Raw genomic sequence first — 144,179 nt, 5'->3', positions numbered from 1 at the left:
GGGTGAATTTAACTCACATGACCATTATATCTACTACTGCAGGCAGGAATCCCTCAGAAGAAATGGAGTAGCCATCATGGTCAACAAAAGAGTCTGAAATGCAATACTAGGATGCAATCTCAAAAATGACAGAATGATCTCTGTTCGTCTCCAAGGCAAACCATTCAATATCACAGTTATCCAAGTCTATGCCCCAACCAGTAATGCTGAAGAAACTGAAGTTGAGTGGTTTTATGAAGACCTATAAGACCTTTTAGAACTAACACCCCAAAAAGATGTCCTTTTCATTATAGGGAACTGGAATGCAAAAGTAGGAAGTCAGGAAACACCTGGAGTAACAGGCAAATTTGGCCTTGGAATGCAGAATGAAGCAGGGCAAAGACTAATAGAGTTTTGCCAAGAAAATGCACTGGTCATAGCAAACACCCTCTTCCAACAACACAAGGGAAGACTACACATGGACATCACCAGATGGTCAACACTGAAATCAGATTGATTATATTCTTTGCAGCCAAAGATGGAAAAGCTCTATACAGTCAACCAAAACAAGACCAGGAGCTGACTGTGGCTCAGATCATGAAGTCCTTATTACCAAATTCAGACTCAAATTGAAGAAAGTAGGGAAAACCACTAGATCATTCAGGTAGGACCTAAATCAAATCCCTTATGATTATACAGTGGAAGTGAGAAATAGATTTAAGGGCCTAGATCTGATAGATAGAGTGCCTGATGAACTATGGCATGAGGTTCATAACATTGTACAGGAGACAGGGATCAAGACCATCCCCATGGAAAAGAAATGCAAAAAAGCAAAATGTCTGTCTGGGCAGGGCTTATAAAAAGCTGTGAAAAGAAGAGAGGCGAAAAGCAAAGGAGAAAAGGAAAGATATAAGCATCTGAATGCAGAGTTCCAAAGAACAGCAAGAAGAGATAAGAAAGCCTTCTTCAGTGATCAATGCAAAGAAATAGAGGAAAAGAACAGAATGGGAAAGACTAGAGAGCTCTTCAAGAAAATTAGAGATACCAAGGGAACATTTCATGCAAAGATGGGCTCGATAAAGGACAGAAATGGTCTGGACCTAACAGAAGCAGAAGATATTAAGAAGAGGTGGCAAGAATACACGCAAGAACTGTACAAAAAAGATCTTCTCGACCCAGATAATCATGATGATATGATCACTAATCTAGAGCCAGACATCTTGGAATGTGAAGTCAAGTGGGCCTTAGAAAGCATCACTATGAACAAAGCTAGTGGAGGTGATGGAATTCCAGTTGAGCTGTTTCAAATCCTGAAAGATGACGCTGTGAAAGTGCTGCACTCAATATGCCAGCAAATTTGGAAAGCTCAGCAGTGGCCACAGGACTGGAAAAGGGCAGTTTTCATTCCAATCTCAAAGAAAGGCAATGCCAAAGAATGCTCAAACTACTGCACAGTTGCAGTCATCTCACATGCTAGTAAAGTAATGCTCAAAATTCTCTAAGCCAGGCTTCAGCAATACATGAACCATGAACTCCCTGATGTTCAAGCTGGTTTTCGAAAAGGCAGAGGACCCAGAGATCAAATTGCCAACATCCGCTGGATCATGGAAAAAGCAAGAGAGTTCCAGAAAAACATCTATTTCTGCTTTATTGACTATGCCAAAGCCTTTGATTGTGTGGATCACAAGAAACTGTGGAAAATTCTGAAAGAGATGGGAATACCAGACCACCTGACCTGCCACTTGAGAAATCTGTATGCAGGTCAGGAAGCAACAGTTAGAACTGGACATGGAACAACAGACTGGTTCCAAATAGGAAAAGGAGTACGTCAAGGCTGTATATTGTCACCCTGCTAATTTAACTTCTATGCAGAGTACATCATGAGAAACCCTGGACTGGAAGAAACACAAGCTGGAATCAAGATTGCCAGGAGAAATATCAGTAACCTCAGATATGCAGATGACGCCACCCTTATGGCAGAAAGTGAAGAGGAGCTAAAAAGGCTCTTGATGAAAGTGAAAGAGGAGAGTGAAAAAGTTGGCTTAAAGCTCAACATTCAGAAAACGAAGATCATGGCATCTGGTCCCATCACTTCATGGGAAATAGATGGGGAAACAGTGGAAACAGTGTCAGACTTTAGTTTTGGGGGCTCCAAAATCACTGCAGATGGTGACTGCAGCCATGAAATTAAAAGACGCTTACTCCTTGGAAGAAAAGTTACGACCAACCTAGATAGCATATTCAAAAGCAGAGACATTACTTTGCCGACTAAGATCCGTCTAGTCAAGGCTATGGTTTTTCCTGTGGTCATGTATGGATGTGAGAGTTGGACTGTGAAGAAGGCAGAGCCCCGAAGAATTGACACTTTTGAACTATGGTGTTGGAGAAGACTCTTGAGAGTCCCTTGGACTGCAAGGAGGTCCAACCAGTCCATTCTGAAGGAGATCAGCCCTGGCATTTCTTTGGAAGGAATGATGCTAAAGCTGAAGCTCCAGTACTTTGGCCACCTCATGCGAAGAGTTGACTCTTTGGAAAAGACTGATGGTGGGAGGGGTTTGGGGAAGGAGGAGAAGGGGACGACCGAGGATGAGATGGCTGGATGGCATCACAGACTCGATGGATGTGAGTCTGAGTGAACTCCGCGAGTTGGTGATGGACAGGGAGGCCTGGTGTGCTGCGTTTCATGGGGTTGCAAAGAGTTGGACACGACTGAGCGACTGAACTACTGCAGCTACTTATCTGAGCACAATCTGCATCTTCCCTGTAGAGATGAGCAAGCTGAGACTTAGATCAGCATCACTTGTATCTGCCGGCCCCGAAGTTGCCTGAGAAGAGTGGGGAGGGGAGTGGTTCTATGAGCCCTCAAAGCTGGGAACAGTTTTCACATTCATCTTGATTTTGATTCTGTTGAAACCCTTGTGTAGAGGCCCAGTCCAGGGAATAGAGACCTGCCCGGGCCCATGGATGGTGGTAGGTCTGGAGGTTTGGATTTTTCTCCCCTCCCTGGTGCTGGAAGCTGGAGTCAGAGCTCACCCGGGTGGTGTGAACGCCTTGCCTGGTGCGGCCTCGGGCGCTGTCCCCACCCAGCTTGTTCTCCTAGCAGCTGCTCGTCCCCTCAGAGAGAATTGCTGCTAGAAGCTCATTTCTGGCCTCTCTCCCACCACTCTGACCTTTGACTGATGTTTGGCTTTCACTAAGGAAAAGGGCCCCGGGTGGAACATTTCAGATCTTTTCTCTTGCCAACTCAGGCCCCATTTCCTGTCCCTCCAAAGTGAGACTTTCTAGTCGGATTTTTCATAAATTCTGCCTCTTCTCTCCACACTGTACAGCTCACTCCATAAAGGGAGTTGTGGGTTGAGTCTCAGAATTTTATATCCCTTTAGGCTTAATTGTTTTGTATTTTGGATATATCAGATGTTTTGTATTTAGATGTGTATATCCTGAAGTCTGTGGTATGAAGTTGGGAAATTTTCCTGGATTTGTTGTTGGATGATTTTTTTTTTTTGGTGTATCTTGTTTTCTTAATTTCAAGGAGATTTTTGTAAATCTGCTAACATATCCCTGTCTTTCCTGGCTGCTCCAGAAGTACCTTAATGGTTATACAGTAACAAACCCATGGATGAGACCAAATGTGCTTAATCAACTTCCAACTGGCAACTTTAGGTGATTTCCAATTTTTTATCATTATAAAAATGCTGCAAAAACTTTGTATGTACTGTGTGCACACATCTCTGAAGATTTCTTTAGTAAATGATCACATTTTCAATAATGATAAGTCCAACTTTACTTTTCCTCATTCTCAGCATTGTCTTAGTTCTGTAGTTTGATGGTTCTAAATAAAACCATCATGAAAATCCTCTGCCATACTGTGGAACAGCCTCAGTACCTTCTCTTTCCGCCTGACCATATGCTGACCCAGATACACTAATTCGTCCATCTAGCCACCTGATTGGTCCACCACCCCTCTAGCCACGTGATTGGTCCACCAGGGATGTACGTCATGCCTAGTCCCTCTCTTCCTTTACACCTGCTCACAGTCCTTGCATCCTGCACAGCACCCCACAGTGCACTTTCTACTTATCATCTTTCATTTTCAGCTATTTCTCTTCAACACTTCTGAAGTTTGGGGATCCACTTCTCCCAATGTAGAGATCATTGTTTCGTAGAGATCAATGAGAAGGAACAGCCATCTGCTTCTTAGTGTTCCACTCCTTAGAAGATCTCTCTGTCTCTGTCTCTCTCTCTCATGCATGTTGAAACCCTGAAGTATCACTGTCGGAGAGCAGAAACCAGTCACCTCGTGTGCACCAAACTATGAAGGTGATAGGCAGGAAAACCCTCAGAGGTGCTTGTTGAAACCCAGATTCCTGGACTGCACCTCAGGTTTGCTGGATTAAAAGTCTCTAGGGACACAGGGAGCTCAACCCAGTGCTCTGTGACAACCTAGAGGGGTGGGATGGGGAGGAATATGGGAAGGGGGATCCAGGAGAAAGGGGACATATGTATCCCTGTGGTTGATTCATACTGACTTACGGCAGAAACCATCACAATATTATAAAGCAATTATCCTCCAATTAAAAAAAAATCTCTAGGGATAGGGACAAGAAATTTGTATTTTATTTAGCTGTCTAATGATTCTGGTACTTATTAAAATGTATGATCATTTTAAATGATATATCAAACTCAACTCGTATAAACTGACACAGTAACCCCTTTTCTATTATACCCTTATAATAAAAACTCTATTAGTCATGTCTTGGACAGATGGTAATACAGACACAATCTACACACATCCAGAGGCTGCAGTGTGGTAGAAATGACAAGAACCACCATATCTGGTCCTCCTTGCCTTCCTAGTTGCTTGCTGTTAGGTTGGGGCCGCATGAGCGGTTCTGGCCACAGGGCTGTGAGTAGGGTTTAGTTGAGTCTTTCACACTGTGCCTTTCCCATGGAGCCCCTGAAGTCACGTGCTGAGATGCAATGTCCCGAGATAGTGGAGCCAACGGCCGCCTGAGTCTTCGGTGGTCAGATGGGGCATAACTCCTGTCACCCTTCAATGGATGTGCCTCGTAGGCAGGGCTAAGTCAGGGAGCTTTTAAGGTCACTTGTCATGGCAGCGAGACCTATTGTTGTTCTGCATCATAAAACTAAAACCCTGATTTCATCTTCATGCACCAATGTATACGAGTGTTGTCTGGTCATTTTTAGTTATAAAAAGAAGTCTCCAGCTTTATTAGAATATTGACCTCTTAACATCAACTCCTGTCTTCACAGCTGATTTTACCACATTTCATCTATGTGAATGAGAGAAAAATTTTTTTTCTGTGGGTGAAAAAAGGACACTAAATGTCTTAGGAAAAGCAAATGAGATCAGTGAGTCAGTGAGAAAGAACCCAGATCTTGCTTTGCTACATGACTGACAAAAAATTCACATTAAAAAAATTCAAATCTCTACCTCTAACTGTGATAGGGAACCAAATTTCTCTTTAATCCCAAATGCATATGTCCTATAAAGAATAAATACAGTTGGCCCTCCCTACCCTCAAGTTCAGCATCTACAGATTCAAATCAAATTGGACCCAAGGTTGGCTGAAGTGTAGACGCGGACCTCAGGCACAGAGAAGAATCTGTGAACTACACCATTCTAGGGAAGAGACTTGAGATCCATAGGATTCAGGTTTCTGTGAGTGTCCTGGAACCAAACACCTCACAGATATTGAGGGACGACTGTATTTAACTTGTCACATCATTTCTGGTTGAGTCAGAATCCCTTGTTATTATTATTATTATTTTTTGTCTGCCTGGGTCTTCATTATGGTCTGAGGGCTCCACTCTAGCTGTAACTAACTCATGGACTTGCATGTTCTGTGGCATGTGGGATCTTAGTTCCCTGAGCAGGGATGGAACCCATGTCCCCTGCCTTGGAAGGCAGACTCTTAACTGGGTCACCAGGGAAGTCCCTGGAATCCCTTTTTAACTTCTGATTATCTTACGCAACACTGGTTGTGGCTCAGTTCAGCCATATCTGCCTTTTAAACTTAGGACCAGCCTTAAAAACAGTGCCAACCCTTCCTAATCCCTTAACCGTACACTTGCTGTGGAGGAAAGAGGAAACACAGACCCTGTATCCTTTCACACCTCTTGATGTTAGTTATTTGAGTCTCAAGGCTGGCTTTTGTTTCTCTACAGGTGACAAAAGTATTATACATACATACATACATACATATATATATATATATATATATATATATATATGAAAGTCACTCAGTTGTGTCTGACTCTTTGTGACCCCATGGACTATACAGTCCATGGAATTCTCCAGGCCAGAATACCAGAATGTGCAGCCTATCCCTTTTCTAGGGGATCTTCCCAACCCAGGGATTGAACCCAGATCTCCCTCATTGCAGTCAGATTCTTTACCAGCTGAGCCACCACGGAAGCCCAAGAATACTGGAGTGGGTAGCCTATCCCTTCTCCAGGGGATCTTCCTGACCCAAGGATCAAACTGGGGTCTTCTGCATCACAGGCAGATTCTTTACAAGCTGAGCTATTAGGCGAAGAAAAGTAGAAAAAAGATAGAGATCGGTGGCAAGAACCACTTTGCTTTATTCCTTTTTTTCCTTTTTTCTCTGTTACTGATACTTGCCTTCCTTGTTTTTCATCAGCATAGTCTCTGGTCTCTATCGCTACCTGTTTTTGCTTTCCATGTCAGATCATTTAGCATGTAAATTATTTAAATGAGTGACCTGGGACTTTCAGAATCTGATGAATCTACAAAAATGTGGAAAATTCACACATATACTACATTTAGAGCCTCAAATTAAGTCAGCCTTATAAGAACTAGCTATCCTGTCCTCAACTAAAAGGCTCTCGTTCTTGGCTCCTAAATTATTTCTCTGAAATCCTATGAACCTGGCCCTGGCATTCTCTGAGAATTTGTCAATTCCATTTTCTCAGTAATAAGTTCTTGAGGTTGACCCAGAAGTCAGAAGTCAATTGATTGAGGAGTCACGGTGGATGGTGTAGAGAGCATATATTTTGGGGTAACCTGTGCCTGTATTAGCCATGTGACTGTGGAAAGAATATGAATCTCCCCTCATCTCCCCTTTGCTTCTCTTCTACAGGTAAGGTAAGAAATGGGGTAAAGCATATGTAAAATAGATAAAACCAGTGAGAATTTGCTGTATGACTCAGGGAACTCAAACAGGGGCTCTGTAACAACTGGGGAGGGAGATAGGAAGGAGTTCAAGAGGGAGGGGACATATGTATACCTATGGCTGATTCATGTTGATATCTGGCAGAAAACAACAAAATTCTGTAAAGCAATTATCCTTTAATTAAAAAATAAATTAATTAAAAAGAAAAAAGAAATGGGGTAAGGAATATAAAACTAATTCTGGCCTGTGGCTGTTTCTAGCACTCTCCTGAGAAAGAATGAGCTCTTAGCACTCACTGGTACCAACATGAAACTCAGTGGAAACTCTAATACAAGAACAAAAATTGTTAAGTAATATTTTTTTCTCATAAGCAAGACATAAATTCATATCATGCACATCATGAATTGGAGTTGAGATTAATCTGATGCTGCCAAAGGATTATTTTTTCTTTTCCCTCTTTTTCTTTGAGACATCCCTTTGGATAACTTACTGATTTTTTTCTCTTTCTTCTTTATACCATGTAGTACTTGCTCACCATGCTTTCTGCTCCTTCATGACTTTAATATTATTTTTAAAATAGAAAACAAGATACAAGAGAATCCAAACTCACATCCACGTCCCCCTTATGCACTTACACTATTTTTGCACTATTTGATTCTAGCCACACTAAAATGGTAGGGATTTATTATTGTTAGTTCAAATAAGATATAAAACAAAATGTTATTCTGTAAATATAAACAAGTCACAGAACCTATAATGTTTTCCAATATACTTCTCTATGAAGCTCAACTCTAACAAAAGAACAATTTGAGGGGAAATAGGAATGCCTTCCAGAGAAGGCAATGGCACCCCACTCCAGTACTCTTGCCTGGAAAATCCCATGGACGGAGGAGCCTGGCAGGCTGCAGTCCATGGGGTCGGTAAGAGTCAGATACGACTGAGTGTCTTCACTTTTACTTATCACTTTCATACATTGGAGAAGGAAATGGCAACCCACTCCAGTGTTCTTGCCTGGAGAATCCCAGGGATGGCAGAGCCTGGTGGGCTGCCGTCTATGGGGTCACACAGAGTCGGACACGACTGAAGTGACTTAGCAGCAGCAGCAGCAGGAACGCCTTCTAGTATTCTCACCCAGAAAATCCCCTTGGACAGAGGAGCTGGTGGGCTACAGTCCATGGAGTCGCAAAGAGCTGGACATGACTGAGGGACTAAGCACACTGTCTTTTTCTACAAAAGAGTGATTTCTCACGGTTTTGAGGTGGTTCCGCCTTATTCTTCTACTTACATTTGTGGGTTTAACACAGGTCATTCACAAATGTCAGAGGGTGGTATGTACTCTGACAGCAGCGTTGCAAGACTGAACTGGGCCCCACGGAGCCTGGAGGGGAAGACCGAGTGCTGCACCGTTGTGAGGGCGTTGAGCACAGGGCTCACTGGATGGAGCAAGGGAGGGGACGGACGGCAAGGAAAGTGTGGTTCCTGAAAGATCGGCCCTTTCTCACCTTGGACCCTGTCTTCATAAAAAGGACAGTAAATGGGGCTTATGCCCAGGAAGCTCCAAAACTTCGGCCACCTGATGCAAAAAGTAGACTCATTGGAAAAGACCCTGATGCTGGGAAAGATAGAGGGCAGGAGGAGAAGGGGGAGGCAGAGGATGAGATGGCTGGATGGCATCATGGACTCAATGGACATGACTTTGAGCAAACTCTGGCAGATAGTGAAGGACAGGGAAGCCTGGAGTGCTGCAGTCCGTGGGGTTGCAAACAGTCAGAAACAACTGAGTGACTGAACAACAACGTCTGGGAAAGGTAAAGGATGTGTTTAGCCGGAACTTGAGGGCAGATGTATAGTGCAGGCACAAACCCGAGTATGCATCAGTCCAGAGGGAAAGCCAGTCTTCCTCTGCCCTGGGTGGGTAACAGCCTAGGGTCATGTGAGTTGCCACGAAAGATGTTAGAACTTTGGAGACATGGCCCATGTCCAGCGACCAGCTGACCAAGCCTCTCTCAATGAGACACCTTGGGGACGTCAAACATGGCCTAGAGCCCACTGTCACCCGTTGCCCAGTCCTATTTCTTTCCTTGCTCTTCCTTCCTCTGGTGCCGGGGCCTCCCTTTCACAAACATCCTGCCTGCTCATCTCCAGCTCAGAGTTAGCCTCCTGGGGACCCAGGTCTCAACACTGATATTTGCTTCACTGTCCATAAAACAACAGCCCACGCTTTCAGAATTTTGAAGAAAATTCTGTCTTAGTGTGGTACAAACTTCTTGAGGGACTTTGGATTATTGATGGTTAAAATATTGGGCTAATGTCAGAAGATAAATGATTAAGCTGGTAATTATAGCTTAGTTTTGTTTTGAAAATGACAACCTTTAAGAACTGAAGGCTTTGCAATCCAGGGACATGAACTTGGAGTCTGAGGGGTTCAATTGACTGATGTGATGTCAGGGAGTCAAATGAGCCCCGGTCAAACAAGCTCCAGTTCACAGTCAGCAATTTTTAAAAAGTTTTAGTTGTTACTCAGTTGAACTCCTGTCTCTACCTCCACTAGCAGGGGAGTGATAAAATATATATTAGCAAATCTCCCCAAATGAAACACCCTCAGCTGTCTCCATTTCCCCCAACAAAGACAGAAGGAAAAGGCCTCTGAACCCAAGGCACCTGTGCTTATATAGAAATTGGGTAATTACTGAGCAATGGGGTAACCTCTAGGGACAGGACTGTCAGTGAGTGCCCAAAACAGAAATAGCACGATCAACTCCTTTACCCCCAGGAGAGAAAGAAAGAGAGGGGGAGAAAAGGACGTGAGATATTTGGGGGGATAAAAAAAAAGATCTGGGGAAAGGCAATAACAGGAAGTCCCTAATACATCAAAATCCCAGTTTGTGTTAAAAAAAATGCCGTAAGTTAACTCTTCTGATAAAGATCTGTTGTCTCCTGAAAGAGATGAAACCACAGGCAAGTCAAATGACAAATTAAAACGATAAAAAGCGACAGAGAGGTGCTGATTTTTTAAAATTTATTGATTTTTTTTTTCGCCCCCGAAAGCAACTGTTTAAAATTAAGAAATAGCTGCAATCCTTCTGTAATGCGCTCTGGGGAAGGAAGAAAGAAGAGGAAGGAGAGCAGCTACAAGATTACAAAAAGCCTCGAGGTGCTGGCTTAAATTGGAAATAGTCTGGCCTTTCTTCAGAAGGGAAAAAGCAATGCAGAAAGAAACAGATGACCAAATCAGAGAGAAAAACAACAAAATCCTCATTATACAGAGGAAAAATTAAACTACTTGAGAGAACTTACTTAAAACACTTTTGTTAGTATATTCCTTTGGGAAGAAGTGGAAATGCTGCCCTGAGTGTGATCTCCTTCGGATTTTTACCCTGCACAGGACTTTAAAGACATTAATAAAGGAACTACAGGTGCTGGGGTTTCTCTCCAGCCACGCCCTCTCCTATGACCATCCCCCAGCCTATGATCATGCCTGTTCCTTTCTGTGATTGAGAGGCCCAGGGTGATCACAGGGAAATCTATCAAGAAGCCTCTAGAATATGGTTTTATTTACTTACTCTAACAATTCAACAAAATCACAGATTGCAAATTTTGAATGTTGTCCTTGCAAATACTGTGCCACTTCAAATGCAGTCCTTCAGGTAATTACATTTGATTTGAAATCATAAAAGGTAGAATTTTCTTATTTTTTACTTTTAAAGGTTTTTTAAAAAATAAAATGTATTAAAATATAGTTGATTTATAATGTTGTATTAATTTCAGGTATAAAGCAAAGTGATTCATAGATATATATATTCCATTACAGACTCCTAGAAGATATCGAGTACACTTCCCTGTGTTAGAGGTTTTTTCCCCTTGGGCATCCCTGGTGGCTCAGATGGTAAAGAATCTGCCTGGAATGCAGGAAACCCAGGTTCAGTCCCTGGGTTGGAAACATCCCCCGCAGAAGGGAATGGCAAACCACTCCAGTAGTCTAGTCTGGAGAGCCCCATGGACAGAGGAACCTGTGGGCTACAGTCCATGGGGTTGCAAAGAGTCAGTTTAAGACTGAACACTTCTTTTCTTAGTTATTTCAGCTAGAGTGCACCGTTAGCCTGATTGCCTGATAGTCTTGGAAGGTACGAGTGGCGTGTAGATAGAGGTGAAAAAGATTTATAGAATTTTCTTTCTAAAAGAATAATTCACTGAGTTTGGATAATCTATTTTATACATATGCTAATCTCCTTATCAGTATTTTACTCCCTGAGGTAAACCAATTTAGGTGTCAGGGCCCATGGGAGTAAAGAGATAAATCGAAGTACAACCCAAGGAGGAACACTTGTCCTTGCCTTTTGGATCATCCTTTGCATGAAGTCCACCCCGAAGTACTTTGTGATTCATACTTTAAGTATATTTTTCTACTTTTCTGCCAATTGTACCTATTTTGGAATGGAAGCCTTGAAAAGGTGTGGAGGTGGAGAAACACCCCCACAAATCCTGTGTCACTCCTCCTCTCAGGGGGTGGAGCTTAGTTCCCTTTTCTTGAGTGTCAGCAGGACCTAGTCATTCACTTCTAGCCAATAGAATTTGATAGAAATGATGAGCTGTCACTTCTTTCTTATTCTTAATTTACTCTTTACAATTGTAGTAAACTATATGTAATACTGATCCTTTTAACCATTTTTAGTACAACAGTTCAGTGTACAGTTATCTTGTGAGAGGCCCAAACCCAGAATCACCCAGCAGAGCTGTTTCCAGATTCCTGACCCACAAGAGCTGGGAGTGGGCATCTTCTATTCACATTGTTGGGCAACCACCACCACCATTTACCTCCAGAACATTTTCTTCATCCCAGACTGACACCCACCCACCAAACAGCTCCCCATTTCCCCCTGCCCCCACCCTTTGGAGCCATCATTCTTTCTCTGTGAGTTTGGTTATCCTAGGTACTTTCTACAAGAGGAATCATATTTGTCCTCTTGTGATTAGCTAACTTCATTTAGCATAATGCCCTCAAGGTTCATCCATGCTGTAGCATGTTTTGGAATCTCCCTCCTTTTTAAGGCTGAATAACATTCCATTGTGTGTATATTCCATACCTTGTTTATCAAGGAGCACTTGGGTGGCTTCCCCTTTCGGCCTATTGTGAATAACACAACTGTGAACAGGGGCGTAAAAGTCCCTGCTTTCAATTCTTCTGGGTATATACTTGTGAGTGGAATTGCTCAATCATATGCTAATTCAAAGCTTAACTTTCTGGATGAACTGTCAAATGGACTTACATGGAAGTGGCACCATTTTACATTTCCACCAGCAGTACACAAGGTTTCTGACTTCTCTACATCTTTACCAACACTTGTTCTTGTTTTTTGATAATAGCCACCTTAATAGGTTATGAGATAAGATGTCATCCTAAGACACAGGTTATTCAGAGATTAGGTCTCAGATGTGTGTGGTTCTCCGTCTGCCCCACCCTTGAATCACTCACACGGGAAAGTCACCTGCTCTCTGGTAGGGACAACGTGGGGAGAGAATCACGCTGCAGGGTTGTGAGTCTACTCCAACAGGTGGAAGTGGTCCACAGAATGAAGAACGGGGACTCCTGCAACTGCCTGGGGTGAGGGTCGGGGGCACGGCAAGGGAGCCTCCTTCAGGTAGCTTTGAGATGACCACAGCCTAGAATCATCCAGCCACACCGATCCCAGAGTCCTGAACCACAGAAACTGCAAGGTAACAAATGTGTATTGTTTTAAGCCATTAAATGTGAGGTAATTAGTTAGGCAGTGGGAGGTAACTAATAAGGGATCAATAACTAGTAAAGGGGCAATGTTGGGTCAACAGTTTCACAAGTGTCTACTGGGCAGTTCTGCTGGGCAGTTCTGGGCACTGGGGTGACCACAGCAAGCACAGAGGAAACTTCAGGGTCTGAGTTCCATGGACCTTATATCCTCAGGTACTGTGTAACTCTGATCTCTGCACACTTGTCTGAGAGAGTGTCTGCTTTAGGTGGTGATGACTCCAGGACATTTGAGCACAAAGGGACTCTACAGGGGATTGGGTCGGCAAAATCTTCGAAAAGTCTGGAAAGGAAGAGGATGGTGGAACTTTCAGAGCTAGCTTCAAGATCAACATCTCAGAACTGGCCCCGGGAGGAAATTGCCTCCTCGGTCACGGTGTGAATCCGAGAGCCAGGGGCCTGCAGCCCCACGGAGGTCCTGAGAGTGCAGGGCTTCTGCTGTCGCAGGGGATCGCTTTTGCTGGTCCCCACCTCAGAGCGGGGGCCTTCAGCCCACGTCTTGGCTCCTCCCACCTCAGAAAAATCAAATGCTCCCAGAAACAGCAGAAGTGCAGCCTCTGTCTTCCCGCACCTTCTACAAGTGGCATGGGTGTGGCTGTTGGGTGGAAGCTGGGTGTGTACACTGGGGACCCCAGCTGTACATACAATGGGGTATACGGTCTCCACCTGGCATATCTGCAGAGTAAAGCTTGCTCAGAGAGGAAGAGTGGGGCAGAGTGAGCCAGGCTAGGATTTGTCCTCTCACATGACCTACGGGTGGACAAATATCCACAGATGCTGGTGAAAAAGTAGGACCAGGGTGGACATGCTGTGTTGATATAAGTATCATTTGAAGAGAACTGAAAACAGGGAGTACAGCTATATGGAGTAGATCTTATGTGGCTGGGACTAGATTATGAAATTTGTGTTATTGTTTTATTTAATACTCACAATAACCTTACAGAATAAGTATTACTACCCCCACTTTCAGGTGCAGAAAGCAAGGCTCAGCAAGATAGAATAACTTGGGCATAGTCCCATGATAGAGGGAGGTTTAAAAAAAAAAAAATGAACCAGGCATTTCCTTTGGAGCCCAGGGAACAGGATGCTGCATTCTCAGGGCCACAAGACACAATGATGTAGTGACGGGAGAAGTTTTCACCTATTGAGATGTGAGGAAGTCATTTTGGTTTATACATGATTGAACCTAAACTTTATGATAGCTAAAACAGCCTGTTTTGTGGCCCATTAAACGTGCACTGTACATCTGCTTTAACCTTTAAAGGAAAGAATGCATTTGAAAATCAGAATGGAGTCACTGTGGTTCAGGCACCCAGCTGGAGCCAGTAACCACTGTGGATGTGATTTCAGGCACTTTCCTGCATCCGTGGGAACTTGAATTTTCTGAGCTATATCAGACTCAAGGACGTCACCAGCTGTTCTCATAACAGTGTCTGCTGGCAGATGCCAGCTGCAACCTTAGATCTCAGGGTTTCCTCTTGTAACTACATGACCATTTCAGATCACAACCAATCCTTACTTAGCAAGCCTCCTTACTTCTTGCAGCTCCAATCTTAATTCTTGATGAACAGCTGCTGTGATTTTGCAGTTTTTTCCTTTAGAATCTCCCCTATTTTGTAGCCCAGGGGAACACATTTCAAGGGCTTTTTGAATCTATATCTCTTTGGCTATAGTCTTCAGTTTGGCATGAATAAGACTCCTTTTCATTTCTATTATAGACCCTTTACTAATCATTCCCATCAACAGTGGGCAAGGCTGTTTGTTGCTGTTATTTTGGTCTCTGTTTGGATCCCTCAAAATTCACATGTTGAGACCCTAACTTTAATGGAATTCTATTTGGAGGTAGGGCCTTTATGAGAGTAATTAAGATTAAATAAGGTTGTAAGGTTGGGGCCCTAATCTGATAGGGGTATTTCTTATAAGAAGAGACACCAGAACTCTCTCTCTCTCTCACCCCCACCCCAGGAAAGGGTCCTGTGAGGACATAGTGAGAAGGCAGTCCTCTACAAGTCAACAAGAGAACTCTCACCGCAAACCAGCTGCCAGACCTTGATCTTGAACTTCTAGCCTCTAGAACTGTGAGAAAACGAACATCTGTTGTTTAAACTGCCTAGTTTATGGTATTATGTTATGACATCTCAAGCAGACAAATACAGTCTCATAGGTATTATTTGCAAAGGTTATAAGAATAAAAGCATGAACTCCAGAACCTAACATTTTGGGTTTGAGCCCCAGCTCTGCTGCTTCGTGACTTTGTGACCTTATGCAAGTTACCTTTGTGCCTATCAATAATATTTACCTCCTTTGTAGGGTTATTAAGAGGATGAAATGACTGAATATTTGTAAAACCTAGTTCATGGTAAATGCTATATAAGTATGTGACAAATTAATAAGAAATTGGACTTCCCTGATGGTCCAGTGGTTAAGAATCCACTTGCCAATGCAGCCGACACAGGTTTGATCCCTGGTCCAGGAAGATCCCATATGCCAACGAACAACTAAACCTGTGCACTGCAACTCCTGAGCCTGCATGCTTAGAGCCTGTGTTCCACAACAGGAGAAGCCACCGCAATGAGAAGTCCATGCACCACAGCTAGAGAGTAGCTCCCACTGCCCGAAACGAGAGAAGGCCCATGCACAGCAATGAAGATCCAATGCAGCCAAAATAAACAATAAATAAGTAAAAGTTTAAAAAATAAGAAACTAAATCACTTGATATTAGTCAGGAAAATGGTAGCCACCTAAGTAGTTTTAGTGAGATTATTACTGAGAATCAGGAATTTAGCCTCTGAAGATAAGATGGGAATGACAGAAGACAGGGATCAGAGAACAGTTCCCACCAATCCTTCCTCCCTGAAGAGGGGGGTGCTCAGTGCACAGCTGATAACCACAGGCAACACCCACAGCTGCGCCTGCAGGTGCGCACCAGCTTCTTGGAATAGACATGTGTTTACCTTCCACCCACTAGCATCTCTTGATGCTTCTGTCAGCAGGGGAAGGTGGAGGGTGTGGGTTTCAGACTGTCCAGAGCCCCTGGGAAAACTCAGGATGGCAGGACTGGCACCAAGGTCAAACTGATTGGGTTTCTAACTGACTGAAGATTAGAAGTTGGAGGTTTTACTTAATGTCTGATGACTATTATGTATGCTTTGCCTACATTTCTTCTTCAAATATTAAAGGAGCCACGGCCTGGCGTGCTGGAATTCATGGGGTTGCAAAGAGTCAGACACGACTGAGCGACTGAACTGAACTGAACTGAAAGAAATCTTCTGTTTATAGCTATTATCAATTCCTTAATATAAGACCATAGATTACACTTCTTTTATCTGCCTTTTGTGCCTCAACAGATTATTGCAAACATAATGTATGAATACTATGAATGCTCAAGAAATGTTTAGTTTATTGAAAAAAACCTTTATAACAAAAAGGACTATAAGCAATACAACTCAAGGCACAATAGAGGAGCCTGAAATTCTTATAGGGGAGATTCGCATTTTTTTCAATTCACTTTTATTTTTAAATTTTTTTCAGCAGTTGTAGAATTTATTATTACAATGCAGGTTTAAAGAAAAAGCACCTATGGCTCGTCAAAAAGATTCAGGAGCCAACTTGATGGGGCTTCCACAGGCCAGGTCCAGGACAGTGTGAGTATCCCAATAATTGTGTTAACTCATTGTAAGCCATTGGGAAAGTAGCAATCCATGAGTCCATATTAATAGGTAATAACCACAAATAAGTGATAAATAACTGGGGGCTCACTGATCAAGGTGAAGTGTGTGCTGGAGCTGAAAGTTCACAGTAAAGCCTGGATCAGAAAAAAATCAAGATGCTCAATCCAGGCAATTTGGTGAGATGTTTGGTATCTCCCCCTGCAGACTACTTGTTGGTTGAAAGGGAGAAGAAAACAGCAAATTATATGCTCTAGATCGACATCACCAGTGAGGAACAGAGGACTACCACGTGCCTCCAGGAGTGATCCGAGAAGGGTATATTACCTGTGTGGTGTTTCGGTCAAGAAGGTACACCTGCATCTCATCATGAGGGAACTAGGCAAATGTACAGCGAGGAATGTTCTGTTTTAAAAAGGGGTGAAGAGCTGCATTCTTCAAACACTAAAGAAAAGCTACAGAAGCCTTCTAGATTAAAAGGCGACTGAGAGAGACATGACAGCTAGATGCAACAACAGACCCCGGATTCAGCTGTGTGCTGGAGGGAATAAATTTTCTATAAAGGACGTTATCAACTTAAGAAGACAAGACTGGAACACTGATACCAATGATAGATGGCATGCATGCATGCTCAGTTGCTAAGTCATACCCAACTTTTTTCAAACCCATGGACTGTAGCCCGCTAGGCTCCTCTGTCCATGGGATTTCCCAGGCAAGAATACTGGAGAGGGTTGCCATTTCATTCTCCAGGGGATCTTCAGTCAGTTCAGTTCATTCAGTGGCTCAGTCGTGTCCGACACTTTGCCACCCCATGAATTGCAGCACACCAGGCCTCCCTGTCCATCACTAACTCCCAGAGTTCACTCAAACTCATGTCCATCGAGTCAGTGATGCCATCCAGCCATCTCATCCTCTGTCATCCCGTTCTCCTCCTGCCCCCAATCCCTCCCAGCATCAGAGTCTTTTCCAATGAGTCAACTCATCACATGAGGTGGCCAAAGTACTGGAGTTTCAGCTTTAGCATCATTCCTTCCAAAGAACACCCAGGACTGATCTCCTTCAGAATGGACTGGTTGGATCTCCTTGCAGTCTATGGGACTCTCAAGAGTCTTCTCCAACACCACAGTTCAAAAGCATCAATTCAACACCACAGTTCAAAAGCATCAATTCTTCAGCACTCAGCTTTCTTACTGACCCACAGATCAAAACTACGTCTCTTATATCTCCTGCATTGGAAGACAGGTTCTTTACCACTGAGCCACCAGGGAAGCCCAATGATAGATTAAATTAGATAAAAGCATACGCGCATGCTAAGTCACTTAGGTTGTGTTGGACCCTTTGTGACCCTAAGGACTGCAGCCTATCAGGATTCTCTATCCATGGGATTCTCCAAGGCAAGAATACTGGAGTGGGTTACCATACCCTTCTCCAGGGGATCTTCCCAATTCAGGGATTGAACCTACGTCTCTTATGTCTCCTTCATTGGCAGGCGGGTTCTTTACTACTAGCTCCATCTGGAAGCCCAGATAAAAGCATAGCATGGAGTTAAATTTACTGAAGTTAATAACTGTGCAACTGTTAGGGAATAGTGATATATATGGAGATAAAGAGCTTTAGTGTATGTAACTTACCCCAAACAATTCAGGGAAAAAAAAAACTAGAGCAAATGATAAACTGAAGGGGGAAAAATACTACTACTAAGGAAACAATGTGGATGTTCTTAGTACTATTCTTATTCTTTCAACTTTTCCATAAGCGTGGAACTTCCGTGGAGGTCCAGTGGTTAAGTATCTGCCTGCTAATGCAGAGGATCTGGATTTGATCTCTGATCCAGGAAGATTCCACACACCTCGGCAACTAAGCACCAACTGTGCAACAAGAGAAGCCACTGCAATGAAGAGCAGCCCCTACTTGATGCAACTAGAGAAAGCCCACACACAGCAATGAAGACCCAGTGCAGTCAAAAATAAATAAAAAATTTAAAAGATAAAGTAATTAAGACACAGCATAAACACATCAATGAAACAAAACGTAAGGTCTAGACTCATAAGTGTACAGTCAGGTGATCTTCAATACAAATTTCGAGACAATTCAGTAAGGAAAGTCTTTCAAAACAAAACTTTCCTGTATGTGTAAAATTATTACCACATTTAAAAAAGGGAAAATTTTAGTCTATGAAATCATCTTTCACTTTTACCTATTTTAATATTACAGATTTCAAACACATAGATAAACATAAAGGAAACTCTAACCAAATTCCATATATGTACTTTTTACAAAGAAAATTTAACAATAGATGAAGGTCAAGCTGATTCTTGGATATAGTCTGAAAACTTAGTAACTCAGAAGGTAGAAACATTGATGGGTGCCTGTGTTCCTAACATTGATTGGAAACAGATGGCCAAATATTTCTCCTGCAAAGAGAAGTTTATTTGAGATCAGCAGAGAATTGCACTTTGAGGTCTGCAACCATGGGGGACTACATGCAAGTCCCTGCACAAAAGGGGAGGAGCCCTACTTTATAAAGGGGAAGGGAAGTCAGGAGGGCGGGCCATAGTGAACAAGCAGCTCAGGGCTTGTCATTGGTTGAGTCCTCAGCGGAAAGAGAGGGAGTCTGTCTTCTTCCTGTGGGGCTCTTGGTGTCATCACAGGGCGTGGGAGTGCCCCCTGCTGGTCTCAATTCTATTTAATTGGGATTTCTGATTATTGATTTTTTAAAATTTTACTAAACTTTATATTTTAAAAAATGTTTCAATTGAAGGATAGTTGCTATACAGAATTTTGTGGTTTTATGTCATAAGGAGGCCACTTCCAATAATCCAATTATTATTATTATTTTTTTACATCAACAAAAGGGAGCTTGCCAAGTGATGACTTGGAAAGGACTGCCTCTGTCATCTTTGTGGGCGAGCTCACCGGGGAGCAGGTGCTCTGTGGACTTTGCTGTGTGGATGAGTGACTGGGTAATGAGGGCACGGCTTGTCCCTCTGAGCCCTGTCCGCCCCCCCAGGCAAGCTCCGAGGCGGTGCTATAGTTTCTCCATTGTCACGTCACCTTGTCTCCAAGTTCACCCACTGCGCGTAGGAGGAGGAGACCTTCTGGCCTCACCTCTTTCTTTGTGGCTCCTCCAACAACTCTTCCAATCTGCAGGGCCTTGCTCTAGAGATTTTAAGTTACTCAGAACTGAAATGCTTTTCTGCATGTTTAGGTCAACAGAGTTCATTAGTCAATACAGGTAGTTCACATATATATTCCTTCAAGACTGAGTCTTCCTTCTTCTAATGAATGATATTTGGACCTGAATTCAGGAAGTACATTTGGTCCTAAATTGCACATTCAAAACAGAACAGTTAAATAGTGATTTCGTCCAGGTCCTCTGAGAAGCGGATGCCAAGCAGGGATGCGACGGATAAGAGATGTGCTGGGGAAACACCAGTGAGGGATGATGGGGAAGGAGCAGGAGGAGGCAGGAAAGCCAGCAGACCCTGAGGCAAGTCTGGCGCCCATGAAGGAGAGAAGGATGGGAGACAGAGTGCGAGGAGGAATAAAAGTGCTGAGGGACGCCATGGACTGCTCTGTGCTTCTAAGGAAATTTCAACCAGTCTGGAAGGGTCTTTTGAGCCAAGGTCATCCATCAGAGGAGCCCCTGCCTCCCAGGAGTGAGACCGCTAACGTGCCTGGTCACTGGCCAGTGCAGCCTGTAGGAACATTAACCTGGCTGCCAGCATGTCAGCAGCCATGACTGGAGGCCAATTATACCTCCTGCCCTAGAAAATCTGAGAGGCACATTCTTCTGGCCACGACGGACAGTAATTTGCATGACTTAAAAAAAAAAAGGATTTATTTAAAATTTTCTTATTTATTTTTTGGCTGCACTGGGTCTTTGTTGCTGCACATGGTCTTTCTGTAGTTGCAGCAAGTGCGAGCTACTCTTCCTTGTGGTGCGTGGGCTTCTCATTGCGGTGGCTTATCTTGTGGTGCATGCAGGCATCTAGGCTTCAGGAGGTGCAATGGCAGGGGCTTCAGTAGATGTGGTGTACGGGCTTAGTCGCTCTGTAGCATGTAAGATCTTCCCAGACCAGGCATGGAACCAGTGTTCCCTCTGCATTGCAAGGCAGATTCTTAGCCACTGAACCACCAGGGAAGCCCCAGTAATTGGCATTATTCAGGCTTCAAAACCCTCCGATTTCACCTGAAATGGTGGTTTGACCCAAGGCAAGTTTGGGACTTAGGCCTTAATCTTCCTGGACCCTGGTCTCAGTTCCACTTGACTGTGAATAAGACTTGCAGTTAGAGCATTGTAAGTGGAGAGCGAATAAAGAATCCACATCTTGCTGAAAACGTTAAGCTATAGCCCTGCCAGAGAGTGACTTCTGCTTTCATTTCAAAATGTGGTAGGTTCATCACTTCCCTCTGGTCTCAGAAAGACAGTAATTCAGGATGCTGGGTATTGGATGCCAGTTTGACTCTCCAAAACTAGTGGCTGTCACGTTGAAGGCTTCCTTAATTATTTTTGTAGACTGATGTATAGACCAAGAGAACTTCAAATTCACCTTTGCTGCCATATGAGAAGGGGTTTTCCCAGTGGCTTAGTGGTAAAGAAACCACCTGCAATGCAGGAGAGGCCAGTTTGATCCCTGGGTCGGAAAGATCCCCTGGAGGAGGCAACGGCAATCCACTCCAGTATTCTTGCCTGGAGAGACCCATGGAGAGAGGAGCCTGGTGGGCTAGAGTCCATGGCGTCCCAAAGAGTCTGACATGACTGAAGCGATTTAGCACACATGATATATGAGAATAGCACCTTCTGAAGGGCCACCTTTGCCTCCATGATCCATGATTCTTAGGATCTCCACCACCAGTTGGACAAGTAGAGCTGACTTTTGCCCATAAGGTGATGGTTTAGGAAGCTGGTATTCTCAGGAGGGCTTAGGAGTAGGTATTGGATACATGGTCACTAATCAGTGATATTCAAAGGCACAAGCCACGCACTCTCCTGGATGGGCTAGGGAAGGAGAAATGCCCAGTTTGTGGGGGCTGGGGGTAGAGAACCATGGAGAAAAGCAACAAGTTCCCCACCTTCTTAAGGAAAACGGGAGCACTCAGGTGCAAACTGTAAATGGGGAGCCAATCTTCCAGAAATACTAGGGTAGAGTCAGACTACAGTAGTTAAGAGTCTGATTTAATGTTGGGCTGGTGGTCTGTGGACTTAAGGCTCTTTGTGTAATTTACAGAGCATCTGACTTATTCCAGAGTCTGGAACTTTCCTGCTTTGCAGGCAGTATTGCTAAGCAGGCCTGGAAGCAAACTCCTAGGGTGTAGAACATCATAACCTCAAGAAGCTAGAAGTATAACTTTATGTACTCACAATTTCAGATGAATATTTCCCTAATAACACTACATGATAGAAATAGACATTTCACACATTGAATGTCAATTTACTACAAAGTAAGAGATTAAAAAAATACACAGTAGGGACTCCATTATCAACAGGAGACTAAAATAGAATCATAGAATAACCGTAAATTGGCCTATACTCATGTGTCATCAAAACCACTGAGAAATTCTCAAGTTTTCATTACTTTTTGATAATGTGAGGAGAGTAAATAGTCCCTTCATATCATTGATGTGTTGTCTGCCATCTCCAGGCAGAGTACAAGCACTAAGCTAATACTTCATCAAGGCTGAATGTAGGCTTCTGTGACATTCAGAAGAGAGTAGGCTTCTGCTATATTCCTGTTCCTTTATAGGAATTTAATTTCTATCTGATAAATTTCACAGTAGAGGCACTTCTTTAAAGATTATTTCTTTAAAGGTACTAACCCCTAATTAGCAAGATTAACAGAGATACTTCCAGTCTTAGGAATGCATGGTAAGTTTAACAATCTTCATTTTCCTTTAAGCTTTTTTTCCCCAAAAAATATGGATCGTGAAGCACATAATGCAGCAAACTTATAGGGTTTTTAAAGGGAAAAAATAAAGCTTTATATTTAACTTACTCTTAAATACATAGGGAAAATTACTAAATCACATATCTGAGATCAAGTTTAAGGAATTTGGGACTTAGGGAAAATTATACTGTGTTTTGTACATTTTGTCTTCTTCCCTGCCTGTTAAAAAAATACTGATGGAATATAATGTAGTTAAAATTAGGTTTTGAGGGGAATAGAGATGGGGAAAAGAGACAGAGAAAAGCAGAGGCTTTGACAGAGAAACAAGTAAGAGAAAAGTAGGTGTGGGTTTGGCCCAGAGACTGGGAGGGCACTTCATAGACTCATTTTATTTATGTGCGTCTGGTAGTGCCCAGGGTCCTTGTTTTGTATTAGCTTACTATAAAAGTAAAAGTGGCTCAGTCGTGTCCGACCATTTGCGAGTCCATGGACTGCACAGTCCATGAAATTATCCAGGCCAGAATACTGGAGTGGGTAACCTTTCCCTTCTCCAGGGGATCTTCCCAACCCAGGGATCGAACCTAGGTCTCACGGATTGCAGGAGGATCCTTTGGAAACTGAGCCACCAGGGAAGCCCAAGAATACTGGAGTGGGTAGCCTATCCCTTCTCCAGCGGATTTTCCCGACCCAGGGAATGAACCAGAGTCTCCTCCATCACAGGCAGATTCTTTATCAACTGAGCTATGAGGGAAGCCCATCAGCTTACTCTGATACACCCCTTTCTCTAACTCACTGCCTTCTTGAGTTTGGTGTCTGGCGTCTCCAATGCCTGGGCTCTCCGATGACTGTTTTGGTGTGTTTTACCCAGAAGTGGCTCTGTGCACAGCATGTTGTTCTCTAATAAGTCTGACTCGTTCCCAAGGCACATCTCTCTGTCATGCTGATTGTTAAGACAATGGATTGTTTATTAACGAGTTAGGAATCAAGAAACTGTGTTTCTAGCTGCATTATCTTAGACAAACCATTTAATCCTTTTGATTTTGATTCCTCCTTGTTGAAATGAAGAGGTTAATCTTCCAGCTTTAAGTGTTTGTCAGTATATTTAACCCTGGAGAAGGGAATGGCAATCCACTTCTTGCTTGGAGAATCCCTATGGACAGAGGAGCCTGGCTGGCTACAGCTCATAGGGTCGCACAGGTCAGACCTGACTGAAGCGACTTAGCACGGCATTATATATTTAACAGTTACCCTTTACAGGTATTTGTTCAAGGTTGATATTTCCACTGGGAGCTGGGCTGATGAGAACCACATGTAAGTGTAATTAAAAGATTCATTAATTGCCACTACTGTAAAGAGAAGTAAAACGTATTTGTTAGAAGTGGATATTTTCATTTTGGAGTAGGCTGATAAGAGTACTTACCCATTGTGGACTCATTCAGACTCAATTCAGAATCCATATATTTTACTCCTATGCTGCCACTAGTTACTTTTATTATTTATGAGTCATTTAGGAAATGAGTATTCATTATTAGCCAGCCTCTTTAGATCACTGGCTATGTTTCTGATAAGAAAACTTTTATAAAATTTAGGAAAATTATTAAGCATTTATTAATGTTTAAGGCTCTATTTCACTAATATATCTTAACTGTGACAAGAAAAATATAAAATATTGAGGATTTAGATATATCTGAAGCTGACTTCTTTTTATTTAGATCACATTCATGAATTAAGAATCTAAGTCAACATAAATTTCCAGACAGATAAAAAAAGAAATGAAAGAAAATTTGACAGATTGAGAGAGATGTAGGATCTATCGAGGAGGACAGACACAATTTCAGAAAGAGAAATAGACAGTAAGAGGAAAATGTAAGTTTGATGCAGCCATCATATGCCAAGCAGAATACATTTTGAGAGACTGGTATTTAGTGACATCCTCCTAAAATTTTACAAGAATGACAAAAACTCTTAGAAGCTTTATGACATAAAGAAAACAAAATGAACAATGAGTTCTAAGGCAAAGGACCCAGGCATTTCCCTTGTTGTCCAGTGGTTAAGAATCCACCTTCCAATGCAGGAGACGCAGGTTCAACCCCTGGCTGCGGAACTAAGATCCCACATGCTGCAGGGCAACAGCCCACATGCTGCAACCACTGAGCCTGCATGCCACAACTGAGACACGGCCAAATAAACACATAAGTGTTTCTAAAAGTTCAATAATAAGGCACAGGACCCATGCTTCCAAATTTAAAAAATTTTCCAATTTTTACTGTATTCATTGTCATACACATTTTAGCTCTTGGGTCTATCTTCTCAAATCTTGTCACTCATCAAACTCCTGTGTTTTCTCACATGTATTGTATATTGTCTCAACTGGAAAACTGGAAATGACTTTTAAGCTTATTAACTTTCTGGTCAAGAACATTCTTTAAACATAGACTACTGTACTCTTTGTAGAAATACAGATTTAAGGTTTTTAGTAACAGCTCATATGGTCCCTCAGTTCTGTTCAGTTCAGTCACTCAGTCGTGTCTGACTCTTTGCACCCCCATGAATTGTAGCATGCCTTGCCTCCCTGTCCATCACCAACTCCTGGAGTTCACTCAAATTTGTGTCCATCGAGTCGGTGATGCCATCCAGTCATTTCTTCCTCTGTTGTCCCCTTCTCCTCCCGCCCCCAATCCGTCCCAGCATCAGGGTCTTTCCCAATGAGTCAACTCTTCGCATGAGGCGGCTGAAGTATTGGAGTTTCAGCTTTAGCATCAGTCCTTCCAATGAACACCCAGGACTGATCTCCTTTAGAATGGACTGGTTGGATCTCCTTGCAGTCCAAAGGACTCTCAAGAGTCTTCTCCAATACCACAGTTCAAACGCATCAATTCTTCAGTGCTCAGCCTTCTTCACAGTCCAACTCTCACATCCATACATGACCACTGGAAAAACCATACCTTGACTAGACGGACCTCTGTTGGCAAACTGATGTCTCTGCTTTTGAACATGCTATCTAGGTTGGTCATAGCTTTCCTTCCAAGAAGTAAGCGTCTTTTAATTTCATGGCTGCAATCACTATCTGCAGTGATTTTGGAGCCCCAAAATATAGTCTGACAGTGTTTCCACTGTTCCCCATCTATTTCCCATGAAATGATGGGACCAGATGCCATGATATTTGTTTTCTGAATGTTGAACTTTAAGCCAACTTTTTCACTCTCCTCTTTCACTTTCATCAAGAGGCTCTTTACTTTCATCAAGTTCCTCTCCACTTTCTGCCATAAGAGTGGTGTCATCTGCATATCTGAGGTTACTGATATTTCTCCTGGCAATCTTGATTCCAGCTTGTGCTTCTTCCCTCCCAGCGTTTCTCATGATGTACTCTGCATATAAATAGGCAGGGCGACAATATACAGCCTTGATGTACTCCTTTTCCTATTTGGAACCAGTCTGTTGGTCCATGTCCAGTTCTAACTGTTGCTTCCTGACCTGCATATAGGTTTCTCAACAGGCAGGTCAGGTGGTCTGGTATTCCCATCTCTTTCAGAATTTTCCACAGTGTATTGTGATCCACACAGTCAAAGGCTTTGGCATAGTCAATAAAGCAGAAATAGATGTTTTTCTGGAACTCTCTTGCTTTTTCCATGATCCAGCAGATGTTGGCAATTTGATCTCTGGTTCCTCTGCCTTTTCGAAAACCAGCTTGAACATCAGGGAGTTCACGGTTCACGTATTGCTGAAGTCTGGCTTGGAGAATTTTGAGCATTACTTTACTCAAGTAGTTGGTGATGGACAGGGAGGCAAGGCATGCTACAATTCATGGGGGTGCAAAGAGTCAGACACGACTGAGTGACTGAACTGAACAGAACTGAGGGACCATATGAGCTGTTACTAAAAACCTTAAATCTGTATTTCTACAAAGAGTACAGTAGTCTATGTTTAAAGAATGTTCTTGACCAGAAAGTTAATAAGCTTAAAAGTCATTTCCAGTTTTCCAGTTGAGACAATATACAATACATGTGAGAAAACACAGGAGTTTGATGAGATGAGTGCAATTGTGCAGTAGTTTGAGTATTCTTTGGCATTGCCTTTCTTTGAGATTGGAATGAAAACTGCCCTTTTCCAGTCCTGTGGCCACTGCTGAGCTTTCCAAATTTGCTGGCATATTGAGTGCAGCACTTTCACAGCATCATCTTTCAGGATTTGAAATAGCTCAACTGGAATTCCATCACCTCCACTAGCTTTGTAGCGATGCTTTCTAGGGCCCACTTGACTTCACATTCCAGGATGTCTGGCTCTAGGTGAGTGATCACCCCATTGTGATTATCTTGGTTGTGAAGATCTTTTTTGTACAGTTCTTCTGTGTATTCTTGCCACCTCTAAACAGCACTAATAACTAGTTTCAGATAATAAATTGAATCTAAGTTTTGCTTTTTGTCCATATTACATTTTAAACCAATTTTGGTTGGTGGCTCAGATGGTAAAGCATCTGTCTACAATGCGGGAGACCTGGGTTCGATCCCTGTGTTGGGAAGATCCCCTGCAGAAGGCAATGGCAATCCACTCCAGTACTATTGCCTGGAAAATCTCATGGACAGAGGAGCCTGGTAGGCTACAGTCCATGGGGTCGCAAAGTCGGACACGACTGAGCGATTTCAGTTCAGTTCAAAGACATTTTTAAATGTATCATATGTTTGCAATTAAGTAAAAATTATATGTGTAGACTTAGATGGCAAATAAATACATTCTAATAGAAGGCAAGTTTCTCTATTAGTACTTACTCAAATAAGGAGAAGGGTATGTGTTTCCCTTCATTGCTGACTACAGTGTTCATGTAAAGATTAAGAATACTAATTTTGTAGGATTAGGTGGCTGCTCTTTGATCAAGGGAAGATTATTTTCCACATGCATCCCATTGGCTACAATATAGGGATGATGACAATGTATGATAATGACAATGACAATAGTTAACATTTATTGAAAGATAATCACTAAAACAGGAGTCAGCAAATTTTTCTGTATAGGGGCAGATAGGAAATAATTTAGACTTTGCAAGCCACAGTCTTAGTCTCAATTACTCAGCTCTGGTATCATAGTATTAAAGAAGCTATTGTTCAGTCACTAAGTTGTATCCAACTCTTTTCAATCCCATGGACTGCAGCACTCCAGGCTTCCTTGTCCTTCACTATCTTCTGGGGTTTGCTCAAATTCATGTCCGTTGAGTTGGTGGTACCATCCAATCATCTTATTCTCTGCCGCCCTATTCTCTTCCTGCCCTCAATCTTTACCAGCATCAGGAATCTTTCCCGGCATCAGGAATCTTTCCCCACCATCCCATTTCGCTGGGTTAGCTCTTCACATCAGGTGGCCAAAATATGGAGTTCAACTTCAGCATCAGTCCTTCCAATGAATATTCAGGACTGATTTCCTTTAGGATGGACTGGTTGGATCTCCTTGCTGTCCAAGGGACTCTCAAGAGTCTTCTCCAGTACCACAGTTTGAAAGCACTTTAGCCAATATGTAATTAAATGAGCATAGCTGTGTTCCAATAAAACTTTATTTACTTTATAGGTCAGTCAAAACTTTATAGGTCAGGGTTCAGATTTGGCCTGAGGGCTGTAATTTTCTGGCCCCTGGATTAAATAAGGGAGGATATTTGAATTCCAGTGAATTACTTTACTGTAGCTAAGTGTTGTATTTCTTTAACTCCTGCTTTATATTCCATTATTCTCTAAAATATATACATTATTCTTCACTTAGACAGTGAAGAATCTGCCTGCACTGCAGGAGACCTGGGTTTGATCCCTGGGTTGGGAAGATCCCCTGGAGAAGGGAATAGCAACTCACTCCAGTATTCTTGCCTAGAGAATTCCATGGACAGAGGAGCCTGGTGGGCTACAGTCCAGGGGGTTGCAAAGAGTCGGACATGACTGAGCAACTAACACTTTCAGTATATAAATAAAGATATATTAGATTTATTTTAGTCTTAAAAAATTATTCCCATATCATGCATATTTGCTAAAGATTTAAAGCAACATTTTCTGTTTGAACAATAATAATTAGCATCTACTTATAAAGTAATGGTGTTAATTTTTACTGTATAACCAATCATCCCCCAAATGTAATGACTTAAAAAGCAGAGTACCAGTATTTGCTCACAGTTCTGTGGGTCAGTCCTTTGGGTCTGTCTTTGCTCCATGTAGGGTCAGCAGCTCTCAGTTCCCTGTCAGTGTATAGCTCTCACCTGGAGAAGCTGGGTTGGTTGCCATGGCTGGGTCCTCTTTCCATGTACTCTGGGTCCTCTCTCCATGTACTCTTTCATCCTTTATAGGACTAGCCTGAGCTTTTTGTGAAAAGTGGTTATGTGATAGGGAAGAGCACATGTGAATCCATATTGGATCTGTTTCTTTTTCATTAACCTTTGTACTCTATGCTTTTGTTACAAGTTCATCACTAAAGGGATGTTGTCCAGAGCTTAAACTGTACATAATGGTCTGTCTCCGGGAATCCTGTTTCTCATGCCTGACTGTTAAGGTTGAAAATACCTTTGTTTAGCTTATGGGAAACATCCAGTGAAGCCCACCTGAGGATGGATGCAGGAAAGAAGAAATTAACACACCCCCTCTGGAGTCTGGCTGGAACCAGGAAATATTTGCTACAACTTATCACCTTTTTCACTCTACTTCCTCACCTTCCCTTCTTTGTTCTATAAAAGAAACTAGCATTCAAACACCAGCATAATGGATCTTTGGGACACTAGGCCACCATCTTCTCTGCCTGCTGACTTTCTGAATAAAATCACTATTCCTAGCCCCAGCAGCTTATTTCTCAATTGATTGGCTTGTCACACATTGAGCAGTATGAGCTTAGACTTGGTAACAGGCAGAGTCTTCAACAGCAAGAGAGGGAGGGGCTGTGTGCACAGGTGCTGGTCAAGCCTCCACTTGCACTGCATTTGCAGGGCAAGTCCCATGGTCAAGTCCAGATTTAAGGACTAGAAATAGATGGTCTCTTGAGGAGGGCACTGCAAAGGCACGTTGCAAAGGGACATAGAGGTACACTAGAGAGAACTGAGAGTCCACAAGATGGACTAGTGTCCTTGGAGTTGCGTCAAATGTGCTCGCTTACTCCAGATCTGCTTTGCTGTCAGCCATGTAGGGTGTATAAGCCAGTTGACTCCAGAACTGGATCATCATCAGGCATGGATTTTGTACAACAGGGGCGAATAAGCATATGTGTTGCTTAAAGCCATTAAACTGATGTCTTTACATCTTTCCAAGACCAGGCCAAGACCAAAGCCATATAGTTAGTTAGCTTAGATACATATAGACCCTGACTGCTACTAAGAGGATTTAAAGCAGCTACTCAATTTCTTGTTCTCAGTTCTCTTGCATATTAGAGAAACACATTCCTCTCCATCTGAGCCCAAAGTCTGGCCTCCAGTCTAAGTAAAAGATGCACTCTTGATGGTCAAATATAACCCGATGCTTTTGAACTGTGGTGTTGGAGAAGACTCTTGAGAGTCCCTTGCACTGCAAGGAGATCAGTCCATTCTGAAGGAGATCAGTCCTGGGTGTTCATTGGAAGGACTGATGCTAAAGCTGAAACTCCAATACTTTGGCCACCTCATGCGAAGAGTTGACTCATTGGAAAAGACTCTGATGCTGGAAGGGATTGGGGGCAGGAGGAGAAGGGGACGACAGAGGATGAGATGGCTGGATGGCATCACCACCTCAATGGATGTGAGTTTGGGTGAACTCTGGGAGTTGGTGATGGACAGGGAGGCCTGGCATGCTGCAATTCATGGGGTCACAAAGAGTCGGACACCACTGAGCGACTGAAATGAACTGAACCCAGTTTAACACTAAAATGTTCTTAACTCCAGTTTCATTTTTCTGAGAATTCAGTGTTAGGCTTCTCTCTCTTAAATGGTAGCTCTCAGCCTCTTACATCCTTGCAGAAAGCATGGTTTTAGACTTTAAGTCTAAAAACTTAAAGTATTTTGATTTTTCTCAGTGTTTACCAGCCCATCTCAGTGACACAAGGCTCGTACTCTGATTTTCTTTGAAACCATTGTCTTCTGTATTAAATATTGTCATATGCCTATCACCCAATTACCAGGATAGACTGCCAAATCTATATTTATTTTCAAACAGAAGTTGCGAAGTCTACGACTCTCCTTTTTAAGGTTTTGGCTTTTCCTAATAAGTGCCAAAATATTTATTAAACAAGTCTCCAAATAAAAATTCTTGCCTGGAGAATCCCATGGATGGAGGAGCCTGGTGGGCTACAGTCCACGGGGTCGCAAAGAGTCGGACATGACTGAGCGACTTCACTTTTCCAAATAAAAAACCTCTTCTACATGTTTGCTGCTCTGTAACAAAAATATATGCTAAATTTAAGAAAAATACATGCTATAAAAAGCATATACTATAAAATGAAGCCTAAACTGACCTATTTTTTATTCTTCCTCAAGTCTTAGTCTCGACACAGTCATTCCTCTTTAGAAGTTTCTGTGCTTGCTATCGCTGATAGAAAAACAAAGTTGATTTACAAAATATAGCAGAACTTGGCCAAAGTTGAGACACACTGTTAATATGGAAAGGGAGTTAACAGGGTAACTCCCAAAGAAGGGGACAAGAAAAATGCTCTTTTGAGAAAACAAAGTAGAAAGATTTTATCACAATCTGTTTTTTTCTCTCTACCTCTTCCTACTTTGGACTTTAATCACAGTCTTAGAGTTGCAGACGAACATCTAGGAGTATCCCACTCTCAAGACCTTTCGTATTTGTCTAATACAGTATTCATTTTCAAAGTAGACTATAATTTGGAGGCTGTTTGGACTTTTCAGGATTTCCCTCACCAGTGATCATGCTGCTGGAAGTTTTTGGTTAAGAGCAGTCCAGTACCTGAGCAGAATCCTATGGGGCATTCCAGGGACAGATCCCCGCTGTGTCCTCTGTCTGCCTCTTGTTTATGGAAAAAACTTTAGTCTCCGAGGCCTTCCTGAATTCCAAAGAATACATTTAATCAGAGAAGTAAGAAAATGCAGAAACAAAGGAAAACAGTCCAGCAAGACAGATAATGATAGTTTAGTCATTAAAGTCAAGGACATTTAGCTCCTTTCAAGGGCTACAGATAATATTCTGAGCCATATCCTTGAGCTATTTTGCAGGTATTGAAACCCCCACCAGGTAGAAGTTAAATGCATACTGATCACCAGCTTGTAAACACCAGACCAGTTGGAATTGGAAGGTTTCTGATTTTCATTCCTGATTACCTCATCACCAACCAATCAGAAGAATGTTCATGAGCTGATCACACACCCAGAAGCCCACTTCTTCACTCTGTCCTTAAAAACCTTTCCCTGAAAGCCTTTGGGGAATTTAGGCCTTTTGAGAATTAACTGCCCATTTTCCTTTCTTGGCCCCACATTGTGGCCAAGCTGAAATAGGAGGCTGGGAATTTAGAGAACAATCTTGAAAGGAATGACATTGCCTGAGGACATAACATAGACTGATTAGCATCAAACAGATATAAGATGGCAGACGATTGACTTTCACTAGACCTTGAGTCTCAGTGTGCACTCACTGTAACATATCAGCAAGCTAAGTAATGACCCTACAGACAGCATGATAGTTGCAAGTCCATAAAGTTCATAAAGGCGGGTGGTGGCCCAATTTTTGAAAACGCCCACCCTTTTTCCCCAGGTGGTGCTGGTAGTAAAGAATCCACCTGCCAATGCAGGAGACCTAAGAGATGTGGGTTCAATCCCTGGGTTGGGAAGGTCCCTTGGAGAAGGGCATGGCAACTCACTCCAGTATTCTTGCCTGGAGAATCCCATGGACAGAGGAGCCTAGCGGGCTACAGTCCATTGGGTCGCAGAGTTGGACATGACTGAATGACCTAGCACATAGCCTTCCCCAAGATAGCTGGAATACCCCTCCCACTCACCAGCCTAAGAAATGACCCACCCCTATAAAAACTGACACCCTCCTTCTGAGCTGCTGCTCTTGCCTTCTGAGGTGGCCCATACTTTGTGGAGTGTGTTTCTCTCTAAATAAATCCACATCTTACCTATCATTTTGTCTCACACTGAACTCTTTCTGCAATGAAATATCCAGAACCTGAAAGCATCACTACGAACAAAGCTAGTGGAGGTGATGGAATTCCAGTTGAGCTGTTTCAAATCCTGAAAGATGATGCTGTGAAAGTGCTGCACTCAATATGCCAGCAAGTTTGGAAAACTCAGCTGTGGCCACAGGACTGGAAAAGGGCAGTTTTCATTCCAATTCCAAAGAAAGGCAATGCCAAAGAATGCTCAAACTACCGCACAATTGCACTCATCTCACATGCTAGCAAAGTAATGCTCAAGTTCTCCAAGCCAGACTTTAGCAATACGTGAACCGTGAACTCCCTGATGTTCAAGCTGGTTTTCGAAAAGGCAGAGGAACCAGAGATCAAATTGCCAACATCCGCTGGATCATGGAAAAAGCAAGAGAGTTCCAGAAAAAACATCTATTTCTGCTTTATTGACTATGCCAAAGCCTTTGACTGTATGGATCACAGTAAACTGTGGAAAATTCTGAAAGAGATGGGAATACCAGACCACCTGACCTGCCTGTTGAGAAACCTATATGCAGGTCAGGAAGCAACAGTTAGAACTGGACATGGAACAACAGACTGGTTCCAAATAGGAAAAGGAGTACGTCAAGGCTGTATATTGTCACCCTGCTTATTTAACTTCTATGCAGAGTACATCATGAGAAACGCTGGACTGGAAGAAACACAAGCTGGAATCAAGATTGCCAGGAGAAATATCAATAACCTCAGATATGCAGATGACGCCACCCTTATGGCAGAAAGTGAAGAGGAGCTAAAAAGGCTCTTGATGAAAGTGAAAGAGGAGAGAGAAAAAGTTGGCTTAAAGCTCAACATTCAGAAAACGAAGATCATGGCATCTGGTCCCATCACTTCATAGGAAATAGATGGGGAAACAGTAGAGACAGTGTCAGACTTTATTTTTGGGGGCTCCAAAAATCACTGCAGTTGGTGACTGCAGCCATAAAATTAAAAGACGCTTATTCCTTGGAAGAAAAGTTATGACCAACCTAGATAGTATATTCAAAAGCAGAGACATTACTTTGCCTACTGAGGTCCGTCTAGTCAAGGCTATGGTTTTTCCTGTGGTCATGTATGGATGTGAGAGTTGGACTGTGAAGAAGGCTGAGCACCGAAGAATTGATGCGTCTGAACTATGGTGTTGGAGAAGACTCTTGAGGGTCCCTTGGACTGCAAGGAAATCCAACCAGTCCATTCTGAAGGAGATCAGCCCTGGGATTTCTTTGGAAGGAATGATGCTAAAGCTGAAGCTCCAGTACTTTGGCCACCTCATGCGAAGAGTTGACTCATTGGAAAAGACTCTGATCCTGGGAGAGATTGGGGGCAGGAGGAGAAGGGGACGACCCAGGATGAGATGGCTGGATGGCATCACAGACTCGATGAACGTGAGTCTGAGTGAACTCCGGGAGTTGGTGATGGACAGGGAGGCCTGGCGTGCTGCGATTCATGGAGTTGCAAAGAGTCGGACACGACTGAGAGACTGAACTGAACTGAACTGAGCTCCATTAAGTCCTCAGAGCAGGTGTGTGATCTCAGTTAAAAGACTTGGTTCAAATTCCAATCTGGGTTTTGCCTGGGTTCAAGTTTCAATCTGAGTTGCACAGTTTCAAAATGCTGCACTTTCCTTCACCAGAACTTGGGGTTTTTATGGCCTGTAGGTAGGTGGACCCAAGTTTGGTTTTGTAACAGTCCCTTTTACTTAAGCCCAGCAAAGAAAAATGTGAAAACCAAAGAGGTAAACTTAAGATTTTGTTTTAGCTGATTTGAGGGAAAATGTGAAACCTCGCCACAAAGTACTTCTCAACAAAGCGTGCCTGGGTGAATTTCCTGGTGAAATTCAGGCCAGAGACAGACGCGAGTGAGCCCCGGTTTGCTGCATTGGATACCCCTAGTGAAGGGTTCTGTCCTCCTTTGGAAGAGCTTTGTTTGGAAGGGATCTGAAGAAAAAAAAGGGAGGAACAGGTTCTGAAGGTTATCTCCGTCAATCAGATTTCTGCAGGAGCCCCTCCAGGGCTGCTGCGCCCAGCACCTGTGGCTTTCTGGAGGTCATGTGTTGATGGTGCAAGGAAGCTGCACTTGGTAGGGATTGGTTCTCCTGGCTTCCTGAGATCTCAGCGAGCTCTAAATCTCTGTAGAGCATAGGTTTATTGCAGGAAGAGGGACCCCTTCCAGGGCCTGAAAATGGACTCTTGTCTAACACTGGAAATGAATTGTCTGAGGAGACACACGTGTTGACAAAGCAAGAGATTTTATTGGGAAACGGCACCCGGGTTGAGAGCAGTAGGGTAAGGGAACCCAGGAGAACAGCTCTGCTGCGTGACTCGCAGTCTCGGGTTTTATGGTGATGGGATTAGTTTCCGGATGGTCTTTGGCCAATCATTCTAATTCAGAGTATTTCCTGGTGGCGCACATGTCGCTCAGCCAAGATGGATGCTAGCTAGAGGGATTCTGGGAAGTGGACGGACACGCGGTGTCTCCTTTAGACCTTTCCCAAACTCTTCCGGTTGGTGGTGGCTTACTAGTTCCGTATTCCTTATCAGGATCTCCTCTCATAAAACAACTCATGCAAATAGTTACTATGGTGCCTGGCCAGGGTGGGCGGTTTCAGTGTGCTTCCCCTAACAGGTTTGTCTGTAGGTGCAGGGAGCTCACTGGAACTGATGGAAGTAATGGTGTCAGGAAGGGAGGGTGATGAGGAATTTACGGTAGCAGATAGAGCAAGCCTGAAGGAGGAGATTGCCAAAGGCTTGCACCCATGTTTCCCTTGACAGCCTCCCTTTCTTTTCCTTTGCAGTGTCTGTCTCTTCATCCCTTTTTCTTTTTTTCCTATTTCTTCTTACTTTTGTTATTGACTATTCACAATTTCTTTTCTTTATTGTACTTCTTTTGATATTGCTTGTGTGCATGCTTAGTCACGTCCAGCTCTTTGTTACCCCATGGACTGTAGCCTGTCAAACTCCTCTGTCCATGGAATTTTCCAGGCAAGACTGCTAGAGTGGGTTGCCATTTCCTTCTCCAGGGGATCTTCCCACCCCAGGGATTGAACCCAAGTTTCTTGTGTCTCCTGCATTGGCAGGTAGATTCTTTACCACTGTGTCACCTGGGAAGCCCATTTTATAGAATTCACTTATTGTATTTTTGCTCAGCATAGGTAACTAAACTAAGAAATTGTACTAAGACATTTCACATTTTAATTTCCTTTCCTAAAAGTTATACACTAAGAGCCTCGTGTCAGTGACCTGTGGGATGGCTGCTTGTCGTGGGGCAGTTAGTTACTGTTTGACACTGCCTGATTTCGTCTCTCAGCCTGTTTTGAGAACACTTTACTGTGAGTCATTTTTGGAAGTGGCATCTTTCCTTCATGGGAACAAAAGGCTGTAGGACCAGGCAAATAGCAGGGAGAGGAGTATTGAGCCTGTTACCGATGACTGGATATTTAGACACTCTTGAGACTGAACGTTGAATCACTGAAGCACTGGGATGAAAACAGTTACCAGCTGAGAAGACATTCTTACTGCAGCAAGAACTTTGCTGACAACTTACTTCCTGACCCTTGAGAGCAACTTGGTTCCTGTTCTTTGTCCAAGTTGGGGGACCCAACTTTCCAGGAATTCTCTAAGCTCTTCTAATAAATTCCATTTTGCTTATTATAGCCAGAGTCGGTTTTTGATGTTCTCAAGAAAAAAAAAATCCAGATTCTATTGCCAAAAATGTTCCAGGATACCAACTCAACAGTGCTCTCTGAAGATGATGAGTCACTCTAGATACTTCAGGGACATATTTACCATTTCTAAATGAATTTTGATATTTAAAGTGAAAATTTAGAAAATTCAGCAAAAAAATAGAAAGAAAAAAAAATGTTCTCATCAGTTCAACGAAGCTACTTAAAATTATTTGTAGTTATCTCAAAATCAAAAAAGAACATACTTCTACATATCTACCCATCTATTTGAGCATGAATAAGGTAGAAATTCTGTTCTCTTTTCGTCTTTGTTACTTAGTCTTTTTTTCTATCTGTAGCCAGGTCTGTATACAACAGATCTTCATCAATGTTGGAGCCTGTCAATTCAACCACAGAAATTTCTATGACATTTCTGCTAAAGACCAGTATTTTGTTTGTTCGGTCTGCAGGAAAATAAAAGTCAGGAATGTGTTCAGGCCATACTGTCTTTTACATCACATTTATAGTGGATGGTAAACACTTAAATTGCCCAGTATGAGATGAGGATTTTGAAGCTTGATTTTGAAGCCCTAGGTTCATAGGTAATTCCTTGCATTTACTTGCTGTGTAATCTGAGGCATATTATATGATCTTTATGCTTTAGTTTCTCTATTTGCAAAAAGGGGATGAGAAATTTGCCTTCAAGGTGAATGTGAATATTAAAGGTAACATATGAAAAATGCCTGGTCATTCATTGTGTGTAACCTCTATTGTCCATGTGTCACCTATAGAAAGTAGGCTGTAAACTACAGATAGTGTTAAATATAAAAGGAGAGCAGCCAATTTCATAGTTTTTTTCCTCTTACCTATTACCTTAAATCAGTAGTTCTTTTTTTTAAAGTAACATATATTTATTTGGGTAACTGGGTTTTAGTTGCAACATGTGTCTAGTTCCCTGACCAGGGATTGAACCCAAGCCCCTGTGTTGGGAGCTTGGAGTCTTAGCTATCGGACCAACAGGAAAATCTCACTTTAAATCATAATTCTTAACTTTTTTTTTGAGTACCCCTTGAGACCAAAGAAAGCAATGGATTCTCTTTATGAAAAAAAAAAACATCACAACACAAGCCCAGAGTTTTGTATAAAATCTAGTGGGATTCTCAGACTATCTTAAAGCCATTTCATGGACTCAATATTAAGAATTCCTGCTTTAAATCAAGTAGCTCTTTTAAGCTGCCTTTTGTGCCAGGTAGTGTTATAAGTACCCATGTTTCCCGGAAGGTGGGATGGGGCTGCAGAAACAGTTCTGGCCCGAGGGCTTTGAGGGGAAGAACATAGGACTATAATGGGCAGGTCTGAATTCTCTGTTTTCTTTCCCATCAGGGGAGCTGGAAGTATTAATAAGGGACTTTAAGGTGGCAGAGTTGTAAAATGTAGGCATCCCACATCCCCAATCCCACGTCTCTCCTCTTGGTAGGAGGGACACCAAGGAGACCCACCTGACCCACACTGGATTAGGAGGGGATGGAGGGATAAATCTGTGTTGTGCAAATTTCCTGAGAAGTCAGAGTGCCTGGAAAGGCAGCTAGTACTGCTTAATCCAACTGATATACCCCCTCTGCTGACATATAAGGCCTCAGAGAACTTGGATCAACCTGGACCATGTCCATGTTAAATTGTTGTTTTTCAGTCACTAAGTCGTGTCTGACTCTCTGCGACTCCATGGACTGCAGCACACCAGGCTTCCCTGTCCTTCACTCTCTCTGGGAGTTTGCTCAAATTCATATCCACTGAGATGGAGATGTTATCTAACCATCTCATGCTCTGTTGCCCTCTTTCCCTTTTGCCTTCAATATTTCCCAGCACCAGGGTCTTTTGCAGTGAGTCGGTTCTTCACATCAAATGGTTAAAGTATTGGAGCTTCATCTTTAGCAGAGTTCCAGAGAACAGCAAGGAGAGATAAGAAGGCCTTCTTCAATGAACAGTGTAAAGAAACAGGAAAACAACAGAATGGGAAAGACTAGCAATCTCTTCAAGAAAATTTGATATCAAGAGAACATTTCATGCAAGGATGGGCATAATAAAGGACAGAAATGGTAGGGACCTAACAGAAGAAGAGATTAAGAGGTGGCAAGGATATACAGAACTATACGAAAAAGGTCTTATGACCGGGATAACCATGATGGTGGGTCACTCACCTAGGCATCCTGGAGTGTGAAGTCAAGTGGGCCTTTGGGAAGCATTATAACAAAGCTAGTGGAGGTGATAGAATTCCAGCTGAGCTATTTAAAATCCTAAAAGATGATGCTGTTAAAGTGGTGCACTCAGTAAGTCAGCAAATTGTAAAACTCAGCAGTGGGCATAGGAGTGGAAATGGTCATTGTTCACTCCAATCCTAAAGAAAGGCAGTGCCAAATAATGTTCAAACTATCGAACAACTGCACTCATTTTGTGTGCTAGTAAGGTTATGCCCAAAATCCTTCAAGCTAGGCTTCAGCAGTATGTGAATTGAAAACTTCCCGATGTGTAAGCTGGGTTTAGAAGGGGCAGAGGAAAAACAGGTTAAATTAAATCTGTATATTAATAACAATAGGTTTATGAAGTGCTTGTTCAATGGATGTGCACATATCTCACTGTATTTTTATAACTGTAGGAGGGCAGGGATTAGTATACATCTTCTATGGATATAGCAAACTAAAACTCAAAATCTACAGTGCCTTGTTCAAACACACTAGTGGAGACTAACACTCTTTTACGATGCTGTACTTTTACAGAAATATGTCTTAGAATGTTACCGCACCTGTAATAAAATCTAATCTAGCAATTCATTCATCCTAGGCTTGTTCTACAAGATGTGAAGTGGTTCTATTTCAACTAGATTCTACTTATTTAAGGGTTTGGCTAAAGTGGATGTTATATAGAGAAAGTCCACTGACTTTCTGGGAATTATGTAGTTAGTTCAATTACTGAAAGGTTTCAACAATAACAAAAAACCACATATACTTGATAAAAATTGCTAATCAAAGAAATGTATTATTGAGGAATTTGTTAACAATAATATGAATTTTATATTTTACATTTCTTTTTGTAAAAAAAACAAAATATTTGCTTCAAACAAGTGAAAGGTGTATTTTTAAAGAAACCACAAAATTAACATTTTAATCATTTTTATGAAATATATTAATTCAGAAAAGCACATAACCATATGTACAGTTTAATGGATTAAAAATAAATATACATGCATCCACCATCTAGATCAAGAAATAAGGTACCAGCCCTCTAGAAGCAATCATCTTCAATACAAACTTCACTTACTATTAATTCAACATTAATTTCCTAAATTCATTGAACATGAATTTTCCACAAATGCAACAGACACAAGAATTGAAAATAAATACAACAGAGTCTGTTCGTTAGCAAGTTTAAAGTATCAAGGTATTTTGCTTTAGATAACCTATTTCACTTGTCAAGACATATTATTCTTTCAAAGGAAGTGAGCATCACGGTAAAGGTACCGACATCTTCGGGAAGAAAGACTGAAGTGAGCTGTATTGTTCTTTTTCTTTTTTTTACTGTGGGGACATTATTCAGATTTGAATTTCTTCATCAAATGGAGATGCCATGATCACCCACTCCAAATTAAACAACTTAGAGCACAGCACAACGCAGTTTCAGATCATTTCTTTCCATATTTAAGAGCAGACTTAGACTTAGCTACGAGCAAGAAGAAATCCCATGTTACAGTTGCTTACTCAAATAGCAGATTATTTTCTCTCACAGAAAAAAAATCTGGCTGTCGGTAGTCTCTCTTGGGCTGATATGCCTGTCCACTGTGCCAGGAAACCATCCTTAGCACATGGCTTCCACTTCACAGCTCAAGATGGCTAGTCAAGTTCCAGCCATCACATCACGTTGTGCCAGAGGAAGGAGAGGTGGAATAGCCCTTTCTCTTCAAGGATTCCCTAGAAGTTTCATGCACTTCTGCTTATAACCTGCTAGACAGAAGTTGATCACATGGCAACCTCAAGATACAGGGAAGTAAGGAAATACAGTCTTCCGGACAGAGATAGTCCCACTAAAAATCAAGCGTTCTACTAAGAACGAAAAGATACTGGCAGAAGTCTTTTTTGCCACAGAGAGCTTTCATATTGGTAGTGTCCTGTAGGTAAATTTACTATATAAACAGGTCAATATTCCGTTGAATAGGGTATTTCCCTGGTGGCCCTATGGCTAAGACTCTGTGCTCCCAATGCAGGGGGCTTGAGTTCCACCCCTGGTCAGGGAACTAGATCCCATTTACCACAACTAAGTGATGGCATTCTGCAAGGAAGATCTCGGGTGCCCCAGCTAAATCCTGGTGAAGCCAAATAAGTAAAAATATACATTTAATATTCCTTCAGACAGGAAAGTAACTTTCCATGTAGAAAAACAACAAAAATCGATTTTACAATTTTGCAGATGAAATTTTTTAGATGTTGATGTAAGATGGCTTTTTAAATATATAGATGATGAATATCCCTTTTTCTAAAAGTATACTTCATGATGCAAGAAAGGATGAAAAGTCAGATGAAAAACATTTTAAAAGGAGGGAATTTGGTACCACACAGTTGCACACTATCTGTATCAAGCAGTCAACACTAACACAAGTTTGGAGCTGTGCCGATGGAGTCATATGGCCCTGCTGTGCTGGGCTGGGCTGCAAGTACAGACACCTGCTCATAAGTCCCGTGTGCTCCCTGCTGCCATGGGTTTAATGCAGTGGCCTAAATGCACATAATACAGGCCGACAGTGAGCTTAAAAGAATATCCCTACTGAAGTTATCCCATCTTGAAATGAAGCTTAATTAGGAAATACTGGACATTGACATGAGTGGTATCATAGTACTTCTCTATATTCTGCATGAAAAACTGGGTACCATGTTAAATTCTATCCTAAGCTGGCTTACACTATACCTTTTGAAGTAAGTTGCTGAATTGTGTCCAACTTTTCGCAAATTCTCCAGGCCAGAATACTGGACTGGGTAGCCATTCCCTTCTCCAGGGTATCTTCCCAACCCAGGGATCAAACCCAGGTCTCCCGCATTGCAGGTGGATTCTGAGTCACCAGGGAAGCCCAAGGATACTGAAGTGGGTAGCCTATCCCTTCTCCAGTGGATCTTCCTGACCCAGGAACTGAACTGGGGTCTCCTGCATTGCAGGCAGATTCTTTACCAGCTGAGGTACCAGGGAAACCCACTATACCTCTTATGATTTCCCCAATCCTGCAATATCCCAGGAGTTCATGGAACAAAATATCTGTATATGAGTACAGATATGGAAGGTTTTGCAGACATGATATCCTGTAGGGAGAGTGTTGACAGGGGTAGTGACTGCTATCTGCAGGACCTGGAGAAACACTTATTTAACAAGAAATCATTGCAAACTGCATTAGAGCCTCTAGAGCCCACCAGTCTTTTTTAATTTTTAAAATTTATTTATTATTTTTGTCTTAGCTGCTTTGAGCAGGCTTTCTCTAGCTGTGGAAAGCTAGTCTTTGCTGAGGTACCTGGGCTTCTCACTGCGGTGGCTTCTCTGCTTTTGGGCTCTAGAGCCCAGTTGTGGTGCATGGGCTTAGTTGCTTTGAGGCATGTGGGATCTACCTGGATCAGGGATCAAACCCATGTCCCCTACATTGGCAGGTGGCTTCTTCACTAAAGGACCACCAGGGAAGTCCTAGAATTCACCAGTCTTATAGGCAAATAGTGCTTTACCAAACATACCAAAATGGTGTAATTTCTCTAAAACTTAATGGACTAAAAGGGTCCTAAGAAACCACTTTTAAGCTTTCCCTCTGCTTTGATTCAAAGACAAATAGCTGAAGGGTGAAAGAGAAGCCTTACAGGCAGTGATAAGCTTTTTTGGGGGAGAAATTTTGCTAGTTTATATAGTTCCTAACATTAAAAAAAAAAATTAAAAACCATTTGTTCACAAAAAGAGTAGAATTGGTAAAAAGTAGATACAATGAACATTTTTGAAAACAAACAATCAGTTTTCCTATGTGAAAAGTTGCTTACCTTTCTCCTAAGGTTTGATATTGTTGGGCAAAGTCAGCAGAGGAAAGTTTACACTGAGGAATGACCTGGATAAACCAGGGATGGATCGACCGGAGCAGCGAGGCCTGCGTACCATCACCGCAGCACTTCTACTTCCTCCCCAAGAGGTGCTGTCTCCCTTACTGGTTGGATGACTGGCTGTTTGGGGGTAACTTCCTGGTAAAATGGAGTGCTTCCTTTTTGGATCCAGCCTGCTTTACTGTAATCTGAAGTAAAGCCTGGGACTTCCCTGGCGGTCCAGTGGTTAAGACTCTGTGCTTCTACTGCATGGGGTGTGAGTTTGATCCCTGGTTGGGTAGTTAAGGTCCCACATTCCTGGATGAAGCCACAAGAAAACCTCCCAAAACCTAACATGGGAAACTTTAAACAGTGTTTTTGTCAGACTACAATTTTCATCAGTGAGTATATGTGCTTACATACGAGCAGACAGTGCCATGCAAATTACATTGAATACTGCAGTTTTGTGAGCAGGGACTGGTCCATAACTTGGGGTCGCCCATGCAGCATGTCTGAGTATCCACTTCACAGGAGAGGCACAGTATTATGACTCAGGCTGTACTCTAAGTTCTGTGGGTAATTCCTCAGTTTTTTTTTTTAAGATTGTCCTGCAGCATGTATATGCCACGTGGTGCTAAATTATCTATCGAACCTCATTCACTTTTTACAGACAGCCCTATACCCAATGAAGCCAATTTTGGAGACAAGGAAGCATAATCTTGGAGACTGTGGTAATCTGCCCAATTTTACACTGCTAATCAGTGAATCATGTAGCCAGAGCACTAGATCATGTCATTCTGATTTCAAAAACCATGCTCTCAATCACTACACTGTGTCAAGGTACAGGACAGAAAGGCAAGGAGAGAAAAAAAGAGAAATGAAAAGAGGTCAGTAAAAATTCAGGGAATATATTTATTTTTGTGACCCTTTAAAAATTCTAGCAAAACCTTTTAAAGTCTCTTTTACAACTAGAGTCTTGAGGACATGAGTTTTTTATTCTTCCTCCACCAAGAGGATGGTGTTAAAATCAGGGTCACCGATGCCTTTAGATGATAGTTCTCCCCTGTAGTGGCTGACATGTATTAATTTATTGGTTGAAATACAGATCTCCTGCTCATTTACAAATTTGAGATCTCTCATTAGAAAGGCATGCAAGTAATCCGCATAAGATTAGCTACATATGCAAATTTATATTCATTTTCAAATGTTACCTTTTACAGTATCTTATATTAGGGATAATCCAGCTTTTCCCCATTTAATTTGTGACAGCAGGACTGAATTAATAATTAATGATCCTGTTTTAGAGAGCAAGCAGAAATGAAACCATATACCTTTTTTCTCTTGAGACTTACAGTATTTTGCTACTTTCTTTGCACATTTTTGTAGTTAAATCTTTCATTCAACAAATATTTATCTCATTGTCACATAGAGCCTTCACTCTAGTGAGAGCCAACCATTAAATGAAATACACAAGACATTATAGGGCAAATGGTATAAATGGAAATTGAGCAGAGTAAGGGAGAGTAAAAGAGAGTAAGTGGGGTGCTGTTTACATAGTTCCCAGAGCACTGACCTTTTTGAAAGAGATCTGAGGAGGGACATAGCGTAAGCAAAGTTGGTGCCAAGGGGAAGGCAGTAGAGTAGAGGTCTTGAGACCCAGACATGCTTGGTGTAGCAGAGGAAAGTGGAGGGTTGAGAGGTGGGAGAAGACTGAGCAAGCAAAAAAGTCCTGAATGCGAAACTGGGGATAACGTGGGTGGGAGTGGTTTACACAGGGCCTTGTACACCACGGTAAGATTCAAAGTCCACGGCTTTCATTCTGAGATGGGAAGCCATTAGTGGATTTTAAGATAGGCAAGGAGACTAAGGAATCATTTAGAAAACAGGAGAGAAACATAAGAGAGTGGAATTCCAGCAGGCAAGAAAAGGAGCTTCAAGAGGAAGAGAGTAAGTAATCAGCTATGAGTTATCAAATGCAGCTCACAGGTGAAGTAAGATGAAGACTGCGAAATGAAAAGTGGGTTTGAGAACATGGAGGCTCCTGAGGATCCAGAGCATAAGTTTAAGTGGAGTTTGGGGATCAAGTCTGACTTTCGGGTTCAAGAATGAGTAGCAGACATGCAAGTTTTTCTGTATAGGAGTGGATCAGAGCAATGGGGTAGTATTCGGAGGGAGACACGATCAAGATTTTTTCCCTGGAGGGCGGTTATTAAAATGTTCATAAGTAGACAAAAATGATCAAGTTGAGTGAGGAAACTCTTACAAGAGGACAATTCCAAGAGCAAAATGGAACTTGATATAAAAGTAGCCATTTTGGACTTGGATAGGAATTTGGACTGTCCATCCAGTTATGGAGGCTAGTAGTGTATTCAGATGGAGGAACATTGCTAGATGCAAGGGTGGGAGTGGGCCGGAGCTGCTACACATTTCTGATTCCTTCTATTTTCTTACAGAAACAAGAAGCAACACAGCAAAGACTCAGGATGTAATGTCAGGTTTGGAAGATGTTAAACAGCTGGGTAGGGTACACAGCTAAGAGAAATTAGCGAGAGGTGAAATTGAGCAGGGCTCAGTGAGGCTCCCCGGCATAGAGGCCTTTCTGTTCCCTATTTCTTGTAGGAGAGACTCCAGCCTCCACGACCTTGCCTGAGCTCCAAAGGGCAGATCAAGGGAGGAGCATACAAGAAACAATCTGAGGCAAGATTAAAGGGACCATCAAGATTAGGAGACTGTCCACCTGAGATGAAGGGCTTCCCAAGTGGTAAAGAACCCACCTGCCAATACAAGGAGATATGAGAGATATGGGTTCTATCCCTGGGTTGGGAAGATTATCCAGTATTCTTGCTTGGCAAGTCCCATGGACAGAGGAGCCTGGTAGGCTCACATCCTCAACTTGTTACGCTCACATCCTAATCTTATTAGAGACCCCACCTTTAAACCACTGTTATAAAACCCCAACATCAAGTCCTCTGGGGTTGGGACACACAGTTTTTCTAGGCAGAAACCTGGTGTGTTTCCCTTTGCTTGGTGAATAAAGATATTTTCTTCTTCACCCTAAACTGTCTCCAGGATTTGATATGGCACCTGTGCAGAGACTAAGCTTTCAGTAACATAGGGGGTGAGGAATACTGGCAGCTCATTTTCCTCAAGTATACAGTGAATTGAGCAGGGTACACGGGTCAGGTAGGTAAAGTAGAGGAAGAGAGGAGTCATAACAACAGATAATGGAATCAGATTCTCTTACAGAAGTGAAATTTTTTAAAAAATGGGTTTAACGTTTAGATATGTACTTCAGTAAATAGTCAATTCTCATCATCTGAGGCAGCTGTGTTCTACAGTCACTGGGAATGCTGAACTGCTCCTGGGGAAATAAACACATGGATGGGGTCCTGAGATACTCTTGACCACATTTTCGTGAACTGATTCAACTGATTTCTGTTTAGACATGTGGTGGTGGCTCCTCTATCCACGGAAATTTCCAGGCAAGAATATTGGAGTGGATGGCCATTTCCTCCTCCAGGGGACCTTCGAGACCCAGGGATTGAACCTGCATCTCCTGCCCTGCCGGTGGATTCTTTATTGCTGAGCCACCAGGGAAGCCTCTGTTTAGACATCTTATCTAATATATTGTTGATTCATCAGAACTGACCTCATCATGGGCAAGAGCACTAATGATATACCTAAATCAACCCGATGTACTACACATTTTTTCCACAAAGAACATCACAGCCGTCTTGTGCATAGGGGTACTAGATAATAGTTCAGCACGGTGTTTGGGGTGGGAGTGGAGGGGCACTTAAAACAGGAACGTCACCAGCTAAAAGCAACAAAAAATGCTAAAAACATGACTATGTGTGTATCGTGAAAACCACATTTGTTTACACATTAGTATGTGTGTTTACACATTAGTATGAGAAATGAAATAGGACTGAGTGTTGCCTTTACCCTCATCAGTGCCTATCAGGCAAGTCACATTCTCTACCATGAATGTCCAGAAATACTATGGATATTGATCTGGGTATTACAAATAAATTTTAGTGAGAAAGAGAACTCACCAATGCAGAATAACCGGTATGGACTGTACACTGCTAAAGCTGTTTCTCTCTGTAGCTCAGCCCAGTTTGCTGTTTTGATCAAAGGGCGTGTAATAGGTTCAGTAGACATCCAATCACTCAACAAGAAATTAGTAATAAATTTTGCTGCCAGCTTTCAAGCTGTTTGTGCATGAGACTTCTGTACTATTTTCTGTGCTGTTCCAACGTGATGTCTTGTTACAAGTGTTAAAAATTGCACTTAAAACACTCTCGTTTTTCTTTTTCTTCCATTTCAGTCACTGGCAGTTTTCTTCTTAGTTACTGACAGCATTAGAGGGCACTAAGTAGGCCTCTGCTGGTCCTCCCAAACAGCAAAAATCTGACCTTTTGACAAATAAGGCTACCTGATTAAAATAAATTTTTTCCCATCAGTTGTGATTTCTGGTCCTTTCCTCCCACATCATCCCATCTCTTGATTAGGTTAGCAATAATGTAACCGGTTAGATACCACTTCAATCAATTTTTTGATACTGATTTTTGAAGGGATCTTGTTTCTTCTGATTTGTTTCCTACCTTGCTTTTTTCTTCCATGTAAATGGCTGTATATTTAGTTTACGTTTATTACTATCCTTTGTAGTTAATGCTGCCTTACAAGAAGTTTAGAGCAGAAGAAATAAAACCACCTGAATACCATCATCCTCAGGTAAAGGTTGGGCTTCTCATAGTGGTGATAGTGGTAAAGAACCTGCCTGCCAATGCAGGAAACAGCTTCCATCCCTGGGTCAGAAAGATCCCCTGGAGAAGGGCATGGCAAGCCACTCCAGTATTCTTTCCTGGAGAATCCCATGGACAGAAGAACCTAGTGGGCTACAGTCCATGGGGTGGCAAAGAGTCTGACACAACTAAGCGACCAATACACACACCGCCACCGCTGCCACCCCCCTCCCCCTTTAACTGGGAGGTAAGCTTGGATTTTTTCACTCTTCCAATATTCCTATTCGCCACGGTGTAGTGGCAGAGTCTGACACCACTGAGCGAACAACACACACACACAGATACACTCCTTAACTGGGGGGGTGTACTTGGATTTTCCTCCTCCAAATATGCCCATGTTGCCACTGAGTCTGTAGCAGTCTATAAAATTCAATTTGCAGCAAATTTAGCGTCCCGCCCGCCCTGCCCCCGAGGCCTTTATTTGGGCTTCCCTGGTGGCTCAGTTGGTAAAGAATCCACCTGCGAAGCAGGAGACCTGAGCTCCATCCCTCGGTTAGGAAGATCCCCTGGAAAAGGAAATGACAACCTACTCCAGTATTCGTGTGCCTGGAAAACCCCATGGACAGAGGCGCCTGCTGGGCTACAGTCCATGAGGTCACAAAGAGCCGGACACGACTTAAGGACTAAATCATCACCAACACACACCAACATACACACACACGTAAAGCTTAATTGGGGAGTATACTTGGATATTTTCCCCTCTAAATATGCCACTGTGCCTGTAGCAGTCTATAAAATTCAATTTGCAGCAACTCGTTAGCACTTCCCAGGTCTTATTGGAGCTTCTCTGGTGACTCAATTGGTAAAGAATCCGCCTGCAATTCCAAGTTCAATCCCTGGGTTGGGAAGATCCCCAAGAGAAGGAAATGGCAATTCACTTCTGTATTCTTGCCTGGAAAATCCCATGGACAGAGGGGAGCCTGGTGGGCTACAGTCCAAGGGGTCGCAAAGAGTCGGCTAGGACTCTGCGACTAAACTACCACCACCACCACCAGGCCTTAGTTCACCTGCGACAAACTCCAGATGACTGGATCTGAGCGCGGACGAGCTAAAAGAGAAAAAAACGAGAAATAAAGGAGACGGTGGGGAGGGCGCGGCTGGGGTGGAAAATATGAGTGTCCCCCTACATCAGCAGGCTCATCGGGTGTTTCAAAGCAGCGGCGCTGGCCCTTCCTCCGCGGGTCCTCACCTTGGTCTTCGAAGGCGCACGGGCTTCGGGCACAAAGCACGGTGACCCTGAACACCACCTGCCCTTTTCCCGAACTTCTGGGGATGATTTAATTCTGTGAGGCCGAAGGCCTAGTTCTGGGTCTGCCGCCGGTCTGAGGCGGGAGCGAGGCTCCGGTTCCGAGGAGAGGGCCTCGCGGGAGCTCGGGCCGCCGCGCACGCAACGAGCACCTGGGCTCACCGTCCGCCCGCCGCCCAACCACGGGCTTCCCGGCCGGAGCCCGCAGGGGCGGGGGCGGGGGCGGCGGCCGGCGCGCTCCTCCGCGCCCCCCGCCCCCGCGCCGCCGGGCGCACGCGCAGCAGCGCAGCCGCCCTTATTTAGTCCGCGATGGCTCCTCGCACGCCCCACCGGCCTCCTCCCATAGACGCTGCCCGCCCCGCGCGCCCCGGGGCCCCCGGGACCAGCCTCGGGCGGCTCCCCGAGCCCGACTACCCCTAAGCCGGAACGGCGGCGGCCGAAAGGGCGCGTGCGGACCGGTAGCGGCGACCGGAAAGAGCGGACGGGTCGCGAGGAGACGAGCCAGGCCGCGGAGGAAGAGGAGGGCCGCGACGAGCCGAGGTTTGCCGAAGGCGGCGTTCCGGCGCGCGCGAGGGTGGGAGAGGAGGGGCGCGGCGGAAACTGCCGAGGGTTTCCGAAGGCCGCAGCGGCCGAGTTGCCCGGATGTAGTTGGTGGAGCGGCAGCGGCGGCACCAGCGGCGGCGGCGGCGGCGGCAGGAGGAGGAGGCGGCGAAGGACCCAGCGGCGGCGGCGGGGGGAGGAGGGGAGGAGGCGGCGGAGCGGGAGGAGGAGAAGGCGGAGGAGGCAGTCGCGCTGTCCGCGGGGCGAGCAGGACGCGTCGTGTTGCCCCCTCCCCCCCACCCCCCGGTTCGCCGCTGCCCGGCCTGAGCTGAGCGTGAGCGTGGTGCGGACTGAGGAGATGGCCCGGGAGCGCCGGCGCCAGTGACGGGGAGGTGCTGAGCGTCGCCGAGGGCGCGCCGGGCCTGCGCCGCCCGCCGCCTGCGCGCCCGCCCGCCGCCGCCGTCTCCCGCGGCCGCTCCCCCCTCCCCGACACACGCTCACAGGCCGGGCATTGATGGTAATGTATGCGAGGAAACAGCAGAGGCTCAGTGATGGGTAAATCGTCTTTTCGTTTCGAGGCGGCGGAGCGGGCGGCGGGGGGGCGCTCCTCCTCATCTGGGCCGGCCGCGCCGCCATTTTTGTTGTTAACCCTGATCCGGAGCGGCCGGGAGGGGGAGCGGCCGCGCGGGCGGCGGCGGGAGTGGGGGGAGTCGGGGGTGGACGGCCGCGGGCGGCGGCGGCCCCTCGCCGGCGGGAGCCCGTGTGAGTGCGTGTGAGCGGGTGTGAGAGCGAGAGCGTGTGCGCGCGGCGGGAGGGCGGGCTGCCTGGGGCCGGAGCGCCGCTGGGATTCGGAGCGGGGGCCTTTCTGCGGGCCCCGCGCTGGGGGCCCGTTCTCCGGCCTCAGGTGGCCTTTTCTTCTGTTTTCCAGCTGTCACGACCGGCGGGGGGACGCGCAGCCTTACCAGGTACCACGGGGCGGGCGCGGGCTGCGGGGCTGGCGGGGCCGGCGGGGGAGGGAGGAGCCGCTACTCGAGCGCAGGCTTCACAGGTCGCTGCAGGCCCTTCGGGGCCACAGACGCGAAACCCGCTTGGTGGGGCCGGAAACCCTGCGCTCGCCTCCCGGGGCGCTCGCCGGCGAGGGGTGGGGGCTTATTTTGACAGGTGACGGGAGGAAGTTCAAGTTCTTTTTGCGGGGAGGGTGGGGGGAAGGGAATAAAAACTGATTCTTGTCCAGGAAGGACCTGACTCGGTTATTCGGGTGTGCGGGACTCGGTAGGACAACGTGTTCAGTAACTCTGGAATCACCTTCATTTGTTGTTTTGGGGAAACTAAAAGTTAACGCAGAAGTATCAGAATTAGACGGAAGGGCAGGGAAGAAGCCACTGATGGGTTTGCAACTCTTTAAGTGTGTTGTAAACCATTACCCCTTCCCAGTTTGTTTTCGGTGGAAATAATTGTCTTCAGTGAAAGATGGCGCTTTTCTTTCTGTAGAAATTGAGATCTTTGAGTACTTGGGTAATTCACTGTCCTGAAAGGAGTTTTAGGTACATAGTTTTCTTTTTGTGACAGCTTCGTGTAACATTGTAAAAGTTTTTTTGAAAGAGTTGGCCCCTGTTTTCCGGGGGAGGAAAATTCATTAATTTGTAACTGTGGGGTGACTCTAGAAGTAAATACTTACTGCATCTGACCACTTAAAGGATAGGAGAGCGGGTTTCCAAGCTAACGGTTGTGTTTCTGGATAGCATGAGTTAAAGTTCCAGTTAAAAATCTAGGTTCCTTGACGGGTAAAACATTGTGCATTACATTTGGATAGGTCAACGATTAAACTGTTGAATCACACTCTAAAACATGGTTAATTATGCATTAAAAAAGACAGCTATATCATGGTTGTCTTAAATATGTTAAATGTTTTTTGAGGGAGTTCCATTAAGTTCCATTAGGATAGGTCAGAAATAAGAGCCTACATTTCTATACCTTAAAATTGTTTCCCATGCCTGCAAGAGTAGTTAAACTAGATCTGAAATGCCTTACTTACTTGAATCCAAGAATTGGAGAAATTCTGATGAGAATTCTCTGAATTCTGATGCTTTTTTTGGGTCAGATCGAAGAAACATGTTTATGCTTATTTGTATTTGTGTCTAGCATAGTTGCAGAGCAAAAACATTAGAGTAGTACTCAGTGAATACTTAAACTTTTTAACTGGCAGAAAAGTTTGAGGAGTTAATTTGTCAAAGTGTTGATTTCTTGTGTTTACAAGATGATTAATAGAAGGTTTTTTAAAAAAAACACATTTTGATATGTATGATGAGCCTTACAATAACTTGTGTTTAGGTCTTGTGTGAGTAACTTAAAGGCAGAATTCAAAAAGAAAATTTCAATTTTACAAATTTATAAAACTGAATATAGGTAATATAGCAAATTTTATGATAAAACTGACTTATGAAATTAAAGTTTGATTTCTTTTTTATTTTGGGGGGGTGATGTTTTACAGGCACTTAAGTATTCATCGAAGAGTCACCCCAGTAGTGGTGATCACAGACATGAAAAAATGCGAGACGCCGCAGATCCTTCACCACCAAACAAAATGTTGCGGAGATCTGATAGTCCTGAAAACAAATACAGTGACAGCACAGGTCACAGTAAGGCCAAAAATGTGCATATTCACAGAGTTAGAGAGAGGGATGGTGGTGAGTAGCTTTTTCTATTGAAACTTACATTTATTAATAATAATTCTATGTAAGACAAAAAGTTTTAGTCATATTTCCAGTTTGCAAATGTTACTAAATGTTTATGTCATCAGAATATTTTGATTCCTAAACAAATTATGTAGAAATAAGATGCTGACCCCAGAATCTACAGCTGGACCCCAGTGGGTGATAATTAGAGGATGCATTTATGAATGTAGCCTACCAGTGTTTTATTAATGGTGAGTGACATGCAGGACATTTCTCCAAGAAAGGAATTTTCAGCTTTTCAACTTTCCAAGATTGCAGTTTGGCTTGGTTAATTTTGAGATCCTTGTTTCTACTTCATTTTATTTTTTAAGGAGTTCAGGTGTGTGTTCTTGTGGTAAAGTATGAATTTTAAAATTTAGAAGGTTTTTTGAGACAGTTCATGGGTTAAGAAAGTCATTCATGATACAGGAAATTTTTGTTAGGTTTTTCTAAGAAAAATACTATTTCATATTTTCCAGGGTCTTATTAATGTAACTTCTGTATGTACTCAGATACTCACCTTTTAAAAAGTGCATTTCAGTGGTTTTACCCTTCAGCTATTACTTTGCTTCAAGTTTTTTGTGGTAGGAGGCTGAAAATAAATTGTTTTCAGATTTAATGTATCCAAAATTTACCAAAATAATCAGATTTCCTGTCTACATTTGGCATTCATTGAGGGACAAGCCAGTTTCACTAAGTCAATTAATCATCTCTATTATTTATAAGATCTTAAATTGCATAATAGATAATGTGTTTGAAATAAATACAGCCCATTTTGATTGTGTTTTTATAAGCTTATAAGGAAACTCAGAGTCCCTCATGGCTTTCTGTCTCTTGATTTTCAACTATCTTCAAATCTTGCTTCTTCTGGTTCTCTTTTTGCCTCCTAGGATAGAAATCAGCTATATTCAGTGTGATGAGATATTGGAAAACATTGGCCTCCTCTGTATATGATTGGTGGGTTGAGGAAGTTAATAGTGGTGAGAAGATTGCATGGAAAAAAAAAAGATTGGATGGAGATGGAATATTTGGATGGTTATTGAATGGGAGGGGAGTTTAGTTCTCTGTTAAATATAGCATAGCTGTATGCTACTTACACATATAAACATTTGTTTGGAAATAACAGCAGGTGGATTTGGTTAATAAGTTAGAATTTTGGGGGCAAATTAATATTAATCTTTGGGGTAAGTTTTGTGTAGTGTTATGTTTAGCCTGAGATTCTATTACCAGTCACTACTATAGTGGATTTCATTTCAAATGTTGGATTTTAGAAGGCAGTACTGTGACTAAATAGGATGTGGCACCTCATCTCCTTAAAGAGAATAAGTATCCCAGGTTCTCTTTTAGTGAATATGATTTGGTTAATCTGTCATCTACCCCCAGATCCAGAAAAGGGTCATTTTAGGTACTCTAGGAAACTTCTGTAAATGTTTTCATGCATTTACAGTGAACTGTGTCTGATTAAGTTCTTTTACAGGTGAAATACTCGCAAGAACATTCTGTTGCTTAATGCTTAAATATTGAGCAAACATTGGGCGTCCACTGTGTGTCAGCAGTTGTGTGGTGTGCCTGGAAGTAATGCTGAGATGTAGTCCTGTCCTTGAAGCTGTTACTAAAAGCTCTGACTTTGGAGAGCTACTTGTTTTTAGCTGCTTGCTTTTTTTTTCTGTACTCTTTTTTTTTTTTTTCCCCCTTCATTTTGATTTTCATTTTCCTTCCTCTTGTTGGCTTTTGGTTTCTTTTTTATTTGCATCTGTTTGCTGATGTTTCTTTAGTTCCATTTGTAAGAAACTTATCTTTCTGATCTAGTCATTTGCTAAATTAATCCCCTTTTCTGATTTGCTTTTTAGCTATTTGCTTGTCTTCCTCTGGAGCCTTTTAACTAATACTAACTTCATCCCTGGTCTAACTTCATTCCTGGTCTGTATTATCTCTCATATACTTGGCTGCCATATTACTTTACACCATGGAGGAATAATAACAAATACTGTAAAATGCGGTCTGTATTCTTGAGTGCAGAGAGCATCTTTGATGTTAATTCTGTGTTTTAAAGATGTGAAGTGGTGACTCTTCCCTCAGTTAATTCTTAGATATTTAAGTCATTATACTTTGACTCCAGCTGTTTTTTTCTTAACAATGAGAGTTTGAAACTAACATTTTAAAGTGAATATGTGTAATTTCATTATAGATGTTTGTATTCCTTGATATTTTTATCTTTATAAATTCAATTGTATATGTAGATAGATTTTCACATAAAGATAAAAACTATTATTCAAAGTCAAATGCAAGTAAGCTGGATTCTCTGAGTACTCAGCCTGTGTGAGTAACAATATAAGAACAGGTTACTATATTATTGAACTAATATAAAATTGATTTTTATTTTAGGATTTTAAAATCTAATTTTAATAAGTGCCTAACTCAAGCGTCTACATACCCCCTACCCTACCCCACACTGCCCCACCGGGCTTTACTGGCATCTGTCCACATCACAGTTTTTTTTTTTTGTTCTTCTTGTCACCTTAGATTTCCTTAAAGTGTCAATTTAGAGTAATATATAAAAAGACTTTAAGACATACTAATACTGAAAGAAATCAGAAAGTAGGGATTGAGGATTGTCACTCCCTGCAGAAGATTGAAGTCTGCAGTTTAAAAGGATTTATTCCAACTAAGTTTGTACAGTTAAAGGAATTAGAGATTTTTATCCCATAGGATTTATGAAAGGGAGTTTAGATTATTTATTGTAACTAAGGGAAATTTTGTGACATAACATTACCTAAAAGTTCATTACTTGGTGGAAAATTATTTTTACATATATTGTGATCAACTTGCAAAATATAATCTTTTGTTTAAAAATAACCAAAAGCAGGAATCTAAGGTACAGTCGTTTGATTTTTTTTTTTATAGCTTAGGTTGAATTTGTACTTAATGGAATTTTTAAGCTTTTTCCATTTCATTAAAGTATGTTTTTGTTGACTAGTTCTAATGATAATTTTACCAAGTAACTTTCAGGATGATGCTGGTACCAGTGAGTTTAGGAATGAAGGGTAGCTTTATAGGAATTATGTAAATCTGTTGCACAAAAGTTCAGCCTCATGGGGGTTGTCCCATTTTTCTTATCTTCCCTCTAAGAATTAACTGTTAGAAACATCTTTTAGGGGGAGATAGCTTAGTTCAGTTGGTTAATCAAAATCGAAAAAAAATTATTCTTTACTGGTTCCCTGAATTGTGGGAATTAAGTGAATTTCTATAGCTTTTAAAGTTAGTATTCAAATATTTTTGAATACAAAGGGAAAATTGCCTTAGTGCTTACATTTCTAAATTCTTTCTTTAAAGTTTTTCACTGCATAATGAAAGTATCCCCCCCCTCCTTTTTTTGGGTCGTTTACCCATATTTGGAGAAATTGGGAAATTTAATCCAATTTTCAAATGACAGTTACTGTAACATTTGAAGGAATTGTTATTCAGTAGAAAGTATTTGGGGATAACTTGTTTTTATAGTTTTTAAAATAATTTAGTAATATTTTAGTATTCTCACATTAAATAGACTGATAATTGCATAGTATGACTTTTGTGGTTCTTTGAATAACTTTACACTGGGATAAAATGAAATATGCTTTGCATTTGTAATGTTAGAAAGTACTATAAAATTGAACAGTCTCATTTGATCCTTGCATTGACCTTGGAAGGTAGGTAGAACAGATAGTATCCCTGTTTTATAGTTTATGGATGAGGGAATATTTACTTGTGTGAAAGGAACCAATAGTAAGATTGGTCTAGAAACGGGTTTCCCAGATGGCACTAGTGGCAAAGACCCTGCCTGCCAGTGCAGGAGACATGAGAGACATGGGTTTGATCCCTGGGTTGGGAAGATCCCCTTGAGGAGGGCATGGCAAGCCATTCTTGGTATTCTTAAAGAGGTGGTTATTATGATATAATGGATTTCAGTTCACAGTCAAAACTATTTTGGTATGGTTTACTTTAAGATCTTAAATTTTAAGAAAGAAAATAAGTGAAGTTGCTCAGTTGTGTCCACCTCTTTGCCACCCCATGGACTGTAGCCTGCTAGGCTCCTCCGTCCTTGCGATTTTCCAGGCAAGAAGACTGGAGTGGATTGCCTAAGGCAGTATTAATTGAACTGATTGAGTTATGCAAGATGTATTTAAAGTTCTTGGTGAACATGCTTAGGATTTGGGGTTCATAATTTACAGAAAATATGTATTCTAGATGGTCTTTCTGTTAAGCCTCTTTTTGTCTTATCCTTTTGTGCAGGATGGTTTGGGTTAAGTTGTTAATCATTTTGTTATGGTGCTGAAAAGAGTGGAGTTAGCAGTGAGCTGGGGGTGTCTTCATACCCCACATATGTACCTGTACTCTTCTTCTGGGACCTTATACTAAGTATTGGAGGAGGAGTTTGTCAGTCATTTCAAAACCAGTTTTTTAGGGCTTGAAAATATATCCTATGAAGAGTCTCCTTTTTATGATTTATTTGATGCATGGTAATTTTGAAAGCCATTTTATATCCGGTCTCACAACCCTTTGAATTAGGCTGATCAGGATTATTCCTGTTTTACGATGAACATATAATCCAATTATGTAGCCTACTATTAGCTATTGAAAGTAGAAGGCAAGTGTTTTTGCTGCATATAAAACCTTATCTCTACCTTACAGTTGTACTCCAACTATAACCACTTGGTTACATCTCTAATAAACCCTTCAAAAGTTGAAAATACATAAGTTGGGAATGCATTTAATACACCTAACCTACTTTAAATGTTCTGAGAACACTTACATGAGCCTGCAATTGGACAAAATTACCTAACAGGAAGCCTGCTTTATAATAAAGTATTGAATATCTCATGTAACTGCTGTACTGAGAGTGAAAAGCAGAATTGGCTGTAAATGTAGGAGTTGTTTCCCCTTCTAATTACGTGGCTGACTGGGACGTCCGTCTCTATGCTGCTGCCGCCCCATCCTCAGGGTATATACTAGCCTGGGAAGAGAGCAGAATTCACAATTAGAAGTGCGCTTTTCACTCTGCATGCCTGTTGCTTCCACATCATCGTAAGGCCAACAGATTCTAAGTTGAACTGTGGTATATACTTAAAATTGCTATTCTCTCCTCTTACCTGGACTCTTCAACAGCCTCTTAAGTGGTGTCCTGCATCCTTTTTGCTTTGTACTGTTATTCACAGCACATAGCTGGAGTGGTCCAGATAAAATGCCAGTCAGCTTACATTACTCAAGTTCAAGACCCTCCCTTGACCCTGTTACTTACCAATGCCTGTAATAGGCTCTTTGTAAAATCTGGTGTCTGGGTGTTTGTGCTGCTCTGTCCACATTGGCCCTCAGGAAGTTTGTTCTGGTCTCAAGAGTTCTGCTCCTTGTTTCTGGGATGCTCATCTTTCTGTATGTCCACCTGATGCTGTCTCATTCCAGTAGGGGTCAGTTTCAGCACCCCCTCCCCTAGAGGCCTACTTATCCTTCTGATGACTCAAACAGCTCCCTGTCATCCTCTGTCCTGTCTGCTGCTTTGTTCTTTCCTTGCACTTAAAGTGATCTGATGTTATTTATTTCTAGTCATTCTGTTACAGCACATGTTACTGAAAGTTACCATGCCGTGCAAAATTGCACCCTGGGATTTATAGGGAAAATGTGGTAGGGGCACAGTATTCAAAAACATTGTCAATGACACATTAAAACAGGAACTTTACAAATATCTTGATATAACTTTGTTAAATGGTTAAGGAGTAAACTAACAATATAGTTAGTAACAGCATTTTACTTTGCTAATGACCTGAAATTAGCTTGTGGAAAGGTTGCAGTTCATGAGTTACTGTGAAATGATGGAAGGAAGGTTATCTGAAGTAACCTTCTGAAAATTGTAACCAACTGTGGGTGGATATCATTCCTAACTGGAAGAACTGGGGTAACTGGCAGGTATTTGAGGTGTGTGTCTATCCTGTGAATGCATATGTAGCTTGGTCAGCTGGGTGCAGCTGGTGTTTCTCAGCAGATGAAATTGTTTGTAGGTAAGTGGGAAATTTGTGTTATGCTCAGATAGTTTCCTGATAAATCAATAGAACTCAAACAAACTTGATTTTCCAAAAAAAAAAAAAAGCCATGTTATAGCAGAACTGACAGTTGCTTGTCCTCTGGAACACACCACCAGAATAGGGAGTGAGTTTCTTAATGATTTTTTCCCCTAATATCCCAGTGGCCTAGAACAGTGCTCCACACTATGGATCTTTTTAGTAAATGGGTAGATGAAAGAATACTGGGTTTGTCATTATGATTTAAGGAAATGAAATTGCGGTTTTCTGGAACAGTGTTTCTCAAACTTGTATGTGTATACGAAACATTTGGGGATCTTGCTGAAATGCATATTTTAGTTCGACAATCTAGGGTGGGGCCCAAGGCTCTGCCTTTTTAACAAGATCCCAGATGTTGCCCGTGTTGCTGGTTGCACGTGAGTAACATGGTGCTAGAGCACACTGCCAATGGAGCTAAAACGTGAGCCACAAAGGCAAGTCAGCTGTGGAAATTTCTGGTAGCCATGTTGAAGTAAAAGTGAAGTGAGTTTTAGTATATTTTATATAATGTATATAAAATATTCATTTCAGCACATACTTGATTTTTTAGAAACTAAAGATTTTTTACAATCCAATTTTTTGCAAAGTCTTTGAAATCTGTTGTTTTGCACTTATAGCATATTAAAGTTGGGACCAGCTACATTTCCTGTGCCTACTTGTCACATGTGGTTAGTGACTACTGAATTGGACAGCAGAGTTCTGGAGAATATGATCACTCTGTTGACATATTGTTGACATATTTAGCTTTACACATATTCCTGTTTTTCCAGAATTTTTTATCCGCTTGAGTTCTGAAATAGGACGTTTATGCAAGGCAAGGTTGGAGTTAATGGGTCCTTGGACTTGTATAGTGCTGCTTGTACTAAAATTTTTCTTTGTGTGTACAGATTTATTATAGTAAAACCAGGAAATGCAGAGGAGGGAAAATGACATTGCCTCAGATCCTATCAATTTTTATAGGACTCCTTCTTGTGCTGTAAAATACCAGAAGAATTCTATACGTAGCCTTGGTAGAGTTTCTATTAAAAATGGTTACATTTTATGGTTTTATTTGACTTGTCTTTAGTATATTTTCTCAGTGGATTCAATACTTGGTATCGACAGTATCAGTCCGAGAGGCCTGACGAGGTAAACTTTTAGTTAGTGCTCAGAGAATGTGCATATTTACCTTTCTTCCTTAACCAGGGGGTGAAGCCATTTTTCAGTTAGTTGTTTAAGGCCAGGTGCTGATACTTGTAGTGGGGTAGTGACTTGAGGCCTATTACTTAATGTGTGTTTTTGTGTCCATTCCCTGAGCATTGTTGTGGGATTGAATGAAAATTATGGTATCTAAAACACTTGTAAAGCATTTAGATGAGTGTTCAGACTGACAGTGAATTATTAGGTTTATTCTTATTCCTGTGACTAATTGGGAGTTGTTGTCAGTCAGATCAGCAGCCCCAGGCCTCAAGCTACTCTTTCATTCTGACCTTTTCCTTAGGAAGGCGCATCCTGGATATTTCACTTGCCAGTTGAGGAATCTGGTCAGTGAGAGCTGCATGAAGGGGCCTGCAGGGCTGTGCTGACTTGCTCCCTGCTCATACCGAGAACTCTGCAGTTGAGAGATTTTTAGGATTGATGGAAGGGGAAACGTAAACACATGTTTATTATGATTACCCCAAATTGGGCTGTCTGTTCAAATCACCTAGGAAGCTTTTGAAGCTGGAAGTTCCTGAGTCCATCTGAATTACCGTGAATCAGAGCAGTGGAGGAGGATGGAGCATAGAAAACTGAATTTTTAAAAACAAACACTGAGTTTGAAAGAATTTTCTTCTGTCACCTTCTGTCTGAGTCACAGATAATAGTATAGTTTGTATGCACTTACACATTAAATAGTGAAGTTAGCATCCTGTGGCATCTAATGTGGTAGTTAATGCCCTAGAGTAGAACAGGTGTGTGAGTTTCTTACCAGTATTTGCAGCTCGACAGACCAGTAGGATCTATTTGGGTACTGTCTGAAGCCACTGCTATTTCTTCAGATGAAATGTCTTTGGCATGTCATGTCTCCCCCCACCCCTCACATTCCCATGCCATCAGGCTTTCCTGAGACAGTTCAGTGTTAAACTTTATTTAGTTTTTGGAAAGTAAAGCCTTTAACCCAAGTTGGTATACTCAGATTGACTTCAGGTGTTAGCAGACAGTTTTCTTGAAATTGACCATTAGGAGTAGGATTGACCCTTGAACAGTATTTGGGGTTGGGATGGCAACAGACCTCCCCCACTCCGTATTGCAATTCTGTGTGTTAACTTTATACAGTCCATCATCCTTACCGGTGATTCCACATTTCAGATTAATATTGAAAAGACATCTATGTGTAAGTTGACCCATGCAGTTCAAACCTTTGTTGGTCAAGGGTCAATTGTAATTGCATTTTAAACAAAACTTTAAAAATTTAAAGAGGCCACTTAAGTCTTCCATACACTATGTAATGAAAATTAAAATCATTTAATTTTCATAAGCATGGCTGATGTATTTAGATAATGCTAGTCTTTTGGTTTAATCTCTGATTCCTTCTGAGTCACATGACAATATGCCCAAAAGAGCATGGCATTGTGTTGGCATCTTTTGAAGAGTTTTGACTAAATTGTATTATATTCAGAACTGGTCCTTTCTGGTAGCCAAAAAGCAACTCTAGTACTAAAGACATTATTTTGGAATATTTGGCTTAGATGAGATCATGGTGAGTATTTCTGCATTTAATAATACACCTACGAAGAAAAACTTTTCTGACTTCTCAAACTTTCGTGCGCTAGTTGATTATGCATACTTTTGTTGAAGCCCTGAGGGAAACATGGAATCTGTGACACAGTAAGATGGGCAGTTAGAAGTGGTGTTTTTTGCTGTCCTACAGCCTTTTCTGTGATGATTTGTCCCTGCTGATTGTTAGCTCCTAATTCAGGTTTTATAGCCTTCTTATTTAATACTGTTTGTGTAGAGATTAAGTCTTGTTTATCTTGAGACGTTTAAGTCACAAGGCTATTCTTTCTAAAGCTGAAGACTGTCCTTAACTTTGTATTTTTGTGTAATTATGGTAGTTCCTTTTTAATATAACTTAAATGTCAGTGTTCCTTATTTTGCAAAAGTAGACCAAGTTACTTGGTCCCTCAAAATCTCTTTGATTTGGGCCAGTTTTATTTATTATTTCCTTGACAATCAGTTTAGTAAGTCACTAATACGGACTTTAGAATTGGGGTGTTCTTGATTCTTGGGAAGAACAGATTTTAAAATGTAGCACTCATTTTAGTATTTAAATGTTAAACTATTATTTTTAGTGCAGACATTGATAATTACTGCCTAATTTATATATAAGTTGATTTTCATTTTCGTTACATAGTGTATGGAAGATGTAAGTGGCCTCTTTAAAGCAAGAGAGCTACTGGGGGCCCTTACTTGCTAGTTGTTCAGTTGGACTTTGTTAGCTCTGGAATCACATGCTTGTTCACGGCTTTCCCCCATTATGTCCTTGTTCATGGGCACACTGTACAGTTACGCTTTTTAAAAAAATTTATATTTGGCTCTGCTGGGTCTATCTTTGCTGTATGTAGGCTTCCTCTAGTTGCGGAAAGCAGGGGCTATTCTCTAGTTAGAGTGCTTGGGTTTCTTGTTGGGGTGACTTCTCTTACATTGGCTCAGGCGCTAAGGTACCTGGGCTTCAGTGGTTGCTGCATGTGAGTTCAGTAGCTGCAGCACATGGGCTTTGTTGCTCCACGGCACGTGGGATCTTCCCAGACTAGCAATGGAACTGGTGTCCCCTGCATTGCAAGGCAGATACTTAACAACTGGCCCACCACTGAAGCCTTACAATTAGGCTTTGAGGTTGTCCTTTTGTGTACTGATTGGGGCACATTTGCCAGCCTTTGGTTATATAAAGCCTTGTTGCTTGTTGTACTGTAGATTTGAGGTGATTAGGTTTTGGCTTAAGGTGGTAGAAGTAGAATTTAAGAGGGATTGCACTTGATTGTATTTTGAAGCAAAAACATTCTGGTGTCAAATCTAGATAGATCGGTTTGGATATGTATTTGTCATTGGGTGACCCATTACAGTCTTGTTTGTGAACTCTTATCAAATTTCTATAGTAGGGAAACTTCTGGGTCTTTGTAAAGTAAAATGGATTGGCCTGTACATTTTCTAAACTTGGCTGCTTTATTCATATTGCATTCATTTTAATGCAGAGTTATAGAATTATTTCATTTTAATTCAAGCCTAAATGTGATTTCAGTTTTGATTTTCCTTTTTTTAAAAGCCAAAGTATGTTTAAAAATATGCTTTCAAGTTTCTGAGTGAATTTTATAAATCTGTATTTTAAAAATTGTTTGACTTTGCTATTCTGATTTTACTGGCCTTTTGAAATTAAGACTTTTTTTCCTGTTATCTCAGAATACTTTAATTCTAGCAGATGTTTTTGAAATGTTTGAAAATAATGTATTTTTCTCTTTAGATCTAGTTTAGAACTCTTTAAATCAAGTTCTAAAGAAATGGATGCAGTAGATTACTATTGCTATGCTATATAGATTCTATCATATAATACTGTGCAACAGAAACCCTTTGTAGTTTTAATTTTTACTTGATCTGTTTTTGACAGGTGAGAAAGTTTTCCCGTACATAATTGATTGTACTTATTATTTATTTATTTTACTTTACAATACTGTATTGGTTTTGCCGGTACTTACTTTTTAAAAGCATTTTTTGCTCTATGTGTTCTACCTTTCTGTACATGTAAAGATTCATAGCTTATTTTTTGATGGGTGGTAGTCTGAGGCTTTGCATGCTCAAACATGTCTTTATTTTGTTTCTATATATGGAGAATGATCTTTTTGCTAGATTAAAATCATTTTTCCTTGAATCTTTAAACATTTTAGTTTTTGAAGCTACTTCTAAATTGATAACTGATCATGGTTGCAAATGAGAAGTCCACATCAAACGTAGTTCTTGTTTATAAGTGGCTTATCCTTTGGGATGCTGTGTCTTTGGCCTGTTCTCCGGTCCAACTTGAGAATCTTGGATTTCACCTTCACCAGTCTCTCCCTGTGTGTGGTCTTATTTGGGTACTTGCTATTTTAGCCTGAGGATAGTCCTTAGAAAGAGTCTTCGCATCCTTTCTCCTCTTCCTACCACCACCCTCCCCCCGTTAAAGTTATTTCTGACTCTTCTCCCTTTGGAATTGGTGTTAGATGTGTTTTTGTTTCATTTTTACCTCTTGCTTGGTAAAAAGTAGGTGTTGGGATAACTTTTTGAGTGAGAACAGGGTACATTATGCTCTGGGGAGAAGACTCCCATGACAGGTTCTTCTAGTGCCATAGTTATACTGAAAGCTGTGTTCATTTTATTCACCTGTTAAAAGTTTTAGTTTTTGGATGATTTACTTTTAATTTTTAAATGCCTTCTTATAATTTGATTCAGTAGAAACTCTTGAGATTTTATATAATATTTTTAGTTTTTTTCCATGTCAAATATATGTCCTCAGAAAGTTTTCTGTCTGGGTTTGCTGCCTCTCTTGTATGTTACCGATTTCCTCAGGCATTTGCTGTTTGAAGTTGTCTGTTCTTGTTTGGAAAGGAGAGTTTAGGTTAGTTCATCACTGTCCAAAAAAATGTGTAGTTCAAAGTGTGGCAGCCACTAACCACATGTGCCTATTGAGTATTTGAAATGTGGCTAATGTAGCTAAGAAGTTTTAATGCTTTTAAATTTAGCCCATTGCTGCTATGGCGTTTTCTCTCTGCAGTATCGCGATTTCTCCTTTTGCAGTTGCTATTAATCTTTTGGCTGCCAAGTCCACTGAAAACCTTCCAGATGTTCCTAAGTCCTTTGCCTTTCTTATTGATAGCTGCTTGATGTTTAATTTTCTTGGCTTTCCTTTCATTGCAGCTGGTATCAGCTCTTCCTGAGCTCCGAGTCTCATTTACCTCCACTGACATGTCGGTGTTCTTTGTGGTGTTCTGTCTTTGGTGTACCCTATCCTTGGATTTCCAGGCTCACAGGGTTTCTTACTTATTAGGCATATTTCATGTGATGGTCCATGGATTCCTGAAGTCTTCTTAATTTGAGTATTCCCTGACCTGATTACTACTTGGGAAGTTATCCTTAATTCCTTTTCCTTTCCTTTCTTCATGTGTTTAGGAGGGATTCTAGACCGCGTTACTCTTTTCCTAACTCATTTTTACAGGTCTGTCTGTTGTCTCTTTCCTTATGCATTGCTGTCTGAGTAAAGACTTGAGACTAGAAATATACATATTTAAATTTGTGAAATAATATTATAATAATATACATAAATATAACATTATATGTTAACAACATGATTGTCCAAATCTGTGAGTTTTCTTCCCTGATTCTTCATATGCTTTCTTACCTGGATAATCTTCCTATGTAGTATACATAGGAAGACACTGAAATAAAAAAAAAGCTGCTACGTTCATGCTGGAAAGCTGGCAACTCAGAATAGATTTTCTACTTGTAATGGTAGCTAGAAAACTTGAATTAAAAATCTTCTGGGAAAAAAATATTCTAAGTCACCATGGCCAAGAGTCCAAACTTTTCTCAGCCACCCTCTCCTCTCTAGTACAGTCGTGTCCAGTCCTAGAACATCAAATACTGTTGTCCCCCTTGTCTGTGTTTTTTACAGCAAAACGGTACTCTAGTCACTTCGCTTGGCAAACCTCTTAATCCTTCAGGATCCCAGTCCTTTATTGTATGAGCCTTCCTTGAACCTATTTCTCTTAAAGTTCCTGTCCAGTGAATTGTAATTGTTTACATACATGGTTTGCCTGCTCTTAAGCTCCTAGAAGGCAGAGACTATGTTTAATTTTTATTGTATCAGGGCCTGGCATATGAATGTAGGTGCTCAGTAATGTTACACTTACATGCCATTTGACACATAGTACATGTGAGAAACAGGTGAATGATGGTACACTAGTTCGTTCTCAGGTACATTTAAGAGTAAAATAAGAATTTACTGTTCCAGAATTCTTAGTGATTGGATTGAAGTTGCTTTTGTACTGTTTATGAAGGAAACAAATAATTCATTCATGTTTTCAGGAAACTAAACTTTAAAAAAATTGTGTACAGTAATTGGTATGTTAATTCCAACACATTATTACTTGTTCTTTAAGTTACCTTGATAGTTTGACTGGTATCAGTTGCCTTATTCTCTTTAATATATTTAATTTGAATAATGACATTTACATTTTTACAGACTTTACCAATTTTTTTTTTACTGTTCCTCTTACAAATCATTGTTTCTCAAATCCTTTTAAATTCATGCCCCATTATTTAAGAAGATCTCTTACAGTTTTACTTTCTGTGATATATTAGGCAGAATAATTGGTTTTGTTTTTGAGGGGCTTTACTGCTTTACTTCCCCCTTTTTTGGTTGTTGGTCTTTTATCCAAATTTTACTGTATTTGAATATTCAATAATGTTTTTGAAGCTTATTGAAATTAAGAATTTTCCTAGAAATTGTCACATGTGGTGCTCTATATTTTTCACCTTTGAGAATTAATGCTCTAATTATTTTTAATTAGTGATTCATTGTGTTGTGATTTTATTCCTTAAAGTGACTAAAATGTTAACTGAAGATCATTTTGTAACTGAAGATCATTTTGTATCAGCAGAAAATAGAATACAGCTATAATATGGCATACTTTAGCTCTTGACAGTAAAATTTTGAGAGAATTATGACTTTTAAAACTCATTTAAATAATGTAAACTATTTCAATCCAGCAATGGATTGAAGATCAGTTGAAGTCTTTAGGGGTTGAATTCTCATCTTACTGAAAATCAAGAGCCATAGTAACAGATTGATCTTCATTTCGCTTAAATCCCATTTGGTTTTGATCTGAAACAATACTGACCAAACAATATTAGCCAATTTTACTTCTACCCTTTTCCCCATTATTTTCATTTGAGTTGCTAGTTGTTTTTAATAGGCAAACACATCTTTAATGATTAAAGAATTAGCCTATTCACTTCAGTGAATATACTCCAAGCTTTCAAAGGAGAAGTTCTTAAGTGCTAGTTTTCATCATTGGAGATGCCTTAAGGTAAATGCTTTAAAGGTTCCTATCTGGCTTTTTTTTTTTGGGTATATGTGTATTCTAATGTTTATTTTTTTAAAATTATTTTTCACCTTAATTTTTTCTCTGTGTTTATTCTTAAGGATATGTATGGTTTTAAAAGCTGTCTTCTGGCTTACAAGCACTGATTTATTTATGTTGGAAAACTGTATCAATATGCTTTCTCCCATATCTAGACTCGTGCTTGGGTGCTAACTTGCTTCAGTCATGTCCGACCCTTTGTGACTGTTTGGACTGTAACCCTCTGTCCACGGGATTCTCCAGGCAAGAATACTGCACTGGGTTGCCATTTCCTCCTCCAGGGGATCTTCCTGACCCAGGGATTGAACCCATGTGTCTTAGGTCTCTTGAATTGGGAGAAGGGTTCTTTACCATTAGCACCACCTGACTCAGGATTGATCAAATCAGGTGGAGAAAGTCAAGATTGTTGGTCAGAGTGGTGCTTAAGTTTTGGTTTGTTGACTGTCTGTTCTTGGACATACTAGATATTCAGTTCAGTTCAGTTGCTCAGTCGTGTCCGACTCTTTGCGACCCCTTGAATTACAGCACGCCAGGCCTCCCTGTCCATCACCTTATCTCTCTGTAAACCTTTCAGTATCATTAAGATTGGTGTTAGTGGAGGAAGCCAGGGATGCGTGTGGGGAGCTTCTGTTTTGCATTCTGCTGTATTATATCAGAAGATCCTTGTTGATTGGCATTTGGGTTTTTAATACACAGGTCAAAGCATCATGTTAAAGAACTAGTACCTAATAAAATTTGAAACCTAGAAAAAAGAAAATGTTGTATCATAGAGCCGGAACCCTTTGGATTGAGTATTAACTGGATTCAAACTGCAAAAAAGTTCCTTTTTTGTACTTGGGTGTAGGTATCTTTTAGAATGGCATGCTGTTAAAAGTAGATCCTTGTTAGCTTGGTGACAAGGGTTAAGGTGAGAAAATGTAAGGTGAATGCGCACCAGTCCTGAGGTCTGGATTTGTAGTTTTTGTTTGCTAATTCTTAGCTTTCTGATTATGGGGAAACCTTATAAATTTCTGGATGCTTTTCTCTTTCCTTCCCTTTTTTTAAACAAGATTGAATTAATAATCTACAAGGTACTTTCCAAATAAATGGCTTGAAATGTGTGTAGGAGAACCTTCTGAATTTTTGTGCTTTAATTTATGCTTTTAAATATTTGCTCTGTGTCCTGTCATTCCATGGTTACCAAAACTCTCTCCCTGCCGGAAGTATAGACTACTTTGGAATATTTCTCTCTGATGTTCATTTAATATTTTCATTACTCTTTAGGGCTTCCCAGGTGGTGCTAGAGATAAAGAACCTGCCTGCCAATGCAGGAGAAGAGTTTGATCCCTAGGTTGGGAAGATACCCCGGAGGAGGGCATGGCAGTCCATTCCAGTGTTCTTGCCTGGAGAATCCCTGTGGACAGAGGAGCTTGGCAGGCTACAGTTCATAGGGTCGCAGAGAGTCAGACACAACTGAAGTGACTGAGCATGCACAGTTACACATCACTTTTTAGAGAAGGATTGAACAGCATGATAGCTGGAGAAACAAGGTTGAGCATTTTCAAGACTATTATAAACACAAACCCTGAAGTTTTCACTGTATGGTATATTCTTTAAAAGTCATTTTTGTTTATACAAGAAGTGGTTTAGTTTGTAGTCCTGCCATACAGCTTCCAATTTAAGTCTTAAGATGCGCACCAAATAACAGTGTTCATTCTTTTGCATTGTCAGGATAAAATCACTGTGACTCTCAAAACATTGAGTATTAATATTTTTTATTTAAGCTATTGGCCAAATACCGTTTTCTGGTGGGTTTACTTTTTAAAAAGGGAAGAAACACTTAATTTCATATTCCAGAAATTGTGTATTCTTTGTATTTTGAACATACAACCTTTTCTCATTTTTACTTTATAAAATTATAAAACAAGTGTCATGCAATTGTGGAGTGCCATTTAAGGTTGAGGGAAGAGTCTTCAGTTTAAAGTATATAAGTAGAGTGTAAATGTTTATACCTAAATTTGGCAGTTTGTTTTTGGTGAAAATGAGTATTTCAGAATGCACATAATTAAGCATGAGTAAGTATTTATAATGCTGTGTAGGTAGCTGTGTGATTCAGTGAACATTGAGGTGTGGGTGAAGTATCCTGATTGTCCATTTACTGGTTGTATGGACTTAAGTTCTCTTTGTATCTTGGTTTCCTTTTCTTTGCTTTTGACTTCCTTAATGCTGTTATCCTTCTGTTTCCCCAGTATCCATTTACTGAGTCTCTTAGATTTTACCTCTGAAATAGTTCTCGAAGCCACTGTTTTTTTTTTTTTTTTTCAAACTGGGATCATGATTCCCTCTTGCCTAAAAGAAAGCAGTGGTCTATGACCCCTTCTCTCCCCAGTCCATTATCCACCCTGCTGCCAGAATCGCCTTCTAAGAAAAGCACATTTGCTCATTCTTTATGTAAAAATCTTTCAGTGTCTTCCCAGTGCTCCTAAGATAAAAGTACAAGTGTTTCCCTAAACAGCTTGCTGCGTCTCTGTTTTTCTGGCCCTCTTCTAGTTGTTTGAAAATAATAACTGGAGTTCTATCATACATGCTGTGTCTTTTTAGAATACTGTCTCTCCCTGCCTCAGTTTGCTGAGTTCATTCCTTCCTGTTTTTCAAAAATCTTCAATTTAGAGGTTGCTTCTCCAACCTCCCAATCCCCAGTCTGGGTTAGTTAGCAAATCAGATATCCCATAAAACACTTTACTTATGGTGGTAATATTGTACTGCCCAAACTGAGCTGCTCATTTTCCCCCTCAAGCCTGCTTTTCCTGCTGCTGCTGCTGCTATTAAGTCACTTCAGTCATGTCCAACTCTGTGCGAACCCATAGATGGCAGCCCGCCAAGCTCCCCTGTCCCTGGGATTCTCCAGGCAAGAACACTGGAGTGGGTTGCCATTTCCTTCTCCAATGCATGAAAGTGAAAAGTGAAAGTGAAGTCGCTCAGTCGTATCCGACTCTTAGCGATCCCATGGACCGCAGCCCACCAGGCTCCTCCGTCCATGGGATTTTCTAGGCAAGAGTACTGGAGTGGGGTGCCATCGCCTTCTCCCATCTACATTTTGTTAAGTAGAAACTATAGCCTTTCAGTTAGTCTGACCAATAATCTCGAGCCTCGAAACCAGTCTCTCTGCTTTCCTACCTTCCGACTCTACAGTTTATTAGCAGTGCGGCAACCCTATCAAGTTACTCTTTTGTTAAGAACCCTCTCAAATGTCCTCAATAGTGGCCCACAGGCCCCTGCGATTTGTAACTCCAGCATTGTCACCTCTCTGACCTGCCTCTAAATCTTACTGTTCACTTGCAAAGATTTACCGCACTGGCTTCCTTGTCTCCTCAAGCACTTCAGGTACATTCCTGCCTCACGGTCTGGGTATCTTCTATCACTTACTTAGCTGACTAAAGCTAGTGTGTTATTTAGGGTCTACAAAGGGCTTTTTTGAATAAAAAGTGACCATATACAATAAAATATACTGCCAGTAATTCTAAGTCTTCTCAGTTTTTCAGTCTTTTTCAGAACATACTTCAGAATGTCTCAGAGAAATCTATATTATGTTTTAGAGAAGCATTCTGTTTTTTTTTTTCCATGGCCAGAAACATGTACCATTGTTTTTCACAGTGGTGTTCATGGACCACTTGCCCCAGAATCACTTGAGGTGTTTAAGAATGCCACTCAGTTCCACCTGAGTCAGAAACTCTGGGTGCTGAGACCCGAATGTCAGCAAACCTTCAGGTTGTTGTCCATAAAAGTTTGACAGCCACTGCTGTGTGCTCTATGAATAATGGAGTTACAGTGACTCCCATATTATGTTAGTGGCCAAAAGGTCTGGGTTAAGCTTTAATTAAATTTTTACAAAATATTTAAATATATTTAAAACTTTATAAAGAACTATAACTCAAAACTTTGATGCTAAGCGAACATGAGCCCTGTAAGTCTGCAGAAATAGCCTTCATTTTTTTCTGGAAGCAAGTGTGACCAACTTTGGGACTGAATAGGATCCAGTTGGAATTGTCAACAGTTGCATGCGTTCTAATCCTTAGTAACATTTTATCTGTAGTGTGTCACACTGAGAACTTTGGGATAATCTTTGATTCAAACCACAGAAACATACATTCACTGTGTAAAGATTTTTGCAAACCCTGGCCTTCTGGGCTTCCCTTGTGGCTCAGCTGGTAAAGAATCCACTTGCAATAAGGGAGACCTGGGTTCAGTCCCTGGGTTGGCAAGATCCCCTGGAGAAGGGAAAGGCTACCCACTTTAGTATTCCGGCCTGGAGAATTTCATGAACTGTATAGTCCATGGGGTAGCAAAGAGTCGGACACGATTGAGCAACTTTCACTTCACTTGCTTTCTAGGGGAATGTCTCTTACGTTAGTGCTTTGGTTGCATCAGACAATTTCAGGTATTTCTTACAGTGATTGTGAACAGTTTTACATTACTGCTCAGCTTTTGGCCTGGATGTGAATGGGTTATTTTGGGTTGTAGAAGACTGTTTCCTGTCTGCTACCAGTTGTTTTGTTAAATGAAAACTTAGCACTTTTGTCATTATATGAAATGTGTAACAGTTTTAAGATGGAGATTGCCCTAAACATTTGAGATTGGTAATTGCTTACTTATAGTCAATGTTATTAAACTGGAAACAGTGTTTTTCTAAAAACAAGTAGAAATTTGAGTATACTCTTAGGCATAATTTATTGCATTTTTAGTGCCAGTTAAAATCACATATTGATGCAGTATAGCAGCAGTGTTGTAAAACTGTATAAATGTTACATATCAACACTACCTATATAAAGAGTATGAGATTTAGCAAATTTGGTCTTGAGAACTATATTTCGTTTCTGTGAAATTTTCTTCATTTTTTTTTACCTGCTGCCACCTGCTTTGTTCTCTAATGTTATGTGCAACAAATCTACCTTTTATAAATACAAATTGTAATAAGTTTTATGTAAGTGAACCAACCTAGGTAAGTTCAGTTTTACGTTTCTGGCTTTCATTGTTGCACTTTACAGTGTCTAAGACGACAGTTACAGGTATTAGTGAAAGCAAATAAGATAAAGAGTTTGCTTCAGAATCAGTAAGCTCTGGTACATTCAAGAAGTTCAGGGACTCCCAAGGTGGGGCTGTCCTGGGGAATAAAGATACTCTTCAAAGAGTAAGACTTGATTTTTATGCAGTGTAGGCTTTTTAGTTGATATAATTGGCAGGCACCTAAAGTCAAAGGTTGATTAGAGGTGAAAGCTTGGAAGGTAGCAGAAAACTGTATAATTAAGAATGTGTAGTTGTACAAATCATTCAAGGTGAATTTGTTCATAAAACAGATGAAATGTGTAAGGTAGAAAACCATTGATAGAGAACGTGTAAATACATTGAGCACCTCCTGTGTGTCAAGCTCTCTGGATATTGCAGATAGTTGACTGCCCTGACAAAACTGACACTGTCTTGCGAGAGATAATAAAGTGGTAATATATGAGTCAGAAAAAAGTGCTCCTTGTTGAAAAGTAGAGCTGAATAAGAGGAAATAAGATAATCTTGGAAAGTAGGGGTTGCTATATGGAAATGTTGGAAGTGGGGAAGGTAATGATTGCTATACAGAAATGAGAAAGGTGAGCGTATGAATATAGAATGAAAATGAAGATTGCTCAGTTGTGTCTGACTCTTTGTGACCCCATGGACTATACAGTCCATGGAATTCGCCAGGCCAGAATACTGGAGTGGGTAGCCTTGCTCTTCTCAAGGGGATCTTGCCAACCCAGATCTCCCACATTGCAGGTGGATCCTTTAGCAGCTGAGCCACCAGAGAAGCCCAAGAATACTGGAGTGGGTAACCTGTCCCTTCTCCAGCAGGTCTTCCCTACCCAGGAATTAAACCGGGGTCTCCTGCATTGCAAGTGGATTCTTTACCAACTGAGCTATGAGAGAAGCCCTATGAATACAGGGAGTATATTCCAGAAGAGTGTCAGGGGCTTCTGATGAGAGCATGTTAGATGTGTTGGGAAAACAAGATGGCTAAGAAGAGGTGGCAAGAATACACAGAAGAACTGTACAAAAAAGATCTTCATGACCTGGATAATCACGATGGTGTGATCACTCATCTAGAGCCAGACATCCTGGAATGTGAAGTCAAGTGGGCCTTAGAAAGCATCACTACAAACAAAGCTCGTGGAGGTGATGGAATTCCAGTTGAGCTATTTCAAATCCTGGAAGATGATGCTGTGAAAGTGCTGCACTCAGTATGCCAGCAAATTTGGAAAACTCAGCAGTGGCCACAGGACTGGAAAAGGGCAGTTTTCATTCCAATCTCAAAGAAAGGCAATGCCAAAGAATGTTCAAACTACCGCACAGTTGCACTCATCTCACATGCTAGTAAAGTAATGCTCAAAATTCTCCAAGCCAGGCTTCAGCAATACGTGAACTGTGAACTTCCTGATGTTCAGGCTGGTTTTAGAAAAGGCAGAGGAACCAGAGATCAAATTGCCAACATCCTCTGGATCATGGAAAAAGCAAGAGAGTTCCAGAAAAACATCTATTTCTGCTTTATTGACTATGCCAAAGCCTTTGACTGTGTGGATCACAATAAACTGTGGAAAATTCTGAAAGAGATGGGAATACCAGACCACCTAACCTGCCTCTTGAGAAATCTGTATGCAGGTCAGGAAGCAACAGTTAGAACTAGACATGGAACAGCAGACTGGTTCCAAATAGGAAAAGGAGAACGTCAAGGCTGTATATTGTCACCCTGCTTATTTAACTTCTATGCAGAGTGCATCATGAGAAACGCTGGACTGGAAGAAACACAAGCTGGAATCAAGATTGCCAGGAGAAATATCAATAACCTCAGATATGCAGATGACACCACCCTTATGGCAGAAAGCGAAGAGGAGCTAAAAAGCCTCTTGATGAAAGTGAAAGAGGAGAGTGAAAAAGTTGGCTTAAAGCTCAACATTCAGAAAACGAAGATCATGGCATCTGGTCCCATCACTTCATGGGAAATAGATGGGAAAACTAGAAACAGTGTCAGACTTTATTTTTGGGGGGCCCCAAAATCACTGCAGATGGTGACTGCAGCCATGAAATTAAAAGACGCTTACTCCTTGGAAGAAAAGTTGTGACCAACCTAGATAGCATGTTCAAAAGCAGAGATACTACTTTGTCAACTAAGGTCCGTCTAGTCAAGGCTATGGTTTTTCCAGTGGTCATGTATGGATGTGAGAGTTGGACTGTGAAGAAAGCTGAGCGCTGAAGAATTGATACTTTTGAACTGTGGTGTTGGAGAAGACTCTTGAGAGTCCCTTGGACTGCAAGGAGATCCAACCAGTCCATTCTGAAGGAGATCAACCCTGGGATTTCTTTGGAAGGAATGATGCTAAAGCTGAAGCTCCAGTACTTTGGCCACCTCATGTGAAGAGTTGACTCATTGGAAAAAAACTCTGATGCTGGGAGGGATTGGGGGCAGGAGGAGAAGGGGATGACAGAGGATGAGATGGCTGGATGGCATCACCGACTCGATGGGCATGAGTCTGAGTGAACTCCGGGAGTTGGTGATGGACAGGGAGGCCTGGTGTGCTGCGATTCATGGGGTCGCAGAGTCAGACACGACTGAGCAACTGAACTGAACCTGTTTTCAGAGTGGGGAAGTAATAGGAGATGATCTCAGAGAGGTAGCAAAGTCCAGATCATGGAGGCTTTGAAAAGGATTTAGGCTTTTACTCTGAAAAAGATAAGAGCCAATCGAGGATATGGAGTCATTTAATCTCTGAATTAGAGAAGCAAGATCACTTACTGTATAAATTAAAGAGTGGCAGTAGATTGGTGCATTAATAGTTCATTGATAATAAGTAGGAATATACACACATGCTATTATAGTATCTATACATATTATTCGGAGAAGGCCACCCCCACTCCAGTACTCTTGCCTGGAAAATGCCATGGATGGAGGAGCCTGGTGGGCTGCAGTCCATGGGATCGTGAAGATTTGGACACGACTAAGCGACTTCACTTTCACTTTTCACTTTCATGCATTGGAGAAGGAAATGGCAACCCATTCCAGTGTTCTTGCCTGGAGAATCCCAGGGACGGCAGAGTCTGGTGGGCTGCCGTCTGTGGGGTCGCACAGAATCGGATATGACTGAAGCGACTTAGCAGCAGCAGCAGCATACATACTGTTATTTACCGTTGACTTAACTATAGCTGGAGATATCATTGTAGTACCTTTTTTTTTGGTTAAATAGAAGGATTAATTTTAAATAACTGTCCTCATTTTGATGTTTGTCATGAATTTGACTGATTTGGTTTGATTTTGTTTCTTAAAGACACCTGTATAGATGTTCTTTTGACAACTACCTGAAAAGTTCACTTTTAACTGGTGCTTGTAATAAAAAATAGTTTAAAACAATTTACTTTTGGATAGGTGGATGTGTGTTTCAGTGGTGGCGGGGGTAGACTGGATTACAGAACGTGTAGTTTTTTCATTAGGTGGGATGGTGGGTGAAGTAATTACAGCTTCAGTAAGGATGAGAGAGTATAGGAGGGCAGGGAACGAGGAACTGGGAGCTGATTGTAATCTGTGTTAGGCTGCAGACATTTGTAATGACTTCTGTTTTCCGATAGATTTTTCTAAATTTTTTTTTTCCCTTAGTTCCTTAAGGGCAATGATGTGAATTGAAAAACTGATACAGATAGAGTAATCTGATCATTTCCGGTGTGCTTTTTGGTCTGGTACATCTTGTTCCTGAACACAGTAGATGCTGAATAATATGATTTAATGAGCAAATAGTTTCGGTTGATAGTTGTTTCTGAATTTGAATGTAATTTAAGAAGATACTTTTAGTAGATCAGAAAGGTAAGAAAAATTAATAAAATTGACAGTATTTGGGTATTTCACTCTGTCCTTTATTTGAAGAGGTTAACGTGATTCAGTATTGGCTCTCCTGTACCAGATGCACTTGTGTAGATTGTGCTGCTTTAGCAGTGGGTGTTGTGGTACAAAGAAAATAATGTAAAATTAGCGTGTCAGGGCCAGGGCTCTAACCCCTGTCTTCCACACAGTGACTGTGTAGCCTTGGGCTCATTATTTAAAACTTTTCCATTTTTTTGAACTCTAACATAGGTATTTTTACTGTTCCCTCAAAGATTTGCTTGAGAATTAAGTGGAGTGATATGCTTGAAATTGAAGGCAAAGGAGCAGGGGTCAACAAGGATTCAGTGGTTAGATAGTGTCACTGACACAGTGAACATGAATTTGAGCAAACTCCTAGAAGATAGTGAAGGACAGGGAGGCCTGGTGTGCTCCAGTCCATGGGGCCGCAAAGACTCGGAGATGACTTAGTGACTGAACAGCATGATTGAAATCTGTAACAATTCCTGCCGTATACAGGGTAGTCAAAAAATGTTTTTATGATAGTATTTGATTTGTGTCTGTGCACACTCAGTTGTTTCCGACTCTTAGTGATACCATAGATAATAGCCCGCCACATTCCTCTCTCCATGAGATTTTCCAGGCAAGAGTACTAGAGGTTGCCATTTCTTCCTCCAGGGGATCTTCCCAACCCAGGATTCGAACTCGAGTCTCCTACATCTCTTGCATTGGCAGACAGATTGTTTATGCTGAGCCACCTGGGAAGTCTTTTGATACTATCTGAGTAAAAATGGGGTGTCCCTGGTGGCTGAGATGGTAAGGAATTTGCCTGCAATGCAGAAGTCTGGAGTTTGATCCCTGGGTTGGGAAGATCCTCTGGATAAAAGGAATGGCTGCCCACTCCAATATTCTTGTCTGGAGAATTTCATAAGCAGAGGAGCCTGGTGAGGTCCAGTGCGTGCTGTGGTAAAGAGTTGGACAGTGACTGAGGAACTAACACTTTGGGCTTTCCTGGTGGCTCAAATAGTAAAGAATCTGCCTGCATTGTATGAGACTCAGGTTCGATCACTGGGTCAGGAAGATCTCCACGTATTTGAATTTAGGCACAAAGAACCATATTCTTTCGGCATTACTCTTCCCAAGTAATCAGTCTTCTCCTATACTTAGGGTATTTAGTAATGCCTAATAATTTCTGCAGATTTCCTGGTGGCTCAGAGGTTAAAGCGTCTGCCTGCAATGCGGGAGCCCTGGGTTCGATCCCTGGGTTGGGAAGATCCCCTGGAGAAGGAAATGGCAGCCCACTCCAGTATTTTTGCCTGGAGAATCCCATGGACTGAGGAGCCTGTTGGGCTATAGTCCACAGAGTCGCAAAGTCAGACACGACTGAGCGACTTCACTTTCACTTTCAGTAATTTCTGCCTTTTCTTAATTTTGGCTAATAGCCAAGCCATAGTGGTTGTATTTTAGAGATTTTGGAGTTGAAAGAAAGGAGGGATGTTTTAAATAAGTCTGGGAATTTTTCACACCTGTGATAATTTAATAATAACAACACAAGACGTATTTTTAAGGAGAACGCTTGAACAGGATTTTCTCTCTAAAATGGCATCAAATTTGGAAGTGTTTAAAAAAAACTTAAGAAAAATTAAGGAACAAGAACGGGGGAAAGAAAAGTGTTGTATAGAGTTCATTGACAGAATTGGCTGATATTGGGGTTGTCTGTAGGAGGCAGAAGGATGTATTTGAAGATTTTGATGGTGACTGATTCCAGGAAATAAAAGAAAAGCCATGGAAGTTCAGCGAGTAATCAGGAGTCATTAAACATACATTGGTGGAGATTAGGAAGTTCAGTGGGGAGAGTGAAGGGCAGTGATGTTGAAAGAGCACCTTCAGCAAGAATGACTTTGATTAGGGCAGTGAGAGAACAAAACCACACCACCCATACTTGTTAACAGGCAGAATAGGAGCGGTCACACTTGGGTTCTAATCCCAAACTGTTTGGTTTTGGCTGGCTACCTTAAAATTTATTTATTTTTGCATAACTATTAGTATACTGAGTGTACTGTCACAACCAGGAAATTGATGATACAATCCCTAATCGCTCAGATGTCACCGATTTTATTGAGTACATGCACTTTTTGGGTATGCGTCTGTTCAGTGCAGTTGTAGCATATGAGTAGATGAATGTGACGACTGCCATAGTCTGGATATAGAGCAGTTCAGCAGGCAGTGGCACCCCACTCCAGTACTCTTGGCTGGAAAATCCCATGAACAGAGGAGCCTGGTAGGCTGCAGTCCATGGGGTCGCTAAGAGTCGGGCACGACTGAGCGACTTCACTTTCACTTTTCACTTTCATGCATTGGAGAAGGAAATGGCAACCCACTCCTGTATTCTTGCCTGGAGAATCCCAGGGATGGAGGAGCCTAGTAGGCTGCTGTCTTTGGGGTCACATAGAGTCGTACACAGCTGAAGCGACTTAGCAGCAGCAGCAGTTTCTTGTGCTACTCTTTTTATAGGCACAGCCACTTCCCTCCTTCCACTCTGTCCTAAGCCCTGGCAACCACTGATGTCTTCTCAATCTGTAATTTTGTCATTTCAAAAACGTTATAGAAATAGAATCACAATGTGTAACTGTGAGATTGACTCTTTTTTTTACTCAGCTTATTCCCTTGAGAAGCAAGGGACTGCATGTCCATGGTGTGTTTCTGTTTTGTTGCTGAGTAGTATTCTATGGTATAATGTAATCAGTTTGTTTAACCATTCAGTGTTGAAGGACATTTGGGTTCTTTACAGTTCTGGGCTATTACCAGCATTGCTGTACACTCATGTACAGATTTTGGTGTGAAATAACTTCATTTCTCTATTACAAATGGCAGAGTAAATGAATTGCTGCTTAATGACTGTTGCAAGTAGAAAAATCTTGTCACCAATTATCAAGCTATTGCTGTTGTTAGAACTTAATCTTCATTTATTACACTCTTTAATCACATTTTTCTGTTAGTCATTACACAAATATCTGAATTGTTTAAAGGGAAGATGTTTAATTACTGTATGCTAATTTAATGTTTAATACTTGTATCCAGCTTGAAGTGCTGGTAAATGTACCAGATTTGCTTTTTATTTTGCTCAGCTAATAAGACATTTCTTCTAGATGACCTGTGCTACCATTGTCAAAAAACTTAAAGTACAGTTAACAGTAAAATTACTCTGTTATTTAATCTGCCCTTGAAGATTTAGGTGACCAGGAGAGGTTGCAGTGCATTTAATCCTTGAACAATGCAAGGCTTTATCCAGGTGTGGTATGATTTATAGGTGGCCCTTCATCTCCTTGGTTCCTTCAAGTCATCAGATTCAACCAGTCACAGACCCTGTAAGACTGTAGCATTTACTGTTGAAAAATATCCAAGAGTTCAAACCCACCTTGTTCAAGGGTCGTCAGCTGTAACTGGCAGACCTTTTGTTCCTCAACCTGGCTATCTGTCAGAATCACCTGAGAACTTGAAACAAACCTGAAAATATTCAAATTATTAAAAGGGGTGAATGTGAATAGGTATTTTTCACTGTTTAAAAAGCACCTCGATTTTTTTTTTTTTTTTGATACATAAAGTTTGGAAAACTATACTAAGGTTCAGAGAATGATTTTTGTACTGTTAGGTCTTACACTGCCTTTGACATATCATAAATGTTCAGTTAATGAAACATTTGTTAAATGAATGCTCTGTGTGTGTGTAATGTTGACTGCTTTTAACAACAAAGGGAAAGTTTAAAGAGTGTTTTGAGTAAATTATTTGCTGTATGTCATTTGGTGCAAAAAAAAAAAAGGGTGTCAAAATAAACACTTTGAAATAAGTGGTGTTGATCCCAGATACTAAGGAGATGAGTTTAGCTTCATTCAGTGCACACTGCCTGTTTCGAAAGTATAGCTTCTAACTTCTCCATTTGTGCATTGGTTATTTTGAATTTTCTTAGGATTGTCTGTGTTAGTCTACTGACACCATCACCTCCGAAATTAAGACTACCTTAAGTTTTAAATTCTTAAAATATTTGAGTGTCCTCTTTCAGTCATAACAGTCTACTTGGAAAAATAATTCTCTGGGTCATATCTGTTGTTTTTCTCTTAGCACATTATCTTTTGGCATTTAGTGTTTCTATGTAGAGTTCTGAGATTTGTTTTGTAAGTGACAGGCTTCTGCCTGGATGATTTAAGAATTCTCCCTCCTCCTCTTGTCTGCCATAGTTCTAAGATATGTATCCTAACAGACTTTAGAGGAATTGGATGTTGGCTTTTTAGTATATTTTTGAACTTGAGCATGGATTTAAGTTTCCTTGAAATCATTTGTCAGGACCAGTTTGATGGATTACTTGATGGATTTGTTAGTTTTTTTCTTTAGTTAATTTTGATAGGTTTTTATGGAGGGCACACGTAGAAAACTTCTACTGCCTTGCTTCTGGGTTCTTAGTTCCCCAACCAGGGATGGAACCTGGGCCCTTGGCAGTGAAAGCACAGAGTCCTGACCACTGGACTGCCTGTTTTTAACACTATTCATCTGAAAATCTGCTTTTAGTGTAATTTTCATTGTCAAATTTTCATTATGTCTGAATCATTTAGTTATTAAAATATCTTATTCCACTCATTGAATTAATGATTTTTAAAATTTTGAAACAATCTCTTAAGATGAGTTTTACTTGGTTCTTTTTAAATACTGCTCATTCCATTTTAGCATGGATGGGAATTCCAACACCTAGATGGTAAATAGAGAACATAAGTGTTCTTAGGATTACTTACATTATGCAGTGCAATGTGGAGTATAATGTTGCTGTTAAAAATGATGTAGAACCACATTAGTGAAGATGTGCTTGTATATTAAGTAGAAAAATCCACGTGTAAAGTAGGGTGATTCTATGAGTATTAGATCTACATGTGAGGACAAACCTAGGAAGATACAGTTAACCCTTCTTAATGCTTTTCTGTAGCTTCTGACTATAATATTGATATCTGTTCTGGATTTTAGAAAACCAATAGCTATTGCAATTAAAAAATAGTAAAAGACTCAACCGGAAATATGGTTCTTGGGGGTATTAAAAGGGTATTGCTTGGTGATGGGATGATCATTATGTAAAGACTGTTCCTTATCTGAAGCTTTTCCATCTATTTGCTACAGTTAGTTGTTAACACTTTATTTAAGTCTTGATTTAGGTTTGTCAAATGTTCTCATTATTTGTTGACAGAATGTTTAAAAAAGTTAAAATTTAAGATTCATATTCATGCAGGACTTTTAATATTAAGCTGTTGTGCATTCCTGGACTGAGGTGTGTGTATAGATGTGAATCCTCTTCTGCTATTTTCCTTTGATTCTTGTTATTTTTGCCAGGATTTTCTGGTTGGTTACTTTAATGATTGAATCTGATTCTGGAACAGATGATGTACTTTTTCCTTGAAAGTTTGAAACAGTTCCTCAGTAAAACTGTAATATCTGAGTCTGGCTAGAGCTGTGATTGGACAGGGTGGGTGGTGAGGAACAGAGGGGAACTCAAGGGAGAGTGAAGAGATAACATAGTAATAATCTCTGTAGAAAGCATGTTGTGGTAAAATTGGTATGCAGGTTAAACATTATCTGTTGCAGCTTGTCTTATCCCTAATCATTCTGAGCTTGTTTTTATTTTTAAGATACCTCATAGTATTTTGCATGCGCCATTTAAATGTTTATAAAACTAGGTGATACAGCAGAGTATTTACTTTTCCCTTTAATATACAACCATGTCCCAGTTGGAGAAGACATAGATACAAGGTGTCCAATCTTTGAAGATCACCCGTACCCCACCCTAAACTGCAGACCTGTCTAAATACAAAGCAGGATGAGTACACAGCAAAAACAGGTGGGGTTTTTGGAGTAAACGTTGTTTGTGTGTATATGTCTGTCTTAAGAGACACAGTGCAGTTCAGTTCACTCAGTCGTATCCGACTCTTTGCGACCCCATGAACCACAGCACACCAGGCCTCCCTGTCCATCACTAACTCCTGGAGTTCACCCAAACCCCCGTCCATTGAGTTGGTGATGCCATTGAAACGTCTTATCCTCTGTCATCCCCTTCTCCTCTTGCCCTCAATCTTACCCAGCATCAGGGTCTTTTCAGATGAGTCAGCTCTTCACATCAGGTGGCCAAAGTATTGGAGTTTCAGCTTCAACATCAGTCTTACCAACGAACACCCAGGAATGATCTCCTTTAGGATGGACTGGTTGGATCTCCTTGCAGTCCAAGGGACTCTCAAGAGTCTTCTCCAACACCACAGTTCAAAAGCATCAATTCTTCTATGTTCAGCTTTCTTTATAGTCCAACTCTCACATCCACGCATGACCACTGGAAAAACCATAGCTTTGACTAGACGGACCTTTGTTGACAAGTGTCTCTGCTTTTCAATATGCTGTCTAGGTTGATCATAACTTTCCTTCCAAGGAGTAAGCGTCTTTTAAGAGACATAGTAGAGCAGTATTAAAACTTCTCATCTGTAGTGTTTTCCTTGAGGTAACTGCTGGAATATGCTGCCTTTTTTCTTTCATATAGCTTATAGATTTGGGGAAAGCACTTTTCCTAGGTAATAGAATGGAGGGTGTCAGTTTTAAAGTAAGTTTAAGTCAGACATTTTCAGTGATTGTTTCAAGTCATGAGTGTCTTCAAACCTATTTGCTGTGTCATATTTAACAGGTGGACCTTGTATACCTGCTTATGATACATAGAACTACTATCCAGCCTTTTCAAGAGCTAAACTCTAGGGATTATCTATGTCATTTCTCTTTAAATGACACTGTAGAGAGCCTAGAGGTTCCAAGAATGTGACTGAGCTGTTTACCCTTCATCCCCCACTATCACCCTTATAGCAAGAGGCACTTCTGTTTGAGGTATTGGGTTTCCATTCATGTGTCTATTGAGAAACTCAAGCATTGTTGTAGTTACATCAGGGATTGTAGCGTGGCATGGCAGCAAGGTTCCTGTGCACAGAAAGTTTTTCTCCTGGTGGAAGAGACATAAAGTAGACAAGGAGGGTAACTTCATGTTGTGATTTGTGCTATAAAGAAAATAAGTGATAATGGCAGGGAGGAAGGGAGGCAGGTGTAGGAGGTGGTCAGGGAGAGGCCTTTTTAGGGAGTAACGTGAATCGACATCTGAAGGATGAGCAGGCAGCTGTGTGAGTAAGAAAATCTGTGGCTTGAAGCTGGGAGAGAGTACTAGATAACCATTTCTCTAGAAAGAATCCTCTTAATCTTATTCTTTAGTCTTTCATGTTTTCCTTAAAGATATATTTTTAATCTGCTTTTTCATGATGCACCCAGTACTGTTCAAAAGCACCACCAAAAAACCCCCCAAAAGCAAAGATAAAAATCTCCACACACACACACCCTGTTTGATTTCCAGGGTCCTTGATGTCTTTAGCTTAATTTAGCTTAATATAGTTTTATCTCATTTGGAAACCACATGTTCCTGTCAAACTAGTTCTGCTCATTGCCCTCTGAACCCTTTCATTCTGTGCTCACATCCTTTTATGCCGTTTGCTCATATTGTTTGCTCTGACAGATTTTTATTCTCCATTTTGTAGAGGACATGGCACTTACTTGAAGATTCCTTTGTTCATCTGTTCATAGATTGAGGGGGTGCCATGAGGCTTCCAAAGTTGACCTTTGCCACTTCTTGTCCAGTTGATTAGAGTCAGGAGATGAAAATACTTGGAGACCTAAAGGCGTGCCAACACCTGCCTCTTTCTTTTGTTTGCTGTACTGTCTCTCTAAAGGCATTAGCTTGGGAGAAAGATATTTTAAGTTTTTCAGCTGCACTGTCTCCTACTCATCCTTTTAGAGTCTCACAATAATTTTATAAATTTAACTAAAAATGCTTGTTATTTTTCATACTAACCTATATTTTTCTTTCAGAGGAATGCATTCTTAGACTAGCCAGCCAGCTAATATAAAAATAAGAAAGCATAGGGAGCAATGTGAGATATAATCTAATTACACTGCATAAAAATAACTATAAAGGACAGATGTGCTGTGGTGGGGGCTTAAAAATTAAAAAAAAAACCTTTATTTTGTATTGAGGTATAGCCAATTAAGTTGTGATAGTTTCAGGTAAACAGGGAAGGGACTCACTCATACATATACATGTATCCATTCTCAGTGGGGACTTGTTTTTTTAGATTGAGGGATCAGGGAGGGCTTTTCTAACAACTTGGCATTTAAACTGAAACTGAAGGATGACCAGGCAGTACACAGACAGCAGTGGGAGATAGTGGTGAGCAGGTAGAGTGTATGAAGGGTCTAGAGTAGGAAAGAACTGGGCATATATTCAGAGAAATGAAAGAGGCCAGTGTAGTCAAAGTGTAGTGAGCAATGAGAAGTTTGAATGGCTTCCCTCTGTACTCACTGAAATTCAAAAACACATGTCATAATCTGAGATACATGTTGAAAAGATTATTTTGATTATTCTGTGGTGAGTGTTTTGAACTGAAGATAGAAATGAAAGTGGGAGGGCAGTTAGCTATTATGGTGAACCCAGTAAATTTCTACTGGAGTCAGTAAGAAGAGGCGCTTTTATTCCAGGATTCAGTCTGCATGGCCCCATAGTGCTCACTGCCTGTTTACTTTTCGTGGTATTAAGGCCAGTGCCTGAGATCGCTGAAGAGTTGAGAGTCCTGTGTTAATAATTTTTTTAGGAATATAAGTATGAGGCACTGAATCTTGAGGGCATACGCAGTTTGAAGGCCCTGGACTTTTCATTGTTACCTTGTTAATATAGCCCTCACCAAGAGCTAACAGAGGGAGGATAAAAATCTTACTCTAAAATCTGCATCAGTTACCTAGTAAAAAGTCAGATGGCAGAGGTCAAAAGAAGTTACTAATATTCATAATATGGATTTCATATTTAGTTGTCATTTTTTGCAGTCTTGCACACCATTGCCTTATTTGACAAGTAAAGGTTGCTACAGAAGTTGGGTGACCTCTTCATTTTTATTTAGTGAAGTGTAGAGGCAAAATCTTTACTGAAGCCCAGATTGCCTGAATGAGGCTTGACTGAGTACTCTTCACTAAATGAGTGATTCTTAGTTAGACCCAACGTGCCCACCCTGCAAGAAGTTTTAAAAGTTATTTAAAAGAAAACATTAAGATATAACTCACATTCCACGCAGTTATCACCCTACCCCCTAGGGGGAAAATTTTTTTTCCATACCTATTAGCATCTTTCCCATTTTTCTCCCTGCCCACTCCATACTGCTGATCTGCTGTCTTAATAGATTGTCCTGTTGTGGACAGTCCATATAAATGGATTGCATGTGGTCTCTGTGACTGGCTTCTTTCACTTAGCATGGTGTTTAATAGATTGTCCTGTTGTGGACCTGTGGTCTTTGTGACTGGCTTCTTTGACTTAGCATGGTGATTTTGAGGTTTGGTTCATATTGTATCAAATATCAGTACTTAATTCCTCCCCCTGCACCAGGTTAAAGTTTATTCACCAACAATTCTCAGTGCTTTTAAAGTTACATTCGAGTTTTCTGTAAGACAGTGTCATGTGCAACTTTTTCCGGATTCATGGGACCACACAAGATTGTTTGTTCAAAGCATTTCATGGAGTAGAATTTGAGAAATGATGGCAGACATCTAAGCTAGACAAGTAAAAGTCAAATATAAGATATGGTAGACTTTGGTATCCTTTTTTTGATGTGTAATTCACCTGCCATACAGTTCCTCCATTTACAGCTGTGCAGCTATCACCACAACCAATTTTAGAACGTTTTTATCATTCAGAAAGAAACTGTAGCTGTACCTGCAGCCCCACTCCCCTGTGCTACTGTATGTCAGCAGTCGTTCACCTCCTTTCTGTCTCTATAGAAAGGAGTTGGCCTATAGGGACGTTTTATGTAAGTGAAATTCTACAAGGTATAGTCTTGTGACTGGCTTGTTCACTTAGCTTGATATTTTCAAGGTTCATGTTTTAACGTGTAGCAATACTTGTTCCTTTTTGTTGAAGAATATTCTATAGTATAGACATAGGATGTTTTATTCATTTGTTAATCATTTGTGGGGCATTTAGTGTGTTTCTGTCTCTTGGCAGTTCCAAGTAGTGTGCAGTAAACATTTGTGACCCATGCTTTCATTTTTCTTGGACACATACCTAGAGGTGTAATAGCTGTGTTACATGATAACTCTCTCTATAACCTTTTCAGGAACTACTAGCCTGTTTTCCAAAGCAGCCGAGTGTTTACTTCTATAGCAGCAACTTGTGGGAGAGTGCCAGTTCTCTACATCCTCACCAACACTTGTTAAGTCTGTTTCTCTTACTGGAGCCATCCTGATGGATGTGAAGTTGTCTATCATTGCAGCTTTAATTTGTATTTCCTCAATGGCTAATATTTAGCATCCTTTCATGTACCTTTTGGCCAGAGAGTTCCTACTAGCAGAACCAAGTAAAAGTCCTTTGCATATGATTTGCAGGTACGGTCTCCCATTCTGTGGATTGTCTTCTCGTTTCTTGATGGTGTACCTCAAAGCACAAAGTTTTTTATTTTGACCAAGTCTAATTTTTCTGTTTTTTCTTTTTTTTTGCTTGTGTTTTTGGCAATGATTTATGCCTTTAAGAGTTTTATAGTTTTTGCTCTTATGTTAATTCCTGTGATTTATTTTGTATGATGTAAGGAAGGGATACAACTCAGTTTTCCTTGTTGCATGTGCACCTTCTCAAGTGTTTTGTAAACTCCCCATTTGTAGCCTGTAGACAAGTGTGAGTAATACATACCATCTGCACATGTTAAAGAGTAGGAAATAAAAGGACAGCTTCAAAGGAAATGATGTTAAATGTAATTTGCACAGAGTAGTTGGTATCAATGTGCTGCAAATATTTAGCATATTCATTTGTTATAAAGATACAAGATAGCAGTACTTTTTAAAATAGTCTATATTAATGAAAGTGAGAGCTGTATCTCTCATTTATGTCTAAAGTTTCATTATTTTTGGTCCTAACTCATGTCTCCTTGATGCCAGCAGGTGTATTATATGGCATTATTGTTGGTGATGAGATTTTTGTAAGAGTTGAACATTTTGGTAAAAGTTCAAAACAAAACTCAATACAGTACAATGTGTGCAACAGTTAACATTTCTAGAAAATTCAGCAGGTTGAATAAAGCAGAACCAGGTTCTAGGCTCAGTTAATTAGAAGCTGATTTTTTTCAGATATAAAATGGTTCTTTGAAAAATGTCCTGTGCAGAGTAGTTAAGTCCAGTTAGCTACAATTTTTACTTTTCCTCACCAGGTACCTCATATGCAGTCGGTAAATTGGCATCAGTATAATGAAGTTGTGTTGACTCATACATGAAAAATTTTTTTCTAGGAAATGCAAATCAGAATAGCAGGAGTAGGATAACTTTCAAATTGAAAGGGAAAGCCCTTATCTAGCTGTACAGGCAAGACCTCTAAAGAAAATTCAAGCCTGCTTTCCTCTCTTTGTTTGGCTTCCTTTCTGTGGCAATTTATACTTTTCTGTCCATTTTTTTTTATGGTAACCTTGTTACCCAGAATTTCATTTCCATGTTCTCAACCCCAGTAATTTAATATCCCTTGAAGCAATCTGCAAACATACTGAGCTGCTTGTCAGTGTTCAAGTTTTTGTTAGTGCTCCAGTTATGATAAAGTGTAGTTTTGAGTGATTTGCTCCTGTTCTATTTTCCCCATAAAACTTCTATTTTTAGTGTGCAATTTTGCAGAATTTAAGGTGTTTCTGGAAAACATTGATTGTTATGCAGAAATGCCCATTACAGGTAGATGACTTTTTTTGTGAATTCCCCCTGACCTTTAAGTGAAGTCTTTCTCTCTCAAAATATTTACAGCTGCATTGGATCTAAGTTTTGGCACACGAGATTTTTGTTGTGGCATGTGGGCTTTCTAGTTGTGCGGATTCAGTAGTTGCAGTGCAGGGGCTTAGTTGCCTGACCAGGGATGGAACTCTCGTCTTCATTGGAGACCTGGACCACTAGGGGAGTCTGAAATCCCCTTATGTTTAAGTATCTGTGGTCTCTGATTCTAACTGATGAGAGAAGGACACTTGGAATAAAGTGTGGTCTGGATACTATTAATATATGTGTGCATGCTCAGTATGCCTGACTGTCCTGTGACCCCATGGACTGTAGCCCGCTGGGCTGCTCTGTCCATGGAATTTCTGAGAAGGGAATACTGGAGTGGGTTGCCATTCTCCTCCTCCAGGGGATCTTCCTAACCCAGGGATCAAACCCACGTCTCATGTCTCCAGCATTGGCAGGCAGGTTCTTTACTACTAGTGCCACCTGGGAAGCCCTGGTCTGGATCCTGACCACCAAAACCATCTTGGCAGAGAAAGTGCCTGTAAAAAATTCAGATCTTAAGATCCCATCTCATAGAGTGTGAATCACTGTGAAATTAACTTTGAATTCTACATTTTTTACTAGATTAATATTTGAGGTCCACTGCCGAACCTTATTCAGTCATGCACATTATCTGCTTGTATTAGTTTGAATAGCAGTTTGGGGTGGTGGATGTACTTGAGATCTTCATTTATTATAGGTGTACCTTACATATGCTTCCCAGTTTCTTAGAGAAAGCATTAAGACTTAATTTCTAAGTTTGAGGATGTCGTAGGGAATTCTAGTGGTTATCTTGTTCTGAATAAGGACACAATGCCATATTTTGCCCCTGAATAGACTGGAAACTTATTTCATCTTTAGAAAAGCTAATTGCATTTCCTAGTCTTGTTTGTTTATATAGAATTGTGTGTACTTCCCACTTTCCATTTAATATCCAAGTTCCCTTTTCTAAATGGGAGGGCAGTCTAATTGCTTAATGCCCATTTCTTGCTGAGTCAGATGAGTTTCGCTACATTTTTGGTCCCATTTCCCATGGTACTCTTAGGACTTCATCTTTCTCAGACTGTAGGTTATAGCTGTCTTACTCTTAAGATCTAGCTTCTGAAGTTTAGAGGTTGACAAGTACGAGGGGTTATTCTGCCCTTTTAAATAGTGAAGATTCTGTCAGGGAGAAGGGCAGCATCTTGCACTGTTAACATGAACTGTCTATCATTTGCCTGGTCCAGGAGTTGGCAGACTTTTTCGTAAAGGGCTGGATAGTAAAAATTCTAGTCTCAAGGTCCACACAGTCATTGCCACAGTTAAGAGAATAAAAGTAACTGTAGATAATACTTAAATGGCTGGCTGCACCTGTGTTCTGAAAGTCTTGAATACTTTTCATCAGACTTTAATTTCTTAAAGTTGGTTTAAATTTGTGTTACTTAAAACAGTTTCATCCCACTTAGTCACAAATTCCGCTTTTCTCGAGATAATTTTTTTCTTTAAAGTGGAGAGCCTTTTTCTTGGTAATGTAAAGAAAGCATAAAGGTCATCAGACATGTAAACAGCTATCGCTTCCATTACTTTGTTGAGCCAAGCAGCATCTATGAGACAGTCTCTCACCAGCATATATATATATATATATATATATATATATGTATGTATGTATGTATGTATGTCTCTGAATTTAGCACTGAAAGTCTGAGTTCAAGTTTTATGTGTGGCTGTATTTTTCTTTGGATATGTTACCATCCACAGGTCATTTATTCTTTGTCTCGGCTTTAGACTATGCATTATACTGCTATTACCAAAATAAAAAACACTTTTCTTGTCCTGAAACATACAAATCCCATCATGGAGTGGGATATAAAAATTTATGGGAGTTTTTAAGATGAAGTATGAGTTTTCAAAGAAATACTGTTTGTAGCACTCCTTAGGTAATGGCTGTGGAAAATCATAACCATAATCATTGTTCTGATCTTGCTTTTCTGCCTGCTTGATACTTCAGTTTGGAAAGAACTATATGGAGAAATTAAAAGTCTCACTGGGATGCTCACCCCACCCCCACCCCCCCAACTCCAAATACTTTGGAAGATAATACGAACTGTAGCTTTTGTAATAGTTACCTTTGGTTCAGCCAATTATAGTCATATTATTCAGAGGCAAATCTTCCCTGCCCTGAGTTCTTAAGTGCATCCTTCTGACCCTAATCTAGAGAGCCTGTTGCCTGCTTTATCATGCTTCCTGTACAACCTCTTACTTATTTTGGGTTCTATTTAAGAATTATCAGTTTATTCTTAGCCTTTCAGTAAAATATCTGTGTCTTAATCTTGCTCCTCACTTTTTTGGGGAGCCACGCCTTTCTGCTTACAGGGTCTTACTTCCCCAACCAAGGGTTGGAACCATGCCTTCAGCAGTGAAAGTGCAGAGTCCTAACTACTGGACCGCCAGGAAATTCCTCCTCACTTCTTTTTTTAAGTTGGTAGTTTTGCTAAGTGTTCTAGATGAATCTGTCTCATAGAATGTGGAATCTAGTCCCTATCAAAAAGCTCCTGTTTCTGAAAATAGCTTTCCTCTTAAAGGCTGATTGAGTTTTTTCTCTGGATTCTATTAAAGTCTTAGACTAGTGTGTCTTGATGCTTACAGTTTTTAATTGTTATGTTGTGCCCTCTGAAAACACTTAACAGACCTAAAAGCTGTCTAACATGTCATTTGTTCAGAGGTTAAGCACTTTAGTACTAATTACCACTTTTTTTTGAATTTTCATTGATATGAAGAATAACACTAAAGTGAATTCCTGTGTCTTAAACTCAAGAGAGATCAGTAGATCTCATTTCTAATATATATTAGGCTTATAGAGGACTCTGCCTATCATGTCTTTTACCACATCTTCAGTGTGGCACCATTCTTTCATAAATTTACATCTTGCTCAAGAACATATGCAAATAAGTGTCAGGGCATCTAACCCAGGCTTCTTAAAGAACTACTCTGGGGATCGTTTCAGTTGGTAAGACTGGCCATTCTTTCCTTCATTATTGCAACATATTTGTGGGAATTTCCATGGGATTCTCAACTCATAGGGTATAAATGTGATGTTCTCTAGGCCATATTACTAGTTCTCTTTCACTTGCATGCAACTGTAAAGCTGAGTTTTTAAAAATAGTTTTTAAGTTACACCTGAAAAGTACAAATTTTGGTGTAGATCTGAGATTTTCTTTTTAAAAGTCTTAATTTGGATTTTTTTTCTTTTTAACTGAATGTGTTGGGGTCCCCAGACCACCCCCCAGGCTTGGTGATTGTCTTAAGAGGAGTCACAGGACCTAACATTCATTACCACGGCTTTGTCTTAATAACTGCGAAAGAACAGAAAGTGACGTCGGCAAAGGGAAAAGGCATGTGGTGCAAAGTCTGGAGGACACGAGGTGCAGGCTTCTGAGAGTCTTGGCCCAGCAGAGAGACACAGCACACCCTTCATTCCTCCAGCAGCGGACTGTGACAACACTGGTGAAATGTTGTGGACTGTGGAAGCTTATTAGAGATTTGGTACCCAAGGTTTTTATTGGATTTGGATTCTTATGTAGGCATCTCTGCCTGATTTGAACCAGAAGTCTGGATTCCCAGTAGGAAAGCAGGTATTCAGCATAAACCATATCTTCTACAGAAAGGCTTAGGCACAGTGAACCACTCTTAAAAGTTACTGTTGTGGAAACCCTGCTGAACAGTCATTGTGCTAGCCGAGGACCAACTGTGCAAGCTGACTTTTCTAAGAATGGCAACCTCAGGCTGGCATGTTAACGTCCCTGTACATGGAGCTTATCCTTGACTGATTGCTTCTTTCGATTGTGTTTAGTCTTAAAATGTTTATTGAAGAATTTGACTACTGTATTTTTTAAAAAGTTGAGAATGTTTTACATAAATACATACTATCCAACAAGGTACATTTAAACAAGTAGATGGAGAAACCACTAGACATCTTAAGCAGCAGTCTTGTTTTGTTGGGAAATTTTCCTCTCTTGTACCCCTTCATTTTCCTAGGTACATATCTTTTGTCATATCATTAGCTTTATTGGGTCTCTGAGTCTGCTTCTAGCTTCCCCAATAGGCTGTGTTCTAGCCAACGTTAAGTCTTGGTTATTCCCTTTCCTCTTGCCTTGCTGCTGCTCATTCTGAGCTCATAATGCTTGTTTTTTACGTTACTATGTGTGAGTTCCCTACCTGTCACCTTTCCAGTGGAACAGACTTCTTGCTCCACTTCTGACTTCATAGATCTGCTGACCATTCCAGTTGAGTATGTGAAACCTTAGGTTGTCTTCTGTCCTAACCCACCTCTCTTACCCATTTGGAGGCATACCTTGGGGAGATTGCCATTTTGGTTCCAGACCATTTCAGTCAAGTGAATATTGCAATAAAGTGAGACACAAGCTTTTTTATTTCCGAGTGCATGTAAAAGTTTATGCTATACTATCGACTGTTAAGTGTGTAAGGCATTATATCTAAAAAAAATGTACATACCTTAATTTAAGCTCCAGTACTTTGGCCACCTTATGGAAAGACCCGACTCATTGGAAAAGACCCTGATGCTGGGAAAGATTGAAGGGAAAAGGAGAAGGGGACAGCAGAGGATGAGATGGTTAGAGAGCATCACTGACTTTAGTGGACATGAATTTGCATAAACTCCATAAGATAGTAGGGCCGGGGGAGCCTGGCATGCTGCAGTCCATGGAGTTGCAAAGAGTCAGATACACCTAAGCGACTGAACAACCACCTTAATTTTAAAATAGTTTTATTACTAAAAAAAAAAAAAAGCTTTTTTGTGAGCCTTCAGGAATCCTAATCTTAAGGTCTTGCCGCTATGTTGATGGCCCTAACAGATTGGGGTGGTGATTACTGAAGGCTGGGCGGGCTGTGGCGATTTCTTTAAGACAATGCATTTTGCCGGCTTGGCTCTTTCACGGATGTTTCTCTAGCATGCAGTGCTGCTTGATAGCATTTTGTGTCTTCAAAATTGGAGTCAGTGATTTCCAAGCCTGCTGTTGCTTTTATCAATCAAATTTTTGTAATATTCTAAATCCTTTGTCATTTCAAACAGTCTTCACAGCATCTTTACCAGCAGTAGCTTCGCTCTTAAGAAACCTTTCTTGATTCATCCATGGGAAGCAGCTCCTCATCCGTTCAGGCTTTATCATGAGAGGCAACAGTTCAGTCTCCTCTTCAGCTCCACTTCTAGTTGTCTTGCTGTTTCCACCACATCTGCAGTTCCTTCCTCCACTGAAGTCTTGATAAGACTCAGAGTCACGTGTGAGGGTTGGAATGCGCTTCTTTCATACTCCTGTTAATGCTGATATTTTGACCTCTTACCAGGCATGAATCATAAATGTTCTTGATGGCATCTAGAATGATGAATTCTTTCCAGAGGGTATTTAATTTACTTTACTTCAGACTCATGTCTATGGCAATTATGACTTTATGAAATGTATTTCTGAAAAAGAACAGAAAGTTGAAATGACTCCTTGATCCGTGGGCTTGCACAATAGATGTTAGCAGGCCTGAAAACAACATGAATCTTGTATGTTTCCATCAAGCTCTTGGGTGACCAGGCATATTGTCAGTTAGCCCTAGTACTTTGAGAGGCGTCTTTTTTTCTTAACAATACATCTTAATAGTGGGCTGAAAACATGTTGTAAACAGATGTGCTGTCATCCAGGCTTTGTCCCATTTATAGACAGAGAAGATTTAGCATAGTTCTTAAGGGCCCTGGGATTTTCAGGTGGTAACTGAGCATTGGCTTCAACTTCAAGTCACCAGCTGCCTTAGTTCCTGAGAGAGTCAGCCTGTTCTTTTAAGCTTTGATGCCAGGCATTGACGTCTTCTCTGTGTGAAAGTAATAGAAGGCTGTTTCAATCTATGTTGAAAAATTTGTTGTTTAGTGTAGCCACCTTCATGAATGTAAGATTTTAGCTTGATCTCCTGGTGACTTACTGCAATTTCTACATCAGCACTTGCGGCTTCACTTTGATGTTACAGAGGCAACTTCATTGCTTCAGCCTCAGGAACCAACCTCTTGGCTTCAGACTTTTCTCTGCAGTTTCCTCACCTCTCAGCCTTCATAGAATTGAAGAGAGTGTGTGCTCTGCACTAGGCTTTGGCTTAGGGGAATGTTGTGGCTGGTATGTATGATCTTCTCTCCATCTGAACTCAAACTTTATCGATATCAGCAGTAATGCTGTTGTGCTTTCTTCGTGTGTTCACCAGAGTAGCACTTTTAATTTTCCTGCAGGAACTTTCTTCCTGCATTCACATTGGCTAACTGTTTGGTGCAAGAGGCCCAATTTGCTTTCTGTCTTGGCTTTCAACCTGCCTTCCCCGGTAAGCTTAACCATGTCTAGCTTTTCAGTTAAAGTGAGAGATATATGACTCTTCCTTTCACTTGAGCACATAGAGGCCATTGTAGGGTTATTAACTGGCCTAATTTCAATACCACTTGTCTCAGAGAAGATGACAGCCCGTGGAGAAGGGGAGACATGGGGGAGCAGTCAGAACACACACATTTATCATTTAGGCTTGCCATCTTGTGTGGGTGTCATTTGTGGTGTTTCAAAACAAATTCAATAGTAAATCAAAGATCACTCTCCACGGTTTACTGTAACAAAGATAATCACAGTGAACAAGTTTGAAATGTTATGAGCATTACCAAAATGTGACACAGAGACAAGAAGTGAACCAATGCTGTTGGAAAAATAGCACTGATAAGATTGACACAAACCTTCAATTTGTATGAAACTCAGTATCTGAAGTTCAGTAAAGCAAAACCCAATAAAACAAAGGTAGGCCTGTAGTTGTTCTTGTTGATTGAAATAGTTAATTTTTACTAAATTCTTCTCATAACCACCCTGATTCTGACTGCTAATTAATTTCCAGGACCACTGGACCATCTAAATTGCTCTTCCTGCTTCCAGGTTTTGTTCATTATTTTGTAGCCTCCATACCACTTGCTAGTTCATTTTCTGGGACAAGGAGTAGGTGGGAAGTTGAATTATGTTACCTTTATGATGAAAAATTCATGGAATGAAACTGAAATACTAGCACTTACTTTGGTAGTGGAGCTTTTGTATTACTAATCAAGTCTGGATTTTTAGATCTTGGCTTTTCTTAAGATAAAACTGGCATCCCTGATGGTCATGGTTCATAAAATTCATGAATTACTTTAAAGCAACTGGTCATGTGGTGAGGAGATACGATGTCATTTTCATCATCTTGAAAGCAAGCACCTTCCCTGAAACTTAACTTTTTGAAAACTTTATACTGTTTTAGTTAAAATTTGTCAAAACTTTAAAGAGCAAGTGTGGAAACTTAAAGAAGTTGGCAAGTAATTGCAAAAACTTAGTAGATAATTGAGCCTTCCCTGGTGGCTCAGATGGTAAAGAATCTGCCTGCAATACAGGAAACCTGGGTTTGATCCCTGGGTTGGGTAGATCCCCTGGGGAAGGGAATGGCAACCCAGCCCACTGTTCTTGCCTGGAGAATTCCATGGACAGTGGATAATTGGGTAATTGTCACTTTTGTTCTCTCATCAGTGGAAATTTTGGCCTTTTTAAAAAATGTATGTTGTGTCTTTAATACAACTTTAAATTTTTAAAAAAACTACAGTTTGCTAGAAATGACAACAATTCAGATTTGCAATGATGAATTAGTGATATATCTGTAGTATGACGACAGCCCAGTATAAACATCAGCTATGACTTACTTAAAATTCTCTTTGCTTTTTATTTTTTAAAGGGACCAGTTACTCTCCCCAAGAAAATTCACACAACCACAGTGCTCTTCATAGTTCAAATTCACATTCTTCTAATCCAAGCAATAATCCAAGCAAAACTTCAGATGCAGTAAGTATATTAATGTTTGCAGTTTTGTTTTTTGAATATGTTGCAAAATTTTAAAAAATCAAAGTTGATCTTAATGCGCCTGAACTAATGAGCTAGCTTTAATATTAAAACTGAGGATAGTCTGAATATGCCATCTTGATATTGTTTCATTAACATCCTTTTGTGGAGCAGAATTTACCGTTGTGATACTTGAGATACAAAGAACTTCAGATTGTGAAACTTGTGTCTTGACTTGAGCTTTTTTTTTTTCATAAACTTCTGTTTTTAAAATCTATAAGTTGAGTATCTACTATATATTATATAGCCTACAAAACATTAGTGATAATAGAGGTCTCGGTCCTGAAAGGCATGAAACCCAGTGAGAGACTGTACGTTTTTCTAAAAATGAAGTAATTGTTAATGAAGTAGTTTGAACTTTTTAAAGTTAGGATTCAAATGAAAGTTCTAATACATTCATGCAGAAATAAGATTTCAACTTTCCAAGCAGATGATAGATTTTTGATGTATAGAACAAAAGAAATACGGAGACTGACAATAGGTCGGTAAACCATTAGATCAGTGCATGTTAAGGTCCTGGGGGAGCCCTCAAGAGGGGACTGAGCCTGGATGAAGAGGCTGTGCTGGCCAACAGGCTGACTGTAACCCATGTAGTGGAAGAGATCTGAATTTGTGTAGCATGGAAAGGAACAGCACCTACAAAAACATAAAGTGTGAAAAAGCACTTTGGAGAACACAGGTTTTGCTGGTGTGGAGAAATGGTAGGAGCTCAGGTTACAGAGAGAATGGGGCCAGATCACACAGCGTTTTCTGCTTCCCAGGGATCGTGGACTGTATGTGAAGGCAGTGGATAGCTCCTCAAGGGCCTAGTCAGAGAATTGCTGTATTTGCACTTTAGAAACCGTCTGATAGCAGTGTGGAAAATCCATTACAGGAAGGACAAAAGGACAACTAACTGAAAGGCCAGGAAAGTATTGGCTGAATCTTGCAGGCATTGGTTATTCAGGTGGTTATCGTACCTTAAGTGGTATTGAAAACTCTTGGGGTTTATTTTTTGTCTCTTGCTGAATCAGTGTAATTAGTACATTTCCAGAGAAAATTGGGACATCAATGATTTTCATTAAAAAAAACTTTGCTTAGTTTTAAGTATTAGGGTCTGTTCGTGAAAACAAATCATATTGGTTATTTTAGCACAGAGAATTTCAAACACACAAAACAAAAAGTAGCATAGATAGTGATTACCCCTGAGGACTGGAAACAAAAGGAAGAGGTTGGGGGTTATCAGAACCTAATTGCTCAGAGGAGGAGCCCGGCACAGTTCTCTGAGGGATATAATGAAAGTTTCTGATTCTGGATTGAGAGCTGGAAACTGGGATCCGCTGTGGCTGCTTTCTCCTGCCTTTCAGTCCTCTAATGTCTGGTATTGGCAGACTTAACAGAAAGCCAGCTGGCTAAATAGAATGTAATTTGCATTGCCAGCCTTAGCATCACAGAACATAGAAGGATGGTATTGAGATCCAGATAGCAGCTTGATAAACTTTCACAGGTGTTATCATCACACTGCTTCTGCTGAATCATTTTCACTAAGAAATATACTGAATATTTTACAATGAGTATCCATTTTTGTGAAAAATAGCCCCATTAATTAAACAGTCTAGGACTAACTTCATATTCCCTTCATCACTATTTAGATTCTGTGTTCATCTGCTGTTAGGACAGAGGCGGGCCATGTAGACATTGTTTTGGTGAAAAAAAATTCTTTATTCAGGAAAAATGGTTTCTGATTATCTTGATTTTCAGGAAATAGATTGGCATAATGAAATCAGCATAAATAATGGGTATCAGAAAGTTTGCAACATCCAGATTCTAAAGGGTGTCGGGATTTCATTATGTGAGTGACAACAGAACAGGGATTAAATGTCATGTGTTTTTAGAATCAAGGTTCCCCTTTCTGTAAATTTCAACTCTAGGTATATAATTAACCTTCAAGTGGTGGTCTTTTTCATCATAATGTACCCAGTGGGCATGACAGTTTTTTACAAACCGAGTTTAATGTTACCTGAGAAGCTGGCTTTTGAACATTAGTAATCTGAAGTAATCTGAAGGTTACTTTCCAACTAAAAATCACTTCTAATAGACTTTTTTTGAGTAGTAAAGTAAAATATAAAATCACCATTGATTAATATTTTTGTAATGAAAGAGACGCACCGATGAATATTAGGTAGCCCAGGTTAAAAAAAACACATTATTTTAACCCAGGTTAAATAAAATATCTTAAAATTATATTTGTCAGTCACACCTCAGTAAAGTGGAAAATAATACAATGGGAAGAACACATGGGAAGAATAATACAATGGAACACCTGCTTTTGCATATCAGCATTTAAGTAATTTCCTTGTTTCTTTAAAAGATTCCTTCCTTAACCTGTTTTGGGCGATAGAAATAGGGTGGAGAAGATGAACTTAAATAACTAGTATGTGATTGTAATGCTGTACCCTGGAGCACATTTTGTTAAGTAAGATATTAACTTGTACTAACCTAGGATTTGATAGACCCATGCTCTTCGAGCTTCTGGTCTGTGAACTTTTAACTCATTGTCCTGCAGGTTGTGCCACAATGGAAATTAGTTGTCATTAAATACACTCTTTAGTTGAGCTATGGTATATGTTTGTTTTTTAAAGCAAGACCTTTGGCTTGGGAAGGTCTTGTGTTTATATATATTCTGATGCAAGCTCCTTGTCTCCTCCAGGACAGGTCATAGTTTGCATAACCATCACTTTTGAAGAGCACTCACTGGCTTAGGCCTCTCTGTTCTACTCTGATGTCCTCTGTCCGCCTTTAGACCGAACTAGTAATCCCATGTAATCACCTGCCCAGCAAACCAAATCTTGCAAATACATCCATAGAGGGCTTTGTTGGCATAATAATTTAGATCTAGGGGGTGGTAGATGGTAGAGAAGAACTGTTTCGAGTTTTGCCTTCTGGATTGGATTCCTGCAGCTGGTGAAGCCTTCTCCTGGCTAGAGTCGGGTAGGGTGTTGAGCATTAACTCTCCCTTGATCTCTAGAGGTTTGGAAGCACTGGGCTGATTTCCAGCAGCTTCACAATTTTGAAATAGCCGGAGAGCAGAATCTGCAGTGTTTCTTCAGCTATGCTCAAAATTGTTGTGACATTTTCAAAATTGGTGTTGATTTAGTGGAAATAATAGGTACCCGGAAACCTGAGTTTTGATCTTTTGTTCTGTCACTCATTAGTTTTGTGATGTATGGACATGTTCTCTTAGCTTGTTCCTATGTGCTAAATTCAAGCTGAATAGGCAGTGCGTAAGAATTCATTTCTTGAAGTGTTCAAATTGTGTCCCTCTGCACAGTGGTGAACAAGAAAGAAGGATGAACTCCCAAAGTATAACTCTTGCTTCATTTTAATCTCAAAGCTGCTTGGTAAACAGTTATCAATAAATTCATGTAATACTAGGATTTCCCCCAGATTTCCTGGAGCTAGTGCAGGCAGTTAAACATTACATTGTTGAGATTAGTTCCATGAGCACTGGGCCTTTCAGGTAATTTTTAATTCCATGGTAATTTTACAGTGTCTATGAAATGACCAGCAAGAGACTATCTGAGAACTAAGACAGACCAATTTTAGTTCTGGGAAAATGAGTGCTATGCTGCTGATGCTGTATGTTGTGCGAGACAAGTTCAGTTAATACTTGACATGTCTTGTGGATTGTGAAGCTGGAGCAAATTCGTAGCTTTTAATATCCTGTGTTTATACTGAAGCTTTCTTGTGTGTGCTTTTATCCCCCATTAAGTAACAGTGAATACAAGCAGGTTGTTCTCTGTTACACTGATTACTGTTGTGCCTTAAAGTGTTCAGAACTGATGTGCTCTCATGCCATCAAGCCAGTCAGTTGAGAGTGGATTCTCTGTGTGACTAGACTTCAGCAGTTAAAATTGTGGTGATGGGGGTTTTGTAATGCTTTTCTAAGGTTAGCATGATGTTAATTTCATGTCTTTCTTCTTGTACCTAGTAAAGATACTGAACTGTTTAATTTGATACTTTATGGAGTGGAGTGTTCCATTGTTACAGTTGAAGGTTTTCTTAGACTAAGAGCTCCTAAAGTGTACATGCAGATGATTCCATCTCAGATGAGGGCACCTTTGTCTAAGGTCTTTTCCCCATGTGTGCTTGTAAAACCATTTACAGTCTTGATATATCAAATGATTAAATTATATTAACATTTTCTAATTTTTTTTAAGCCTTATGATTCTGCAGATGACTGGTCTGAGCATATTAGCTCTTCTGGGAAAAAATACTACTACAATTGTCGAACAGAAGTTTCACAATGGGAAAAACCAAAAGAGTGGCTTGAGAGGTATTTGTGCTTAATTGAACAGTATTTCTCATCCTTGATTCTACAGGCTAACATCTTAGGGCGCTAAACACTCTAAATTTAGTTTTCTTAGTGTGCTATTCATCACTTCTCTTCTTAATTAAAATGTTGACCACTGTCTGTGTTTTCCATAATTTTTCTTAAAAAACAAACCTAAAAACTAGGACAGATGAGCAGCTGTCCACAAGGTCCTTGTAAACAGTATATTTAATTTTAAAACATATTGATCTACATTTATTCATCTTTTCTATAATTTGTATTAGAAATCTTCATCTTGTAGGACAGTGTTTCCTTCATGTAGAATGTAGAAATATTGTTACCGTGTTGAGTTGTAGGGTTCATGGCATGTAAATAATCAGTGTAATGTTGCCGTCAGTGAGAAGCATTACTGTTGTTGCTGTGTCCCAGGTCCCACACCAGTTACATGACATCACTGCCTTGTTCTTTGATGTTCAGTGTACTGTTTCCTTAAGCATTTGACCAGAAGTGTTGTGTAGATTCATTGTATCTGTTATAATTTTTATGGGTTTATCTTTTATTTTTAGAGAACAGAGACAAAAAGAAGCAAACAAGATGGCAGTTAATAGCTTCCCGAAAGATAGAGATTACAGAAGAGAGGTGATGCAAGCAACAGCCACTAGTGGGTTTGCCAGCGGAAGTAAGTATTAATTTTTTTCTTTGAACTAATGTAGTGTTTGATTCATTCCAGTAGTTTGTTTACTTTACAGATATATGTGCATCGCCACTTATAATGTAAAATAGTTAGAAACATAACAGGTTTTTTCTTTTATGCTGAATCTGTCCTTGTAACCTACATTATTTTGTTTCTTGAAAAGGGAAAGAGTATATAATAGAATAGTACATAGTAGAATGAATATACCTGTGTATTCATCACTACTCATAATGGCTGTGATGTCACTGAGTTGGTTAAAAAGTAAAATTTTATGTTGTGGATTAACTTCTTAAAACAGGAGCCGCCGCAACATCCACCTCCCCCCATTTAAACTGGACATTGCAAACCTTCCTGGATTTCAATCTAATAATTAAAGGTACACAGACAGTGACATGAAGTGCCTGTTTTTGTGTTGGCAGTGAGAAAACTTGTTTATTCTTGTATTTGGAAATGGTTTCATAATGATCATAGATCTATGTGCTATCTTGGTACTATGGGCATACCTTCGTGTTCTCTTAAGGTCAAATTTTGTCCAAGTTGAACAATATGGGTAATGTAAATTTATTTTTTTAATTCAAGTAAAGTTTGAATTTAAAGATTTTACCACATATGTTCTATTCCCAGTGACTTGTCTTGCCCAGAATAAAATTTAAATGCCACATAGAATTCTTAGGCTCTTTATCAAGTTTTGAGAATTTTAAGATGTGTTTTGGAAATTCTTAGACTTAAGCATATTTGAGTTCTCATTCTGTAACTCAAAAAAGTAGGGATATATTTGGTCTCAATAAAGGATATTGAACTTTTGATGAAAAATTATTTAAGGTGAAATATAATATAGTTCTGTAGGGCTGAATGTTTAAAATGTGTTTCTGGAAACATTAAACTTGTTATATTAAATTGTACTTGAGTTTTAGAAAATAAAAATGGTTTAAGATACTCTAAGAAATTAAGAATATTGTATTTTGATATAGAAGACTTTGGTTGTGGTCTCATTTTACTTAAGTAACTGACTTTTGGTGAATAACTAAACATGAGTGGCTTTTGCTTCCAGATTAAAAAAATACATAGTGCCCAGCTTGTGGTCCTCTTGAATAAATTATGGGTATCCAGGAAGACTGGCTAGTTGGGTGTAAAGATAACATATTTTAGTTATTAGGGCAGGCCTCTCCACATAAGAGGCTGGTGATTCCCAGAGAGGAAAAGACTACCGTCTAGTGTGTGTGTCCCTTCCAAGATAACCTAGGCACTTGTCCTCTCTTGCGGGTAATTAGAAATCTGATAGAAATGTTGACAGAAGTGAAAATACAAGTTTTGTCTGCTTAAAAAATATCTTTAAGAAAATGAAACCATAGTTGTATTTTTAAATTATCTCTGTCTTGTTTTTACTTTCAGAAGTGAAGTAAGTTTTTCTTCTTTATGATTTCAGAAGTTAGATATGTTTGTTACTAAAAATGAAAGAAGAAAAATATTTTAATCTCATGATTCAGGAACACTTGACATAAACTTTTTTTTCTAGCTGCATATAATAGTATATAAAAACTACATGTGTATGTATTTTATATCAAAATCAGATTATGTTACTGTTCTTAACCTTTTTTTCTACTCAATGATGTTTCAAGGATATAGGACTTCCCAGGAGATCCAGTGGTTAAGACTCATGCTTCCACTGCAGGGAGCGGGGGTTTGATTGCTGGTTGAGGAACTGTGATTCTGGATGACTTAAGGCACTGCCAAAAAAAAATTATTTTTTCCAAACATATGTTTGCTTGTCATTTTATAATTTCACTTTTATTATGTTGATTGCATGCTGTTCCCTTTTTTGGACATGCTCATGTCCGGTAGATAATCCTCTGTCTGTGGAAACTGGTGTGGTTTTCAGCTTTTTCCTACAGTAAACAGTGCTGCTATTTCTGTGTTTGCCCACTGACCTGATTACTTCCTTAGTTAAATTCCTAGAAGTGTAGAGGAAGAGAGTGGGTCTGTGTTTGTGTTGAAATGTAGTCATATATTACACTTTTTGAGTTTTAAGTAATGTTTGAGAAAGGATTTTAGCTGTATTGCTGCTACTACTTTTTTTTTTTTTTTAATTGGTCAACTGACTGTACCTGGTGTGAGAGTAATAGTTACTAAGCCTTTGAAGTACTTTGTCTACCAAAAACTGCTGGGAGAGTTTCCTCTGTGTCTGGTACATTGGTATGCATGTAAGGTGGCACTTAAAGCTTTGTTCTTCCTAACAGCCCACTAAAGAAGTATGGAGCAGGGAGCAGGAAGGATTGGAACACCTTACACGTAAAGAGAGAAAGGTAGAAGAAAGGATTTTTAAGAGCATTTTTAGGGTTTTGGGTTTTTTGGCAGTGTTGCAAATAATCCACAATTTGACACTGAAGTTGTATAGGTGAAATTTTAAATTTGATATCACTGCTACTGTAATTGCACTGATGTGGTTGTATTGTGTTCTGTTTGATTTTTAATCTTTAATCTGTGCCTTGTAGAGTGGTTGCTCTGTGGTTAGGGAAACTTTAAGTTGGTGTTCTTCAACAGTGACTCTACTGACATTCTGGGTCAGGTCATTCTTGGTGGATTCTGTCCTCTGTTGTAGAATGTAGAGCTTGTTCCCACCTCCACACTTAAGATCCCAGTAGCACTCCTCTCCTTGCCCCAGTCGTGACCATCAGAAGTGTCTCCAGACACATGCTTAATGTTCTTGTTGTGGGGATGTGCAGATCAAGTCACTTTAATCGTGTTTCTTCTTGAGTTGTGAGTAATAGAAAGCTGTTGGGGCCATAGCATTCTCATCTGCTGTGATTTTGCTGCTGTATCCCCCCCTCACCCTCAGAGTTTACACATGTGAGAAGTACCCTTAATTTTCATCTGAATACTTGATACATTTTGGCTGTAGTCATATAAAACAAAGGGCATTTACTTCATGAGGAAAGTGACAAGGTTGATGGGAATTGGGCATGTTTTGTTTTTGTTTTTTAAAACTGTTAAATCTGTCTCTAAAAGCTTGTGGTAGTGTTATTTTCAGGAAGAAGCTCTAGAATAAATTTTTAAGTTGTATGTGCACTCAACTTGATGGTTTACTGATAAGTTAATATCAGGGAGCAGATGTTTGTGATCTGCTGTGGCAGCTCAGTCTGTTTATTTTTCTGGTACAGTAATAAATGCATCTTTTGTAACCCTGATTTTCATTAAGTCTTCAAGTCAAAAGACCTTGTTTTGATAATGACTAAAGTGGTTTTGGTGTTTGTTTTTTTTTTTGACAGTATCCAGTACTATACCCAGTACCTTTTGTTTGGCTATAATGTTAGAAAGTGTACATTGCCAACTTGAAAACTGATTTGTAGTTTAAGCATACTTCCTTCTTTGTGCTCTTGTGGTCTCTAGACTTGGAGGAACCATGAATTGGAAAAAAATAACACTGCATTCAACAGGGAGGGCATCCTTTGGTAATCACGTGCTTGAATCTTAAGATGTTTTTCTACATGGAAGTTGCTTTCATCCTTTAGTTACTGGGGAGGCTATTGTAATTTAGGCTGGAGAATTTTTGATAAATATAAATTTTCTTTAACTGTGATCATTCAGATTTTCCTTCTTTTGTACTTATTTTGCAGAAGCAAAAGTATTTTGAGTTTAAAATTTATTTTTGTGGCTTTAAGTTGGAAGAGAATCTGTTTTTAACATACCTAAGTATATTTTTCTAACTTTGCTGCAGATGTAGGGCTTCTATTTTCAGATAGCATTATCTATAACTTTATTTTATAACTAAAATATCTGGTATTTGTTAGCATTTTTAAAATGATTTACTTAATGAATGCAGAGTTCTCCACAAATTCAGCCATCCTAAATGAGGTTGTTTTAGCCCTAGTACCAACAACTTTAGAGCCCACTAGTTAGCTGCTTCAGTATTCAGAAAAATCAGGCTAACAAAGTAATAATTCTTTGCAGTTGAACCACTGTGGATGATACAGTCAATTATTAGAGCCAAGATCCATATTTTAAAAGCATGGATCATTTGCTTTTTCTGTTTTTAAAATATTTTTTTAATTTGAGTGAAATGTTATAAATTCATATATTGATCTTTTTAAAAAATGTTCTGTTGGAACTATGGTGTGGTTCTAAAGAATCCCCCCAAACTAGTAGCCCACTTGAAATCTGAGAACAGGATTAATATTTATAGTCGATCTGAAATTCCTCTTCCAGTATTTGGATGTTTATATGCTAGTGGTAAAACTGCAGACACTAACTGGGCTTGCAGTTTTATAGAAAAGATGTAAGTACAAGTATGTTGCTAAATTAGCTGATGTTAAAGACAGGATTCTAACGTAATCTTTTTTCTTCCCCCTTCCGTCATTCCGACATCTCTTTTTCCGAACTCTGAACTAAAGTGGAAGACAAGCATTCCAGTGATGCCAGTAGTTTGCTCCCACAGAATATTTTGTCTCAGACAAGCAGACACAATGACAGAGACTACAGACTGCCAAGAGCAGAGACTCACAGTAGCTCTGCGCCAGTACAGCACCCCATCAAACCAGTGGTGCATCCAACTGCTGCCCCAAGCACTGTTCCTTCTAGTCCATTTACGCTACAGTCTGATCACCAGCCAAAGAAATCATTTGATGCTAATGGAGCATCTACCTTATCAAAACTGCCTACACCCACATCTTCTGTCCCTGCTCAGAGAACAGAAAGAAAAGGTATGCCGTTATTACTAGATGCTGCACGTTGAACTGTAGTGTGAGTTTCTGATTATATGACATTATTTCCGTCAGCTTCAGTGAGACTCTGAATTATAGATTCGTTTAAAAGTCTTTTAGAATGTTACTGCATAGATTAGATCTTGAGTTAGCTGTAATTAGTTTTTATCTCTTTAATTGTGGAGCCTCAGAACTGGTTTTGCATTTAACGCTTTGAAGTCAAGTGCTTAATTTTTAACAGTAATGGATAAAACAACTTATTAAAGCTAAATGAATGTCCCATCACATGTGTATACAAGTAATTTTGGGTGTTCTGTGATAATTGTCTTCATGATTTAGTCTAGAAATTGTCTCAGTTTTCACTTAAATATGAAGAGAGACATTTAAAAACTTGTCATTTCCACGTAACATGCAACTATTGGTTTCAGTTTGTGAATTAGATAGCTGAGTTATGGGCCGTAAGATAAGGAGTCTTATGTCTGAATTAGGACTTAGTTGAAAGAGTAAAGGTTAAAATTTGCAACCCAAATTCCAGTTCTGTGCTAATAACCATAGAATGTTCAAAAAAATTAGGAAAAAATTGGGAGATGATGGATAATGGGAAGCACGGTGATGGGATAAGCATATTTGCATAGACCAGTCACAGTCCCAGACTTAACACTGTTTTATGAAACTAAGGAAATTTAAAGGCATTAAGTAAACAGATCACTCTAATGAGTAGACTCATTAGCAGATTAGCATCAGTTAACTGTTGAGGAATTTTTCTTTCCTTTGGGTTTAGGAGATGTGACATGGACCTGTTGAGTGTTCAAACTTTTACTGTAATATCTGGCCCACTGTTTCACACTGACTTAATTTGTTGACAAAGGATTTAAGTATTTGGGTTTCTTTCGCTTCTAGTTTCTTCTCCTTTTATGTATGTTGTTTGGATTTCTCCTGTAGCAGTTTTTGCACATTATTAAACCATGCTTTATCATATAGTGCATAGTACATAAACAAGATATTCCAAATGTTGTCAAATTCCCCAAAGATGGCGTATCAGAATTCACTGTACAAGTTATATTTGCCCTGATGCAGGACTAAATTTCCAAAAGAGAATTTCTTAGAAAATCTGATTTAATGCATTAATTGTTAGTTAGTAGTACTTTCTAAAGAAAGTTTGGTTTTCCAGTTTTATCCGTTTTGTTTACAGAACATTTTATTTTTAAAAGCCTTTCTCAGTTTGGGGGAAAAAAAATCCTTTGGCCTTAAAAAAGATCTTTGGTATTTATCTCATTTTACCTCTTGTTCATTTAACAGCCTTTTTTTCAGCTCTTACCTTCATCTTGGAGTTCTTTTCTTCCCTGACTTCTAGAATACTGCTGCTCTTTAATTTCCCCACTCTTCTCTTCTTGCTCCTTAAATGTCAATAGAGTTTAGTCTCTTACTGTGTTATTTTTCTTTTTTCTTCCCCTCTAACATGTTCTCATTTGCTGGCTGGCAATTCTTAGGACTACTTTGTCTATATAAGTGACTCCCAAACTTTATTTCTAACTCATACACATGTCTGCTTCCTTGTCTAAGTAGTTGGTATCCAGAAGTTAATGTGTACCAAATGCCTCCCTTTCCCCTAATTTGTAGGTTCTCAGTGATAACGCTATCCTCCCAACTACTCCATGTTCTTTAACATTCTTGCCCTTCTACCCCTACCCATCCATCAACAACTCTTGAATTCTTCCAGATTTTATTCATGTATGTCCTTCTTCTTGCTACTGCCAGTGCCATGAGACTCAGATCAGGGCTCTTGAAATAACCTCTGATAACTGCTGTGCTTCCTTCTACCCAGTCTGTGCACTTAGCAGTGACATCATTATACTGGGTTGTGTTCTTTTCTTGGCTTAAAGTTTCCTAAGTGGTTTTTCCCAAAGGATCAAAGTTCATACTTCTCAATAAGACAATAGCAAGTCCTTGACAGTCTGATTGCGTCTGTCTTAACTAGCTTGATCTCCAGTATTTCACTGTTACATTCTCTGTATAATTCATCTGCTAAAAACTTGTACTTCTTTTTAGATCATGTTATGCTCTTTCATGGCTTGATCCTTTGCTGAAAAGGATATATTCTTTCCTCCATTCCCATTCTGTTGAACTCAGGACTCTTTTTTCAGAGCCAGCTATGATGTCCTTCTGTTCTCAGTGTCAGTTAACCTCTCAAACACTTTTCTTTTGGTCTGTTATTGCACTTACAACTTTATTATTTTAGTTCCTTCAATTAGACTGTCCTGTGTAGGGTGAGCCATTATGATTTATTGTTTTTTGTACTTTTTTCACTCCCTGCCCTCCTTCAAAGCTTCAAGCACCATTCCTGAGAAACTTAACATAATAAAAAGTAAACTGTATACCTAGTTTGGTGCCAAAAATTTTGTATACATTTTATTCTTTAAAACAACATTGTGAGGAAAAGAATTGTCTGTTAGATATGAAAAGCTTGAACATTGCTGAAGTCTAAGGCAATGGCACCCCACTCCACTAACTCTTGCCTGGAAAATCCCATGGATGGAGGAGCCTGGAAGGCTGCAATGCATGGGGTCGCTGAGGGTCGGACACGGCTGAGCAACTTCACTTTCACTTTTCACTTTCATGCATTGGAGAAGGAAATGGCAACCCACTCCAGTGTTCTTGCCTGGAGAATCCCAGGGACGGGGGAGCCTGGTGGGCTGCCGTCTATGGGGTCACACAGAGTCAGACATTGACTGAAGCAATTTAGCAGCAGCAGCAGCAGCAAACGTATTGTGTAAGATGTGGTTTCTCCAAAATCCATGTTCTTTCCATAAAATTGTACGCCATGAAAGAGATTACAAATCAATTCATATTTAAATTCTACAGAGTGTCTTTGCTGATCACAAAGTTTATGTGAGAATTTTACATACAATTTTAAGCTTCTAGGAAGCAACCTGATTGCCTTGGAATTACCTGTGTATTCCTTTAAATAAATTGTGTAACAATTTGGATCTTTTCAGATTGTTTTCCAGTTAGTCTAAATTTATAAAAAGGTCCATTAATTTGAAATACATTTTTTTCCCTAAATTGAGACATCTGTGTTATTTCAGTTAACCTCCCTGTTGACTCTTCTCATCAACACAGTGATTTCCGTGTTTGGATTTTCCTTAACAAATAATTAAGAGGTTGATGGTTCATATAAGATGGGTCTTGGTCTTAAGTGCTAAAAAGCTGTATTTCGAGGGTGTCAACAATAGAATGCTCTAATAAAGAATACAAGAGCAGGATCTCTGTCCTGACCACTTCTATATCCCTAGAATAGGCAGTCGGTATTTGTGCTATGTGAATAAATAACTGAAAGAATGGTAATGTGCTGTTGAGGGCTGGGGAAGCACCTGCCTTGGTCATGGTTTAAAAATGTATTTGGAGAAGAAGTGTTACATATGTTGTGATCTAATTAAAGAAACCAGAAATAGATTTAGATCTGTGTAATGCCAGTGTGTCTTCCATTAAAAAGAATGTAAGGCAGATGAGTCTGTGCTTGCTTGAGGGATAGAAGTGTGGAGGAGCTATGAAGCTGTTTGGTTTTGCAGAGAATAATAATTCTAGTGTTAGGTAGAGTGAAACAAGGGTGTCAGGTTACCTCCCTACAGATTATATCTTTGTTATAGTAACATTTGAACATCTATTGGCAAGGCTACTTTATTGGACAACAAAGTACAGAGAAACTCTGTGCTTAAAAAATGATGAAATCGAATTTTTACAGATTGGTAGCCTGTTGAACATTCTAAACTGGTCCTGACTCCACCCTCCTTTCCAGATGTGTGAAATGACAAAATAGGCAGGAGACATGGGTCCTTGTTTTCGGATTTGGCCAGACAAGTGCCAAAGTCAGAAGAGATTAAAATTTTTTATTTAATAATTTTGAGTTATATATTAAAATAACTAGCAGACCTAGTCAGTGGCCTTAAGTAATTTCTTAGGAAATTTAGCATGTCTAAAGAGTCAGTCAGTTACATGCTGCTTCTGTAGTCTTGTGCCTCAGCTGGTAAAGAATCCCCTTGGAATGTGAGAGACCTGGGTTCGATCTCTGGGTTGGGAAGATCCCCTGGAGAAGGGAGAGGCTACCCACTCCCATATTCTGGCCTAGAGAATTAATGGATTGTATAGTCAATGGGGGTCGTGAAGTGTCAGACATAACTGAGCGACTTTGACTTTCTATAGTCTTAATCTAATAAGAAAGGGATTAGTCATTCTTAATATGAGGTATAAGTTAGTCACCTAAACTTCCTTTTTGTGTTCGATGATGTTTTGTAGACTGGGTGAAATTTAAATGAACTCAAAGACTTTGCATTGTATGTTAAGGCAGTAAGCCCACAGAGGAGGTCATTACTGGTTTTAAGTGGGCCACCATTCAGCCCTTCTTTGCTTTGCTTTAAACTACTTTTAGGATTACTAAATATTCATATAAAATTAGACCAATTGGCCATAGAGGTACTCAGATATTTGAATAACTGGGGACATTAATGGGGAGTGGGTGGTTAGTCTGATTTAGTCAGTGAGTTTACTAAAATTACGTTAATAAAGATGGCATTTTGAATAGTGGGACAGAGGGAATCCTGGTGGTGAAAGAATATTAGAAAATATTTGTTTATAACTTGAGAGTCAAGGAAGATCTTTTAAATCAGACTCAAAACACATTTGCCTTAAAAAGTTCATAAAACTTCTCTATGACAGAGATACAAGAAACAAAGTTTGAAAGCAAATACTGAATTAGGAGAAAATATTTGGAACATATTTAAAACACAGTACATTAAGGATACATTAAGAATTCATCAAAGCAGTATGAAAAAAATAATCCAGTTGAAAAATGAGCAAAGGATAGGAACCAGCAATTATAGAAGAGGAATTTTAAATTGCCCGTCTTGCTTTAGAATGGTTAGAGAAATTTACTCAGAATGGGACAAAGGCCTTAACTTAGGAGATAAAAGCTATAAAACTCTTGGAAGAAAACAAGGTAAAATCTTTATGACACTGGATTTGGTGCTGATATCTTGGATATGACACCGAAAACACTGGCAGCAGAAAGAAAAAATAGATAAATTGGATTCATCGAAATTAAAAACTGTGCCTCAAAGGATGCTCTAGAGTGAAAAGACCACCCATGGAGTGGAAAGAAGCATTTGCTAAGTCACATCTGATTAGGGATTAATACCTGAATATACAGTAGTATGACTCAACGAGAAAGTGAACAGCCCAGTTCAGAAATGGGTAAAGGAGTTCAAAAGACATTTTTCCAGATAACATAATCTAATGGCCAGTAAGCACATAAAAAGGTGTTCAGCATCATTAGTCAACAGGGAAAGCAAATCAGACCACAGTGAAATATCACTTTATACACATTGAAAAACAGCCGCTGTGGAATACAGTTTGGCAGTTCCTCAACGGGTGAGACATAAAATTACTGTAGGATCCTCCAGTGATTCTTGCTTAAGTGTAATCAGGAGAATTGAAAGCCATGGAATCAAATGGATATTTATACACCAAGGATCGCAACAGCGCTGTTCACAGTAGCCAAATTGCGGAAGCAATCCTAGGGTAAACAAAATGTTATATATATATAAAATACACATGCAGTATTACTCAGCCTTAGAAAGTAGTAAGATTGTGATACACACTGCAGCACGGATAACTTTAAAAACCTTATGCTCAGTGACACAAAAGGACAACTGTTGTGATCCAGTTCTGTGAGGTACCTCAAATGGACAAATTCATGAACACAAACTAGAGCTATGCCTCCTTAGGGTTTATGAGATGGGGAGCTATTATTTGTTTAGAGCATTTGTTTGGAAAGATGAAAAAGTTCTGCAGGTGAATTATGGTTGTGTGTCAGTGTGAATACACTTAATACTACTGGATTTTAAACCCAGAAATGGTTAAAATGATTAATTTTTATTAATGTTGTATATTTTATCAGCATGAAAGTTCAAAAGAAAGATTACCGATTCAGTATTGGAAATTAAAATGACATTTTTTTCACTCTTAAGATTAATGACAGTTGGTAAAAGTATGTAAGATGGTTATTATGAAGGTCACTTAAGTAAAATCTGTTAAGCTTTAAAGTAGGTTTATCTTTTGTATTATCAATGATTTCCCTGATTGAATTAAAAACCAAGTTGCAAAAGCATAAATTGTTTTAAAACATCAATACCATACTTATTTTTATGTATATTTTAAATGCCTACGTAAGTTATGAACAGACATAAGATTTGAAATTATGAATTAAAAGGAAAGTCACAGATAATATACCAGGTGGTGTCACCTAGCTGTTTCATGGTTGCTTTTTTTTTTCTTATTGTACACACTTTGTTTTCCCTTATTTCTCCATGTTGTACCCTCCCTGTGTAACCATTCCTACACAGTGGAATATGGAGGCTGCCCTCGTTGCATCAGTTGTTTGAGCTTTGTTCCTGTGTCCTGTTCAGTATTATTGCAGCAGCTATCAGAACATTGTAGGAAATTGTTTAGTAATGTAGTCAGTCAGTACCTTTTATTCTTTAAGTGCAGTATCTCTTTAGAGATCTTATTGCAGATTGAGGAGTTATTTGGCATACCAGAAAAATATGGGTCAGAAAATTTTGACTTTAGTATATGCTGTCTTGAGTGTTTTGAAAGCGTATCTATAATTAGAAGAGGTGAGTGGATATTATTTAAGCCTTGAAAAGTTAGGTTATGATAACATTTCTATGTGAATGGTCTAGTCTTTGGTAGATTACTCCCTCTACTGGTAAAAATTGGAAATATAAATGAATATAAATGATCAATTCATAAAGAGACAAAAAAGTTTTATCAAAGCGAATATATCCAATTTAAAATCAAAGGGTAACATACTTATTCCATGGTTTATATTAAAGACTTGGTTAGAGAATTACAAATGATTGAAATATCAGTTAGGAAAGTAACTTAGTTCATTTTAAATTTAAAATATGGTAGGATGACATTGCTACATTTCCTTAAAGTCAGACACACAGAATAAAAATGTTGGAGCTAAAACTAGATACCATTGCTTTGCCAACAACTGAAAAAGCTTAAGCAACCTACAAAATTAATGCTTGGAAAAGTTGGAAAGTTTCTCATTTAAAGAATGAGACTAGAGGCTGATTTTAAAAAGCAGAACAACGTTTTGAAGTGGCTTTGTAATTTAAAATGCTGCATTGATTTTCTTAAATTCATTGTCTTTTTAAGATTCAGATTTTTTGAATTAAGTCTAAGTTATATTTGTTTCTAAGATCATACAGTATTACTTGGCTTTATGAAAAATAAAGCAAGCTGGTCATTGTCTGCTTTATCAGTTGTATTTGGAGATCTTGGGCTTTTCTCCCCCACTTTAAGCTTTGAACCTGGGAAGGTTCACATGTGCATGTGGAAGAGGACCACATACACATGCCCCTGCGCCTTTCTTGCCGAGTCAGGCATCAGTCAACAAACGTGATGCCATTTGGGTGCTGGATCCCGTTTTGCTACCAGAGTTACAGAGAGAAATATAACAAACATCTTTTCCTAAAAGAGTCCCTTTTCTGCTAAAAGGGAGAGATAATAAGCTATCTAATAGAAGATGCTGAGTAATACCTGTGCTAGGGCATTCCGAACGTAGAGGAGCGGCACCCAACCAATAGCTTTCTCCTGTATTTTAGTGATAAGACTACCTTTCCGGGTAGCATTTTATGTTTTCATTATCACATATGATCTTTTGTTCTCAGTTATACTTCTAGATTGAGGCAAGTAATATTAAAAATGTTAAAGATGTACTTTGGGAGGACATTTGTATAGGTGTGTCTTTTAGGAAGAGTAGGGTGAGTGGAGCTGTTTAAAAAAGTGTGAACAAATAGCATGCTGGAAAATAGCATGCTGAAGACCTACCTGGAAAAAGCATTTTCGCTCTTCTGTCTTTAATTATGCCCTTGCTTCGTTATTTCTTGTTTGTGCTAAATTTTGTTTTGATTTTGTTTCCTTTTGTTTCAAAGTTAAATATCTTTTTTTTTTTTTCCCATAACTAACAACGCCTGGCAGAATCACCCATAGAATTGCAAGTTTACCATATTCTTGGACTCTCTCACCCCCATTCTGTTCTTTAGAACTGGGGTGGAGCTCTGGTATCTTTTTTTGTTTTGTTTTTAAACTTCATGAGTAATTCTGCTAAAGTCATTCTCAAAATCAAACCTTTTAAAAAGAGAATTTCTCTGGCCTTTAGAGATGTTACTTGCTGAAGGTTCCTATAAATACTGAGTGGTGTCAACTGGTTTCCATACTGTTCATCAATAATCTCTCACAAAACTGTGAAAGACATGTATCCATAGGATAAATAAACATTTATTTACATTATTACATTATCTCTGTGAGAGTGATGTGTTTTAGTTTTCTGTTTTGGAGTGTTCTTCTTTTCCTGGAATGAGGAATAACACTGAAGAATTTTCAAGCCCCTGTTAATTTTTCCAGTCTGGATTTAGCAGCTTTGAAACACATGTGGAAACAACACCTTCTCCAACTCCTGTCCTTGAAGGCAGAAGAAAACCTAAGTAAAAGCAACAAAAGGGTCACTTCAGAGGGATATAAGTACTGACTTAATTGTTCATAAAGGAAGTAAAAATAGAACTTGTTTCATTCTAAACATCATTAAGATATTTAAACTGTTTATTCCTTAAGCCAAACTTAAGGTATAATGATCTGGAGAAAACTGCTGCTATTGTCTAAAATTGCCTCATGAAATGTAGTAACTTTTCACAAGAAAGATCTTATTTCCTTCAAGTTTCTTTTTACTTGTTTATGATTCCAAACAAATGTTTGAAAGCAAAGCTGAACATGGTAAGCAGTCTGCTAAGACTTACAGACCCTCCTTTAAAATGTGTGCTTTGTAAAATGAAAATATCTGTCTTACAAAAATGAAGATGTGGAGACCGAAATGGATCATGAGAGATCAGCACATACATGAAATGTACTGAAAGCAGCTCTGAGTCTGGATTTTAGAGAGCTATTGTCCCGAGTTCTTTTGACCATTACGCAGTGTTGTTAAAAGGCTGGTAAAGGAGGTTTGGTTTTTTATTTTGCAATAAGCTTCCTATTAATTCCCAGCTTCTTTGGGGCCATGAAGATTAACGAATGTTTAGTTCCTAGAATTGAAATTAAAGATTTGTACTTACTAGGTAGCAATGTGATCTTCAAATACAGGGTTCCTGAAACTTTTATATACCATAGTAGCAGTCTTAATTCAATTGTATAATGTATATGAGCTTGAAAATCTTAAGGAAATGGGTTTATAGGGGAAATTAAAACAGCCTTTCTGCCAGAATTGTAAGAGTGTATGGATATCTTGAATAATCTAGTATAAACGTCGTTACCTTCTGTTTTTAATTCTTTGCTTCATTAAGGTGACTGTATTAATAAAATACGATATAAAAATACCAGTTTGTGTTCCTTTTCCTGTTGGTAGACATATGGCTTATTTCTAGTTTTGTGCTAAATTTTTTTTTAATCACAATACCATTTCAAGAATTATTGAATATTTTCTTCTAATTTACATACATTAGAGTTTCTCTAAGGGTGTATACCTAAGGTGAATTAACTGGGTTATGAAGTGCATGTACTTCCAGTTTTTCTAGAGAATGCCAAATTATCTTCCAGTGTAGTTATGAGTTTAGCTTCCACCTGAGATGCTGTTTCTATTACTCCTTATCAGTATTTGGTATTTTTAGACTTTTGGACATTTTTCTCAATATGAATGTGAAAGAATATTCTGTTGCTTTTTAATAAATATTTTCCTGATTATCAGTGAAGTTGAGGATCTTTTATTTTTTAAGCCATTCAGGTTTTTCTGTGAATTGTCTTTTCATGTCTTTCATTCCTTTTTCTACTGTTTGTATTTCTTTGATATGTAGAAATTCCTTAAAGTATTTCGGTTACCAGTCCTTTGGGTGTAATTATTTTGCGCTTTGTCATTTTCTGCATCCTCACATCAAAGTTATTTTTCTGTGTTTTCCACCACTATTTCTTAAGACTTTAATGTATATATAAAAGTTAAATCTGCCTTAAATTGGTTTTGTTTTAAATTTTCACTAGCTATGTTCTTTTTCTTAAAGAGTTTTGTGGCTTTTACTAACCCATACCTCTTCAAATGCTACCAAAAATGCTGTTGGGATTTTAATTTCAGTTACCTTAAATCTATGTAAATAATTTACAATGACAGCTTTCAAATTATGATAATTTTTCATGCATGTTTTATGCTTTTTCTGTGTACATTGAAACACTGAGGTTGGGGTTTTGTGGGAATTTTTTTTTTTTTTTTGCTATTAAAATCATCTTTTTTAGTGCTGGTAACCTTTAAATGATACAAATAGAGATAGTTCATTGCCTTCTATATTTAATTCCAGAAGAGGAGTATGTAATTCTAAAACTCAGTTACTAAGTATAAAAGTTCAGAGTAGGAGTCTCCTCTTATCACATCCTTAGTCCATTTTGGGGTTGCTCACCATCATGCCTATTCTGATTTTCATATTTAAGTAGACTGTTTTCGTGGTGATGAACATTTTCACCTTACTTTATGATGCATATAAATTAATTCTTGGAGAATTGTATTGTCCCTTTATATCTTAATGGAGCCTTATTTGGAAGTGTAGTCAATACAGGACAGTACCATGGAGGTATTGAGAGTTCGGTTCTAGACTACAACAGTGAAGCAAGTATCACAAATGAATATTTTGACTTCTCGGTGTATATAAAAGTTAACCTCTGCAATATACTGTAGTCTGTTAAGTGTGTAGTAATAGCATTATGACTAAAATCTGTGATAACCTCTAGAGGGGTGGGATGGGAGTAGGTGGGAGGGAAACTCAAGAGGGAGGGGATATATGTATGTAGTATATATATGGTTGATTCACAGTGGTGTACAACAGAAACAACACTTTTGTAAAGCAATTGTATTCCAGTATTTTAAAGATACGTACCTTAGTTTAAAAAAGAATGCTGTTGGAAAAATGTGTGGGTAGACTTGCAATACAGAGTTGCTGTGGAAACCTTCCATTATTTGGGGGAGGGGGATGAAAAAGGCAGTAACTGTGAAATGCAATAAAACAAGATGTGCTTGTACATGTATTTGAGACATTATTACTAATAAGCAGAGTGGTGCTTTGAAACTCAGATACAGGTTTGGTAGCATCACTGCTTTCCCTGGTGACTCTAAGCAAGTTCCATAGTCTTTTTTTGTACAGTTTTGTCATCTGTGAAATCAGAGTGTGACATATCTACCTCATATCTAGTCAGCCAACTATTTCCTGAGTCCCCTCTGATGCGATTACTTGAGTTAGGTGCCTGGCACATGCATGGATCTTGCTTGTTTGATGTTGGTTCCAATTTCCAGTATTCAAGTTACAGTTTTCAGCCTTATTGTCTCCTTTGTCTTTAGAATCTGCATCAGGAGACAAGTCCGTATCACACTCTTGCACAACTCCTTCCACATCTTCAGCCTCTGGACTGAACCCCACGTCTGCACCTCCAGCATCCGCTTCAGCAATTCCTGTCTCTCCTGTTCCACAGTCACCAATACCTCCATTACTTCAGGACCCAAATCTGCTTAGACAGTTGCTTCCTGCTTTGCAAGCCACGCTGCAACTTAATAATTCTAATGTGGACATATCCAAAATAAATGAAGGTAAATTTTCATGGTAACAGTTTCTCAAAAGTTCATTTGCAGTGTGCAAAATTACATAATTAGTAAAATCCCCAGTATAGCAATTAGCAATACTTTAACTTTCTGTATATTCTCCAAGACTTGTCTGTGTACCTGGTAGTTACCAGAGATAATTATAATTGTTCTGTTAATTTAATGTTTATGGTGAATTTTTTTTTAATGAAAACAAAAAGTATTTGCTAAAATTGATAGAAAATGCTTAGTCTCTAACATATTTCAAAAAGCCTGCTGTATAATTTGAAGTATTTTAAATATGCTAATTACTAGGACTAAGTTAAGAGTAGGAATTCAGGTAGTTCTTGAACTACTTAAACATCTATGAGAAGGGAAGTAATGGATATCTTATGCTGTTTTACCTAGTTAAATTGCATTGTTAATTGCAGTTTTGCTTTTCAGTGTACTACTAAAGTATTTAGACAGCCACCTCAAAGAAATCTGAGTAAAAATGGATATAGTTTGTAAGCCATTCAGATTGAAGTATTAAATCTTAGGAATATTGCAAAATTTTGTTTGCGTGCATTTTCATATAATATATTTAACAGTACTGTTAAGTGGTTAAGTCTTCCTTTATTATAAAAATGGAGCTATTCCAGGCTAGTTGGTCATTAGTTGTCCAATCTTATTCTTCTCAACATTTCTGTATTCTCTTGTGTGATAGGTAAAGGTTCTACTAGACAAAGTAGGAGTTTTAAATAGTTTGAAGAAACCATAGCCTAAGAAAATGTTGATAATAAAAGATCTTACGCTTCAAAAGTACATAGTATTCCAAAGTACCCAGCTTTTTAATATCCATTTTTGAAAGATTGTTGAGGGTAGATGTTGATGTAGGATTTGAGTGCTCAGCTTATCTAATAAAGCAGTTGCATGAAACAGCTGCTATTTGTCCCGTTCATTCCAAGTAATGTACTAAGCACCTTGCCTGTGTATGGATAGGTTCCTGGTATAGTCAGAAGTTCCAGTGACAATTATGCTGTTTTAACATCTCAAGGAGTTTTCCTTTAACTGAACACCTAAATTTTACTGGAAAGGAAACTCTACTGTTTTATTGTATAAGCCCCTTCAGTTTCTTTGCCTCTGCCTCAGATCATTCCCCATGTCTAGACCTGTTGTATTACTCCTGTCTTCTAGACTCAATTTGGGAATTCTAGTATGAAACAATTTTTTTCTGGGTTCTTATTTGAATTTTCAAGTTTTTACTAATACTACATATGCTGCTGTGTTTTTATTTGAATTTAAGATGTACTGTGTTTCTAGTTCTTACAGCAGCTGTCACACAAGCCTCATTGCAGTCTATAATTCACAAGTTTCTTACTGCTGGACCATCTGCTTTCAACATAACTTCTCTGATTTCTCAAGCTGCTCAGCTCTCCACACAAGGTATTAATGTATTTTTAGATACCTCTAGAGTTGTGTCTTTAAGGCAGGCAGGTGGGATTAAAACAGATTTCTTTTAATCTTTGAAGAAAAAGTAACTATGATAATTTTATTTTGATTTTTTAACACTGCTTTATACAAGTAGTATTTTTCTTTACCTTTTTAGATGAAACAGGCTTTTCACATTTATCTTATGCTGTATATGTTTAATTCAGCATGTAAGTCATTAATGAGGTATCCTGCTCCAAAGCTAAAATATGCTATGATATGCTCTCAATCTTTGTGAATCATTGAATCTGTTTTCAGAGTTGAACTTTGGTTCAAGTTGGTGTTAGATGATTTTTGATCAGAGGATATGGAAATGCTTTAGTCCTGCCTTGAGTTAACCAGCCCTCTTCTTCATGCAGGTGTTTAGTTAGAAGTGACACCAAGGAGCAGATGGGAAGTAAAAGGGTCTCTTGGTTTATCCCTGAGCTCCAGTGCAGAAAGCTGCTCAAGTGAGCAGGACTGCTGATCAACCAGTGCAGTGAAAAGACTCTTGAGAGACCCTTTGGGTAGTCTCATGGGGTGGGAATCTGAGGGGGCCAAGAAGTAAGGCTGAGATCAGGATGCTTTCCCAGTGAGACTGTGTTCAGACTTGGAGTGGGTGCTGCACTGGGTGGCTGGTCTCTGACAGGTCATGTGGGTAGTGTGGCCCCAGTGGGTAGAGATGCTGACTTTTTCAGATAGGTGTTCTTTTTGGGGTTATCGGGCATGTGCAGAGTTGTAAAGATTGGCCTCATGTCAATTACAGAGGTTTCTGGTTTATTTTACTCTTCACAGCCCAACCATCCAATCAGTCTCCAATGTCTTTAACGTCTGACGCATCATCCCCACGATCGTATGTGTCTCCAAGGATAAGCACACCCCAGACAAACACAGTCCCCATCAAACCTTTGATCAGTACTCCTCCTGTTTCATCACAGCCAAAGGTAAGTTCTGACAAAACGTGGTCCACTGGAGAAGGGAATGGCAAACCACTTCAGTATTCTTGCCTTGAGAACCCGATAAACAGTATGAAAAGGCAGAAAGATATGACACTGAAAAATGAACTCCCCAGATTGGTAGGTGCCCAATATACTATTGGAGAAGGGTGGAGAAATAACTCCAGAAAGAATGAAGAGACAGAGCCAAAGCAAAAACAGTGCCCAGTTGTGGATGACTGGTGATGGAAGTAAAGTCCGATGCTGTAAAGAACAATATTGCATAGGAACCTGGAATGTTAGGTCCATGAATCAAGGTACATTGGAAGTGGTCAAACAGGAGATGGCAAGACTGAACATCAACATTTTAGGAATCAGTGAACTAAAGTGGACTGGAATGGATGAATTTAATTCAGATGACCAATATGTCTACTGCTGTGGGCAAGAATCCCTTAGAAGAAATGGAGTAGCCCTGATAGTCAAAAGACTCTGAAATGTAGTACTTGGGTGCATCTCATCTCGACAGAATGATTTGTGCTCGTTTCCAAGGCAAACCATTCAGTACACAGTAATTCAAGTCTGTGCCCAACCACTAATGGTAAAGAAGCTGAAATTGAGCGATTCTGTGAGGATCTACAAGACCCTCTAGAACTAACACCAAAATGATGTGCTTTTAGGGGACTGGAATGCAAAAGGATGAAGTCAAGAGATATCTGGAGTAACAGGCAAGTTTGACTTTGGAGTGCACAATGAAGCAGGGCAAAGGCTGACAGTTTTGCCAAAAGAACGCACTGGTGTTTAAACACTCTCTTCCAACAACATAAGAGATGACTACACATGGATATCACCAGATGGTCAATACCGAAACTCTATACAGTCAGCAAAGACAAGACCAGGAACTGACTATGGCTCAGATCATGAACTCCTTATTGTGAAATTCAGACTTATATTGAAGACAGTAGGGAAAACCACTGGACCATTCAGAAATGACCTAAATCAAATCCCTTAGGATTATACAGTGGAAGTGACAAATAGATTCAAGGGATTAGATCTGATAGAGTGCCTAAGATCTATGGACAGAGGTTTGTGGCATTGTACAGAAGGTGGTGATCAAAACATCCCCAAGAAAAAAGAAATGCAAAAAGGCAAAATGGTTGTCTGAGGACTTCTTAAAAATAGCTGAGAAAAGAATAGAAGTGAAAGGCAAAGGAGAAAAAGGAAAGCTATATCCATCTCAATGCAGAGTTCCAAAGGTGGCAAGGAGAGATAAGAAAACCTGCCTCATTGATCAATGCAAAGAAATAGAAGTAAACAATAGAATGGTAAAGACTAGAGATCTCTTCAAAAAACTTAGAGATACCAAGGGAACATTTCATCCAAAGATGGCACAATAAAGCATAGAAACGGTATGCTGTGAAAGTGCTGCATTCAGTATGCCAGCAAATTTGGAAAACTCGGCGGTGGCCGCAGGACTGGAAAAGGTCAGTTTCCATTCCAATTCCAAAGAAAGGCAATGCCAAAGAATGTTCAAACTACCACACAGGTGCACTCATCTCAAACACTAGCAAAGTAATGCTCAAAATTCTCCAAACTACGCTTCAATAGTTCGTGAGCTGAGAATTTCCAGATGTTCAAGCTGGATTTGGAAAAGGCAGAGAACTGGAGATCAAATTGCCAACATCCATTGGATCATAGAAAAAGCAAGAGAATTCCAGAAAAACATCTACTCCTGCATTATTGAATATGTCAAGCCTTTGTGTGGATCACAACAAACTGGAAAAGTCTTCCAAGAGATGACAATACCAGACCACCTTACCTGCCTCCTGAGAAATACGTATGCAGGTTCAAGAAGCAACAATTAGAACCAGACATGGAACAACGGACTGGTTCCAAATCGGGAAGGGAGTCCGTCAAGGCTTTATATTGTCGACCTGCTTGTTTAACTTATTAGAGTACATTTCACAGAGTACATCATGCGAAATGCCAGACTGGATGAAGCACAAGCTGGAATCTAGATTGCCAGAAGAAATATCAATAACCTCAGATATGCAGGTGACATCACCCTTATGGCAGAAAATGACGAGGGACTAAATAGCCTCTTGATGAAAGTAAGAGAAGAGAGTGAATAAGCTGGCTTAAAACTCAACGTTGAAAATACTAAGATCATGGCATCCAGTCCCGTCACTTCATGGCAGATAGATGGGGAAACAGAAGCTGACTTTATTTTCTTGGGCTCCAAAATCACTGCAGATGGTGACTGCAGCCATGAAATTAAAAGATGCTTGCTCCTTGGAAGAAAAGCTATGACCAACCTAGACAGCATATTGAAAAGATTTTACTTTGCTGACAAAAGTCTGTCTAGTCAAAGCCGTGGATTTTCCAGTTAGTCATGTATGGATTTGAGAGTTGGACTATAAAGAAAGCTGAGCATTGAAGAATTGATGCATTTGAACCATGGTGTTGGAAAAGACTCTTGAGTCCCTTGGACTGCAAGGAGATCAAACCAGTCAATCCTGAAGGAAATCAGTCCAGAATACTCATTGGAAGGACTGATGCTGAAGCTCCAATACTTTGGCCACCTGATGTGAAGAGCTGACTCATTGGAAAAGGCCCTGATGCTAGGAAAGATTGAAAGCAGGAGAATGGGTCGACAGAGGATGAGATGGTTGGATGGCATCACTCTCTTGATGGACATGAATTTGAGCAATCTCCTGGAGTTGGTGATGGACAGGGAAGCCTGGCGTGGGGTTGCAGAGAGTCCACTGAACTGAACTGACTGGTAGGTACATCGCCTCTGAGGGGAATTGGGAAAGAACACACTTTGGCTAAAACAAGTTTTCATAGTGTTCTAGACTGTATGGAGGAAGAGCCCTTTTTTGGGAGTGAGGTGGTGGTGGGATGCATGGCTGGTGACTGAGAATAGATGCAGGTTAATCTCAGCTAATGGAGGGCTTGGAGGAGTGAGTTGCACTGGAGCCTTAATGCTGTTCTCTGCATTGATGCTGTTTTCTCTTTATTGGCTTCATGGATAAAGAAGGCTTACTAATAGTCTTATTTTTGTAAAATGTTTAGACTCCAAGCTGTGAGAGAACATGTTTTCCAGTGATTTCCCCATACTTTTTAATAGAAATTTCTGTGGCAAGAGCTTTGTATCTAATTTTCACATCAGCTACTGTTTGCTTCATTTGATAGAAACTTAACTCTTTGATTAAGTCTGATTTTTATGGTCGAGTCATTTTTAGACCCAGGTCTTTCTGAATATAGAACCCATTTTATGAAGCTATATTGCTTGTTTGTCCAAGTAAAACCTTACATTGTTGGCTCCTCACAGCACAGTTAGACTGTTGCTAGTCTCTGTTCTTATTGGGCTGTGAACAGGACCTTATGATGCTGCTGTTGGATTTTACGCTGCATTCTTTGATCCTTGCTCACAAATTCATAAGCAGTTCCAGTCATCCTCATTCTGTGCTTTTGTAGCATACCACCAGTAAAACTTGAGCTATTTGGAAGTTGAAATGTATGCGTTTTAACTTTTTTTGAACTCTTACTGGTAACTGTATGGGGAAATTATTTTTCAAAGCTGTAAAACAGGGGGCTGTTTGACCCTTTAATGGCAGAGAATGCCTTACTTAAATAAAATCATAAGCAGAAGCCTAAAAATAAAACTATTGAAACATGGCTTGAAATGGATGGTAGGCCAGCTCTTAGGTCTTCTGTTGGCTCATCCCTTCCCTACTTGAGTCATGTTTCTGTGTGTGTTGTAGATTGCTGTTTTAAAATTTTGAGTTACAGTTGTTAGTTTTCTGTGTAGTTCCTTATTGTTTACTTGTATTTTGATGAGAGAAAAATTAAAATGTGAGTTTTCGCACAAGAGACCTATTCTTAGAGCTTATAACTTACCCTGTGGTATTCTAAGAGCACAGTGAAAGATGGGTGTACACAGCATAGTGGTTGTGTTGGGTTTACAGTTGATCGTAACATTGTCACTTCAAATCCTGTAAGCAGATGGCTTGTAGTTTTTTGCATTATAAACCTTTCAGATTGTCTTTAAAAGTAAGTGGGCATTTGATCTTATATATATCTTATTAAAATGTTCTTTATAAAAGAACATGCTTTTGTATATATTTTGGACTTACATTGAAAACTGCTTGTTTTCTGTCACATGTGTGTATGAAAATATGTGTCCACAGTGGTAACCATGGACCTCTTGGTCTGCCACTGTAGGGTGCCATCTCTTTGAAGCCCACTCCAGTTAAATTGCATATGGGCCATTTCTCATTCTCTGATAGACAAGTCTATACATTCTCTTCATTTGTGATTGAATTTTAAGCAGCTGTATTTGTATGATGTGGTGTAATATATTTATTGATACAGAAGTAATAGTAAATCAGAAAAGATGTTACAGTATACTGGAAAGAAAATGGAGCTTGAAATCAGGAGAACTAGTTTCTTAAGCTGGTTGGCTTAAGTAACTGTTTGGCCCTAACTACGTAACCTTTGGAAACTCACTTAATTCCTCTTCTTTAAATCTCCATATTTTATATTGTTCAAGATTACTAACTAGACTTGGAGGGATCTGAAGATTTGGGCCCTAAATGACAATAGTTTACATAATTAAGTGTGGCTGTATCGCTAATACTGATCTTATTGTGAACATTTAAGACAATTCTTACCTTTAAAAAAAATCACTGAACATAAATAATTGGAAGTTTTCATTGGCAGAACTTTTGCTCTTATCTAGTTTCCACTGCTGTTTGTTTATGTGGTAGAAGCCTGTCTCATCAGATTTTGACATTCCAGGTTAGTACTCCAGTAGTTAAGCAAGGACCAGTTTCACAGTCATCCACACAGCAGCCTGTAACTGCTGACAAGCAGCAAGGTCATGAACCTGTCTCTCCTCGAAGCCTTCAGCGCTCAAAGTAAGTTGATTTTGTGTGTTGAGAAAACACTGTTTTTTCCTTCTATTACCATATTATTTGGATATTATATATGCATAGTAGACCTTGATCTTGGAAGAATCCATGGATAGCCTAACATAGTTTTGTGTATTATAAAATTTACAAAGGCAGATCTTATTAGATTGTCTTTAGTAGTGAATCCTGAGTTATTTTGAGGAAGAGGCTCTCTGTTTAGAATTTTGCTTGATGGAATACAATGGGAGTAACTATATATGACACTTCACTTGTAGAGGCACATGATTTTATACTACTTCATTCATTGGAAGTGATAACTTCCCAATAGCAGTTTTGGATTTGAGTTTATTGATAAAGCCAAAAACCTCACATCTGAAACTTGGGTCAGTATTTTCCAACTGATGTGTGTAAGGCCTTCCTGATAGCCTCAACTCTGAACCTTTAGTCTTTAGTGGCTGCAGTATAATTTTAAATATACTCAGTGATGAAAACTCTTCATCTTTTGGGAGACTTCATTTTTGGAAATAACTGAAATTCATTCAGAGCAAAGTCTGGTGTGAGGCAGCTGGAAAGTCAGCTTTGGGGTATTACATTCTTGATTCTCATCACCACATCCCCAAATCCTGGCCCAAACCATACAGGTGAAAAGAAGATATGCAACCTCAGAGTGTTCCCCATTTTTGGTCTTATTTGCCACTGAACTCATTCATTGTGAGGCAGTTACAGTGTCTGTTTTGCTTCGCATTATTTCACCCTCTGATTACACGCTTTACTCTGATTTTAAACAGTCAAAACCTCTGACCTTTTCACCCTCCATGTCTTCATGTATTTAAGATATATTGATGTGCCTTATATCTACAACTGTTCTAATGTGACCATTGCTTAGTCATATCCTTATTAGTGTTTGTAGTATACAAAGTCACAGGTTCCACTGTCAAGTTTGGGTGAGTACAGATATTTTAAATTCAGCCCTGACATTACTGTTTAAAGGGCTCTTTTAACCTCCAGACGTGTATTAGGAATATGATGTAAATATTCTTTGGATTTGAAATTATACTTACTTAATATTAAAATAATGTTATTCTTAGGAATTTGGGTATCTTTAAGTTAATGAAAGGTATTAACAGGCAGTGTTTAGGAAACCTGGAAGCCACTCTTAACCATGCTCCATGCTCGGTCGTCTTCTCTCGTAGCAGCCAGAGGAGTCCGTCACCTGGTCCGAATCACACGCCTAGTAGTAATGCACCGAGCACAGCAGTTGTGCCACAGAACTCCTCTGCCCGACCCCCGTGTTCACTAACACCGACGCTTGCAGCACACTTCAATGAAAATCTCATCAAGCACGTTCAAGGATGGCCTGCAGATCATGCGGAGAAGCAGGTACGTCACAGTCACAGCAGGTGTTCTGCCTGTGGTTTGCTAGCAGCTCAGTTCCACTTTGAGAAAATCTGACCCGGACCCTGTGGATTCGAGCAGTCTTTAAAACAACTAATTTCTCATTAGATTGTCTGTGGTCACTTTGTAAATATTTTATACGTACTTACAGGATATTTGTGAGGTAACTTTCTGTTTTTCACATATTTTAATTATCATTATAGCTCCCATTATCAAGTGCTCAGCGTTTAGCTCTGTGCTAAGTGCTTTATGTTTATTTTTTCCATTTTCTAAAACTACTGATCATGAGTTTTTTGTTTTACTAATGAGGCCCTTAAGACCAAATGATCTGTACCAAGGTCACTCAGTTACTAGATATGACTCAAAGCCAGCATGCTTTTCCTACTCAGCCAGCTACTCTGATCCTTTTAGTACAGTTGACCCTTAAACAACTTGGGTGAGGGGCTGACTCTCCACACAGTCAAAAATCCAAGTATGGTTTATAGTCAGCCCTCCATATCCACAGTCCCTCATCCCCAGATCAACCAACCATGGATTGTGTAGGACAGGGGTGTTGATTATTGGGAAAAATCCATGTGTAAGTGGGCCTGCCTGCACAGTGTAAACCTCTGTTGTTCAAGGTTCAACTAACTACTGAAACTTAGAAAACACTTGTACTTTGGGATGAAGGACCAACCCTAGCACATTCCAGTGATTGTCACTGGCTGCTCCGTTTTATCAAATGACTAACCATCTGAAATGTTCTGTAAGCTCATGGTCATGCATTGTGTATCTCTTGATATGGGGATACAGTAAGGCCCTTTTATCAGTGTTATACCTGGACTTCACTTTGGCTGATCCAGCATTTTTTATTAACCACAAATCATGAGTCCTTCTATCTTACTGCTGTACTACCATGAGACTGAAAATAGTATCTTCTCAAGAAACGTGAGGGGTGAAATCTTAAAGGAATACACTTCACCATTAGAGATGGTTAAAAAAAAAAAAAAATCATTCCCTGCCCCCCCGATCCATGAGCATTAAGATTTATTTTATAATCTTGATATAAAGTTCTCTTTTTTTGTATGTGAATATGACTTATATTTCATGAGATTTTCATTTCTTTTATAGGCATCAAGATTGCGAGAAGAAGCCCATAACATGGGAAGCGTTCATATGTCAGAAATTTGTACTGAATTAAAAAATTTAAGATCTTTAGTCCGAGTATGTGAAATTCAAGCAACTTTGCGAGAGCAAAGGTAAACTTTTCACTGAAGTAAATTTAAAGTTCTCTTTGATAATATCACATCCCATAATACTGTGAACTGTTTCATGAGTTAGTAATATTCCTGATGAATAATAATGGCATCTAGATTTTATTTCTCTTAACCCGTGGTATATAATGCTTTATTATTAAACTTTTTTTCTTGGATAGTGACTACATAAGGTACTTGTTTTATTTAAAAAGTGAGATGTTGACAGTGACCAGTTATTAGGAGTCCCCTCTTTGGTTGAGAACAGTGCCCTCTTACTGAGGGTAAATATCTCAGTTGACATTCAAACTACTGATTACATTGTCCTTGAAGCATCAATAGATCCCTTGCAAATTACATGAATAGTTTAGTTGTCTAGGAAGTTTAATGATGTATATGTGCTTTCTTTAATTGTTTTCACCTTAACTCTGTCTTGTATTTCTTAATGATGTATTTTATTCAAGTAGGATTTCTATATTGTGTTAAATAGTATAGGTTATTTTCTTTTTCAATGCCTGTTACAAAATTGAGGACACACTTTGAGTGGCTTCACATCCTGTCTCTTGAGTCACTGTGTCAGACGTAATCTTGTCGTGAAACCACAGATACCAAGTCATGGTTTATGGTATACTTGGCAAAGTGAGTTTTTTCCTAACCTTTCAACGACTAAAAAGTCTGGAAACACTTCCTGAATATCAGTTAGGATTAATTTTTACTCTAGGATTGCTTCGAAATTAGTTCTGACATACATAAAACCTTACTTTGACTTGCTCGACAGATTGCAGCTACTGAAACAGTCACAAACCACGTTTGACCATATGATATCAAGCAGTAATTGTCACAGTTCACAGAAGAGTAGTGTTACGCAGCTCATAAAAATCTAGTTAGCTGTGGAGTTTGTGTTTTTATATTTTGTTTTAAATATGCATGTCAGCTGGACTTTGCTCCATTTTTATGAACCTACATTTATATTGAGAATTATTCTTCGTAATTATTGAGAAAGGATTAGAAAACTAGGAAATATTTTAACTTTTGTCATCCCGATACTTTAATATTTGTCATATTTTCAAATGGTTATTTTGTCCTAACTAAACTGAACAGTTTTAAATTATTTTATCATAGCTAGTAGTTAGTCATTTTCTTTGTAAAGCTATTTTTATAGTTAAAAGTTTGTTTTTTTTCTGTAAAATTTATAATGACTGCATGGGCTCTAATGCTATCTTTTATTTTTCAGGATACTATTTTTGAGACAACAAATTAAGGAACTCGAAAAGCTAAAAAATCAGAATTCCTTCATGGTGTGAAGATGTGAATAATTGCACATGGTGTTGAGAACAGGAACTGTAAATCTGTTGCCCAGTCTTAACATTTTTGAGCTGCATTTAAGTAGACTTTGGACCGTTAAGCTGGGCAAAGGAAATGACAAGGGGTCGGGGTCTGTGAGATTCACTTCAGGGGAAAGATACAAGATTGATTTGTAAAACCCTTGAAATGTAGATTTCTTGTAGATGTATTCTTCACGTTGTAAATATGTTTTGTAGAGTGAAGCCATGGGAAGCCATGTGTAACAGAGCTTAGACATCCAAAACTAATCAATGCTGAGGTGGCTAAATACCTAGCCTTTTACATGTAAACCTGTCTGCAAAATTAGCTTTTTTAAAGAAAAATTTGGGGGGTTAATTTATCATTCAGAAATCTTGCATTTTCAAAAATTCAGTGCAAGCGCCAGGCGATCTGTGTCTAAGGATGCGATTTTGAACCATATGGGCAGTGTACAAAATATCATGAAACAACTGTTTCCACACTTGCACCTGATCAAGAGCAGTGCTTCTCCATTTGTTTTGCAGAGAAATGTTTTTCATTTCCCGTGTGTTCCATTTCCCTCTGAAATCCTTGATCTGATTTTATTCATTTTTTAAGGCTCCTCTTTTTCTCCTTTCTTAAGGCACTGTTGCTATGGCACTTTTCTATAACCTTTTCATTCCTGTGTACAGTAGCTTAAAATTGCAGTGATTGAGCATAACCCACTTGTTTGTATAAATTATTGAAATCCATTTGCACCCTGTAAGAATGGACTTAAAAGTACTGCTGGGCATGTGTGCTGAAAGTACATTGATTGCTCAAATATGAGGAAATGGCCCAATGAACATGGTTGTGGGAGGGAAGAGGAAACAAAGCTAGTCAGATGTGAATTGTATCTGTTGTAATAAACATGTTAAAAGAAACAAAAATTGTTATTTTTCTTTACCTTCGGTCAATGCATATTAGAACTTGAACTACCTGGGGATTCTTTATCAAAACTATTCTTGTTGAACATTTATACTTCATTGAAATAATTCCTTAAGGGAGGTTTTGTTTAAAGCATATTAACAGGAAAATGTGTATAAGACTATTTAATGAAATAAGAAATTCAACAAGAACAATTAAGTCACTTCCCAAGTGGTTGTCATTTGTTAAAACCCTGGTTTACCTGTCTTGCTATTATGACATTTCATTTTGAAGGATGTTTGTGTTGTAGCTAACTGTTCAAGTCTGGTGCTGACTGCTGTTCTTAGCCATCACAAAACGCTAAATTTGTGTAATTGGAGCTTCCTGCTGTTACCTGGAGATGGTGGGAAAGCTCAGCTTTGTATATTGTTTCCTAAAGTATATTAAAATAAAAAAAGAAACTATTGCTACTATAAAATTACCTTGGCTTTTTTTTTCTTTGCTAAAGTATTGGTCTCGTGGCCTTAGCATGACACTGCCAGTATTAAATCAGATCACAAGGGTTTCTTTATGCAGAAAAATCTCCTAATTCAAAATCTTATCCGATTTAGAGACTTTTTTTCCTGTTGAGGCAGATGCATTCATGTGCTTTCAGAACTGCCAGCACCAAGGGCTTATTTTGTGATGTTAGACATTGTTGCTACATTCTGGGATGCAAAAATTCAAAATGCTCTTGTGCTTTAAGCATATTTAAAGTATAGAAGATAATGCTCAGACTTCTTAATACATTTAAAAAGGTAAATTGTGATAGTATGGTTGATATTTTCTAAATACAAAAATATTCCAGTGTAATTAAGAATTAAGATCATACTGGAAACTGACTTTTTTTATTGTAACTTGAGGATAAAATGTAAAAAAAGACAAATGTCATAAATTACATCGTCATGAAATGTTAATACCTGTGAGATTGTTAATATTTGCTGGGCTTGATTAGTGCATGTACATGAAATTCGGAAGAGCTCTGTTAAGTTAGAACCCTTACTGATGTAGTCCTGTGTCTTTTCTGGAAAGATGATGGGGTAGGCAGATATTTCCCCATCAGATAGCAGCTTGGCTTGTGGTTTAAGGTAACTTTGAATTTAATTTGCTAATTGTTTATTGATCTCTATCACCTTATTCGTTGGACTTCTAAAAAGTGTTTTTATCCCTAAATTAGGAATTGCTCATATATATATATACACATATGAGAAGATGCCTAATTTGAAATTTCCCAGTGAATTTTTAAACGATTAAAAATTTTGTGGAAATATTTTTACAATATTTGATTCACTTATTCTGTAGTGAATTATTTTAAATACTGCACTTTAATACTAATACAGACTCGGTGTCCAGCTACTAACTTTCTTGAGGTAACCAGGGGATATTTATTAAAATAGGTATTATACCCCTCCAGAGTATCCTTTATTTGTCCTGTTGCCATGGCTTTGAGCATGTATCTCATTTTGTGGACACTGTGGTTCAGAGAATTGGAGCATAGAGATACAAATTGCCCCTAGGAAACCTCAGGATTTTATTTTAAAAGGGACATGAGTAGTGTTACATTCAAATCTTAAAAAGTAATGTAATAAAATATTCTGTGAAGGTGGGTCTGTTAGAAAGTCAGCCTTGAAGAGCCAGCCTCCTATTTTTCCCTTTGTTTTCTGCTTAACTAATTTGACTAACCTTTAATTTGATAACGGGCTGTACTGCCAGACTTTAAGCACACTGAAAACTCTGTGTCAGCCTTTTTTTAAAAGACATTATGCTGCTTTTAATAGCCCAAATGAGTGATTTTTATCTTCCAGATTTTATATATCTGCTTCGTAATTGTAAAATATTGGAAAGGAGGTGCTTAACACTTTGCAAAGAATTGTTAACCCATGTCAGAAACAATCTGTTCTCTTTAAACACAACCTTTAAGGGATTATTTCAAAGGGGAGGGGGCAGGGGGCAAAGTCATTCACTGCAAACCAGAACTATTGTAGTTCAGGACTTAAAGCTACTGTATTTAGATGTGGGGTTTGAATATACGGATTTCTTTTCAATAACTGTAAATATGGCTATATTCTTGTATTTGTACTGGAGTGTACAAAATGACACTGAAAAGTAATAAATATGTTTTGACTATATTGTGCAGTTATTTCAGAACAGTCTGTTTTGAAAGTCAAAGTGCATAAATTACGCACTTGAGGAAAAATACTTAAAATACCAGGTTACTACAAAATTTTTAATAGCGGTTGTGTTCCAGTCATGTTTCACATCATTTGGCTTAAAGTTGGGATTCTTTAGATCCTGTTCTGATTTGCTGTACCCTTTTCCCTAATTCTGAACTTGGGGAGTGCCCTCAAAATGCAGTCCACCTAAAGAATCCCACTCTTTGGTCGATTTCACCCAGATTATCTCCAGCCCTTGACTCTTCTTGAGCTCCCAACAAGTGAGTTTAATTCTTGCCTTAACATGGCAAATTTTCTTAAAAGACGGCGAGGGAGGGGGGATCTTTCATCCTCCACTCTTCCCATTCTCAGTAGCTGACAGCATGGTTGCCCCAGTTGCTCAAGATCCAAATATTTTTGCTCTAATAGCATGTGCTTAACCATCACCAAGAACCACGGGTCTGCCTTCAGAAGTGTGCTTGACACTTGAGAGCTCCCTGCCCTGAGGTTTCCCACTCCAGCCCAGTCCTCAATCTTCTAAGCCAGAGGCGACCTCACCCTCCTGCCTTTTCATCTTGCTTCTAGTGCCCGCCACACACACTTGCACAGGCTGTCACAGAAAGAAATCAAAAACTCCTTTGGCTTACATGTTCAAACCCCAGAGTGTCACCATAATCTCATGTCAGGTTTCTCTGCTGTTTGTCCCTTGTTGGCTGCAGTGCCACTTTTCCCCCGCCCTAGTGGTCTTCTCTTCCTCTGTCCACAAAGCTCTGGTCCCAGAGGTCAGTATAGCTGGCTGCCCAGTCGGTCTCATCTCAGAGGCCTGCCCTGACCGCCCCCCCTCCCCCATCCAAATCAGTATCCCTAAGCCTGCATGCGGTTTTCTTCGGAAGTGTCTTGTACAGAGTAAGCACTCCATAAATGTTTGTTAAATGAATTATGAGTGTTAAAGGGCTATGGACAGAGTCAATTTACGAAGACAAGATTACTGAGTTTTTTCTTCAAGTTGTGATTTTGATCCTCACCATGAGAGACAAGAACAGCAATTAGCTTTTTTTCTTCTTTTCTAAGAAATCACTATTGACTTAGTTATCAAAACCTAACTCCAAACCCATCTTAATTGCTAGTGTTATGAAATGTTACTCTCAAATGATCAGTCAACTGAATCAGTATAATCAGTCTCCTGTAGTACATTTGAGGAGTAAAGAATCCCCTGAGAGGCAAGGTGCTCTTTCTGATGTGATAAGCACAGGGAGATGGACCGCCAGGAACTGTCTCTGCTGTAGGGCATGACTGCATGACTGATGGGGTTGAGGACTGGGTCCAGTTTTCACAAATGGCCTTTATGGGGCCATTTGTTTGGTTTAGATGATGCCTTAACTTCCAACTAGATGCTTGTAACTTTTAGGATGGGTGTGGGCCTACTACGTTCTAAGATGTGTCAATGGTAGAAAAATGTCCTTATTACATATACCCATCCTAGAGGACCCTGATGTTGGGAAAGATTGAGGGTAAGAGGAGAAGGAGGCAACAGAGGGTGAGATGGTTGGATAGCATCACCGATTCATAAATAGGAGTCTGAGCAAACTTCGGGAGATTGTGAAGGACAGGGAAGCCTAGCATGCTGCAGTCCATAGGTTGTAAAGAGTCAGACACAACTTAGCAACTGGAAAACAGTCCTAGAGGAAAACAACTGGGATGTGAGAATTCCCTGCTTTTGTGACTGGGTGTACCTCATAAGGGCTTCCCCGGTGGGGATAGTGGTAAAGAGCACACCTGCCAGTGCAGGAGACTTTAGAGACACAGGTTCAATCCCTGGGTTGGGAAGATCCCCTGGAGGAGGGCACGGCAACCCACTCCAGTATTCTTGCCTGGAGAATTCCACGGACAGGAGCCTGGCAGCCTAGTCCATAAGATCGCAGAGTCAGAGACGACTGAAGTGACTTAGCATGCACGTACTTCATAACTCCAACTCTGGGAGTTGATGATGGACATGGAAGCCTGGCGTGCTGCAGTCTATGGGGTCGCAAAGAGTCAGACATGACTGAGGGACTGAACCCAACTGAATTTCATAAATGGGCATCTTTTTCCTGTTTTAATGTGCCTGCTGTTTAATTGCCCAATTTGACCAGCATATGTTGGTGTGTGATGATTGTAAGTTTTCTCATCCTATTTAGGTAGTTTAGGGTTTTTACCTTAGTGAAAAAGGCAGGATGCAAGAACAAGGTTTTTTGTATTACATATTCCCATCACCTAGAAAAATCAGCTCCTAGAATGTGCTCAAGTATTTTTACATGAATGAATGAAATATACAACTTACATATTTGCTTTCTAGGGTTGCCCAAATTTGTATTTAATATTTAAGCATAATGCGTTCATTTTTTAATTTTTTAAAATTCATGATTAAAGAAAGATTGAGCAGTTGTTCTGAAATAAGTCAACAAGCCACTTCCTTAAATTTCACTTTTTTTTTTCCACTTTGATACCTTGACATTTATCATGTTATGAGCTAAAACTGTTAAAGTGATAAGCAGAAGGCACTTCTGTGGTTGGAGAAGCTCTAAGTTGTAAACTGTGAATACAGAGTCTCAGGTTCCACCCATATCTCTTTACCTGTTTCACAAGCACAAGTGTGCCAAAGATACAACGTAAAATACATGACAATGGAATTATAAGATAGCTGATAAGATATCCCCCAGTGCTTAACCAAAGTATTTGAAGAACCAAAATATTCCTTCACAAACTTCAAAACAATGAACAAAGCACAAACCTGTTCTATAATCTTTGAAAGGTGATGGCTGGAGAGAAATGAAGACAGAAAATGTTGGTGGAGGTCAGCACATCTAGTCATCCCTTACTTAGGGTCCAGTCAGAAAGAAGTCACCCTGGGTATTTCCAAAGGCGGAAATGTGGAACTGGCGGACGATAAACCAAGGCAGGCCTAACTAGAGGAACCAGCAAGGCAGAGACCCGAGAGGATGCTCAGAGGGCAGCTCCTGCCCAGGAAAACATGAGTCCCTCGACTAAGCTGCCAATTGAGCAGGGTGGGAGAAACCCCACTTCCCCACCTCCCCTGCTTCAGAGCAGAGTTTTTGCAGAAGCAAGAGAGCCTGGCACACAAGCTCTGCAGCCCTGAGATGGGAAGACATGGGAGAAACAGGGGCTTGAGCACAAACAAGCAAATAACCAGCTTACCCTCCGATCTCACTAGCAGAACCAAGAGAAAGGGTGCCGATTTCAGCACCGTTTCCTGACAGGAGGTCATGGAGCACTCGTTTATGATGTTCTAAACAATGTTTGAGAAAAAGTGACCCAAGTGTTAACAGTGAGTTGTTCAAATATAAGAATAGCAGACCCTCCCGAACAAACCAGGGTCAGAGACCTCAAAGAAAGCAATAAATGACCAGATCTAACCAAAAGGTGAAGGGGGAAGGTGGTGGAAGCAACTGAGGGGTTGGGCCCCGATGACGGTCAGGTGATGTCAGAATAAGAAAATGGGAGGAAAGACAAGGGCAGAAGTTTTCTTAGGGAGACAACTTGGAGTCCCATCTGTAGAAATGTGCTCTATACTGGGCGGGTCAAGTGCTTGCTCCAGGGAAGACAATGAAGAAGGCATAAACATTGAAAATATAAATGCACAGAAAATTTAGAATTCAATGCAAAACGCTTAATACCTACAGAAATAGTTGCTATGAAGGAAACAAGGCAATAGTTTAGAGACCCACAGGGAGAGAGGTGAGGGGTTTCACACCACGGAGCCTGGAAAAGCCTCCCTAACAATGAGCTCTTGAGCTGAGATGTGAGGAAGGAGAATAGGATATAACATGTCAGGCTCCACGTTACATCAGGGCTCAGTGACACTACACCGGAAGCAGTCCCGTACAATCTCAGTCACAAAGAAAGACTTTTTATCACCTCTATCACTTTCAGTCCTGTTTGGGAAATACTGCTGTGGTGGTTGTAACATGCTGAAGCCAAGCTCAAGGCCCTGACGGGGCAATGATGCCCATTTATTCCCAACTCTATGTTTAATGACTTTTTATCAGCCGCTCAAAATTGGCCAGTGATAGTATTGACACCATGGAAATGGGCTAACCCTCCAACCAGGCTTCACTCCCCCAGACCTATTTTAAGCATTCATTAGTGCACTGATTGATGAACATTACTGCCATACATGATGTCCAGTTAATAAATACATGGACAAGTCCCCTGGCCAGTCATCCCTGCCCTGGACACAACCAGAAGGAGGGCAGTGCGCAGGCAGCCCCACTGGACCCTCTCTCAACCAGGACCAGCCACGTGAGGAAGAGAGGGGCTGCACTCAATCAGTGAGGACTTTCACAGTCTCCATCAGTGACCTTAGGTAAACCGCACAGCGGGCCCTGGTGGCTCAGGGGTAAAGAATCTTCCTGCCAGTGCCTGCCAGGGACCTTCGATCCCTAGGTCTGGAAAAATCCCCTGGAGAAGGAACGACAACCCATTCCAGTGTTCTTGCCTGGGAAATCCCATGGACAGAGGAGCCTGGCAGGCTATAGGTCGCAATGAGTCAGACACAGCCAAGCAATTAGACAACAATAACAACAAACTCAGGCCTCGGGAAAAGGGATGTGGATTGGGACATAGAGGCTTGCTTATAAAGCCCTCTAGAACTATTCCCTGGCAGCTCAGGGGTTAGGTCTCCATGCTTTCACTGCCTTTGTGTCCCCCCTTGATGCTGCTTCCAAGTTTGCACGTTTTTGTTTTTAACCATTTTCTTTAGCTCAGTGTTTGTCCACAGCAAGAATGGTTTGGGTGATGCCAGTGATAAACTTCAGGGGTGACACAGCCTCTGGCTCACGTGTTCCCATCACGCTCTGGGAGGATTCTCCGCCCCCCATGTGCATGTCCCCTGTGCCCCAGCCCCACGGGAGAAGGGCTCAGCCTCCACTTCAGGGCCCTTTCCAGTGTCCCTGTTGTTACTTTCCGCGTTGTTTCTGACTCCTGCGCTCATGTGAAACAGAAGAGGAATGTCATCTGGATGGAGACGGGAAAGCAAGCATTTGGAGGGCACACATGTTACACACAGGTAACATGTGCACACAGGTAGCACGTGCACACATGTAACGTGTGCACACATTTGGAGGGCACACATGTTACACACATGTAACCACTTAGAAAGAGGGAACCTGGGCTCAAGCCAGGCGGGTGCTTCCCAGCGGGATCCTCCCCCTGCATCCTCTCTGCTTCCTAATCCTCACTCATGTCCCTCACTTCATCTGTAACCAGGTAAGGTTTACCCTATTCTGTTTGGCTGGAGCCAGCAAGCTTATCCAGCAGGGAAAGTCACTCATTTTCATTGGCTGGAATCCAGCCCCCCAGAATCTTGATTTGTCCACAAGCAGCATGCAGGCCCCAAGACCCACACAAGGACACACACCGTCCACATTTCTGAGTCTGGATGGTTTTTTTAAACACAACATATATCTGCATTTTTATTATTGGATTCCAAATGCCATCATTGGGAATGGATAAATTAGGATATGACATCAACTGACTGTGACAGAGACCAATCATAAGGGAAATTTCAAAAAAGGAAAAGACATTATCTGACGCATAGAAGTGTGAGCTAATAAGACAGTCGGGACTTCCCAGGTGGCACTAGTGCTAAAGAACCCACCTCCCAGTGCAGGAGACATGAGACGGGGTTCAATCCCTGGGTCAGGAAGATCCCCGGAGAAGGACATGGCAACCCACTCCAGTATTCTTGCCTGGAGTATCCGATGGACGGAGGAGTCTGGTTGGACTACGGTCCGTGGGGTCACAAAGAGTCAGACATGATGGAAGCAACTTAGCACGCAGCACGCAATAAGACAGTCAGCTTCATAAAGTCATCTGAAGTCCAGCTCCCTCTGGGTATGACTTCACGATCCCTATGGACTGTCTCTCATTTAGGTAGTACAAGATGGCTGACCGCCAGGCTTTGTTGGTGTTGTAAACTATTTTCTATTGGAGTATAGCCGATGAACACTGTTGTGATGGTTTCAGGTGAGCAGTGAAGGGCTGAGTCTGGATATTGACACTGGGACCATGCTTGGCCCCTCTTCTCACACATCCCAGTAATGCTTGTGACTTTTTATTTTGAAAAACAGCAAACTTATGAAACATGAAGAGGACTGTTCACTGAACACCTGTGTGCTGCCTTTGGGAGTCACTCACAAGGTCACTGCCCTGTCCCCACCCTCCCCCCTAAACCATCCCACAGGCAGTAGTAGACACTGTAGCACTTTCCTTTACACACTCTTCCACAAATAAGGATATTACAGTACATAATCAGATAACATTGTATCACAAGAACAGATACAACGTGGTGGAGTTTGGGAGCAAAGGAAAATTAGAGAAATATCCATACAGGGGTCAAATCAGGGCCCCTTTGGCTTTGCCCTGTAGAAGTCAGTTTTCAGAATCATTCTCTACAAGCATACTTGAAAGTTTTACAAGCATCTCCTTTTGCAGTCATAGTGATAGTGTCAATAATTCAGCCGTATCAGACTCTTTGGGACCCCATGGACGGGGCTGTAGCCCACCAGGCTCCTCGGTCCATGAAATTCTCCAGGCAAGAATGCTGGAGTGGATTGCCATTCCCTTCTCCAGGGGATCTTCCTGACCTAGGGATTGAACCTGGGTCTCTTGCATTGCAGGCAGATTCTTGACCATCTGAGCCACCACCGAAACAGTTACGGGAGGGACACAGCAGCAGACTTAGGATGTTCTTAGACACTCAGTCGTGTCCGACACTTTGGGACCCCATAGACTGCAGCCCACCAGACTCTTCTGTCTGTGGGGATTCTCCAGGCAAGAATACTGAAGAGGGTTGCCATGCCCTCCTCCAGGGGATCTTCCCAACCCAGGGATCGAAACTAGGTTTCCGCATTGCAGGCGGATTCTTTACCATCTGAGCCATCAGGAAAGCCCACAGCAGTACGAGATCTGTGTGCTGCGGGCTGGGCTGCCCGGCTGGTGACACTAGGTGGCAGTGTTGGGCTTCATTCAGGCAGATCGGCCGAGCAGGCAAGAAGCTCCCCATTCTTCAGGGCTGGGGTGAGAGAGAAGGTCGTTATGCTTTCAAATAGCTGCAAGAACTGTGAGCGGACACTGAAGAGACAGGAATTTATTTTAATGAACACTGTTCTTCTGGGAGGATATTGGGTGAGCGCTCCCTGGGAGTCTGACTTACTGAATTCAAATCCAGGCTCTCAGACTTCCCTGGTGGGCCAGTAGTTAAGAATTGCCTGTTAGTGCAGGGGACACAGGGATTTGATCCTTGGTCAGGGAAGATCCCACGTGCTACAGGGCAACAAAGTCCGTGGGCCTCAACTCCTGAGCCTGCACTCTAAGAGCCGGTGCTCCACAATGAGAGAAGCCAGTGAAATAAGTCCGTAATCCAAAACCACGTATTCAGGGCAGGACGGCACAACCTCAAAGAGATTGAGTTTTTATGTATTTGTGGCCTCACTCCCTCAGCTTGAGGAATAAACTCCACAAAGGCAGGGCTTGTGTGTGTCTGTTTCCTGCAGGGTCCCCAGCCCCTAGAATAGGACCTGGCATGTAAGAGTTTAATCAATAAAGGTTGATTGAATGAGTGAACCCTCCACCTCTTAGCTGGAAGCAATCACAGCTATGGTAAATTCTTTGCCCTTATCTGAGCTCTCCTCCTCCCATTGAATCTGATGGTTCTGGACCTGTTGGAATGGTAAACAGTGCTCACAACAATAGCTCAAATTTGCCTCCCTGAGATGCTTGCCTTATGTACAGCAGTTCCTTTGTTGTTTTTGCTTATTTCTTTGACTGTAAGTTTACTGTTTGGTGTTTAAATCATAGGGTTGGAGTTTTCAGAGCTGGAAAACACCCTTGAGGCACTATTCTGGTGCCCCTATGGACAAACCACTTAGGTGTTCACTTGGAGATGAGCAGATTAGGGTAGAGCCTGGGAACAAAGGAGAAAATTTATCTGAGCAACATGGATACTTCAGGAAGGATGTGCTGTTGCCGGAAGCCGCCTGCCTACCCCCTCTATCTACTCTCGATAAAGCTAAAGGCTGTGGCTGGCAGGGTTCAGGTCTAGTCACCTATCACCCACTCTAATCACAAAAGTGAGCTTGACTGTCAAATGTGCCAGTACCCCTGGGCTGGAGACTGGTTTGGAGGAGAAAGAAACTGTGCTAACAGGAAACAGGAGAAGGAGAGGGAGGGAAAAGGGGGTCATTTGATGAGAGTGCCAGCAGGTGGGTGGGGCAGGTCAGGAGTCTAGGGGGACAGCAGCCCAAAGTGGAGAGTGATCCGTTTATAAGAAAGATGCCAGCCAGGGGCTGATGGCAGGACCAGTCCTCAAGGATGGGAGCCCAGATGAACTAGGAATAATGGCTAGATCACAGGCAAGGACACCAGCGTCTAGCTCAACAACCATGAACACTTAATACCTTAGACCAGGGGAGTGAGGGTCCTGGCTTGCAAGAAACTCACAATGTGGTTTAAGGCTAGGCTTTCTGTTCTCAGAAAGGGTCTGGATTGGAAGATGAAGAAACTAAGGTGGCTGTGTTCCAAGAGGATACCGTGGACAAGCTGAGACTCAGCTTGGAGGTTCTGTTCAAACCAGGAATGTGTGCGTTTGTTTCCTCCTCAGTCAGGTCTTCATTTTTGCCATCCTGTCAAGAGAAAGCATGATGGGGATGAGCAAACTGAGCTCGTTAGCTATTTTTGCATAAGTGACTGCTCAGGGCATTGCATGTCTCTTCTCATTCACCTGCCCATGTAGTGATGTGTGATTGGGGGTTAGAGCAGGTCTGTGAATGAGACCAGAATGCCTCCTACTCTTCACTTTCTCTGACATGGAACTACATCGAAGAGGCTGCCTCCAGCAGCCCTCCTGCCTTTTTCATATCTCCTTCCATCTTTGGCTTAAACCGGTGATACCAGTTTAATCCCAGTTGCGCAGCACTGCTGAGAGTCAGACGCACCTACGAGTTAGCAGAAAGGAGTGTTCTCACTGTGGGCTCTGGAAGGTCTGGCAGCACCAGCAAGGGTGGCTTCAGGGCCCACATACGAGCTGTGACGTCTGTTGGCAAAGGGTGACATTCTTCTTGCCCATTCATGAGGAAATACTGAGCTCCTTCTCGTATGCCAGAGAATGTCCCAGGTATTTGGGACACATCACTGAACTCAAGATTCCCTGGCCTGCGGACATGCGCAGTTCCATTGGGAAGCAGACGCTAAATGGTAAACCTCGTTGATCTTGTTGTTGTTCAGTTGCTAAAGTCGTGTCCGACTCTCTGTGACCTGGTGGACTACAGCATGCCAGACTTCCCTGTCCTTCACTATCTCCTGGAGTTTGCTCAAACTCATGTCCGTTGAGTCAGTGATGCCATCCAACCACCTCATGCTCTGTTGCTCCCTTCTTCTGTCTTTAATCTTTCCCAGCATCAGGGTCGTTTCCAGCGAGTCAGCAATTCACATCAGGTGGCCAAAGTATTGGAGCTTCAGCTTTAGCATCAGTCCTCCCAATGATACTTAAGTAAATTACACCGTGAGTTAGAAGGTGATAAGTGGTAGGAATAAAGCAAAAGCAGAGCAGGGTAAGAACATCCAGATGGTTGTGTAGTGCAGAGACATAGTGTCATTAAAAAGATTTTTTTAATTAAAAAATTTTTGAGGGGCCAAGAAGCATGTGAGGTCTTAGTTTCCCATCTAGGGAAACTCAAACTCATGTTTGGCCACCTGATGCAAAGAGCTGACTCACTGGAAAAGACCCTGAGGCTGGGAAAGATTGAGGGCAACAGAAGAAGGGGGCAACAGGGGATGAGATGGTTGGATGGCATCACTGACTCGATGGACATGAGTTTGAGCCCATGGCTCCTGCAGTGGAAGCTCCGAGTCTTAACCACTGGACTGCCTGGTAAGTCCCCTGTTACTTGCCATTTTGAATAGTGTGTTGGAGGTCAGCATGGTTGGCAGGAAACACAGTCGAGATTTGGAGGACAATGAGCTGGCCACGTCTGGGGGGACATCAGGAAGAGTAAGTTGCTGTGAAGGCCCGCTGGTAGAGCAGGCCTGGGTGCGGTGGGTGGAGAGATCAGCAGGGGAGACTGGCAGGAGGCGAGGTTGGGTGGGTGGCCAGATCCAGGCCACAGAGGGCCCGGGAGGCCTCGTGAGGACTTTGGCTTTAACTCCGAGTGAAACAGGTCCACAGGAGGGTTTGGTCAGAGCACATCATGCTGCCATCTTCAAGTGCTGTGTGTTGAGGACACCTGAATGGAGGTGGTGTAGCCGGAGAAGCATGGTTCTTGGGAGCTACTGCGATGGTCCAGGCTTGAGATGCTAAGGCTTGGCAGAGACAGGACACAGGGTTCTGGGAGGACCAGGAAGGCGGCCAACCGAGATGCCTGATGGGGCAGATGACAGTTTGAGAGGGGAGGGGTCAGGGTGACCCCAGGGTTCTGGGAAGAATCAAGGAGTGTGGTAGGGAGGTTTCTGGCTGCGGACGATGCAGAGTCACTGTGGGCGCCCGCCACGCTGGCCACTGTGATCTGGTGGAAGGACCCCTTTTCCCCACTCAGTCCTCGGGGCCCTCAGGCGGCTCAGAGGAGCAGTGATGTTGGCCTCCTGGGGGGGGAGTCCTCTAGGAAAGGCCCGGGGAGGTGCCAGGGAGGGGTTTCTGTCTCGGGCAGGAGAGGGCAGGGACGTGGCCGCGGGTGCAGCCTCACCGGGACCTAGGTCCTCTGGGAGTGGAGGGACCCCAGTGGGGCAAGGACACAAAGAAGCCCCAGGGACCTGCCGAGCGCATCAGACGAGGCCACGCACCAGAAGAGCCCGCCTTTGTTCTGTGGGCATCCCTGGTGGCTCAGACGGTAGAGCGTCTGCCTACAGTGTGGAAGACCTGGGTTCAATCCCTGGGTTGGGAAGATCTCCTGGAGAAGGAAATGGCAACCTACTCCAGTATTCTTGCCTGGAAAACCCCAAGGATGGAGGAGCCTGGTAGGCTATAGTCCATGGGGTTGTAAAGAGTCAAACACCACCAAGCAACTTCACTTTGCTTCGTAAGCCCTTTATGGACCCCTGGCGGTCAGATCCCAACACGAGGTAGGCTGGCAGCCGTGCAGTCAGAGGAGGCAGGGCAGGTGGTGCTGTGCCTCCTCGGCTACTGACTGTCGCTCTCTGTGCCCTGGACCGAAGCTCCCCCGGCCCATCGGAGGCACGGCCAGCGCTCAGACCGCAGGTCTGGGGCCGTGCAGCTCACGTCCACTGTCTTGGTGCCTTCAGTGACCCCAACCCTCACTCTCTGAGCCCCTCCGGAGTGGGGAGCAGATCGTAAGGCCACTGGACAGGCATTCCCTGGCCCACCAATGGCTGGAAGAAGGGCTGAACAAAAACGGATTTCATTGTTGAGGTGAAGAGACCAAGTCTGTGTTTTTCTTTACTTCTGCTCCAACCACTGAACAGAGTCCAACCAGCTGATTGTTTCTCAGGAGGAACCAAGCCTGCCTTGTCAGAGGGTCGGGGGGCCTCGGGGGTTGGGGGTGGGGCGGTAAGGAGATGGGACTGCAAGAAAGAAAGGCCTCTTCTGTGGGAGTCGTGGAGGAGGGGGGAGGCACATGCAACATCTATGTATGGAAGCCTCTAGAGGCCCACTGAAAAGATAGGCAGGTAGAAGGGAAGCCAGGGAGCACATAGAAGTCAGGGCCCCCATTCTGCCCCCTCCCCTTCCCTTCTCCCCCTTCTCCCCACCCTCAGACCCAAGGGACCCCTCCTCCTCCGGTTAATAAGCTCCTCTAACCTCTTCTCCGTGGGGAGGGGGCTGGGCCAGCCTGCAGTGCTAAGGTGTGAAGTCTGACCACACTGTCATAACCCTGGTTTATAGAAGGTGCTGGAAACTTATGTTGAACCTTCACCACCCACCGCCCCCCCTCCGCCCCAGCTGCTCTGCCAGGTGCCAAATAAATATTTGGGAGGAACAGTTTTCTTTCTGCAGAAGGGGGCCCCTTTCTTGGTCCTGGGTGCTCTCTGATGTGTGGGGTGGTGGCACGGGGGGAGGCTGCTGCCTGGGCCCCTACCTTGGGGGTGAAGGCCCTTCGCCAAAGGCTGGGGGTGCTGGACAGGGGGGTTCTCCTTGAGAACCTGCTCAGGGGGCACTAAGGTCCTGGAGGCTCCGCAGGGACCGTGAGGCTGTGGCCTCTGCCTAGGGGAGCTGCCTGAATGCCTGTCCTGTGGGGAGAAGGGCAGCCTCTAGGTGGACCCGGTGCTGGGGTTCCACACCGGAAGCCCAGGCCTGGGCGTCTGCTCTTGTGTGCTCGCACTGAGGCCTTCTAACACCCCTCGGGTCCCCAGGTGTGACAGCGATGGACTCATGTATCTCACCACACAGAGACTTCCCTGTTCCAGGATGCCCGCCTCGCACCTCTGCCACCAGCTCTGTGATCAGGGCGCAGGGGTGCGGGTGCTGCAGTCCAGCTGGGGGACAGCTCTTCTGTCCCTGCCAGACCCTCACCAGGCTGTGTGGTGTCCAGCCCTGGGCTCTGAAAGCCCAGGCTGTGCCAGGCAGGGCAGAGCACTGGAGAGGATCTGGAATGACTCAGGTAAGGAGAGATTCGGGTCGTGACTTCCTGTGGTCCCCAGGCAGGTGGAGGGACATCACCAGAGGGATGGTGCTGAACCGTCCCGTGACTCAACTAAGGATGCTCCGAGGGGAAATGAGACCGGACTGTCACGTGTGTAGGTTTGGCAAAGGAAGACTTCCCAGCTGGGAGGGTCTCTGAGCCCTAGGAGGGCTGCCGAAGGGCATGGGGACTCCTGGCCGGCGGTGGGGAAGACATGGTGGGAGTGCAGAGCTCTCCTCCAGCCTGGGGAAGGTCTGGGATCTGAGTTCACAAAGAACTGGGTTCGGGGTAGGGAGAACCCTCAGCAGACAGCTGAGACACGGGCATGTGCAAAGTGTGCAAGGCAGCTGCTTGAGAGTCAATGCTGACACTTTCTGACTCAAAGGAGGAGTGAGGAATCCGAGTTCTGTGATGATGGCTTAATTAGACACTCTGAGCCTTGAACAGTCACTGTTGCCAGTGACACCCGAGAGGACCTGTGGATGGGGCCTGATATTTCTTCCAGGAGCTCGTAGCTACCTGATTCAACATGAGCTCTGGAAGCCTTCTGCTGATGCCAGATGAGGTCTGCACTCAGCAACGTTGCAGGATCAGGGCTGGAAGGATTTATTTTTGTAGAAAACTGAATCGGGGTTGGACGTACAACCAGAAGACGGTGACGTATATAGGCTGGAGCTGGGAAAACCTCCCCCGTGTCCGGAGCCTTCTTGCGTGCGGCGTCTCCTCCCTCAGAGTTTATTTGGGGCGGTGATGCTGCAAATTCTCAGACTTTGCATAAACCTCCTGTATTTTGTGGCCCTCATGCATCAAGCTTCCAGAAATTTGTATTAAAGCCAGCCTGCATTTACAGTATTGGAGGGTTGCCATCTGCTCAGTTCTCCCGTAGTCCGAGCAGCTTGCCTGGAGAAATTTGGGTTTGGGAGAGTTGGAGGTAGGACCCTGCGATAAGCTTCCAGACCTTCAGTCATTTGGTGAGAGCTTCTCCCTTGGATTTACTGCTCAGAAGCACTCAGAATATACAATAGGTGTCCTCTCCGGCTCTTCCCCATTGAGCTATCCAGCTCACTCCCTCACCTCCCCCAGACCTTACTAAGATGTTCATTTGTAGAGAGGTATCCCTTGGTTGGGCTTCCTCAGCTGGTAAAGAATCTACCTGCAATTGCAGGAAACCTCAGTTTGATTCCTGGGTTGGGAAGATCCCCTGGAGGAGGGCATGGCAACCCACTCCGGTATTCTTGCCTGGAGAATCCCATGGACAGAGAAGCCTGTTGGGGTTGGGGGGCGGGGCGTGCTTTGTGCAGCTACAGCCTAAGGGGTCGCAGAGTCAGATACGACT

General features: G+C 40.8%; 1 protein-coding gene across 11 annotated transcripts; it reads left to right on the top strand.

Annotated features, from left to right (window-relative positions):
* Positions 1-48,640: 48,640 nt before the first annotated feature.
* Positions 48,641-128,503, top strand: WAC (WW domain containing adaptor with coiled-coil). 11 transcript variants are annotated; one of them, XM_069547739.1, is made up of 14 exons: positions 48,647-48,925; positions 49,854-49,890; positions 51,417-51,612; positions 94,359-94,465; positions 98,722-98,837; positions 99,401-99,513; positions 103,917-104,225; positions 115,657-115,902; positions 117,196-117,318; positions 118,138-118,286; positions 123,078-123,196; positions 124,384-124,570; positions 125,696-125,823; positions 127,052-128,503. In XM_069547739.1, exons 3-14 carry the CDS (start codon positions 51,474-51,476, stop codon positions 127,119-127,121), a joined length of 1,806 nt encoding a protein of 601 aa, XP_069403840.1. In that variant the 5' UTR covers positions 48,647-48,925; positions 49,854-49,890; positions 51,417-51,473; the 3' UTR covers positions 127,122-128,503. The 11 variants fall into 11 exon arrangements, with proteins under 11 accessions (XP_069403847.1, XP_069403840.1, XP_069403846.1 ...); XM_069547745.1 differs by having other exon boundaries at positions 48,746-48,925; positions 49,854-49,891; positions 51,400-51,612; XM_069547740.1 differs by lacking the exon at positions 48,647-48,925 and adding an exon at positions 48,991-49,442.
* The last annotated feature ends 15,676 nt before the right edge of the window (positions 128,504-144,179 follow it).

Source organism: Ovis canadensis, chromosome 13, assembly GCF_042477335.2.
Source record: "Ovis canadensis isolate MfBH-ARS-UI-01 breed Bighorn chromosome 13, ARS-UI_OviCan_v2, whole genome shotgun sequence".
Classification (NCBI taxonomy): Eukaryota; Metazoa; Chordata; class Mammalia; order Artiodactyla; family Bovidae; genus Ovis; species Ovis canadensis.
Note: the sequence above shows the minus strand (reverse complement) of the source record. Positions and strands in the feature narration are given on the sequence as shown.

Bases quoted from the DNA above. Each gene is read 5' to 3' on its own strand.
- WAC (XM_069547737.1), top strand. From the start codon at position 49,440: ATGGTAATGTATGCGAGGAAACAGCAGAGGCTCAGTGATGG. The intron at 118,287-123,077 runs GTAAGTTCTGAC...TTGACATTCCAG, and splicing joins CTGTTTCATCACAGCCAAAG to GTTAGTACTCCAGTAGTTAA. The intron at 123,197-124,383 runs GTAAGTTGATTT...CTTCTCTCGTAG, and splicing joins CGAAGCCTTCAGCGCTCAAA to CAGCCAGAGGAGTCCGTCAC.